The sequence below is a fragment of the Vigna umbellata genome, chromosome 11 (assembly GCF_029865625.1).
Source record: "Vigna umbellata cultivar VRB3 chromosome 11, Vumbellata_1.0, whole genome shotgun sequence".
NCBI classification, from domain to species: domain Eukaryota; kingdom Viridiplantae; phylum Streptophyta; class Magnoliopsida; order Fabales; family Fabaceae; genus Vigna; species Vigna umbellata.
In genome coordinates this window covers 27,852,921-27,974,816 of record NC_142175.1, presented here as the reverse complement: position 1 = coordinate 27,974,816, position 121,896 = coordinate 27,852,921, and the positions used below count along the sequence as shown (strand labels likewise).

Sequence of the window (121,896 nt, the reverse complement as noted above, 5' to 3'; positions counted from 1 at the left end):
CAATTCTTCACAGAGAAGACACGGAAGACCCACAACACAGAGGTCATCCTAAGGACGAACTGCTCTGATACCATTAATGTAACATCCCAAATTCTCACATTGGATAATTCATAATTTATATATTGTAACATTACATTTACGGTAACATCCCGTAATCTCACCCTTTAAAATTTCCTAGTTGATATAAGTCTATACATGTAAAAATGTTCTAATTATAGTTCTTCTACTTCTCCCTTCCTTGGCACTGAGTGAGGCAACATTCCTTCATCTGCTCCCGTATAACGAATTATACGATCATCGCACATACCCAAACACAAACAAGTAGGGTGAGCTAACATGCAACCAATCATTTATGAAACATGCATGCAAACCTCATATAATAATTATGTCATACATACTCATACCATCATACAACAATCACATCATACAAACACAAACAAGTAGGGTGAGCTAACATGCAACAAATCATTTATAAAACATATATAATTACCTTGATATAAACATCATATAATAATTATGTTCGACACTCTCATACCACAATTCCTATTAGACACTCGTCTCACAATACCCAATAGACACCACAATACCCAATAGACACTCATCCGGATGATACGTTGATGAGCGGTCACGGGAAGTTATGCACTTGTAATGACTTCTACTTCTTCTTTTTTTTTAATATACTTTCAAAATACTTCATACCATTTACAAGGTTAATCCCCTCACTATGTCCAAAACCGGCACATAGACCAGGACCTCCTGCTCCTCTCACCACATAATTCATCCCTCTCTACTTGAGACGAGATGATTATTAGAGTATCAGGATAACCTCCAACTACGGGACCCTCAACATCAACATATACACAAATACCATAACATTTATTTAATCTCTCCACAAGACTCATACCATACTAATATTCCTCAACTCACATTATACCCTTACAAAATCTCCCCATACTACCCATAACATGTTCAGATGCATAAATTCAAATGCAGTATAATAAAATGCAATTATCACAATTATAATTCATAATTCCATATCTACCACAAAAATGAATTCATCAGACATTTCCATTCCAACAAGATATATTGCACAATATTTTAATAGTACAAAATCTGTTCAATAAGATTTAAGTTAAAAACTTGTCGAGTAGACTTCCAGGAAAGAGAGGTGCGTCACAATGGACAACTTAAGTACCAAATCTTTCCTTAGCCAAAGTGTTCCTCAACTAGTTTTTAACAAATTTCTTATTTACAGATTCAAAACAACAGCATGTAATATTAACACCGAATTTCAATATAGATAAACATACAGTAAGCATTAACAGTATTCATACATAATTTCAAGATATGAATAGTAATAAAACAATACTAAGTCATAATATAAAAGCATAGAAATACTAAATCATAATATAAAAGCATAGAAAAGTTAGCTCCCCTACCTCTATTCCAGACGTCTCTTGCTCTGAATTTATTTCTCCGAAACCTTTCAGAACCTCTACTCTTCTTGCAACTAAAAATTTCTCTCTAACTTTCTCTCACTTGATTTCTCTTCTCTTGGTGCAGAATAATCTTCCCTCCCATGGTTATTTATAGTAAAAAAAATTTACTATTCATTAATATTTTAATATTATTTATTATTTTAATATTATTTAAAAATAATATTTCAATCATTTTCTCACCAAATCTGATCCTAATTTCTACCTACTACTTTCTTCCATGCTAAGAAATCCAAATGCTGAAAATTTATTTTTACTATTCACTTTTTACTATTTACTATTTACTTTTTTTACTATTTACTATTTACTTTTTACTATTCAAAAAAAATTTACTAAATAAGTTACCAAAAATTTGAACCTCTCCTTCTAAAATTACTATAATTTTATATCCAAAATTTACATTTTTCTATCCATTAAAATTATTATTACTAATAAAATACTAAAATTTACTACTATAAATATATATATATATATATATAGATTTTTTTTTTATGGGTCTTACAACAATGGTATCTATACCAGATGAATACAATTCTAAACTTTCTTGCTCAATATAAAGCATGTTGAACATTTTTTATGCTTAAAAAAATTTATATATATATATATATAACATTCACAGGACTCACATAAAAACACAGATTCACTGGTATAATAATAATAAGAACAAGGAAGTGTCAAAGAATCAAAATAATTATATATTGTTCAAACTTAAATAGACTAGAATAAAATATTGTCAACATAATGATCTGGAATAGGATGGTTGATCTTAACTTACATGTAAGAGTGGGATAAAAAATTTGCAATATACTTAGCATCACAGCAGAGAGAGAAGTTTTGTTTTCTAACACAAAGACACGTATCACCTTTCATGATTCAATGCAGAAGAACTTAGTCACTTGAATATATTAAATTAATCCAGTCCCGAGCAAAAACAATCGATAAATGTTGCAATTCTAGCAAATGCTGAGCTCTATTAGCTGAACTTAGTTCTTGTTTGTTGGATCCACTTTAGACTATTCATTATTATTATACAGCCTCAGGAACATGTTCATGTATGTTGGTACAACTAAAGTATTTTCAAACATCAAGATGTTTGCTGTATGGTTCAAAACTTCAACAGATTGAGTTGGCTCTCTGGTTTAGGCTAATATTACTATATTATCTTGTTTTCTGAACAACATTTTCATTTCATCAAACAATTGTTTGCCTGAAATAAGTGCAGCAGGAGTTTTATATTTATTTTATCAAGTATCATAATGATATGCAGAAAAAAAAGTAATAAAACATATAACATCATACACACATTAACAAAGAACGTGCCAACAGAATCAAAACACTGATATATATATATGTATGTATGTATGTGTGTGTGAGACAGCAAGGCAATTACAACAGAGAGGAAGGGATATGTTTCTGAGCTCTATTGACTGAAACGAAGGTTTTGTCTGATCAGATTTAGAAGATTCACTTATTTTATACAACTTCAGAAAACTTTTAGGAATACATTTATGTATGTTAGCATAATTAATAGTATTTTTAAATATTAAACTTCAACAGATTAGGTTCATACTATAATATGTTTTGTACATGTAACGATTTGTCTAAGGTGGAGTTTCTAAAGAAGAACCCCTCAGAATTTGGACTTTCCATCAGCATATGTAACAGTGGCAGAAGCTATAAACAAATAAAGTATCAATGAAAAGATAGTTTGTTCAATAATATTTCATACAGCTTTTCAAAATTCCTCCAGCAGTTCCATATGACACAAGCACATTTGGTAGTTAATTGATTTATGAACGATATTCTTCAACTCTAAAGTCCAGTGAAGATAAATCAGTTTCATATATTGGCACGATTAGAAGAACAAAAAATAAGCTCCTCAATGTCTTTAATTCACATTTGCAAAAGCCTTGATTGTTCTTAACTTTCAGAGAAAAGAAGGAAATAAAGAGAGAACTGAGTTACTGGTTGGAGAAAAGTGGATAAATCAATTGTATTTCTGCTGTTATGTAGATTATGTCAACATGAAAGAAGCCTCTATTACACCCACATCTTGATTGGCTTTACTTACATTTTTACATTTTGAACATGATTATTGAAAATCAATAGTTATAATTTTACGCAATTCTTCTTTTTTTCAATGTGTTTCTAAACAAATTATTAACCTTTCACTTCACCTCCACAACTCTTTATTAACTGAATAGCAGGCCTATTCTGATTAACACTTTACAATTATGGGAACTATTTTAACAAGTGATGGTACTAAAACAGGATTGCATTGTAATTAGTTTCGTGTGTTCGGTTCAGATAAATAAATACTGCAAGAGTTCTGCACACAGAATACCCCACAACTGAACATCAGTATGAAGTAAACTGTTGAAAGAACTGACTCTGACTGACAACACTTCCGTCTTATTCAACTATGACTTGTCATGCAAAAGCTTCAGTGGACAACAATTTGTCAGTGCAATAAACACCATTTTTCTGCAACTACATTGGTGCCATCTTCGACTTTGTTAATGAAATTCTTAAACTTCAGATTAAGTTTTTATGTAGCTTTACTATTGGAGTAATTGAAGAGGCAGTTTTTACTTAAACAATTGTATGGTCCACTTCAAGTTCTTGAGGATTATACCTTAGAGAAAAAAATGCTGAAGTTCTTAAGGATTTTATACCTTTGGAAATACTCCAAACGCTTAAGTTATGGATGACTAGAATCTGAAACAGGCAAAAGACGTGCCATGCTTATACATTTTACTTTACCCCTAGAAAGGATAAAAATCAATAAAGGACTACAAATAGCACATATTTCAGACAGTACATCCTGTTTCAATATGGGGGCACAACCAATATATATATATATATATATATGGAATAATGATACTTTTGACAACAATTTTTTGATAACATTTTAACACTATCTATCATGTTGGTATTTATGATTATTATTATTAATTATGGAGTAATTTTTGACCAATTACGTAATGACACGTAAATAATATTAAAATATTGTCAAAAAAATATTATAAAATTATTATTATTCATATATATGTGAGGCCTATCTACTTAATTGACAGTTACAATGTCTCAACTTCAATGGGTATATCATCCGGTGAAGATGGTTCACTGAGTTGAATGAGAGGTGTGTAATTATCAAAATTTGTGAACTTCAGATCAGCAACAGCAGTATTATAATCCAAGTCACCAGGCTTTGGCAGCCGCTGTACTAATCTATCCCGTATAGGGAGTTGAATGTTTGAAGTTGGCTTTAACACCTTTGTGTTGGGAAAATCTCACGATATACACACTCAAATATTTTTCTGAAATTGAGTCTTATTATTTATTATAATTGAAGAGTCTTAAATAGCCATAACACTTACAATATTACGAGGAATAAAAATAAAATATCAACTATCTTAAAAATAAAATCTGCTTCACGTTTCCTTATTTTATCTCTATCAAATCAAACTAAATATTATTATACCCAAAAACTAATAAAATAAGATCTAAACAAAATTATTAATAAAATCCTAAAATTTAAGTTTATCCCAACAAACTCCCCCATAAACTTAAATTCTTCCATCCTTCCTTCGATTTTCCATGTGCATCATCCTACTCCGGGTTTGCATCTTCTCTCCAAGATTTTCAGTTCCAATTCATACAACCGGTTCTTCTTTGCTTTTACCTGTGTTGTTACACGACCATGCTTATCCTTTAAATACATTACCTGATTTTTCATAAAAATTGAATTACCTTTTTCAATTATCTCACCCATGCTTAAAATATTGTTCTTCAACTCCGGAACGTAATAAACATCCCTAATCTCTCCAACTCGTCCATTAATCTGAATATGCCGAATTGTTCCACGCCCTTTCACGGCCACCTTGGAGTCATCTCCAAAAGACACAAATTTGGCCTCCACCTTAGTGAGTTCATAAAAAAAGTTCTCGTTCCCACACATATGATTGTTTGCTCCAGTATCTAGATACCATACCAAGTTGGTAGAAATCTCATCATCCTTCATCTCTTCTTCATCTTCTTCCCTATTTTTATCTAGTTCAATAACGCTAGATGCTTTCTCTTCCTTTTCAGGAGTCGTCTTCTTCAACTCCTCAAGCTCAACCCTCTGTTTATTCATAATTTCATTAGCTTCCTCTAGAAGTCTCCATATCCGCTGAATCTCTTCATCCTTTTGTTTGAGTTCTTTCTCCAGGTTTTCCTTCTCCACAATTGTTGCATCCTTTACTAAGATCACTTCATCCATTATTGGGATTGGGCTCTCCATTTCCATTGCATCCGAGCTCTTTGCCATCAACAGGATTCCACACTCTTCTTCAACATCTTCAATAACGAGATTCGTCTCCCCCTTTATCTCGGTCTTGCAATACTTTGCAATATGACCAAACTTGCCACAGTTGTAGCACTTTGTTGACCTACACTCGTTTGCATAGTGGTCGTACTTGCCACACTTAAAACACTCCACTCTTAACTGATCTCCTCGACCTTTTCCTTGTCCTCGGTCATGCCAATTCTACTGACCGGTTTGATCTTCATTATCATTAACTCGGCCACGTCCACTTCGTCCTCTGCCACCAGGACCTCGGCTCTGAGTAATCTGAGTTTTATTCGAGTCAAACTGTACCTGTAGTGCTTGGTCGTCGGGTTCAACTTGATCATCCCAACTCCTTCTCCTTTGTTCGTGGGCTTCTAATGACCCAGCAAGTTCATCCACTGTGAGAACCGACAAGTCCTTCGATTCTTCGATTGCGCGCACACGATACTTTCGAAATCTTTTGTAAGAGATCTCAAAATTTTTCCCACAACCCGGCTAGATGGCATTTGTTCTCCATTCCTACCGAGTTGGTTGGCCACCTTCTCCACCCGAGTTATGTACTCGGTTATATGCTCTTTGGGTTCCATCTTCAACTGTTCAAACTCTCCTCTGAGAGCTTGTATTCGGACTTGTCTAACGCGGTTGTCACCTTTATATGCAACCTCCAATATCTCCCAGGCTTCCTTTGCTGATTTGGCATTCGCTATCTTTTCAACCCGACTCATCTACTGCATTGTAGATGAAATATGATGCTGACCCATCTCTTGCACGAGTTTTCTTCAATGCTGTCATTTGTGTCACCGTCTGATGTTCGTCCGCATCAGGTTCAACGTACCCGTCTTCCACCATATCCCAAATGTCTTGGGATCTCAATAACGCCTTCATCTGTAGGCACCAATTATCATAATTGATTTTTCTCGTCAATTGTGGCACACTCATACCATTGACGACCTTTGCCATCTCTCAAAAAATGATACCACTGTTAGGAAAATCTCACAATACACACACTCAAATATTTTCATGAAGTTGAGTCTTATTACCTAGATAAACCGAAAATCATAACTACGTGTCCCTATTTTATCTCTATTAAATCAAACTAAATATTACTATATCCAAAAACTAATAAAATAAGATTTAAACAAAATTATTAATAAAACACTAAATTTAAGTTTATCCCAATACTTTTAACCACTCACACATCTACCAAAACGCACGAGTGTTATTAAAACAAAAATCACCATTCAAATTTAGTGCGGTTTCAACATGAAGATTAGCAGCATTTAAGTTTGGACTGTGAATCTCAGCTACATCAGGAAAATTGAAATAAAAAGTCACAAATAACTCAGTGGATGAATCATCATCATAGATTGGTGGAGCATCAAAATCTACATTGGTAGCTGGATCACTCCATTCAAAATCATCAAAGTTATGCACAAATGGATCAACACTATTTTCAGAAAAGGCATCACAAGCGATATAATATTCAGCTGAAACATGAATATCTTTGTTGGATTTTAAAGTACAAGAGAAGGAAAGAGAAACTAATATTTTTTATTGAGCATAAATAGTAAATATTTATATTACAAAATTAAAACATAATTTGTAACCAACTTTAAGAAATATCTGCTAAATAATTAACTAAATAATGCATAAAATTCTCCTAAAAAATATGATAGAAATACATTTTTATTTAATTGATTTTACTCTTTCGACCACGTACTTTTTGAGCGAAAAAATTCCAACAATCTTCAAAATTGCAATTAGGAACACGATCCACATAGAGATAGACAGCAGTATCTATAATAAAATCCTAAACTACTTAGAAAACAGTTTTCAATCAGAATTGCAACTAGTATAATGCAATGCTATGAATTCACATGATCATTTTGTGGGTTTTGTAATTCAGATTTGATAAAGGGAATTGAAGGCATTGTAAAGAAAACGAAAATGGGAAAAAAAAACAGTAAAGGATAATTAGCAATGAATAGAACAGTGCAGAAACAAATAAAGAAAGAAGCAATTGAGAAGAACAATTTACGTTGCACTGAATTCAGTTCTGGAAAAGCTTTACATCTTCAGAAATTTGGAAACTAACCCATGTGAAACTGGAAACATACGAGTTGTTTCTTAGTAAAGGACCGTCTGTGTTGTATATCTGAACTGTGACAGATCAAAGTCTTATATAGGCTGAAGTGAAAATCAGAACTAGAAAAGAATTGGAGAAAACTGGTTGCAACGGATAACAAATGTAAAATGATTACACTTGGTTCAACTTAACTACCCCTAACTAACCCTAGAAGTAATTCAATTAGCAGTTCACAATGTAAATTAACTCTTCAAGCTGCTTCAGCAGTTTTCCAGTAAGTCTTCAATTGGCAGCAACAACGGTATCCATTGCCTCATAATTCCCAACAACCCACACTTATTAACATTTTGAGTTCAAGTGATGCTACCTGCAGTGGTCTGTTGGATTGGAGCTGAATAAATGAGCTGGAAGAGTCAATTGAAATTCTGAACTGCTAATATCTAAAAAATGTCAACATCTGACGCATTAGACAAAGACAGGTTCATACTCTTCAACTTGGCTACCATATCATCCCCATTCTCACGAATCAGTTCAATAATTTGAGAATTTGAGAAACCTGTTGCGAAATAGCAAGAGGCGTACCCTAGTAAGGAGTACACGTACGCTTACAAAAATACACGCGAAAAATTGAGATTGAAGAGCGGGTGTCCATTATCAACGTTAAGAGCGAAAAGTTGAAGAACCAGCAAAAGGGTGATTGGAGAAACAGAGTTGAATACCCAAATGAGAAAAGAAAATAGTTTTCCAAGCGGGGAGGATAAAGAAGGGGTGTGGCTGAATTTGAAGGTAGGGTGTTGGAGAAGAGAGAAAAGTGAAAGGTGGAATTACAAGAGTGAGGATTGTTGCGGATTGTTACGTGTGTGCAGTGTCCTGGCAAGATTGTTGGTTGTGTTGGATTATAAACTTCACATTTGGTAGGCTGGAGGCATGATTGGTGATTTGGTGGTGGAACGGTGGTCAGGTACGAGGATTCCCAATCTCACGAAAGAAATGCACAGAAATATAAAAAAAATCTAAACTTTCCCAAATTCCCATGGTGTTTGGAGGTTAACAGTTCAAGGAAGGTTTCTTGCATACAATCCTAGGAGAAACACTCCCAGTTTTAAAAAGAAACTCTGGATATGCAAGAAGACAGCTTAGTGGAGCAGACTCTATTCATTGCATCCAAACACCATGGTCAAGAGTTTATATACATCCAGCTCCATTTGATGCGCACCCATTTGGAGCTGGCTGCGTGGTGTTCTTGTGGCCGTCCGCTTTGAATGATGATGCCCATGAGACTGAACTGATGGTTGCTGGTGCGTGATTGGAAGCGCTGTTGCCTTGCGTGCTTCAGCAGGTTTTTTTTTGGTAGAGGAGAGGAAAATGTTGAGAAAAATTACAGAACCAGTTTGAAAGTGAATCAATGAAAACATATTTTGTTCAATAATATTTCATACAGCTCTTTAAAATTCCTCCAGCAGTTCCATATGACACAAGCACATTTGTAGTTAATTGACTTCATAAATGATATTCTTCAACTCTAAAGTCCAGTGAAGATAAATCAGTTTCATATATTGGCACGATTAGAAGAACAAAAAATAAGCTCCTCAATGTTTTAATTCACATTTGCAAAAACCTTGATTCTTCTTAACTTTCAAAGAAAAGAAGGAAAGAAAGGGAGAATTGAAAGTTACTGGATGGAGAAAAGTGGATAAATCAATTGTATTTTTGCTGTTATTTAGATTATGTCAAAATGGAAGCTTTTAACACAAAGAAGACTCTATTACACCCATATCTTGATTTGTTTTACTTACATTTTTACATTTTGAACATGATTATTGAAAATCAATAGTTATAATTTTACGCAATTCTTTTTTTCAATGTGTTTCTAAACATATTATTAACCTTTCACTTCACCTCCACAACTCTTTATTAACTGAGTAGCAGGACTATTCTGATTAACACTTTACAATTATGGGAACTGTTTTAACAACTGATGGTACTAAAATAACGTTGCATTGGAATTAGTTTCGTGTGTTTGGTTCAGATAAATAAATACTGAAAGAGTTCTACACACAGAATACCCCACAACTGAACATCAGTCTGAAGTAAATTGTTGAAAGAACTGACTCTGACAGTCAACACTTCCGTCTTATTCAACTATGACTTGTCATGCAAAAGCTTCAGTGGACAGCAATTTGTCAGTGCAAATAAAAACCATTTTTCTTAACCACATTGGGACCATCTTCGACTAGTTTATGAAATTCTTTTAGTTTGTATGTAGCTTTACTATTGGAGTAATTGAAGTGACAGTTTTTACATAAACAATTATATGGTCCTCTTCAAGTTCTTGAGGATTACACCATTAGAGAAAAAACTGCTAAAGTTCTTAAGGATTATATATCATTTGAAATACTCCGACCACTTAGATACAGATTATTAGAATCTGAAACAGCAAAAGAAGTGCCATGCTTATACACTTTACTTTACTCCTTGAAAGGATAAAAATCAATCTATTTATGACAGAAAGGATTACAAATAGCACATATTTCAGACAGTATATCCTGTTTCAATATGGGGGCACAACCAGTATATATATGTGGGGCCCTATCTGCTTAATTGAGAGCTACAATGTCTCAACTTTCCTAACAGTTGAGACTTTTATGTGCTTGCACTGAAAAAGTTTCTACTTCATGCGAAACTAGAGGCAGTCAAACGACATGATGATATTCAGGTAAACAGATTAATCAAGTATTTGTTCAATAGTATTTCAAGTAAAACCTTTTACTAAATAAGCTTATAATATTTATTAAGAATTGATTCATGAACTTTTCTGTAAAATCATAATATTTATAAATGCCTATACAGTCATTTTGGCTGATAAAATGCAAAAACAAGAGGCTTGTGCTAGTTGCGAAGCTTTATGTACCAGGACCAATGAGTGATCTTCGTAATTTTCTTGAAAAGAATCTTTTCTACAAGAGAAAGGACCAACCAACTGTTCATACCAGGGGAGAAATCATTTAACAAATTATTTCATCAAGAAAAAAATTAGAGTGACTAAATTCACCTTTTGAAATTGAACAAATTAAATTCTTTTCCCCCCTGGTCTTTGCAAGAACTTCACAACCAATATATGAACAATTGAGATCAGATGGCTTGGATCTAAAACAGTAAAATCTGTTTACTATCCATTGCCCTTGACTATCTTGAACTTCTCTAGCACACATTTTCCTTCTTTGTACTTCTGTGTTTCCTCGTAAGCTTTAACATATTTCCAGCCAAGTTCCTCTCCACAATCAGAGCAATACACATCAGCCACTGTGTGAAGACCAGTGATAAGCTGTCTATCTTCTTTAGGACCCAAAACAATGTTCATTGCGTGAGAGAATAAAAATGCTCTACCATTTGTTGCCTGTTACAGATAACTCTTGAAAATCCTAGGTTATTCAAAGAACATAACAAAAACTCTCACCAGTTTGAAGGAAACTGAAAATGCTAAAAACTCAAGTGAATCGCTTCACTAGAGATAAGGCTAATTTCAGGCCGTGTTTGCAAGGTTTTTGACATGATTAATATGGGCATATGAATATTAATCTTTAGCAAACAACTAGGTTAGAAGTTTTTTTTTCTTAGAAGTTTTATTTTATGATTCTTTTAACATGTCAAGGGAATCGTCTGGTTAGTAATTACCAGTTTCAACTGCTGATTAGTTGAAATTTAGAACCAACAGATCCTATCATCCATTTCAATCTAGAAATCCAGCATAAAATTGGAGAAAATGCCAAAAATGCAACAGAAAGTTCACCTGGAAATCTTTGGAAACAATATCATCATGGAAAGCAACAAGGTTCTGGCACCTAAAGCAGCAGTATGCCCGTGATCCCATCAACTCCGCCATTGATGTATTTGCCTGGCACTGCCACTTTTGCTCCTACTCATAAATAAAAGTGCAAAGGGAAAGGTTGGTCAAAGACTCAATAATAGAAAAGTGACCAAACAATAGAAGCCTCAAGCCTATCTTACCAACGAGTGACAATGGCTATGATTTGTCAAATGGGTAACAAACAGTGTCTACAAGGCTGATTGAAGTGCAAGATACGTACCTAACCAAACTATGTGACGTCAATCACAATGCAACATTTTGAAGAAAAGAATATGTCTAAGAGGGTAATTGAGTGACGCAGATTATAAAAGACTTTGATAATTGAGAGTTTTGTTTAAATAAAAGGTGTTGATTGTGATGGCATAAGAAATGTACTAAAATGGTTCGGTAAGAAAGTGATACAATTCTTTAACAAATGTTATGTGTTACTTGAAAAGCTACGTTTTCCTTTAAGCATAAACACATGAGAGAAGAAACGCATACTTTGAAAATGCAACAAAATGTAAAACTAGAATCAATGCAAACAAAGATTCCTCTGAAAATGTCACCAATTGATCTAGGACTTGTGTATTCTATTAACGTGTTTGCATTCACCATCTTCTAAGTTGAAATAAAACTTACCTTTTCCCTTCTGTTTTTTGTAATGGTTTATGCATTGGGTATGCTTGAATATACATAGTGTTTTGATATATTTTTCTGGGACCGAAAGACTAATATGCTGACATGCGTTTCCCACTTTCAGACTCTGAAATAGCTCGCCTTCCTTTAGCCTAAACCGCGCGTGGAACGTACCTGATTGATTATTTTATCATCTGCTAGACTGTTGACCCAACAATAGCTTAAGCGCTGGTCCAATTGCGGTCCAATCTTTGACTTGAGTGGATGGACCGATCGGTTAATATTTCATACGACGTTTTTAGAAACAATCAAAGTTCTTATATTATTTTGTTCATAAATTTGACCTATAAAATTTAAAATTATATGAACTTATCACTATAAAAAAAATATAGAAACTTTGATCATATTTGATAAAAATATGTAAAGCCTAAATACTTTTTTTTCATTGTAAGGCAACTGCAGTGTTAGGAGTGGGTAGGTTGAGTTCTGATATCAAACCTCAACTAATGCCACATTCTTTATTCTAATTATATTTGTTTGGCTTAATTACCTACTTAGTCCCCATGTTATGAGGTAATTTTTTGTTTAGTACCCGGTTTTAAAAATGTAGGCATTTGGTACCTATGTTTTGAAATTTGTATCAATTCAATCCTATCCAGTTAACGACGTTATAATTGATGCGAGAAATTAAGGACGTTAATGAAGATGCATTCAAACATTTGATAGCTATTCCACCCAGGCTATCATTAACGTCCTTAATTTCTCGCATCAATTATAACGCCGTTAACTGGATAGGATTGAATTGATACAAATTTCAAAACATAGGTACCAAATGCATACATTTTTAAAACTGGATACTAAACAGAAAATTACCTTCTAACATGGGGACTAAGTAGGTAATTAAGCCTATTTGTTTTGGAGTTGTTTGTCATTTCTTGATATGTAAATTGAACCACTCAGCATTTAATATTGTTTCACGGGGCCAGATAACACAAAAAAAAAAGTATGCCCTTTTTTCAAAATGCAGACTTTAAATCATAGAAGAGTATGCTTTTATATGCCAAAATAAAAAAGCCTCCCACTTCCTAATTTCTTAACCAAATTTGCCTTGAAGACACATTGGCTTTCTTTCAAACCGAAAACAAAGTACTTTATGTGATTATATTTGTCTAATTGTATGCAAGAATCGTGGTATGCAAAGCTGAAATGGTGAAAAATATACTAAAATAGCAAAGTGTCTCCATGAGAATGTGTCTTCTAGAACTATAAAATTTCTTGAGACGCATCTCCTACATTATGCTAAAGAGAGATTGAGAAATATCTCCAAAACAAGGAAAAAGTAGGTTGAGGGTAAGGACACTCACTAAAAAGAGCCACATCCAATATACAAAGTACAGTTAAGATCACAACACACTTTACAGTGAAACAATTTCGACAAGGGTTAACAAGTGGTCAATCAACAAGCTCAAAATCACCGAACAGCCAGTTTCTTCTTGGCCATCCATCTCCTTCTGGTGGATTCTAATGCCTCCAACTTCATTTTGTTAAGTTCATCAATCCAATGCTGATAGTGAGTCTCAATTACAGCAAGTTCAAACTGTAGCTCAAGATCAATCTCCTCTACTGATGAAGACACATAAGAACAGCTACTTCTTGTGCTCCCAACATTAGTAGATGTTCCAAGAACTGACCCCGAGTTCGCTGGGTATTCATTTATAACAACTTCTTCCCCAGAAGAATAATTTTCTTGTTGCAATTTACAGTCCTCAAAATATTCATCCCCAAGATCAAGTTCAGAGATGGACCTACTACTTAAGCACTTAGAGCTTGCATCAACACTGGAATAATGACAATTGTCATCTTTCATAGAAGCATTCTCAACAACTACCTCAGAAGCTTCAGATCTTTGTGAATGATAATCACCCTCGAAAGTAGCCTTATCACCACTTTCTGTTAAGCTGTTCTCGGCTGCCACAAAATCTTCTTTGGGGGTTGTATCAATCCCAGAGTAGCCATCCTCCTCAATAGCCAAATCAGAGGGAAGACTTGGTAGGGCAGAAGCCCATGGCCATCCCATGAAGTTTTGGGCATCTATATTAGGATTTATTTCACCACATGCCCAACGATCATGCGAAGGATTCCACCAAGGGAGAAGTTTCATTATCAAATAATCAATAAGCTCAGCTATGAAAGGTACATCGTGATCTGCCAGCTCCAAATGTTCAACCATCTCTGTGGCCACAGAGACTGCGGTATCTGAATCAAGGTAAAACAGAAAATGTATGTTCCTCACTCGACCTGCTAGGAACACAACAAACACCTTTCAGCATCAACTTTCGAGCCTGTCGAAAACTAATTCAGATGTTCTCTACTCACCTGCTCCTCCTTGAAACAAAAGTAGCATAAGGTGAAGGCGAAGGAAAGAGAAAATACTCACCACATGTATCAGCAATACGCAAGGTCAATGATACCGAGTTATCATCATTTTTAGTCCCTTTCAACCTAAACTCATTGTTAATATTTGCCCTCTGAACCTCAAAAACAGGACAATATGGGCTTTCTTGGTTGCTTTCGGAACAGATACTCATAGAAAACTGTTTGTAGTCACCATCCAAGTCCATAGAATGAGAACTAGACTTGAATGAGTACGCTCTCAGAGTTCTTCTAGGTGGTTGTAAAGGATAAAGGACGGGATCCTTTGAATTCTCAACTTGTAGAAATGGATCTTTCAGAAGCTCCTCTGCTGACAATCTCTCAGATGCTGGAACCAAACATTTCTCAATAAACTCCCTAATTTGAGGATCACTCACCTTATTAAGGGAAGCAGGTTTGATGCCCTGCAATGACATGCATCACAATACAGCAAGTTAAATTGTTTGCGTTATAAGTTAAAGTGGTAAGAATATGCCAATAATTTATTTACTCACTGAGGTAACTTTCTTAAAGATTTGAGCTGGATTTTTGCATTCGGCATAGGGATACTCAAAAGTGACCATCTCCAATATGCACATCCCAAAAGAATAGATGTCAACCAGTTCTGTGTATGACTCTTCATATAGTTCTGGAGCCATAAACTCAGGAGTTCCTTTTGTAAAATAGAGAAACAACAAACACAAGCATAGCTCAGTGCCATTGGAACCAATATGATAAAAACATCACAATTCAGGAAGTAATATGTTACCAATAACACTTCGGGCGGTAGGTTGTTGCATGACAATTGCCAAACCAAGATCCCCTATCTTAACTTCACCCTGGTTTCCATTCACAAAGATGTTGTCACATTTCAAGTCTCTATGAATAATGGGTGGCTTGTGACTATGAAGATATAGTAAGCCATGAAGAATCTGCCTGGCCCAACCTTTTATAGCTTTCATTTCAACATATTTATGCTTCTTGCGATATCTGTCAGCCAAAGGTGTACAAAAATTTCATATGTGCATGTTACAACCAAATAATATAAAGGAAAGGGGACAAAAATCAGGAGAACCTACTGCCTTAAATTTCCAGATGTGAACAGTTCAGTAATCATGTTAACAGTTTTCTCCTTATCATCAATCCAAGAATCACAGAACTTAATGATATTGTCATGTTTCAAAGACTTCAAAAGATTAACTTCAGAATACAATTTCGCAAGATCATCTACTGAATGCAAGAGGCCATCAATCTTAACTTGATTCCAAGCAACTTCAATTCCATCAACTTCATCAAAGGCCCTATAACTGGAAAAGGGAAAGAGATTAAATAGCATGCTTTCACGAGTAAAAAGTGCCATAAAAATAAAAAATGTTATTGAATAATAAATTTCCTGGAGAAATAATTCATAGCAAGTAAAATTCTCAAATTAACCTAGAACACTAGAAAGAAAATACGAAATATTAGAGATAACAGAGAATTATATATAGAAAGAAAAATAGAAGAGAGAAGGATTAGGCATTAAATCTTACACAGTTTTGAAGGCACCCCTTCCCAAGACTTCAGTATACTGAGACAAAAACAAAAGAGAGAAAAAAAATCAAACTAATAGCAAATATAATGAACAAAGTGAATCGTAGAAATGAAGTAAACAAATCCCCTTGAACAATGTGGGTATATTGTATTAAGTGCCCCTAGCTGTGCTTCACAGAAAGCAATTTTTTTCATAAAGAGGATTATTTGTAGTATTGAATCTTAAGTATGAGATAGGTTTTACACTTCTGCATTACAAAGTAAAAGTGGAACTTAATTTGTGAAACTCTCTTTCACAGCTGATAAAGGTGATTCATTACAGATACATCATTAATAAATAAAATACCAGATACCAAACAGCCAATTTAAACCGTTTCTCTAATGATAACACACTTGCAAGCCTCACAAAAGTGTTCCTAATTCAAAAGGACGGAGATGAGGCTTTTTCCGCATGATACACCATCTCTACCATATAGTCATTTCTTCAACTTATATACCTTGCATTTCAAGTTTATCATCCAGGCAAACGAGAAAAACGAGGCTAATCAATTTCAAATCACTATTGCTTAAAAACAATCCCTCTGGCTCAACGACCATATTTTCACCACCAACACAAGTAATTCAAACTTACCCGCCAAAGCCATAAAAAACACACCACAACAGTTCACACGCAATTATTAAACTTTAGAAGAACCACCGAAGTTGACTAAAAATGAATCCAAAAAACATATAAATGAATAATTGGTGAAGGTGCTTGTGAGACTCGAGTCATAATACCCTTGTATACCGCCCGGTTGGATCTTTCTCCGCAAACTCGTCCTCAAAATCCTGAGGCTCCCTGGTCCCGAACGCATTGCACACGGGAGGCAGTGTCAAGACAGCACCAGAATTCATTCTAGTGGCTGAAACAATCAGAATTCAAGACAAATTGTTTCTTTTTTCTAATTATTAGTATATGTTTATCGGATGGGGCCTAGTTTGTGATTGGAATGGAGAAAGGTAGGAACGGAACGAAGGAGGAATCGAATGCCGACCGCAGCTGGAATCGGCATTCGATGACAATGGTTGGAGGCAATGAACCTAAATCCAAAACCCAACCTTCCATGTCATAACAAAAATTCATCCTCAAACCAAACCCACCACCTCCACCTTCCTCTCAAAGTCCATTCTTTCCAGCGACCCAGGTACCAAAACCTTCCAAAGGTTCAAAATTTACCAGATGGGTCTCCCATTATCCAATCTTCTGAGGAAAAATATCAAAAGGGGGGATTGAGGAAAGGTGGTTGGCGGGAAAGAGAGAGAAAATGAGAAAACTGTGGAGGCGAAAGAGAAGCGGGGAACAGACAGGTGGATGGTGAATCAGAGTGCTAATTTTGTTATCAAATTTGCGTTTGAAAAGTTGGAAAAAGGGAAAGTTGGGAACTAACTAACGGAAACAAATCGTACATCTTAGCTATGCTGAGGTGAGAATCAGATGACTTTTATCTTTAAGTTGATGGAAAGACAAAATATCACGGATGAATTCTTTTTATTGTTAGATTAAAATAAGACAAAAGGGTTTAAAAAAAGAAAAACATCCAACAAAATGAGAAACAAAATGAGAAGGTAAGACATAACTTATTTCCAGCCTATTACAAGTGTAACAGAAACATAATCGAAAAGAGTAACAGAAAAATATGTCACAGCATATCAGAATGCAACAGAGAGAATGTAATGTTTTACTGCAGAGATTTAAGCTTAAGAACAATTCTAGACTGTAAATTAGTTAGTAAAAATGCTGCAAGATTTCTTCATTAGTTTCTTCAGAATGGTGAATTCTGAAAAGGTGCTTTAAGATTTCCATGTTGCAGAGAAGCTATATATCCCTTAAGATCTTTCTCACAAGAACTCTCTCAGAATGTTGCTTTGAACCATTTCCTTTAGTTTAGACTGTAAGGAGTTGTTCACATTGGAAATTTCTAGTACAAAAATATGAATATATTGAGTAAGAGTCTTTTTTGAAAAAATTATTAAAATGATATCATTTTCTTTCTTTATGGAAATTGGATAAAATTTATAAAAAAAGTCTTAGTCATATGATGTGATGGAAACACTACTTTCAAATAAAATAAATTGGTGTTTTTATACTTCTTGTTGAGTATTTATTTTGTGTGTTAAAAATTATGTTTGCATAGATGATTTTATTTATTTTTATATAAGTAGTACTTTTATGTTTGATTTTTTTTTGTTTTTATAGAAAATACACTTACAATTTTGTATGGAATTTGTCAGGCCTCGTTAAACGCACTCAAAACCACTCCCGTCAGGCTCATTAAAATGCACCCAAAACCTCTCTGAACGGACGCCAGGTGTCAAGCAACGAGGATTCGAAAATCAGATAGTACAATGCAGGTGTCAACAGATGAGCGGACGTTTGTCTTAAGCAAAACTGACTTTTAGAGAAATCATGTCCCACTCTCTGCATGCATCTTCTCCTCCAAACTCTGATCTTTTCAAATTCTCCTCCTTCTCACTAGAAAACTCTCCCTTCTCTCTAAGAAATCTTACCCTTTCTTTTCTCCGATCACCATTCAGGCACCGTGAAAGCGTTTCCGGCGCCCTGAGTTTCATTCTGAACCGAACAGCTTCGACTTCTGAACTAGTAAGTTTCTCATCTTTAGCGGTCCGTTCTCTGTTACATGCAAACCAAGTATCGGTTGCATGTTGTTACCTTGTCTGAACCACTATTGGTTTTTGGCTGTTTGGTTAGTTTGAAGAGTTGTAGAACGTCAGGGTAGAAAGATCTGTAGTCAGACGAAGCGTATCTTGTCTATAGGACGATCGTTCACGCTCAGAGGTAAGGGAAGCTTATTTAATTTAATCTGTATGTTTATTGTGTTGAATGAACGATCGTTAATGGACTGAAATGAAAATAATGCATGATGGTTGATATGTTTGGATTGTATGAATGTTGATATGATTGTTTATGTGGAAAATGATTTATTAGTATGATATGAATTTTATAAAGTTATGAAATTATGTAATGAGAAATGACTTGAAGATAAATGAGTCTTGAATATGAAATTTCCTATGATAATATACGTTCGTCATTGAACGGTCCTTGACCGTTCGGTGTTTCTAGTTAACTTCTTTGAAATTGAATTCTTTCATTTGAGAAGAATTCTAGTTGAGGACGAGCGCCTTTTTGTAATAATGCTACGTTTGAGCGTTCGGTCAATCGTAGATGCAGCTGAGTGTTATGCGATGAACTGAAAATCTCGTAAACTTGTATTTGTATATTTAGTTATTTCCTAAACACTGTCTCCATCGTATCTTATTATATCATTATTAATGTTTCTAGTATAAGTTTAATTATTGATAGGCCTCACCCCAAGCTCTCGTAAAGAATGGCGCTCGGTATTATACCGAGCGTTTGTACTCGTTTCTAAGTGATCAACTTTGATAAAACATCGTTCGTCCAATTTCAGTAGAATCTCCTTTACCGTGCTCGGTCATTGACCGACACTTGGTCTCTATATATATATGAATTATTCTACATATGGTTCTTTAAAAGTCTTGGCACATCTACATTCATTGTCTCCGACCTAGAGTCCCCGTACCTGATGTATTCTTTGAGTGTTGGTTGGAGTTCACGAGAGTCAGTTCATTTAACTGATTGATGTTGTAAGTAACGTTCGTCATATATTGTATGATTGTACTCGATTTATTCTTAAATCCAAAAGTAACCCTTTCGGTCTTATTCTATTCTGGAACGGGAGATTTCTCGGTCTCGTTCCTAGTGTTCGTCCTCGTTTTGAGTAAGGACTGAACGTTCGGTTTTTGTTGTTAGTCGAATTAGTGTTAAAGATGAAATTTAAATGATGGATAATAAGATATGGAGAGTATATGAGATGGATAAACTGTTGTGGAATATGAACGAGCGTTCCGGAGAGGAACGACTCATGAGTGAATAATTGAAATTTGTAAAGTATGACTGTGGTAATGCTAAGTTGTCGATTCATCCTGATGTTCCGTGAGTACTCGTCCTCACGTAGAGGAGAGTAGGTCATGTGTGGAAACGGCAGGAGGTCCTAGTCCTTAGGGGTACTTCGGACAGATAGGACTAACCTCGGGTGGCAGCTGATGAGAGTATTCCAGTTACTACATCACCCGGGTGCACGAACGTCGTAGCTACACAGATTTCATACAGTCCGGACGGTCGGTCTAGTGATAGGCTTTGTATGATACGTACGTTGAAATTTATCTGGTGTTGGATTATTTGAAATGTATGTTTATGCATGAATTAAATTACATAAGCTTACCATGTGTTTTCCTTGTGTTGTCTCGTCTTGTACGTTCGTCTCGTTGTTGCAATGATCATCCGTGTGGATGTGAGCAGAAAGAGATGTGCTGCTGGAAGAGGCGCTGGAAGAAGAGAATTTGGTAGAGGTAGAAGTGAAGACCAAATAGTAGGACGTTCGGTTAGTACTTTTAGTTGTTTTATACGGTGGTCGTTCGATCACCTTTTTCTTTCGTTTTGTATGACCGTTCGATGTTGGTTTTGTAAACCGTTCGGTTAAATATTGCTTATTTTGTACAGTTTAGTTTGTGGCGCTAGGTAAGGTCGTTCGGCCGTAAGCATGCGTCGTTTTAGTGTAAGACTGAACTGATATATTATTAAATGTAATTAATTCTATTATATGGTTTATTACTGTATTTTTGGGATGTTACAGAATTGGTTTAATACCTATTTTGGTCCTTCGATTTGTAGGGTGTGTTCAAAGTTGTCCTCCCTTTTTTTAAAAGTTCACAACCGTCCTATATTTTGCAAAAACGGTTCATGTTAGTCCTTTTTGCTTACGGCGTTAAAAAAATTAACGACAGAGTTGTCTTCCTGACGAAACCTGTAATGAGCTGTACAATTTCTTATTACGTGGCATTGTGGCATTGTTTTTCATTTCTCATACTCTTCTGCAGCTTCCTCCTTCTCCTCCTCTGAAAACCTTTATCTAGTGGAAAAACTTTTTCTCTCCACTTCCTCAAACTCAACCATTTCTTCCTACCTCTGCGCCCTCACCCTCCACCTCACCTCGTTGGAACAAAACTGCCTTTTAAAAGGAAATTATTTACTTAATTTTCAAATTTAGTTAAGAGGTTGTGAAAGAAAAGAGACATAAACACAGGCAGAGCTGCAATTGCCAGAGTGGAAGCGGTCCTCCCCGACTTTCCCTTTTTGTTAATCTGATATAGTTTTAGTTCATCTCAATGGCACACGATTAAAGCGAGGTTGAGATTGAATTTAAATTTGAAAAAGGGAACTTGTGTCACTGTATATTTTCAGATCTTGTAATACTATATTTCCTCAAATCTTATGCCACTGTATATTTTCAGATCTTGTAATACTCTTCTCTTTCTCGTATATGCGTAAAGATTGTATTGATTGAAATTGTTTTGATGCCCTCACCAACATGATTGAGATTGTAATACTCTTCTCTTTACTGCGCCCTGGGTGCGATGAGAGTGAACGTGAGCGAGTGCGTGGTGATCGTGCGGAAGGGCAGGGAGATGGGACGCAGCGTAGTAGTGGAGAGAACCTCATATCTCAAAAATTCAACGTTGAACACAGAAAGGGGAAAAGGGGATTAGGGTTTGGGAAGCAGTGTGCGATTCAAGAAGATGAAGAAGTGTGATAAAGCTTTTGAGTGAAAAGGGGATTGCCATGTGCCAGTGTCTTATTGGCTGAGCTTGCCAACTAATTCGACAAGTCATTTAATTTTTGCCAGGAGAGCAACCTGCCGTTAGTTTTCTAACGCCGTAAGCAAAAAGGATCCACTTAAACTGTTTTTGCAAAATATAGGACGGTTGTGAACTTTTGAAAAAAAGGAGGAAACTTTGAACACATCCTACAAACCCAGGGACTAAAATAGGTATTAAACCTTACAGAATTTGTGTATGATTTCTAATTTTTATATTTTTATTATTTATTTTGATGGATAAGAAATTATCTTTAAAATTTTGATATAATATTATCTATTTTGGGCATGATTCTTTTAGGATATATGATGATATAAAATAAATAATTATTTTTTCAAATATATAAATACTCAATTTTATAATTTTTTGTAATTCCTATAGAAAAGCTGGTTTTTCACCCATTATTAGGTGATAACATAACATATTAATTGTTGCATTTTAAACTATTTCACTTAATGAAATAGTTGTTGCATTCATAAATTGGGAAATTTTGAAAAACTATCTATTATTTAATTTTTTATATTGTTGTAATTCATTAATTTTAGTTATTTTTGACATTTTAAATAAAATTTGATTTATCCAAATCTTTTGTTTTGTAATTTTAGAAAAGATTTGATAACCAATTAATAAAATATTTATACTGTTATCGCCAGTTGAGGTGTCGTGGTGTAGTTGGTTATCACGTCAGTCTAACACACTGAAGGTCTCCGGTTCGAGTCCGGGCGACGCCACTTTTGTTTTTTTTATTTTAGAATAATTTCTTTATAACATTTCCATTTTCACAATTCATTTATATGATTTCATTAAACTAATAAACAGGGAACAAGATCGGGGAGACAATAATTTAAAATTTAGAAAAATAGAATTTAAAATAAATAAACACAAAAACCTAAAAAGTTAATTATGTTCATAAAACAAAAAATAATAACTTTATTTTAGCATACTTATCAAAATAATTCGCCATTATATTCTGTATTTATATTCATTAGTAACTTTTTTAAAAATAAATAATAAATAGTTATACATTCACTTATATACGTTATGACATTATTTAGAGACACACATTAATGTTTTGAGAGATACAAATTAGTATCGAATAGTTTCACTGATTATGATTCATTGTAAGATAACTCGAAGGAATTTGCCTGATACAGTTACATAGCAAACGTGGTTTTGCTATATAAGAAATAAGAAATGAAAAGTAATTAAAAGGAACTATTTTTTTTATTCTTTTTAATATCCTTAGTATAGTTGGTATGTTTAACTAAAATAATATTATAATTAGTTTGATTATAATGGGACAGTTAGATATACATTAAAAATAGTAGTTTTGATGTAGACTCAAAACCGTCCCATATCTCATTGTTAATATTTTCATTTTATATAATTGATATTTAGTTATTTCTGTGATGTATTTCATGAAATGTATTATTTTAATAAATTGTATTTTAGCACTTTTCAGTTTATAAGGTTATATATATTTTTAATTATTTAGTTTTGATGTAAAATTAAAATTTATTTTTATTTAAAATTTTTATATATTTTAGTTTTTAAACTTAAAAAATAAATTAAAATAATTATTTCAATTTAATTATATTTAATTTTTTATCTATCAAACATATTTTTTAACTAATATTAAAATATAATATATTAAACGGGTATAAATAGTTTAAATATTAAAATAGAATGGGTTTGACACGTAAAAAATGTATTAAAATTTGAAATTTTAATTTTAATTTCAAATTAAAATCTAGTAATTAAAAACATATTTTAAAGGAATGAATTTGTTAAGTGTAATATATGAACTAATAATTATTTTTATGCTTTTTAAGAAAATCAGAAACTATTTTTCATTTATTTGTAATCGTCAAAATCAATTAATGTTATGGAAAGTTATTTAGAATAATGTGTACTTTAACTTCTGTGTTTGTACTTTAAAATAAGACTTTGGTTGCAAGAATAAAAGTAATTAATATGTTTTTGAACTGTACTTTACCATTTATTTTTAAAGTAATTATTGAATTTTAAAGGGAAGTGTCGATAAATGATCATTATTTTCAACCTAATGAATTTAAAAGAAAATAGTTACATAATATTTTCATTAATCAAATTTTACATGCACTGTTATTTAGAAAAAACTGAAATAAATACAAAATCATAATAAAATTCAGACTTCATCAGAAATAATGTTGGTTATTTCAACTTTGGCAAAAATAACTGTATCCAGCCTTGTAGAAAATCTGTGTAATCATAAACGACGTCGTTGCGCTGCCCTAAGAAATGTATAAAAGTTAGGTTTATTCTAAAGATATTTCTTCCCTACATTAATTACGACTCCTATTATTTACGAGTAAAAACCAATTTAAGCTTTCAATTTCAATTCCTCCACACACAGAAACACACGCCATCCATCGTCCTGATATTTTAATAAAAGAGAGAGAGGGAGAGAGACAAGGAGAAGGAGAAAGAGAGAGAAAGAGAAGAGGGTGTGTTTCTGGGTTTTGAAATTTTGAGGCCCCATCAATCAAAGCCCCATCAAATTGTCCAAGCATTTGAAAGGTGGAAACTTTTGCATCTGGGATCGTGTAATTGGGGTTTTGCGTCAAAAGGGTATCTATCAATCTATATTGGGTTTGATGGCAAATCTGTACGTGAAGGCGGTGCCACCGGCGGATCTGAACCGGAACACGGAGTGGTTTACGTACCCTGGCGTCTGGACCACCTACATCCTCATCCTTTTCTTTTCTTGGATCCTCGTTCTCTCCGTCTTCGGTTGCTCCCCTGGCATCGCATGGACCATCGTTAATCTCGCACATTTTGCTGTATCTTCCTTTTTCTACTTCTTTTAATCAATTAATTTAATTACTGCCTTTTGTTCTGAGAAAATAAAATTGATTTCTGGGTCTTTGATTTGTTACCTGATTTATCCCTGGTCTTGATGACCTTGCAGTTTAAGGCTTTTTAGGGTAAGCGCAATATGTGAAGCTGAATGCCATCTTACATGGATTTTAATTGTGATTGACCTGGATAGAATCGGGGTCTTAATTTATTGTTTCATTCGTCGTTATTAAGTATGTGATTATAATCCATTTGGCACAATACATGGTTTTAATATTCCGAAACATTGATTGTGAGAGATTGGGTGGGGAAGGGAATTACCTTTATCATGCACATGCAAATCAGAGGTACTTCTGTCATCTGGCAAGATCACAGACAATATGTGAGTTACCATGCATGTACAAATTCCTAGTTTATGTTACATCAGTTTTCTCTTGTCAAGGATGGCGGTGGCCCTAATTCCTAGTTTATGTTACCACCAATGCGTATGCTCTTGTTCTTATTGTCTCATGGCTTGGAAGTTAGTTACTCTGCAATATTCTTGTTCTTGTTCTCCCTTGGTAGGAAGTTAGTTATTGGGAATTTGAGTACTCAAAGAATGGTCTGTAGACACTATATAAGGTTATTAAAATTCTACGTGTTAACCAATATATAATCTTAGCAAAAAGTTTAGATTATCCCGATAATCATTTGGCATTGGTCATTGGTTTTTGAGCTTCTTACTACTCTACTTCATCTTTTTAACACAGTTTTTCTCACTATTCATTAGATATAGTTTATTGTAAAGCTCAAGAAAACAATTGGTTATTATTACACCATTGTCTTTTCATTCCTATCTCCATGGCCCCACCCCACCATGTTCTAAACTTTGATAGATGTATACACAGTCCCAGCTCTTCCTAAATCATTATTTGCCTCTCTCAGTTGAGAAATACATTTATGCAGCTATATAATTTGCTTAAAAATGCCCTAGGTTTCTGTGCTTCTCATAATCTCCGTCTGCTGATAAGCATGATGATGGTCTGGCTTTGCTCCAAATTACTGGCCATAAAAATTCGTTTGGCGTCTTACTTGTGAACAGTTGGCCTTCTTCATTCTGGATGATATTTGGAGATACATTTTTATTTTTTAGAAATTAGAATGGAAACTGTTTCTGAAATTGTTAAAAGAAGTTGAATGGGGTTCTGGGAAGTGGAAAAGCTGCAGAGCAGGGAATTCTTATTTTCTTTGCTTCCTCTTGACCTAGAACTACATGTGCTTCCTCTTAATTGATGTGAATCTTGTACTGGATGTGCTTTTATTTTACTGTATTTGCAAGTATCATCTTTCAATATTCATTTTTAGTTCTTGCTTATGCTCTGTTTGATTCTAAAAGTAAGCCATTTCAAGTTTCACGGTGTCTTTTAAGGTGTAGTCATTCTTATAAAGTATAATATTAGTTTATTTGATAGTGCTTTCTCATAGAACCTAATGCTTATCTTCATCAAATATTTTTCTTACTGATAGGTTTGGAATGAACGTTCTATCACGTTTGTTTTGTCCTTTTGTTTTTTGGAGTGGAAGTTATGTCTTCTAATCAAACACATTAAACATAATATTTGGAAAACTCATTTTTTATCATTTATTACTTCTTGAAGTAATGAGCAGGTCATTGTCTTCTCTACTTTCAATCAAAATTGATTGGTTGTATCAGTCTATATATTAATATTGTTTATAAATTATTGCTAAATTAATGTTAAAAATAATTTAATATCTCTAAATGGCTTAATTGATTATGTTGTGTCCATCAGGTAACATATCACTTTTTTCACTGGAAGAAAGGAACTCCATTTGCAGAGGACCAAGGCATCTACAATAGATTGACATGGTGGGAGCAGGTAGACAATGGAAAGCAGCTTACTCGTAACAGGAAGTTTCTAACAGTTGTTCCTTTGGTCCTGTAAGTTTTCTAATATGCAAGCCATAATTGGTATTTGCTTTCTGGTGATGTTATAGGATCTGTGAATGTGTTTGTGTGGTGCACTCATGGCTATGTAAATTTAAACAGTATTCCTTAAAATATTGTTTATACACTGATGTGAGCAAATGTATGTGTCATTCCTGTAATGTTATTCAAGCATTCACTTCTTGGTGTGCTAGAACTTGCAAATAAGTTTAATGCTTATGTAGAAACCATGAATAACAGTTTATCCAATTCATAGTTGCAAATAATATCAAATAGTGACACAATTGGCCATGCTATGCTACTAAAATTGAATAGCATCACTTTTTAAAGTATTCTCCGTGACAGTTGTGGTAGATGGCAAAATTGCAGAAAATCGTTGCTGGAATGTGTTATTGGACCTTGTAGCTTGAAAAAAAAAAAACTTTTTGAGACAGCATTGTTTAGGGCTGTATTGGGGACAATTATGGGTTTTGCCCATTTCTTTGAATCAGAACTGAAACACTACTTTGTCTGTCACATGCATGTTATGAAGTAGCACACCCACTGTTCTCCTTACCAACAAACTCCCACCACTATCCAACAACATTTCCAACATTTTCTGGTTAGCTGTGACAGCTGTTGGTCTTCCATAACCTCTGTAGTTTTGTGTCATCTCAGATCCCTACAGCCCTTTTCTGGCAAACCTGTCACTGGCTCTGGCAAACCATGACCTTCTGCCATAGTTCAGTTTTGTCTGTTTTTTAAATCTCTCTAAAGCAGGTTTATCGTCATGTCTTGTTATGTCTTCTAAGTCTTACCCATTATTCCTTTTTGTTCTAATTGGTTACAATGATAGCCATCACACTATCCTATTATAGCATGCTCAGGGTCAGCCACTCCACACTGTTTTTTGGGATTGGCCACTACAGTCCAATATATTAATTTTTTTTTTCAAAACATGTTTTCTTTGGTCGTAAGACTACTGATCAAATTAGACTGTCCCTTTTCACTCATTTTGTGTGTTGATTCTCTTCTGTGTACGAGAAGATGTCACTTAGCTGCAATGTAGCTTAATAAATTGAATGCCTCTGGAATTATGGTTGTTTGCTTAGAAGTTCATTATATTTGAAGGGTTATATCTGTATAATGAACGTTACATAACAATTGTTTTACAAGAAAAAGGAAAACAAGAATGTTTTTTGAGAAGAAAAGAAATATACATACATATATACATACATACATACATATATACATACATACATACATACATACATATATATATATATATATATATATATATATATATATATATATATATATATAAAAGTAATGTAAAATGACTACTCATGAAAGTTTCTGCATAGCTCCATATCTATCAAATGGCTTTATATGTCATTGGACTGTGTCTGAAATCAAGATTTATTTCAGGAAGGGTAAGAATTTTATCAGTGTATAAAATCAATTGGATAGCTAATACTAAATGTCGATTCAATAGATAGTTTTTTTATGCTCTCTGTGTGTGCCCCTACAAATTGCTATTATAGACATCCAAGAGCTTTATTGGAAGTGTAGGATATAAATATTGGGTCAAATATAATTTAAGAAGCCAAAGAGCCTTCTCGAATGAGTACTAATGTTTGCTAAAAGAATTATATGAAACAAATATAAGTTAGCATAAGATCTGGAGATTTGTATTCTTCATGGTGTTTGGGGCTTGGCTTGATCTATTATCTGCCTTGAATTTGGGGTGAAGCTATTTTTGTCTTTATAACTGAAATTTCCAGGGGCTTACATGGCTTAGTTTTTCCTGAGAATTCTTTTGATAGAACAAATATTGTTTGGTCTAAAAAACATTTTGACTCCTCTGAAACAAAGGATTCATTTATTGCTACTATATATTTAATGTAAAATCAATGAAATAAATTTTGACATGATTTCTTACATATATCGATTTATTTTATCACAGTATCAGTAATTGGTTTTCCACTCAATGTTAAAACTGTACACATTTCTCTCTAAAGGTGCCCCCTACTTTGAGAAACAAAATCTTAATGAAAAACAAAATTACTTAAGAGGATAAGAAATCCACCTTAACAAAGCGCTGAAGAGAAATAAAGTAAAGAAATTTGAATACTTCAAAACAACCTTCTCAAAGATTCAGTGTAGTAAGCACCAGGGAGAGTCCAAATAGATGGTCATGTAAATTGGCAGATTTTTATTTTTCCCGAAGATATTCTTGAAAATGAAAGCATTTTTGGATTACAAAAGCATTGCACATAGACTTACTTTTTAGTGCCGCCAAAATCGATGAAGTTTATCATGACTGAATACTGATCCTGTTCAAGTACCCATTTGGTTCAGTTTATTTTGGAGAAATCATTTGGGGGTGGTTAATATAAATATTTTCCTAGAACTTTTCATTCCCAAACATTCACTAAAATGGTACAGCAATCGTGTTTTTCAACACTGAGAATTTCAACAGCTGAAGTTAATGCTTGTGGATATGATTTTGGCTTCAGCAATAGGATTGCATGTCTGTAGCTTTGATGTGATTCGGATTCTTGCAGAAACTGTCCTGAGCATTGAGGAAAAATCTACTGCACAGGTGTAAAAGTCGCAGTGTTGCATGTTACTAAATGTTAGTTTTTATCAACAACATAAGCTTTGTACTGCAAATGTGAGGATGTTATAGAGGAGGAGCAGAAAATCATAAGATGGCACCTGTTGAAAATATGGTAGTATCTTATCTAAGGATGTTTGACCCTGAGAAAGAAAAAAACCAAGTGGGGGAAATAGTGCTAACATCTATTGAGGTTAATATGGTTGAGTATCACCTTAGGTTGATTTAAATGGACTTGCTGAGGTTTTAGTTCTTGACATAACACAATGGTTTTGTAGTATTCCATGGCTGACCCTACTTAGTGGGGAATTGTCTAATTTGTAAGGTTGTCTAATTTGAGAGGTTAGATAAAAGTAAACTCACAAACTAGTTGTAGTTCATATTCTTTTAAAGATTATTTAAAAACATGAATGAAAATAAAACCTGGCATAATTAAATAACATACGCATTATTAATATTCACATTTATGAATTTGAACAAAATAAAAGCTTTATTATCTTTTATACCTTTGAAGATGAAGATCAGTAATAGTTGATATTATGAAGTAAATTTCTATGACCTAGTTAGAATTTTAAAAGTGAATAGTTCTTTACTGTATTGTTTGTCATTGTCAGGTACTTGATAGCCTCCCACACAACCGACTATCAGAATCCAATGCTGTTCTTCAATACTGTTGCTGTGATTGTGCTGGTTGTTGCAAAGTTCCCCCACATGCACAAGGTGAGGATTTTTGGAATCAATGCTGATAAGTGAAATGTTGAAAACCTGGTCACCTGCTCAAGAGCCTCTTGTCCTTTTGTTCTGGAAAAAGGTCACACCTTTGTATAGAAGGCAGAAGTGGAAGGATACTCAAGTAATGTTTTGTTGCCAACTGCTTTTTAAGCTGCTTCTAAAGTATTATTAAACAAATAAATATGTTGAGTTATTTCTGTACAGTAGAGAAGTATATGTATCGAATTATAACGGTGCTTTTAAAATGTACCTTTCTTTTCTTGCCTTTTTCCTTTTATTCATGCCTCCGAACTGAGATATACAAGAATCATCCTTTGCATTGGTATCCAAGTTTATTGGTATAACCTTCTCTTTTCAAAATAAAGGTCTTTGTCATCATGAGCATAAGTGGAATACTTACCTTAGACGTCATCTGAAATTTGACAAGTCAAATGCTGAGTTTTGGCCACAAAAGGAAAGTAAAGACATTCTCGTATGAGAGAAAAGTTTAATGAATGATCTTGTGGAAATTTGAAAACCCATGTCACACTATGTTGAAAACTCAAAGCATGTTTTTGTTTTTACGCAAAAGCTGAATACTTTTATATGTTTGTGCTTTCTTACTCTAAATTCCCCTTTATAATAATTAATATTTTTATCATAGATTAACAAGTCAATTTGACTTCTGTTATGAAAAGTAATAATGTACAGATTGTTATAAAAACAAAAATAAAATATTGTTTTCTTATACAATTCTTATATTATATTCTCCTTTTCTTCCCTTCCTTTTTTCAATTTTACCTTATCATTTTTAAGAGAATTAAGAGGCTAAATTTTATGAGGAATAAAATAAATGTCTCACATAAGAAATGTATTTAATGTCTCAAATCATGTGTTTGTTAATGTCTATTAAGAATTTAATGTACATTTTACTTTTAAATTTGGTTTTTAAGGAATATAATGACAAGTTAATCTTTTGTTAATTAATTGGAACAACCTTTATTCTCTTATTAATGAGACTATGGCTACTAATTTATCTATACGTGATCCTCACTAACAAGACATTAACAAAATACAATAGTTTCCTTAAAGTCAGTTTTGTTTTATCACTATAAAGTAGATATTTAAGAAGTATTATTGCCATGTTTTAGTATTTTCTAAAACTGGAAAACATGTATTTTTTGTATTTAAATTTTTTACTCACATTTATAATTTTTTATGGATATAGAGAATATTTTCTAGTTTTGTACAATATTCCCTTTAAGCAAATATGTTTCTCTTGGTTTTGATTACTTTTTCACAAAATAGAAAACAACACAACATTAAATGATATATTTTTATGGATTTATAATACACATTAGTTCACCTTTTTTAGTCCTCTTATTCTTTCCAATGTAGTCTTAAATCCTTTAAAATTATAATAAAATTCAAAATTACCTTACGATTTTTAATTAATAAAATCTATCAGGTTCTTCACCATTGTTTTATTTTATAGTAAATTAATTTTTTAAAACTTTTTAGATTTTACAAGAATTAAATTTAATTTTATACCATTAATTTCATAACTTATCATTCCGATTCTCATATCATACTTTATGAATGTGGTGCCAATATTATCTCTAATCTAAATATTTGAATACTCTCCTTATTTTCTCATCAAAACATGTCTTTTATAATGGCAGCAGATAATCTCAACAAAGTATATAGTATTTTAGCAAAAATTGCCTTTGTGAGATTTTTGCTAAAATATAATAAACTTTATTCACATGTTTTTTTAACATGCTTTGGTACATTTTACAAACAAATTGCTGTGTTAATTATGTTACTATAATTAATAGTTGTTTTTCAATTTATATACTTTATAAAATATTTGAGTGAGAATTTACTAAAAAAATAAAAGTTACATATAATAATCTTAAATTCATAGTAAATTTTGGTAAGTATAAATTGAAATTTATTAATATTTAATTATTTCTTGTTACATCCTTTACTTACTTCAGCCGACAAATAAAATATCCTTTATTTACTTTCTACCGTTCTTTTGCATTCATTATTTTCTTACATTATTTGCATTTGTGTGTTGAAGGAAGTTTATTCCATTATTTCCTGAACATGTAAAGAAAATATACTTAAAAATTTAAATGCTTATATATCAACTTTATTAGAAGCTTCAATACTCTTTTTTGTTTAAATAACTTTAAGAGAAATGCACCATCTTTATAAATATTTTTAAATGATATTCAATTTTTATTTTCAAATATATACATATATATTTATATTTTTAAGAAAGCAGCAATTTATTTTATTTAATAAAAGTGGCACAAGCATCCATTCTTTATACGTATCAAATGTTATATGTTTAGAGAACTTTTTATTCCTTTATTTTTTATTTTATTTTTAATTTAAGATCAGTTTAATTTTATTAAACCTTATAACTTATTGATAAGAAACAGGAAAATATGTTATATATATATATATTTCTTTATCAGTATAAAAAGCCTTAAAAACATTAAAAAAATGAAAATAAACCAAGTTTTATAAACAATATATCTGATACATTTTTGAATCGAATATTTTGAAAGTTAAACATGGTCATTTCAGTCAACGAAAAATAGCATGCATGATTTAGATAAGGATAGTGTTTGTATAATTGAAAGGACATGAGAATAGAGGGAACCAGAGAAGGAGACTTTTACGTAGCTGAAACTGTTATTTTAATTGACGAATTTGAAGAGACGAACAGCGAAAAGAGAAGATTTTGAATTCGAAAGATGAATCTATGCCCTGAGAAGATCGAAAGGGAATAACAATAATTAAGAGATTGGAGTAAAGAAGAAAGGTATTGTGTCCCCGAATGGAGATGACTGAAAGTGAAAGAAAAAAAAAACAACAGAACAACATAAATGAACATTAGCTGTTGTTAATGAATAATAATGGTGGAGATGTGAAGGCAATGCATTGACCTAGCCAGTGGAAGAAACAGTTTCCACTTGCCCTAAGGGAATGTTTGAGGACCCCACAAAAATACCGAAGGAAGTTGTGCTTTTGAGAAAAAATTCTAAGTCATTGGAAATACTATAATTAACAGCAGGTGGATGGATGACATAGGGCACACTGATGAAGTTAAATAATGAATGCAAGTGGATGACAATTATATATAATATGTTATTAGGTTAGTAGTATATTTAGTTGGGGCAGGTAATCCAATTTTCAAGATTTGTCCAATTATATTATATGCTCATGCTAATATGCTAATAGTATTATTATTACATTGTTTTATTAATCCTAGCTTGCATTAAAAGTGGGTGTGACATTAATTCCTGAATCAGCTAAAACACTGAGATCATACAACACTCCCTTGTCCTTCCTTTTCTGATTTCTTTTACTATAATTCCTCCGAATAATTCCACCAAAGTGCTTTCATAGTTGGAAGAATCTCAGATGTGATAATGAAGACAACAAAGCTGACAACCCACTAATTTTTGCACACACAGAGATAGAAAGAGTAGCTGGAAAGACCACAAAGCAACTCAACCAAATTTATAATTATGGTTACACTTACAAACTTGGAACACCTAACTCTCTTTCTCTTTCCTTCATCACCCCAAAACTCCTTTCAACCAAACATTTCAAAAACCATACGTACAATGAACAACATCTGCTTCATTCCCACACAAGAATTCAATCAATACAGGAATTGCATGTTCATCTCTTCTTCTTCTTCTTCTATGTCTATATATATAATATGTAAATTAAAAGCAATAATCGAGATGAGAACTCTCACATAAACAAAGGAGGTGTGTAGTAATAATAATTAACCTTGTGTGTCCTATTGTTAGTTCTGAACAACTTCAGGCCAACGATATCCATATTGTGGAAAGAGAAGATCAAAATAAAGATATTATATAAATATAGTATGTTAATTATTAATGCATGTTCTCTTGATTTTTTGTTTCTTTTTCCTTTTTCCTCCCAATTTTTCTTTCTTACCATGTCCCTTCACCAATCATTCCAGTCCAATATCCAGTTGAGTTTCCTTGTTGATGCTGTTGCTGTTGTTCTTTACCGTGTTCCACTTCAGCTGATCCTGCAGCAGAAAGCTGCTTATTGACATCTCCAAAAGGGAACAAAACTCTGCCACCCCTCTCTTGGACCTGATGATCGTATGATCTATTTCCCATCCCATCAACTGAGGAAAAGCTGAGGCTTGGTTTGACTTCTTGCATGGGAAACCCTGATGGGTAAAGGGCATTGTTGTTTGCTGAGTTTGGCATCAAGGAAGAAGGAGCATAAGGGTTCAAACCCCTAGATGCCATGCTGGACCTTAGCAGCTCAAGAGCCGAAAGAGAGGTTGGAGCAGCAGAACAAGAAGGAGAGTTTTGGTGATGATGAGTGGTGCTGTCACTGTTTTGCATCTCGACATAAGGGGAGATGCCATGATGATGATGATACTTGTCCATGGCTGGGAAAGCCAGGTTGAGATCCTGGCCACCATGTAATATTTTAGGGTTTTGTGAAGAGAGAGCTGAGAGGTTTGGGGGATTTAGGTCAGGAATCTTTGATGATGACGATGAAGATGATGAAGCCGAGGCTCCTGCTCCTCCTGAAGTGACCTTCTTGTTCTTTCTTGAACCACCTCCAACCGGAACGTTTCTCAGAGACCCTCCTTCTGTCCAATACCTTCTACAAGTCTTACAGAAGTATCTTGGCTGTGTGAGGCTGTAGTTGTTGTAATAACAGAACTTTGTGTTAGTTGAATTGCACCTTGGACAATTCAGTTGCTCTTGTGGTCTTGCTTTCTTCTCTAAACCTGGCCTTGCACATGAATTTGGAGCCATCCCCTCCATGACTCTCACAACTCCAATAAACCCCAGAAGAGACAGAACGAACACCTACAGTTACAAGTGCTCATATGTGACAACAATCTACACTCCACAGCCACAAAAACTCAGCTTTACCCAACCAAATAAAACTACATGGTTCAGAGATTTGAAGTTTACACAGAAGAATTTTGAAGATATATAGTCAACAAGAAAATCAAAGACATAGTACTAAGATAAATACAAAGTTTTAGAAAATGTAAAGGAATCAATAATCAATACTTTTATAAATTTTTGTTTGGTTTAACAAATGATCGCACACGAGAGCAAAAAGGAAAAGGAAAGGAAAAGAAAAAGCAGTGCTTTTGTTTATGGGATTTGATGAAAAACTTGGTTTGGTAGAAAAAGATAGAAGGTGGAATGTGTAGCAAGAATCGTCTGGTATATATATATTTATATATATCTTGGTAGAAAATGAATTAAATGAAAGATAGAAACAAGTATGAAATCTAGTGGAAGTTGATATTTTGTGTCAGCTTTTGAAGAAGGCGAAACCCAGAATAAATAACTGAGTATTGTGGTTGAGAGAAAAGACATGGTAGAGCCATGAAATTGAAAGAAAAGCAAAGGGTGATTTGAGAGAGAGATAGAAAGAAATTCACCTTGTTTGTCTGGAACTGCTCCTTAGTGCAAGAAAGAATGTTTTGGTTGGTTTGTGGGGTGGCTTTATGCGTAGGCTTACTTTATGAATGCAACAAAGGAAAAGGAGAAAGCGAGAAGAGATAACACAAGTGTTTTCTTTCGTTTGACTACACTATCAATATCTCTCTTCACCAATCATCCATCTTTTAGCCTTTAAGGGACTCACTCTTTCTTTTTTTTTTATAATCTCTATAATCAACATATACACACTCTCTTTTCATTTCCTTTTAAATTTTATATTTCGTCACGTATATCATATTATTTATTATTATTATTTTATCTTCTCTTTCTTTTAAAGTTATTGACACCGTTTAATTATCTGACCATTTTTAGAAGGATAAAATGGTATTAAAAAAATTAACTTTTCTATTTAAAAGAAAGTGAAAGATAATGTCCTATAGATTTAAAAACAATTCTAGTATCAAAATGCGATTGTCCATTTTCAAATTACTTTATCTTTTACGAATTGTAATACAAAATTAATTTAACTTTGTGAAAGACACAGTTCTTGAAAAGACTATTTTATAATCTAAAAATGGTTTTAATATTTATCCATTCTTTTTTCTTTTTTTTTTTCAGAATAATGAGTATGTACTGTGGAGTGTTTCAACTTTTCAAAAAACATAGACTCTTATTGGCGGTTCAAATAGTCAAACTTACTTTTTCTGTAATCAAGTACTCTTTATTTTGGGCCAGAATCAAAGACTATATTCTTAATCTTAAGCATTATTTATTCAATTAACTTATCTCTTATCGGAAAAATATGTTCGATTTTATTTCCTTTATGCGTAATACAGGGTTCGGTTTGTTTGAATTCATAATGTTTTTTTTAAATTAATTCATAATGTTTCAATATGTTCAATAAACTTCCCTACATGCGTGTGTTTTCAACGGTTGCACCATATTGCTTTCAAAGTTATGAACACGTTCGATTCTTCAATTAAATGGTTATTTCAAAAGTAAAATTTGATCTGTGTGCTCATGCTATGAATTAATCGTAAACAAGGATTTTACCAACATGACAACTCAAAACCTGACTAAGCAGCTAACTAAAATGTGCTAAACCGTATGCTTTTGATATAACTAATTAATTCTCTTTATAGCTTAATGTTACATATAAATGTAAATCAATGTTTATTTTGTGTAAAAGCATGTTTAAGCATATATTATATTATTTCCTCTGACAAATACATCATATTTGAACATATATTATATTATTCATTACATTATTATTATATATTTAAAATAAGTATTATTTCAATAAAATATAAATACACATTATTCTATAAATATAATTAGTATTTTTCAAGAAACATTTATTTCATAATTTTTAATACTTACTATTCTTACTAATTTGAAGGTCGAAATTTTTTTTATAAATAAATTTTTTCTCTTTCAATAATAAGAGATATCATGAACGCTCAAATTATTGCTAAAATTTTACCACCTATCCACAAATTTGCATTTAAAATCTCATTAAGATAAAAACCAATCTAAACAAAATTTATCTGAATTATTGATTTTTGTCCATATTTTATTTTAGATGAATAAAAGAGAGTTATGTATTAACACAAGTTTGTTTGGAATAATATATTATTGTAATTTAAAGTTGGGGTCCGCTTGGACCATCGGTCTGTGCTAAACATGATTGTTTGTTTTCAACTTTTAATGACTCGCCCGGGTTTTCTTCTGCACTAACCACCTATTTTTTTTTATTTTTTTTTAATTGCTTCAATACCTTCTTGGAACATACTGAATACATGTGCTAATATAATTTTATCTATTACATATGTTTTCCAAATTTGATTTTACTATTTACATTTAAAAAGTTAAGCTCTGATTCTGTATATAAGTTCTAACACTAATATATACAAATTAATTTGTGCTGTCACACGTATATTCGACTTTGATTTGTATAATAAAAATAGAATTTCTAGTTATTTGAATTATGAAAACTCAAATCATAAGGGCTATATTTTCTAGAAATGGTAAAATAGATTTAAATTCTTAAGTCAATTCGGTCGTATTCAGGTTAAGTTTAAAAAAAATAAGTTTTTTAAAATATGGATAACTTATTTAACTTGAGGTTGATGAACTTTAATTGAGGGACTACTAATGTACCACAAACAATCTTTTATTATTTTTTTTATATTTTCTCATAAGTTTTATTATAATTATTTATTATTTGATACTTTTAAATATTATATTGTTAAATAATATTTAAATAGTTTTGACTTTAATTTATTGATAATTTGATATTTTAATTTTTAAGTATTAACCTTAAAATAATGTTTAGAAAATAAGTGAATATTTTAATTTCATTCTTATAAAATAATAAATCAAATCAATTTATTTTAATGGTATTAAAATAAATATATAAAATAAATTAGAAAACAAAATATTCTTAAATAAATGAACTCAACAATTCATAATAAATTAAATTGGATTACAAAATTTTTAACTAAAAAAAATGAATTGGGTTTAAGTTAACTCATTTACTTTAATATAATAAATCAATCTGTAAGTCGAAATAATTCCTTTACTTTTTATATTTTAGATATCTATTTTAATTAAAACTATATATACATATATATATATATATATATATATATATATATATATATATTAAGATTGAACATATTCAGTAAAAGTATTCTCTTTCAATCTTTCCACGTTATTAGGTATCTTTCTTTCATGTTTCTTGTTCCAACAACAAAAAAAATATACCTGTAAAAAATTCTTAAATGTTCAAATCAACATTTAGGCCGACTTTTTTTTTTTTCAAATCTCAATTAATGCTAAAAAGTGAGTAACAATTATTGTTAATGTGTTATTTATAGTGTTTACTTCATTGATATGGATCATCTAAATGGGTCACAACTTATGGACTCATTAACCCTAAAGTTTAATGACTAAATAATTTGTTAAGTGAGACTCACTTTTAGCTAAGTCATTCAAGTTTCTTGCTTTTGCCACAAAAAAAAGGAAAATACCTCCAAAAGACTCTAAGTCGACATTTCGTTAGAGATCTCTAGTCAAATCTCAATTAATGCAAAAAAGTGAATAATAACTATTGTTAATGTGCTATTTATAGTGTTTACTTCATTAACCATGGACCCATTTGAATGGATCACAACTTATAGGCCCATTAGCCCTAAAGCTCAATGACCAAATTACCTATTAAGTGAGACTCATTTTTGACTAAGTCATTCCACTATGCAGCCTCAAAAGACCATAGGAGATACCAACACACAATATCCATTTTGTGGTATCTGATCCCCGATATCAAATCTCAACTATTCTTAAGCTATATAACTTGATTGGTAAGACCTAACATGTCTATAATCATATACAATATATAAGTGTGTGTATATATATATATATATATATATATATATATATATATATATATAGATATGTATATATGTAGATATGTATATATGTAGATATGTATATATGTAGATATGTATATATGTACATATGTATATATCTACATATGTATATATGTACATACACATATATATGTACATACACATATATATGTACATACACATATATATGTACATACACATATATATGTATATATACATAATTAAAGAATTGTAAAAGTGTCACATAATACACTAGTACAAAAATCGCGTACAACGTTGAATATTTTGGGCTTTTAACAGCAAATTCGCGAACAACGTCGTACTATGAGACCTTAAATTGACGTCGAATTTAAAAGATTCGACGTTAAATTAACGTCGAATTTTGTCAATATACGACGTTAATGTCGAATTTTGTCATTATACAACGTTAATCATTTTTTTGTTTTTTTTAATTAATTGTGATCTTTTTTTACAACTCTACGATATCTGAAAAGCAGAAAAACAACAAATTTATAAAGCAAGAACTATGAATGTATAATGCAGTATCAACAACAAACAACAATAACCAACAACAAACAAGTTCAATCAAACAACAACAACAACAAACAAGTTCAATCAAATAACAACAAACAAGTTCAACAAAAAAAAACAACAAACAAGTTCAACAAATAAGTTCTTCAAAATGAAAACGAAAACTTGTTGGAAGTCTCACATCGACTAGAGATAAGGCCAATTCATAGTTTATAAGTGCGTGCAAACCTCACCCTACAAGCTGATTTTGTGGGGTTGAGTTAGGCCTAAGTCTACTACTAACATGATATCAGAGTCATGATTAAAGTCTATCCTAGCGAGTTAAACTTACATTTCAGTAAATATTTAATTAATTTGAATAAGTCGAACATTTAAATGATAATATAAAGTTACCGTATATATTTTTTTCATGTGTTATTAAATAATATTTTATTAGTGAATCTTCCATTGGATTGTGCAACTGATTGTTCACTGTCTTTGTCAATTGATTTTTCACATTTTTAACCATCTTAATGAGTGAATTAGAGATTTTAATTATGTTGATTGGACATAAGGTAAAGAAAAATACCAAATCCACCCCCACGAAAAAGGAATACAAAATTTGAATCTGGCCAACGCATTCAAAATTATTGGGGGTAACAATGACAAAATATAACAACTTATAATCTGAAAACCCTAATTGTAATTAACCACTAAGGGAAGGGCATTTGCTCACTTAATATATATGAATGAGTTATGGTAGATCAAGACATAATTTAATTTCGATGTGTTAATAATAAGTGACCAATTAATTATCACTACAAAGATTGTCATATATTAATAATTAAACGTTAAACTTTTCTTAATTTATAGTATATAAAAGACTACAAATTTTATCTTACTAATCGATTTTATAAAATTAAATAAACTTAAAATTAAATAATCATGCCAGTATTTAAAAAAATAAAACATACAGTTAATAATATTACGACAAACTTTTTGTGTCTACACCGAAAACATTTTTTCCATAGAAAATGATATTTTGACACAATAAATCCTTTTACATTCATACGATATTATTATTATTCTTTTACTTTTTTTCTTTTTTAACAAAATACAAGAGTTTATTCATTTATGATTATTTTATTTATATATTGTATATTAAATGAATGTAAAAGTATATTATCTATAATTATTCTGAAAGTTTATTATACACTACTTAAGTCAATTAATAATTTGAGAAGATAAAATAACATTGAGGAAAATAATTTGTTTTTTTTAAAGGTATTTGTTTGTTACTATGTTATCCATAATTCCAAAGAGAAGTTTGATTAAAAATAAAAAATTGGAATGATGCCTTGATCTTGAAAGGAGTGAAGGGTGTAAAGTTGTTACTAAAATAAGTTGGGAAGAAAAAAAAAGAAGTGATATGTTATTCTTTTGTCTTTTTGGTCAATAATACTAATAACTCTGTCTTAAACTCTGCTACAACATTGCTTTATGTGTTATCATTGTGTTCCTTTCTAATCCATGGAGATGACATTACTATAAAAAGGACAATCATAATACCAAAACATAAAGAGAAGAAATGATGGATCCTGTTTTTTATTTTTTTATTTAATTTCTTTTCAAAAAATAGTGACATAGCCGACAAAGAGGTGACAAAAGAGACTAAGGTGGGCCAAAATAATGCTAATGGATAGAAGAAAAATATTTTTTTAATTAACTAATTAAGTTAATAATTATGTTTAATGATTTTAACTACACTGTGTTGCAACTTTAAAATTCTATAGAAAAATATATATATTTCAAGTTTTAAAGTATAAGATTTAGGATTGTTGACCAACTATTCCATTTTGCTTGATAAATAATAGAATTTATAGGAGAAGACAAAAAAAGATTTCGATCTTTTCTTTTTGTCTCAAAAGAACCGTCGTTTAGAAATGTTTTTTTTGTAAGAAAAAAATACTATTGGCTCTCAAATATATAGTTATTTTATAATTATTATATTACTAAGAATAAATACGTGGAAATTAAAACCTTTTTCAATTACTATAATGTAAAAGATTTTTGTGTGTATATTTATGTAGGACCGAGAGAATAACATTCATGTTGTAATTTTCTTGTCTTATGAGCTCGCACTTTCTTGTTTCTAGCGCTTTAAGTTCAGAATGTGGGAGGATACTTACAAAAAACACTGCAACGCTCAAGCTAGGTGTGATTTTGCATGATAATAGTGATAACATTCAATGGAGAGTGAATACTCATAATAAGTTAAAAAGCTTCTTACCTTTACGACTTAGCCTTCTATTTATAAGTTATTTTATGGATCCTAACAAAATGAACTTACATTTAATTTTGGTCTGTTACTCATAAACAGTTTTAATCAGTTATCAATATCTTCAATCAATATATTTAATCAATATAATAATATCAATATTTTTAATCGTTGTGTTATTAATTTATGAACTACTTGTTTGTCCAAACTATTGGCCCTATAACAATAATTTAGTCGCTGACTCAATATTAACTTGATTAGCTGTTAACATAAAGACATTGACCGAACGGTTCTGGACGCTAACCATTCTATATGTGTCCTAGACCATACAAGATTTAATAACTTTGTTAAAATATAATTAAAGATATTTAACTTTTATAATAATCAATTTAAAAAAAAAAACAATAAGGTTCAACATAAGTAGTAGTTGGTTTGGTTCTTTAAGTATGTTTTTAAGAAGAGACACAATCCACTTTTGATAATATTTATTCCTTCGCGTAGTAAAAAAAGGACAAGAGAAAAAAAATAGGTGAAATATAAAATTGTGATTATATATGATAGAAAAGAAAAGATTGTAAATACAAGAAAAGTGAAATTCATTGGTTTTTTTTATTATATACTTTCATTTACCTATTAATTTATTTTATTTCCGTTAAATTAAACACTTTTATTTTATATTATTTCTCATTTGTTTTATTCACTTTATTTTTTTTCTTCTTACCAATGATAACTCATTTTTCATCTCTTCTGTTTTTATAAGTTTTAATTTATGAAGAGATGGCTTATCGAAGCACGTGTAAATTCTTTCAATTTTCTTTTATTTATTTATTTCTTTAGTATTTTTTAAAGCAGTGCATCAATGCACACCTTGCATCATAATGATAAGACATGGCCACTCCTGTTTAAATCATTCCTTCTATAAAGTAGTTTTTTCTTTTCTTTTCTTTCTAGTAATTAATTTTTTCAAATATTGAAATCTTTTTAAGAATAATATTTTTTAGTAATTTTTTTTCTGTTTATACATAATAAACTAAAATTAAATCCTAAATAAGTTAAAACATGCCGATTTAAGTATTTTTTAAGAGTTACTTATGCATAAATTAATTTTAGTCTAAGTTTAATTTTTCTTTTCTTTTCTTAATAATATTCAGGAAGAAGTTACACATAACTTACACAAATTTGAATAAATCACGTTGGTAACGATTGCATATTAAAACTTTGAGGCCTTAATCTAAAAAGGGTAAAAAAAAAAAACTGTTTGAGAAAGTATGAATTATTTTTATTCTTTATTTTGTGTTCTTGATCATCATAAATATACATTCCTTTGTGGATCCTGACATACATTCAGAAAATCCTAGAATTAAAGTATGATAAAACATATATAATGTAGAATAAATTGTAAATTGTTTAAATTCTTTTGTTAATTTAGTTAATTAATAATGTATTAACCTTTTCCCATGTCTTACTTTAGAAGGGTTCAATCCATTAGTTTTAATATAGTTAAAAGAAACCTGCAACAGAATAATATAATTTTGATAAAAGATTAATTTATGTTAAATGACACCTCAATTGACACAACAATCTTTTACTTTTTTTAAAGAAATATTTATATTATTTTTTTACCTTGTGTTTCATTTTTTTTTTATGATGTTTAATAAAACAATATTTTTTTCTAGCCTAGAAGCCCATCAACAAAACCTAGAAGGAAAAACATAATCAGCCCAAACCTCTTTGAAACCTCAAACCATCCATTTACATAAGGTTTTTCTTCCTGCACACTCACATTACTAATTGCACTCCATATCAACCCAAAAAGATTAAAATACCCTTCTTCACTGCAGAGAAAGTAAAAAAGAAAAAAAGAGAGAGAGAGAGAAAGGCTTTTCCAGGAAAAAAATACTAGTTCTGGAAAGTTTATCCGAAATGCATTTCATGACTTCCAAAAAAGCTTGTTCAGAAAATCATGTTCCGGAAAACATTTTCTGGAAATTCTGTTCCAGAAAACCTGTTTTGAAAATCACGATCTGAAAATTCCAGAAAACTTATTTCATAAGATTTCCAAAACATTTAATTCAGAAGTCCCTTTAACAAAGGATAAAATGGTTACTTTAAAAATTAGGGGAGTACAATTAAAAATTATGGGAGTGGAAGAAAATAAAACCCAAATATAGAAGAGATTCCAATTGTCTAATTCTGTGAGATGGAAGAACTTTGTTGCCGTGTCAAAGTTAATGTTTGAAATGTACTGTATGTGTACGTATTTGATTAAATTGACGAATTTAAATATGAAATCATAAATACATCTTAACTACAAAAAATATTTAATCATCACATTTTAATTTATAACAATCTTATATCCTTATTCTGAATTTCAAATTTGTAAAAAGAAGTTATAGAAAAATAGAGGTTGATATTATGATGAAGATCATGAAGTGCTAGAATTTAGAAAAGTAAAAACTTTTTATATCAAAAGTTTTTTTTTTGTAATTGATATAAAAAGAATTTAGTTCATTATTTTTATATGTATTTTTTTTCATAATATTTTTAGCGTTGGAATAAGATTTTCAACTACATAATATTCAACCGAATGTAGCAAAAGTCGATGTTTTTTTTTTCCAAAATTTGCGTTGATTGTGAGTGAAGTTAGGCATGGTTGCGCAGAAATTACCAAGGGCTTAGCTCATTTTAGGTAATTTGACTCGTTTGTTAACATAAAACAACATTGGCAAACCAAATCCATTCCATTGTCTATTACTAGATACAATTTCGACGAATTTTAGATTTCTGTCATAATGTTCTTCGTGGAAAAAGTTGAACATAAAATACAAATAAAACATCTATTTCTTAAACTTTTTGAAGACTTTGTTTTCTAAAATAAATTAAGACTTTTTTTTATCTTCTACGTCTTGTATGGATCATAAGTTTATTTTATCTTATTCTTCGAACTATAGTTAAATTTATTACACCAATAAAAAAAATAGTTGATTTGTACCAATAAAAAATAGTTGATTTAAGTAATATTAGATTTTTTATTTATAATAGCTAATTAAAATTATTACAGAAGACTGTTTTCAAGTATTGGGATTTCTTTCTAAAATAAACTATCATAACTAATTTAAAAAATGAAGATAAATTAAATAGACAAAAATATTTAGTAAAAAAAAAAGAGTGGCACTTTAAAATACTTGAATATATTTAAACAGATAAAAGAAGTTGGAGTCAGATTAAAAATAAAATTAATTTATAATATATAATTTTGTAAATTTGTTATAAAATTTAAAATTCACATACCAGATGAGATCATGTGATGTGATACAGTTTATTTTAACAGGGATTATTATTTAACTCAAACTATTGTTATAAATGATGTTTTTATAACTCTAACTATTGTTATAAACTACACAAATAATTAAATATTCCTTCATCTGTTACATTTAATGTGATGATAATGTTGTAAAGCCTATGAACGACCATCCTTCTATAAAATATCTAAGATGTCTTATCAACCATATACATAAGGAAGTGCCTTAGTATATATATGTTACTTATAACATAAATGCCCTTCAACGGCACAACATTTTCAGAACTGAACTTTTGTTAATTCAGACATTCTAGTATATATAGATAATGAGTTATTGCCATTCATTGTCTACAATTTAAAAAAGAGAGTATAATAATAGAAAAAAAAATGTTAAGTGCATGCATGTGACCTTGGTATCTAAGGAATAATCTTGATTACATGCATGCCAGATAAGTGGTCTTGCAAATTAGTTCCTCCAACTCGAACTGCATTATGTGAAGAAAACACACAAACATGCATATGTGGACCATTCAATATAATGGGATCAGATCTTTCGTAGAAGAAGGAAAGAGAGTAACGTGGTTTGAAGAACTTTTTTTATTTTTTATTTAAAACAAGACTTAATCCTTAAACAGTATCATCATGCATATCTTTCTACGTGCATGTATTTTCTTGTTTGGTTGCATATATAATAAAATTCTAGAGAGACTCATAATTCGTGTTCACAGTCCGAGAAGAGAGAAAACATAATTATGTTTTTTTTTTCATTTTCTATACAATAAAATGTTGATAATTTCGTATTGACTAGAGATAAGATCAATTTATAATATATAATGAGTACAAAATCTCACTTTACAAATCAAAAGAGAAGAAAAAAGTAATATATTTTGTTTATTTTTTTCTTTTTCAAAGGAATCACATATTTTTTTTCTTCTCATCTAGCATGAAACATGTGTATACATGTTATGCACATTATGCTTATTTAAATATTAATGAAATAATGAAGGTTTAGTTTATCTTTAATCTTTTTAATGATGGATTGCTAGAGTAGAGAAAGCTTAGTTTTTTCTCCCTAACTTTGTTAATTCCATTGAGATTCTATAGTTCTCTGTAGGGAAAGAATCAAGTTACTATTACTCCTAGCAATAATCACCCATTAAACAATTATATATATATATATATATATATATATATATATATATATATTACATTAAAAAAAACACTACCCTTTATAATGAAAAGTATAGCTCCTAATGGAAGCAACATACAAAGAACTATATTAGTATTCTTCATAATACAAATGGAGAATCTATCGAGAGAGAGATTGATATAAGATGAAGTTTCATATTTTATTCGTTTGACTATATATAACATCAATCTTATATTAAGCAACAAACCTCAGTCATCATTAAAATTAAGAAATAATAATAAAAAAAAAAGATTCCAACGTTTAATCTCATTCTACAAAATCTTATTTTGTCGTGGCCTGTCTCAGTCAGCCAAATTGCTTAACTTTTAATTAGAAAATAAGTTATTAGTAATGTCATTAAATATGCAAACATGCATGTACGAGTTTATGTGTGCATGCACCAGAAAATTTAAAATAACAGATTGTTGCTAGTATAGGAAGCAAAGAAGATATATATAAATAGCTTCTTACAAAATGAATCTTTTACATTTTGCTCTCAAAATAAATGTCACCATAATAGTGATAGTGGTGCAGGTTTAGATTTTTTAAGATAATACTAAAATGATGTTTTATTTTAAAAAATTAAATATATTTTAGTTTTTAAAATTTATTTTTGTATAAAACTTTGATATATTTTTATCTTTAAGTTTTAAAAATATATATAATATTTTTAATATAATTACATTAATTATGTTTTACATGTTAATCATACTAACATTTAAGTTATTTAACTTGTTTAATACGCTTTTTTTTATTAGTATTAAGAATATATTTAACAAATAAAAAATTTAATATTATTAAATTTTAAAAAAATATTCATTTATGTTTAAAATTTAAAAATAAAAATATATTAAAAAAGTTTAGTATTATTAAATTAAAAAAATCATACTCATTTATTTTTAAGAATAAAAATATATTAAAATTTAAAAAAAAAAAAACGAATTCAAATTTCAATTAACTTCAGCAAATAAAATCATATTGGATATTTGATTTAAATAACCAATTTTGAAGCTGTTATAGTCTTATGAAAGCACATTAATGAATGTATGTCAGAGCCAAAGTCGTGAGTTGAATTCAGAATGTGCAGCTTGCAGTCAATCTAATTAACTCCATTCTGAAACTTCTGAAAGAATCCCAGAAAGCCATGTGGAAGAAAATGAAAGGCAGAAGGAGAGGAAGTTCCATGGCGGGTACCCTAAAAGATTAGGGTATGCGTCCTAGATTTATGCCAATTGAAAAGTTGTGGTCGGCATTGAAATCACATGGCTTTTAAAACATCAACAAGGAAAAGTTTACTGCATGCACGTCAACATAGTTTGTCTTTTGGTAGATGCAAGAGTACTACGATAAAAGAGGAGTACAAAAAATTATTTTATTTTTTAGCTATTTTATATTATTCTCATAAATAAATTAAAATTATTATTTTATTCTATGTTTTATGATTAATTTTAAAATTTGATACATTATTACATAATATTATTATGTTAACATTAATTTTATTTGTATTATTTGTTGTAAATTTCATATTCGATAAAACTGATTTATAATATATATAATTGACACAATTTTCATTTTATAAATCCATTTTATCAAGATAAGTTTAATTTAAACTCATTTTTTAGTGATATGAATTAATATAAACGTACACATATTAAAATTAGTTTCTAATTTTTATTATAATATATGAAGTATTAATATGTATATATAGTAGATTTGTGATGAAACATTTAAAATATTTATTTATTTTTAATATGGTAAAAATATTAATAAAATAATAAAACTATTTTTTTTTTTCATTTTGATAAATAATACACACACACACACACACACACACACACACACACATATATATATATATATATATATATATATATATATATATATATATAAGTTTTAATACAAAGTGATAAAAAATAATAATAATAAAATTAGAAGACTTTACTTAATAGAAAATTTACAATAAATAAATTGTAAGTATAGAATTAATATTTTAAAATAGATAAGCAGATTATTTTTTTTAAGTTTCTATAATATTCCACGATGATTTATTTAAATATGGTAAAATTAAGTACAAATTAATTATTTTAAATTCAAACAGTTCTCTGAAACAAAATAGTAAAGAATCTGAACTTGTAATATTGGTATGCATATTCAGTACAGGTATATATACTCATGCATATTTTGTTAAAGATAATTTATTAATAAATCATATCATAAGAGTATAATTGAATACAAAATTAGTTCATTTATAATATTATATTATTTGTTTTAAATGATAAAATATACATATTTAATAAATTTAAGTATAATGATTTGTGTATACAATATATATTTACACTTTAAAATATTTAAGCATAATGAAACTTTATTTACTTTTTTACCCAAAACCATAAATATACGACCTGAGTACATGCATGATGATGAGATACAGAAATGTGTGAACATGCATAAAAAAGACGATCTCTTGTTGCTTTCTGAGTATTAAAAATACATTAATATTAGTGTATTAATTTTTTTAATGTATTTAAAATACTTAAATCAGTGTTTATTAAATATTTTAAAATACATTAAAATACTAAAAACACAACATCAACAACAACAAAATTCAAATTTTAAAAAAATACAGTAAGAACATAGATTAGTCAATGGCAATATGTTTGACTTAACACATTTATATGGATGCATACGGTCCCACTCTGAGAAATGGCTAAATGCCTAGGATTGGGCAAGGAATAACAAATATTGTTGCAGAAAATCACCAGTGCTATATTTAGTCAAAGATACCTACTTTTAAGTAACTTAAATATCATTTTCTTTTGTGAAAATCAAATTAGGAATGCACAAAATTCAAAGGCAAAGAATTAACTTGTGGTGCTGATTATTTCCTCTATACTTTACCTTTCCTAAAAAAAAATAGAATAGATTTTTATCATCAAGAAAGAATTGAAATATTTTAGATGCTCCAATTTATATATATATATATATATATATATATATATATATATATATATATATATATATATATATATATATTAGCAAAATGATGAAGAAGAAGTTTTGATGATGTCCAAATCAAGTCAAGAAGTATAAGTTTCAAGAAGATCATTTGAAGATTTGTATTATTATATAAAGCTTTTGTAATAATTGTAATTAAGTGGTTAGGACTTAGATTCTTAGTAGTTTTCGGTTCTATGTACTTTCATAGTTCAAATTTGATGTTTGGAGTCAAGAATGTACCGTATTAATCGATTAAGACCAGTAATAATCGATTAAATCGATAACAGCTGAAAAACTCTAGCTGGCTTCGTAATAATCGATTAAAACTTACTTTAATCAATTAGTTAATCGATTAAAATGTAAATTAATCAATTAAAGTTGACCGTTGAAGTTTATAGCCGTTAAAACTAGTCGTTGCACTCGTTTTAATCGATTAACAATGATATTAATCGATTAAAAGCGTTAAATGGCTGGAACGAAGAACGAAGAAGTATTTGCTTGAGTCTATAAATAGGCTCTCATTTTCCATCAACAGCAACTCTTCCCTTATACTCTAGATCTCTGAAATCATTGAGAATTGTGTGTACTCTTGCTCAGCTAAGGAAACTCTTGTCTGCGAAGCTGTTGAAGTGCTACTGCGGTGACAGAGGAATAACTAGTTCATCCTTGGTGCAACTAAGGAACTGTTTGGAAGAGGTTCATCCTTCGTGAAGTATTTGGAGGAAGTGATTCATCCTTTGTGAAGATTCAAAGGAGGTGCAGGTTCATCTCTTGTGGTATCAAGAGAGGTGGTTTCTAAACTTTTATAAATTGGTTCTTTGTGATTGTAATTTGTAATCGTTTTGTGATTAGTGAAGTGTTTATCTTGGTTTGAGATAAGTGACTGGATGTAGGATTAGTAAGATCCGAACCAGGATAAAATCATCTGTGCAAATTTCTCTCAACCTTACTCTTGTGATTCATTTATATTATATGCTTAGTAAGTAAAACTGAGAAGAAATTTAACAAGGCACACTTATTAAAACCAATTCACCCCCCTCTTGGTTTGTTATCCCACGCTAACCATTCTGCTGCAGCCGCTCTAACAATATTAGATTTAACTTAATTTAAATTTTTTTGGTTGAATTTTTTATATTATTTTTCTACTGTTTTTAATATATTAATGGACTGATATTTTAAATATAATAATACTTTGTTAATATATATCAATATCAATATATTTTTTTTATAATTCTGTAAATAATTTTTTCATGATCTTTCAACGTTGTTCGATATCCGTTCTCCAAACTTTTTGTTTGTCACCAAAAATGAAGTGTTTGTACAGTATAGTCCTACACTCAAATCAGCATGCACTTCATCAGAATTTTCTAGTCAAATCATAATTAATGTAAAAAATGAATATAAATTATCATTAATACTTTATTTATAGTGTTTTATCTCGTTAACCATGAATTCATTCAGATAGGTTATAGCTTATATGAGTTCGTTAGCCTATCAGCCCAGTGACCCAATATTAATGAGATCCAACTTTTGGTTAAGTTCATCCATGTTGTGTCCTTAAAAGACCATAAAAGACATTAACGTCTAATATCTAGATTGTTCAGTCTACAGAATCCGGTCTTCAAATACCGAAGTTATAAATCTTGTTTGGAAGAACTAATAAGTTTCTACTCATATAAAATAATAATAAAAGAAAAACTCTTATAACAACTCACACTTCAATATATGCTTTAACTCACTTCAATATGCTTTAATTTTAAGTCTTTCATGTTCATTATATAAACACGTTTCTACACAACTACTCTATTTAGATACATTAACATGCCTAACCATACAAACTAAACAAATTACAATACCTTTAGTAGAAATAGCGAACCTACCTAACCGGACACCAAAAACCACTTTGAGATCATCGTTAATATCTTCATAACCATGCTATGTTACTCAACGATATATGATATCATGCTTTAACTAATTATAGACATCTCATATAATTTTTCTTAGCACAAAAATAATTGTTTGGTTAGTAACAAATATTATTAATCCATTTAACTAGAAGATGTGATGTGCTGTTAGTGCAGTTTACCTCAAATCTTAAAAATATAAATTATAATGCATAAATATATATAAAAAAATCTTATAGACATGTTATAAAATTTATATGGATTTCATGTTTTTAAAAATAACTTTCCTTATATTTCCCTCAAAAGTATAGTTTGATAAAATATTTGTTAACGAAGTATATCATTGGAAAAGTAACGAAAAATATATTAAAAGAGATAAATCGATCATATAGGATGAAAGTTAATATTTTTCTATCACTTATTCAATTTATTCTCTAATCTTCATTAAGTTTTGGATTGAGATGTAACCATGATTTGATTAAGGAAAGTTTTGATGTATACTTTGAAAGTATTATTAGCTCTAAGATTTTAATATGAAGTTGTTTAATAGTGTTAATTTTTAATTTTCTTTTGAATACCTCCATTTTCCTTAATTTTCTATTTTATCATAGTTTATTTAATTGAAAGTCTCATATAGACGAAAAATAAGGTCAGTTTAGAGTATATATATATATATATATATATATAGAAATAATCTTTATTTTACAAGATGATTTTATAAAATTGAGTTAGATTTAAAGTCCACTTTTTAATATGGTATCACAACACTGAGTTAGAAATGAAAAAGTAAAGAGCCATATAAGGTTGAAAATTCATTAACTCATTGTCCTAAGGTTTTTGGTAAAGAGTGATGTTAATTTCTTATGTGGTTAGATTCAAATTTCAGTAGTACGAAAATGAGTACTTAGTGAATCCTCTCCTCGATCAACCTAACATTTATATCTTACCTTACAAATCAATTTTATAGGATAGAGTTAATATTCAAATTCACTTCTTTAAAATATTTTTTTCCTTTTATTCTTTATGAAAATGAAGTACTTAACACAATAATACAACAAACTAAATTATCATATATTGGTAATCTACATTCAAAGTTAAATTCCTAGAAAACAACTTCCAATCAATAACAAGAGTGTCATTTAAGTCAAGATATCTATTATAATAAACATATTGAAATAAATTTGAAGAAAATACTAAAACTTTAAACAAATGACAGCTTACATTCTTTTATGATCTCAAGTGAAAAATTTAATAGAGCAGATCTTCAACGATTGGACCACAAGAATTTGACTTGATAATTATGTACTTAGACACACTCCCTTACGCAAAAAATTTTCCTTATATAAATTAATTTTGACTGTATCAAATACCTAAATGTAAACGAAATAAATCTTATTTCACAAGTAAATTGAGATTATTTTAGTTTAAGTCAATTCCATCATCCACCTACTTCAAGCCCCAAATATTTAAATGAGTAAATCCAAACTTGGTGATCGCAATTTAAAAATTATATATCATGATCATGATGCCATAAGCATGTAAATTTTTGTCAAAACCGTAGAATAAAAATAGTGGAAAATTATACCTGGTCAAGGCGTATATATACCCCCATCGTATAGGCGAGAAAATAAAATGGTGAGTGATGTGATAATAAAAGAAAATAGAGATAGGAATCAGAATATACAAGAAATATTAAAATTGGCAAAGAATTTATGTTTTATACGATTATCATTTGCTTATATGTTAAATTTTAGTTTCTTTTGGCATATTAATTATGATATTTATTTTTTCAAATTGACTAATATTTTCAATTTTAATGATATTTTACATATCTTCATTTAACTTTAAGAACATAATATTATTTTTCTCTAAAGGTTATTAATTTTAATTATTTCATATATAAATACATATTATTTAAACCCTTTTTAAATAGATTAAAAGTTATATACACTAAAGAAAACAAAATCAATATGAATAGGTTCCAATAAGATTGATAGTTTCTAAGTGTAAAGACCAAATGCTAAAATTTGTAAAATTATATTGAAAAAATGGTAATAAGATTGATTTTAAAATGAAGAAATTAATATTTTTTTTATTTCTTTAGATGACCACAAGTAAATATTCATAGGAGTGTGCATTGACTAAATCATTTGTTAAATAATATGAAACTGTAGGATAGAGGACTGTGACACTTTAAGTCAAATCTTGAACTGTGTTATTAATTAAGTTCAAACCAGCCACCTATTTTGATTGTCAAACAGCACAATCACGTGCAAAAAGATTTGTCGCTCAAAGTCATACAAATCTTCTGAAATATTTTCTGATTTTTTCTTGATTTTAGATTAATATAATATTACACACCACTAAATAATAAAAATACAAACAAATACTCTTTAATAAAAAAATGCTAATACTACCAAATTATCAGAAATTAAACTCTTTACACTGTTTTATACTAAACAATGATAAAGTTTTAAAGTTTATATACTATTACTTTCTGTGTGCAAGTACGTTTACTAAGAAAGTTTATATATGTAGTTTATACACACAAAATAGAGAAAAAGAAGAAACCTATAACTTTTATGGGAATAAAGTATAATTAATAAAAGATATGTATAATTATAGTTTCTGAAATTGAACAACAGTTATAAGTAACTACTGATAATTTTAGAGAAAACTAATATAGTTTCATTGTTTAACAAAATAATTTCTTTTACTAGTGTGCAATTAACCAGAATTTTCTTTCCAGATATTAAAAAATCGGGTGCTCAATATTAGCAGTGAATAAGTTCAAATTATATATGAAAAAATATATAATTAATTCCAAGTTAAATAATTGAATAATTGATGTTTTATTCTGTTTATGTAACATAAACTTTTTCCTTTTTTAGAAATTACACCAATTAATGAACAATAGTATATCAGTGTGTACATATATAATTACAGATAGGAAAATAGGTGAGAAAAACGTTAAATTAAAAGTGTTAATGAAAAATCTTATCAAAATACTTAATTAGTTAATAGTGTATAAATTAGCAGTGTATTAGTGCATAAAAGTGGTTGAACAATGAAGAATTAAATGTGATTTACTTTTAAAGTATGTGACAGTGAAACTCTGGAAGTCATTCTATTTACTAATTACAGTAATGAAAGTATCCATTCATTAAATTGCAATGACATTATCGATTAAAACCAACCATGGAAATTCTCTACAATTATAGTGTTTCTCATTCCTAGTCAACTTGAACTTGATGATACGCAAATAACATTGATAAACATAGCTTAATTAATAAAATTATATATATATATATATATATATATATATATATATATATATATATATATATATATATATGATAAAAATTTAAACAATTATACATTCTCATGTATAATTTTAAAAAATTATAATTTACTCAAATATTCAAAAAGTTCATGTTTGACATTACTATCTCTTTTGATATTTATAACATATGGTTAAATATGTTTTTACTCCCTAAACTATTGGCCGTTTCTGATTTTTGTCCCTCTTTCAAAGTAAGGTACAATTTGGTCCTCATTCTTTTCGAAACGTTCGTTTTAGTCATCGGAATTTTGGTTTTAGTCCTCATTTAAAATGAGGACCAAATTTTTAAACAGTGTTTAGTTTTGGAGGACTAAAACGAACGTTTCGAAAAGAATGAGGACCAAATTGTACCTTACTTTGAAACAGGACGAAAACTAGAAACGGCCAATAGTTTAGGGACTAAAAACATATTTAACCCTATAATATATGAACACTTCAAAACACATATATAGGTTATCATCACATTATATTTATCTATTATTTTACTACACAAATTTATAGCTAAATATAAAATATAAATAATAATTTATTATTAAAAATAATATAATTAAAATTGCATAGTCAAGTTTTATACACATTACAAAAAAAATGTTATTACCTACAATTAAAATTCACATGTAAAGTCGAAAGCTCATATGTACGAATTACAAACATACAAAAATCTATAAATAAAATAATCGTAGGTAATGTTACATATGAATTTACTTGTAGGTAATTATATACGAATTTATCCATATGTAATACAATTTTTTTTCGTATGTAATTACATATAGATAAATCCGTAGTAATCAGCTAACAAAGTGACAAAAAAAGAGTTTGCTTGTGTTATTATAATTTATTGGCAGACTTGGACATATATATAAGAAAGGAACCATCACATATCCATTGAACATTTAAACCTCAAACAATCATTTGACATTTAATACAAATTATTATTTACATAAACATCATTGTCAATTATATAAAAGTACATTATAATTTGATAAGTTCTTAACATGCCTAATGCTAATAATCATGATTATAATTTTGTTCATCTGGTGGTTAATCTTCTGGTTGAACATTATTGTTTAGCTTATTTATTTGTTCATTATTTTGCGGTTGAAAAAATTGTTGTGTAGTTTCGACTGCCAAAGACAGAAAGTACTGCATTATGACATCATAAAGTTTTGAAATTGAGAATTTATTTGTCAAATATGTTCATCATGGCTTGCTATTTGCGTTTGAAGTTGAATAAAGTCCTCTACATTTGGTTGCTAACTAGAAGATGTTTGTGTCTATCGTATGTAATTGTCGACATAGTCATCTTGAGAATCGACATTTCCAATCCGATATACGTGTCTTTTGTACCTTCCAATCATAGCCTTTAACCAACATTTGTTCCTCCTCTACAGGCTTTAGGGAACAACATTCTAAGACACCAATAGATGTAGTCTTAGATATTGCTTGAGAAAATCTTGTTTGAAAATCTTCCTGTTAAATGTATAAATATTTGATTAAATACATATACCTAAGGTTTAAAACATAATACAAAATATAATAAAGAATGTGATAGTGTTGGTAGAAAGTAACATGTGTCTACCTAGACCTGTCATTAGGGGTGGGCAAAATGCAGTTCAGTGCACTGTACTATAAATAATTGCAGTTAACTATAAAATAGTTCAAGTGAACTGAACTGAACTAAAAAATAGTTCAAAGAAATTGAACTGAACTAGTTTTTAGTTCAGTTACACTAGTACAATTTAGTAAACTGGTACAGAAAACATCAACAGTAATAATACTAAACCCTGGCAACAACTAGACTAAAAACTAAATTGATTTTAAGGTACTGTGGGGATCGTGATTGCAAATGATGATTAATGTTCCTCTGAGGAGTCACTGCATTGAAGAATAAAAGAATAAGTCTGGATCTTAACGCCTATAAACATACGTTTTAATATTATTTTTCAATTGTTATATTCTTTGACCTGTTTTTTAATATTTTTTACATTTACCATAGATTACATAAAAATGGTAACGGTTGGTTAAAAAAATAATTTAAACGATAATATTAATTATATATTTCGTATTAATTTATTGTCTTTTAAAAACATACAAGAAATATAGGGTACAACAAATTATGAACTAAGTCAATTTTTAGTTTGTATAACTTTGTTAATGTGTAATTTATAGTCCGTATGAAAAACTTAATGAAAGTTATTTTAAGTTTTTAAAATCAATTCAGCCTCATATACCAGTGGTTTTAAGTTAAAATCCGTATGAACTAGTTTTTAGTTCAGTTACATTTAAAGAAAAATTTGTGCTTCCAGTTAACTGTACTGTATAATAATTTATTTAGTTTTTAGTTAAAACAAATTTAGTGTTTTTAAGTACAATATAGTATGGTTAACTATAGTTACAGTACAATTCATTGAATTATGCCCAGCCCTACCTGTCATCCATAAAATCTCTTATTGAGCGATAAATATGTATCTGTTGAAAATTTTCGTCAACATGCATTGAGCGACCAAACTCCTATAACTACAAACAAAATATGACTTGTTAACAAATATTGTAAAGTTTATAACTAGAAATTAAAAAACAATTACATGTCATACCAAACTAATTGTGTGGCCATGCACGTTAATAGATCCCCTAATGTGCAAACTGTCACTCTTTTCAAATGTTCGGTTCTTCTTGGTCGTATCACACTTTTGCTTATAAATTGACATGTTCCACTTCTCCAAAAGACCGTTTCAAACAATATCTTTCATCCAATCATGTTTTTTTTCTCTTCGAGCTTGTTTAAACATCTCTGACAGTCTAAGAGATGCCTTGGATTGAACCTTTTTTTTTCCTCATCATCAATCTTCTATGGAACTTTTCTCTGTTATTACAATTAATATATTAGCTTTATTGGAGAAATAGAAACATGGAAGAAAGAGTAAATATTTAGGAGAAAGGGGCCAACAAACAAGGAAGAGTCATAACCACTCTCCCTTCCTTAAAACATTCTTATTCCTCCTAAAGGCGTGGTCATTTAGTAAAAACCTTTCATAGGAGTCAAATCACAAATTTGTTCCCCATGATATAATTTAAAAGCCTTTATATATTCCATGCAATATGGACATGCCAGTTTACCATGAGTGCTCCAACCAGACAGAATACCATAAGCAGAAAAATCATTAATTGTGAACATTACATTAGTCCTCGTCATAAAGTTTTGTCTACTTAAAATATTGTATGTTAAGATACTAGTTCACATTTTTTTCAAGTTGTCTATCAAGGGCTATAGGTATACATCAATGTCAACCTTTGGATTGAATTGCCCCAGAATAAGGCATGTAAAAAACATATAAGGTTTAGACATGCAGATTTATAAAGGAAGATTGTATGAGGTCATAATTATTGACCAACATAACTATGGTATATTTGATGCCTGCACATAAGGGTTAAAACCATTAGAGTATTAAGCGAGTCAAACATTGGGTGACTCAATGGCAAAATCAAGATGTACTTTATCAAAGTGCTTCCACGCCTCTCCATTTGTCGACTTGTTATTGTAGTGCCATGTTTGTGCCACAATTTGTATTGAGACATACATTCTTTGTAATTTTGGAATTATTGGCAAATAGAACATGGATTTTACAGGAACTTGTTTTTTAGTACTTGCTCCTGTCTTGTAATGTTTATACCTTGGCTTTCGATTAAATTTTCATTCAACCAATGCGTCATCATTCTTACCATATTCATTATCATAGAAGAGCATGCAACCATCCACGCAACAATCAATCCTCTATAACTGTAATCTCAACATTGGCACTAACTTTTTTACATCGTAGTAGGTTTTGGGCAAATCTATTTCATAGGTGTTACACCCAAAAGCTCTTTTGTAATAAAATATATGCATTGGTTATAAATATTTTAATTAGACTTGCAAGCTAATAACCTGACACACATTGATAAGATGGAGTTTGATGCTCCTTCATACAATGATGTATTTGCCTCCAAAAAAGGTAAAAAAATCTTTGAGTTTCTTCATTCAGAGCCTCTTTCACGTTAGAAGAATTTGATGTTTGGCAAGGCTCTCTTTGCATAAGAGCATCATGCATCATGTCTTCCATCGACATAAATTGTTCATTTGGTTCACCTTTCGTTTACACACCCTTCCAAGTGACATCATTGTCTAAATCATCTTTTGTCATTGTTTTCCCATGATCCTTCCAAATGAAATAATTAGGCTTGAAACCGTATTGTAGAGGTGAGAACCTTCACAACATTTTCCTCTAGAATCTTTGTACAATCGCACTTTATACATGGACGTCAAAGTCCCCTTCATTGTGATAACAGTCATTCACAAGCTTTACTTATAAAGTCTTCAACTCCTAATATTACTTATAAAGATTGTTTCAAAACACATGTTCCTTTATTACACCTATCGTACATCCATAAAGGATTTGATGAAGCATGATTCATGTTCTGTACACATAACAATTAATGAAAAATTAGGCAATACTTAATACACAACTCTATATTAGGACACTTGCCGTAAGAAAAGCCTTCTGAAACAATAACCTAAAATAATTTAGGTCATCTTCTCAGTCTAACTCTATTATTCTACCATACCATCAACTCTATTATTACACCGTTACAATTTAACTATAATTGTATAAGCATAAATTCGCTTATATGTACCTGTAATTATTGAATTCAAACCTTACTACACGTTTCTCTTAATTGTAAAAAGAAGGTTGTTGTACATTAAATTTCAGCTACCAATTTTGAAAATTTATCACAAATATTTAATAATGTATAAATGTAAAAAATGTATTCAGTTCAACATAATTAATTATATAATTCATTGACTTGATAACAAATATTATAATATTCAATATAAGTTACTGATTTACACTAGGCCAAAAAAAAATCACAGTTTCATGTACTATTGTAACAATGAACTTGCTTGTAATTTTTCATGACTTTACAATGTGAGGATGAAAGAATTTAGTGATGGCTGTTTTAAGAAAAATAACTACTTTTTTTTTGTATGATTTGCTCGAAAAAATTAAAAGTAAACTAATTTAAATACGTGATATTGTGTAAAAAATTAACACTCATCAGAGCATTTTTATTGCTATCAATTTAATATACTAACTGTTAATATCTTGTATATTAAAACAGTTTAAGTGATTGTCACAGCATATTTAGTTTAATCCATACATAAATACACTAAAGCAGCAGTAAAAACGAAAACAAGAGTTTAATTTACAATTGATTTTAATTTTAAATTAAAATATTGATTTTTAACATATATGATAAAAACAAGAGTTTTTCATTTGTAAGCAGCTAAGTTTTTTTTTAATACAAAACTTAACTATTTTCAAGAAATGCTCCTTCATATAGATTTGCTTCAATAAACAAGACATAAATATTGTATCTTAAAATATAAGATACTCGCAACAATTAATATATCTTACTAAAGATACCCTTAATTATCTTAATCAATGAAGCATGGACTATGACTTAATTAACCCCTAGATTTCCTTAAAACTACATTCCCTTTTGAATGCATATATATCGAATGAACTTTACTGCTAGGTACAGTTTTTGTCGAGATTTTTTTGGAAAAGCATTGCAAGAACTATACATGTACCAAAAACATAAAGTGGAGGACAGAAGAAAAATGAAAAAAAATATATATGGTGATATTTATAGAGATTTTAGAGAGAATAAAAAGAGAATTGTTATATTGATGGATAGTTTAAGAACGAATATAAAAGGAACCCTTAAAACCAATACATGTGTTATCAGTGTTTCCAATTCAAAGTTCACATCAAGCATGCAAAGCATGCAAACCCACGTACCCACCTAAGGCATTATCTTATCCTACATTGCTAATTATTTGGCTGCTCATTTGGATATTTTAGTATCATGTCTTAGGGTTGTCCTAAGTAAATAAATAGTTTTTTAAATCGCACGTTACGTTTCGGTTTAAAAAAAATCAAAGCGTATCAAAACACGTTGGTAACTTCATAATTTTTGCAAAATTATATATCTCGGTTCAATTGGAACTGATACCTAAGGAGTATATTGTCTCGGTTTTCTGACCAACCAAGGCAAAACACACTGCTTTCACTCTAACAGTTTTTTCAAAATAGGCCTACTACCTCAGTTCTGTGCAGAACCGAAACAATATGCCCTGCCAAAAGTTGACAACCTCTGTATCTGAATGTTCCAAATCCATTTTGTCAACCTCTACTGTCTCGGTTCCATTTGAACCGATGTCATAGGGCGTTTATGCCTCGGTTTAACAGTGAAGCGATGCCTATAGTTAGAAATATTTTCAAATTTTGCCATTTATAATTTTATTTTGTATTTTTCTAAAAGGTTTACACATCGATTGTCTTTAGAACTGAGGCAGTAGAACCTTATTGTCTCGGTTTTCTACTTAACCGAGGCAATAACTTCTTCGATAACTAAAATTCAGAAACGTAAAACAGTAACGACTCTTCGAGGGAAGCATCAGTGATGATAAAGGAAGGTTTCATACCTTATTCAACCCTTTCATTCTCCCTTTCCACAACCCTCCCACTACCACTATCTTCAATTCGCCCCAGTCAAACTCAACCTCAAACTCATGTGCACATGCAAACGTTCTTCGACATGATGTCCGAGGAGCACAAATTCTCCAACGACAAGCGTTGCAAGGTGCAAGATTGACTCTCCAAAGCTTCTTTGGGAGCCTGCCTTGCTCGAGGGGGGCGACATCCGGCTCATGGTGGTTGGGCAGGATGACCTGAGGGTGTCGATGGAGGTCTAGAAGAGTGTTTTGGCCGAGAAGAGTCGATTCTTTGTGAAGAAGTTTTGCTGCGACGGTGCGATGTCTCACTCGGTAGAGATCAACGACTGTGACGACGTGGAAGTTGTGGTTTTGATGCACTATGAGGATCTCAAGGTCAAGTTGTGTTCCATGGACGATGGGGTCCCTAAAGTTTTGAGTTTGCTTTCATTTTGATGTTCATTATTTTGTACATTCTTTTTGTTCTTATTTCTTGACTGTAATTGGATTTATGTTCTTACGTTTACTTACGTTATTTTGTAGGTATCGACAATAATAATGTTTGATCTTTTGGTTGTTTCATGCCTAGAATATTTGGAATCTATTCCATGGAGTAAGGATGAATAGGAGGAAGTGATATCCCAGCTAGAACATTTGTAGATTCATGACTTTGTAGTTGAAGTTCTTCAAAGAGTATTATTGGATCCATCTACTACAGCTAGAACATCTTCTTGAACCTAATAAGTGGTGTTCTGCAAGCAAAAGATGACAAACATCGTAGGAAAATTAAAGTTATGTTATCCAAATTGTTTAAAGATACAAAAAATAAATAAAGTCTGACGAAAAAAATACCACATATTGCCTCGGTTCAAAGGAACCGAGGCAATAAACCTCGCAGGAAAAAATCAGCTTGTAAGGTGAGGTTTGCACCCACTTATATACTATGATGAATTGACCTTATCTCTAGTCGTTGTGAGACTTCCAATACACTTCATGACGTCGAAGTATATACATCTCGAGCGTGAGACTATACATTAATGGGTGGTTTGATAGCGGCCCGATAGCGGGTGAAACAATATGCCCAACAAGCAACAAATACCGCTAGGATAGATTCTAACATGGCTCTGGTACCATGTTAAAAAGTGGACTTTAGTCCTTACTCAACCCCCCAAAACAGACTTGTAAGGTGAGGTTTGCATCCACTTATATACTATGAATTGGCCTTATCTCTAATCAATGTGAGACTTCCAATAAGTGTATACTAATTAAAGAGATAGCATACCCTTCGAGTACTCACATTATCCTTTTGCTATATACTGGATTTTTTAGGGTCTTACAAAAAAATCAACAAAAACGTCATGAGAAGACAAATTTCACTAAAACATACCTCAATAGCAATTCCAATGTTCCTAATATGCACCTCAATCGATGTCTGTTAACAAAGGAACAACATCTTTCGAACCACACCACATACCGTTACATGCCAATGACAAGAAAGAAGAAAGTAGATATATTAAATTAAGGTCTTTTGGTTTTACAATTTTAGGGATTTATGAACCAACGATGAGAGGGTATTACTTACCAGATGAAAAAACTTTGTGATTGTGATCGACAATGCCAAGGCGAGAGAGTGACGCCAAGAGGGACTGACGGCGAGAAGGAGTGATGGCGAGAGGAAGTCACGGCGAGAAGACGACATGGAATGACGGTGGCAAGGACTGACGGGGATAACACGCTAGCGATGACAACAGACTACGGACAAAAGGAATTGAGGTTGCAAAAATTATAAAGATGAAGAACCACGGAGGGAGAAAACAAAATGATAAAAGTTTTCTTACTTTTATATTTTAATTACTTTTAATAATTAATTTTAAAAATTCATATATAATATCGGTAAGTAATGCTTTTTTATTACATACGAATTTTAAATATTTACATACAAAAAATATCCTTAAGGAATATTTTCGCCCAAATATACTAACATTACATACTATACTAAAATATCGATAGGTAAAATATGTGTATAAAATTATATGTAACTCACTTTTCAAGATTTGTATATAAAATTCATGTGTACTTATATTATGTTACTACGAATCAAAATTGATATGTAAATATCAATAAATATTTTTTTATTAACATCAACAATAAAAAAAATCAAATTTCTACAAGAACCATCTCAATAACATAATATGCATCTATAATATTTAATCACCAAACTAATCTATTAGATTTCCTCACACTAATATATATATATATATACACACACACACACACGCATAATATACAAAATAATTAACAGTAAAATACAAATTGAAATCAATACTTCTGAAATAAGATTAGTGATTGAAATAATTCAACTGAAATTGGAACGGTATTAATAAAATAATTTATAATTAAAATTATAATATCGTAATTTTTACAATACATAATACTAAATATTAAAATAAAAAATAATTTTATAAATTCTTAACATAAAACCTCAACTCAAAGATATTATAATAATGTTTTTAAAAATATTTTCTGATACTTAAATTTAAATTTCAACAAAATTCAACAGTAAAAACAAGTTTAGATTTGAAGAAAAAACAATATAATTTATGATGTATAAAAATAATATTACAAATAAAAACCTTCGAAGCATTTTCTTGGTAAAAAAACGTAATTTTTGCCTCTCAAATCATCTTCATTCAACAATTTAAATAAGGGATGAATAAAAGTAAAATATAACTGATGAGTCAGCAATTCCATTGAAAGGAGTATTGAAATTACCCAAATACTTAATTATATCTTTATTCAAAAAGATACAACCTTTTTTTTATGTTTTTTTCTTTCATTTTTTGCTAAAATTATATTATATTATTTATTTATATCTATCTGTAAAGGATATAATTTTCTGTTAAAATTTTTGGTACCATTCTTCTTTAAAAGCATTTAATTTATTAAATTAAAATAATTATATGACGTGGTAAAAGTACATAATTGCATAATTCTATCTATCAATAAGTCCACAATACCTTAACTAAAAATGAAGCATTTATTTTTCACTATTTCTATACAAATATATTTACTTTTGTAAAACTATATTATTGTAATAAAAATACAGACACAGTAAAAACACATATTTACACCAATATATTATTGAATAAATACATTTACAAATAATGATATATTTTTTTCGAACTTATTTTATCTTTTTATCATTGCCTTTCTATTAAAAATGATTATGGATAAACAAAACTAATATTATCTATTTTCTTAATTTCTTAAAACTATGTATGTACTTCCTGTGCTTTTAAATATTTATAGTAATTTTTAATCAGAATATATGCTACAGTATTTTTTAAACAATTAGTATGTTTGCTTCACCTAAAATTAACAAAAGATAAATTTAATCTAATAGAAACATTTTAGTACGTATATGATTTGCTTTTCATACAAGTAAAAAAGAAAAAAAACTATAATATTAATACATATGAATATTCCATTTATCTAAATTTTGATATGCATTCTCATTAAAATGTTTGTTTTTACATAATTTAACTGCTAAAATTGTAAATGTAAAATTCAATTAGATTCGTTCACCATATGTTTTCTTTCTTTCTTTTCATTAAAAAATACTTCATTTCTTTAGGTTGTTTCTCACTTGTTTAAGTTTCTCATTTCAATCCTTATTTCACTTACATTATTAGATATACCTTTCAATAGTCGGTGACTAAAAAATCAATCTTATTTTACAATAATACGTATTTTCTAAAAAATATATTAATAAAAATCCATTATTTAAAAATATTGGTATTTGATAATTTTTAGGTCATAAGATATTTATTCAGGATAAGGCACTTTATTAAAATAGTAATATTTTACATTTGTTTACAGATATTATTAATCTAAGCCCATAAAGATGGTCAAAAGTACAAGCACGTGTGGTTGAACATAATTAATCGGAGTTTTTATTCTACGTTGCTATGTTTCAAATTGTCCTTTTTATTTAATATCTTCGTTGCTATGTTTCAAAATTGATGAATTTTTTTCTGACAAGGAAGTGAGCTAATATTTGGCTTAATTTCAATCTGTCGTCTTCCAAATACTAAATATATATAATTTAGAATACCATGCATTTTCTTTTACTTAATTAATTTGCTTTCTTTGCACAGATTCGTGCTTTTCAAAACTCAACAACATGAAAAGAAAAACAACTCCACCACTTCTTCTGCATGCTTTGTTTTGACGTCTTACATGCATGATTTCTTTCAAACTGTCCTACATTATACGACTTCATTGTACAGTAAAATAAGGTAATTGAAACCCTAAAATATTACAAGGGATGCTTTTTGGTTACATTAGAAAAAAAAACAAAAAACAATATTTTTTTAATTTAATTCAGAATTGAATAATTATGGTTTCGATGCCAAGTTTGTTAGATGATATTGTTGGATAAATTATTATAGGATGTTTTTTTAACAATTTTTTTTACAAATGATGGGACAGTTTCAGATATTTTTTAAAATTAATTTAAACAGAACAATAAAATAGTAACGTGTGACTTATTGTCAAAAAATTATTATAAAAAATTGTCAATATATCATGGTCTATTATTATTCATTTGATGCATTATCCGTTTTAGAGTATTATTCGTTACTTTTTTATATTTAAGAGATATATCAAAATGAAAAAAGAAAGAAAAATTTTAAAACCTAAACTAAGTGAGACTATCAATGTAATAGAAAAATAAATTTTATTTTTAAGATTAAAAGAATTGATATAGAAAAATACATTTAAATGATTATTAATTTTGACTCTTAAATTACGTAAAAGTATTTAATATTTTGGAACAAACCTTGACATCAAAATCTAAAAATAACGAGAATTTATTTTAAAATTACTTTTTCATTTTCAATAGTGAGGTGTTAGAGGCAAATTTATGCATAATGGAATAACCAGAGGAGTTTCAAGCCATGGACAGCCCACTTTCCAAATTGCAAAAGCTATTCAAATTAGGTTAACTTTTAAATAGTTAATGATTGCATAATTAGTATTTAGACGTTTAATTAATGAGTGACCATTAAGAGATAGTGTGAGATGTTTGTGGTGTTTAGAAAGGACAAAAAAGAAAACGACAAAATGTTATTAGTCTTCTGATTGTTACTGCAGCCGGAGAGAGAGAGGGCGCCGCCGCCAGAGAGAGAGCGCGCAGCCTAATGATGCCGCCGGAGAGAGAAAGAAGGAATATGCTTAGCTTGTCTTAGTATTCTTGTATTTTTTTACTATTGGGTTAAAATAAAATAAATAAAAAAGGAGAGTTATGTGGAAAAATGTTTTTTATTATATTTATTTCCGTGTAGAAATTGGAATGAAAAATATTATCATAAATAGAACGATTTTTAGAAAAAAAAAGTTCTTTTCTTTATACTCTCATCGCATAAAACAAAAATAATAATCAAACAAATTTTACAACTTTTCAAAGAATCTTGATCGTAAATTGCCATTTTGAAAACAGTGGCACGCACAAAAGTAATTTTCTCAATATCTATCTATCGTTTTGGGTTGACTATTCTAGTCTTATTTTTTTCCCTGATCGATATCCTATGTTATTTAACCTAAAGAAAAATCACATTTTAAGTATTTTTATACTTGTCTAACTTTATATCATTTAATCATACCTCGACCTGCTTAGTTTATGTGTATTATTATTTGATTATAAATCTTCATTTTAATTTGAAAGAAACACAATAATAAAAATTGGACTTAAATCGGACGACCAAAACGAGAGAGAAGGCAAAGGTATTGAAATTATGAATTATTATATTTTTATATAATAAGAGTATTTTTTATTATAAATATATTTCATATTCACATATTTTATATTTAATAAAAAATACGTTTTTTTTAAATTTAACAGAGACCAAAATTACATATTTTAAAGTCTGGTTACAAATAATTAATATAAGAAAAAATATATTTTTTTACATAACTTGTTTTTCTGTTATTTTCTTAAAAAACAAAACTGAAAACAAAAATAAGAATCTCGATAACTAACTACCATTATGTTATTAACCACAGGAATATTAAGTAAATAAATCGAGACATGTAGGGAAAATGAATATATAATAGCAGCCACTGTTGGCTTTTCAATTTGTCATCATACACAGCATGATAATGACCGAAAAAACAATAAATAAAATTAAAAAAAATTGGTACGACTCCACTATTATATAAATTCAACAAGTGTTGGCATCTTAAGGTGCTCTGCTTCTGCACTTTCCACCTTCCCATAGAGTTACAAAGAGGACCTTTCGTTCTCTCTCTATCTCTCTCTCTCTCTCTGTTGCATAGTTCAAGTAAGAACCCTAATTTTACAGAGCCAAAAAATGGGAAGAGCTCCTTGTTGTTCTAAAGTAGGGTTGCACAAAGGTCCATGGACTCCTAAAGAAGATGCATTGCTTACAAAGTATATACAAGCTCATGGAGAAGGCCAATGGAAATCACTACCCAAAAAAGCTGGTAATTGAGAGTTTTGAATTGCTGATTAGCTTATTAATTTCTCAAGTTTAATCTTTTCTTTGATGGGGTGAATGAGTTATGGTTTATGAATACAGAAATAGTGTACAAATTGAATTTTTGTTAATTTTGATTCATTGGGTAAATACTGATCGATGACTGTGATTGAATATGCAGGGCTTCTTAGATGTGGGAAAAGTTGCAGATTGAGATGGATGAATTATCTGAGACCTGATATAAAGAGAGGAAACATAACCCCAGAAGAAGATGATCTTATAATCAGAATGCATTCACTTTTGGGGAACAGATGGTCCCTCATAGCAGGAAGATTACCAGGCAGAACCGACAATGAAATAAAGAACTATTGGAACACCCATCTCTGCAAAAAGCTGAAAAATCAAACAGGAGAAGATACTGAGACACCCAATTCCTTGGAGAGTCCTCAGCAAGAACCTGCAAGTGGCAGCAAAAAGAAGAAGAACGGTGGCAAAAAGAAGAACAAGCAGAAGAACAAAGGAGACAAAGATAATGCAGAGCCACCAAAGACACAAGTTTACCTACCAAAACCAATCAGAGCGAAGGCTTTGTATTTGCCAAGAACAGATAGTAATAACACATACACCTTTGATTCCAACTCGGCAAGTGCATCAACAAACCAAGAAAAGGAAGAAAGCCCCTTGACAAAAGAATCAAACTTGGCCAGTGAATTTAGAAATGTGGGAGAAAGTGATGATTTTGGCTTCTTCAGTGAGGACCATGACCTGGTCAATGCCTCTGATATGGAATGCCACTCTTATTTTCCTTCAGATCATGGCTCTCTGCAACAACTGTATGAAGAATATTACCACCTCCTGAACATGGATCATAGCCAATTCATCGAAATGAGTTCATTTGGGGAATCTCTATTGGTGTGAAACAGTGTCGACAAAGATCGATTCACTTGATAAAGAGTTACAATTTTACTGTTCATGTGAAAAAAACATTGTTGGTAAATAATTTGTAAGTAATTCTGTGACTGTGTTTACTGAGTCTTGAGAAACTTTGACTATGATGAATCTGCAACACTCGTCACAGTTAAACATTTTTAGAAAAAAGATATATATATTAGTTAAAGAATAATGCTGAGCATATTGATCAACCACTCACGTTACTTTATACTTTTATAATTTATATTGTCTATCGTATCTAATCTCATCTTGGTTTTTGCACAATTAAAAATTCAGTCACTTGTGTATGATGCACTCCATAAACAATTGCCATTCACTGACTAAAAAACCAGTCCTTTTTACTTTAAGTGATATAATATTTTTAATGGAAGTCGAAGAAATCATTATTTATAATAGCCTAAGATGCATAATAATAATAATAATATAAACTAGTATTTTGCGTGTTAATATTATGTATTTTTTTATCATGATTGATCTAAAATTATTCTATAATTAACAATAATAATCATAAATATTAATATAAATTAATCATATAATAACACATGATGTTAAAATATTATAAAAAAATATTGTCAAATATTTTCCTATAAATTCACAATGCTTATGCTAAAGTTTTAAAATAAAATTTACTTTGTGTCAAATTGTTAATAAATTATAACTGATGTGTGGTAATGCTTGCTCAGTATCATGATGAGTCCAGATATTTATTGGGTCTTTTTTTTTGTAATTATGGCAGATAAACAGTAAAAAAATCAGTAGAAAATTGAAATTGATAGTGAGTGTTTATTCAGAAGGAGAATGATCGTTGAGAAGAATACAGAGTGAAACTTTACCATGCATGTGAGGAGAGATTTCATCGTTTTAAACTTTCTAGGAAAATGAAAAAACTTTTATGAAAGATAAATGTTTGAAAGTTTGCTTCTCATGTGCTTACCTTTATTTTTTCTTCATGATTATACAGATCTTAACAGCAGTGATGGACGCATGGTCCTAAGTTTATGAAAAAAAAGGAAATTATATATTTGAAGTCACTGTTTTATAATAAATATGTGTAATTGAGAGTATGTAAATACATCATTTGATTTTTTTTTCTTATTAAGGTCTTAGATTCGTCATTGCCAAAGAGTATTTATTATTGATAATTTATAGTTTATTTTAAATTAGATTATGGTTTTAATAATCTTTGAATCTCTTTTATGTGATTTAGGTTTTATTTTAAATTAAATTATGATTTTAATCATTTTATTAATAATTTTTTTTAATTCAAATCTAAATAAATTTCAATCTAAAATTATGTTAAATTCTAAAACAATTTAAAATAAAAAAAAAACTTAATATAATTCAAATATAATCCAAAATCATCTCAAACTATAAATATAATAAAAAATAATTAAAAAAAAACAAATTTATGTAAATTGAGTTCAAATCGAATGAGTCATGCTTTTAATAAATTAGATTCAAAATTAACTCATATTAAAATTTTAAACTTTTTTTCACCCAACCTAATCCAAACTGGATCACATTAACTAACGAATTTCTGACATATTTTAATAGCATTTTGTAATTTTAGTCTAAGATACTATTAAACTTTAGAGTGAGTTTGGTTTCAAGTGTGAAAACTAAAATACCGTGATTGTGTATGTGAAAACGAAGATTCATTTGTAGATTTTTTTAAAATGTGCAAATTGAAATCGCAAAAGTTGAGAAACTAAAATAGCAAATTAGAAATTAAAGCGTGATAAAAAATTATAATTTAACTATTTTTTAAAGTTTAAATTTCTTATTTTTTTTTCAATGAATATTAATATCAGTCAATTAAAAATTTATTTTTGAGTCGACTTTGAAGATAGTTGGTTTGTTTTAGTGTAAAAGTCAAATAAATTGGTCGTGTGATAATCTGTCATTGGAACACATTATAGTGACATGATAAATGTTTCCAGAATTAATTATTCAATCAAAAAGGACATAGTCACATAGGTCATTTACAACATAATCGAGTAGGTATACGAATAGAACAACAAAAAATCAACTAGGTTAAGGGATGAAAAAAAATCACATTATACATATTTTGACAATTTGTGTCATATGGATTATTTAGATATATACATATCTAACATCAAAAAATTTAAATTAAGTATATTGAGATAAGTGTACACACATTATCATTTTATTATTAGTAATTATTGATGAAAAAAATATATTAAGATAAAAGATAAATATGAAATTTCGTGGAGTAAGTTGCAACCTAAAAGGAATCTTACCTACATCTTTGATTTAAAATAGCATCAACAATTATATTAACATCAAATTATGAATAGATACATAGATGCTGACAAAAGTTACATCTATATATTAAATCGTATATTTATATTTTAACTATATAAATGCCAAAACAGTTTAATTACAAGACCCTTTCAAATCAAAACAAAATCGTCTTTGAATTGATCGACCCTTTAATTTATATTAGTTGAGTTAATCTTCTTTTCCATTTTTTTGGCAGCATATGCTCAGTTATAATTATGATATATTTAAAGTTTATCTGAAATTTCAGTAGAGGAAGAGATAGATTAGTGGTTGCTTAAGAGATAATCAAATCACGACCGGCACTAATTGTTTTTAGTGTTCGTAATTACGATTATATTCCTTGAAAAGTTAAATTATGATATTTAATAAATATTCACTACTAAGATCCATCAGTGTTGAAATTAACGATATATGGTGCCACTGCATCATACTATAACATTCTTAAAAAAATGAACTATTTCCAAAACATTTGGTTCATTCAAACATTTATGTTGCCACTTAAGAATAAGTCAAAAGAAAATTTTCATTCAAACCAGCATGGCCTGCAAAATTGACTGAACGATAATTGACGTATAAGTAACATTTGAGAAAAAACAAATTGAAGTAATTCAAGCTTAAATATTTAGCTGACAGAAAAAAATTTGTTAACAAAAAAGAAAAGAAATTAAAAATAGTTACTTGTTTTAATGTTTTTGAAAATATACACTAAAAATGGTAAAACCATGAATTACAAGAAAAAAAATATGGTATACAATATGTTTTCGTTTAAAAGTGAAAAATCAAATTTATGATTTAAGATTTAGTGACAAAGTTGTCACAAGCTGTGTATCCTTGAGACTGAAACTGAAACTTCAATTATCATAATTTTTGGTTTGAGATTATTTGCCAGAAAAAAATATCTAATGTATTATTATTGTTGATATGGCCAATTCCAATGTCTTTAAATTTTTTATTTCTAATTTGTAACTAAATTAAAACTCTTTTTTAATTATTATCGAGAAATGTTTTCAATCTAATTAATAATTTTAAACTCATAATTATTTATTAAATTCAAATATAGTAGAAGATATACGTGTTATATATTTCAGTTAAATATGGCTTATTTGGCTTTCTTCTTGCATATTGAACTGCATGATATTACCGATTCAAGGAATCTTCACGCTGCTGCATGGGATTTACAAATAAATTATGTTATGTAGTAAGGATATTTATGTAATAACATAAATATCTTAGATATTTGTCAAAGCCACTAACCACATTTTTAGGTAAGGTGGTTATTCTTATTTTGCTTATAAGTACAATGACAGGACCAAAGTCCAGGGACGTTCTCTTTATGCTCTAGAGACCCTAAATATTATTTCAGAGTAATATCCAATTACTCTCTTGAGAGCTTCAGCTCCATAACTCACATCTGACTTAGCGTCGGAGTATCTTTGCAGGTACCTCCCCCTCCTTTGGCGAGTATGAAGAACAACAATGATTGGAGAAAAACACGCGTCCCAGACAACCAGCAAGCAACCCAGACAGTCAAGAGCAACAAAGACACACAGGAAAATGTACACCGAAACATTTTGGCGCCCACCGTGGGGCCGAGTGTCATCTCACAAAAACCGCAAGAGGAGCACTCGGCCTCGATGAATCACTTTTTCGGAAGGAGCTACTCCCTCAAATCACTGCATTGTCACCAAGAGTTTCCTCCGCGAGCCATTAACGCCACCGCGAACATCTCTGCGAAGTCGCGCCGGTGAACACCTTAATTCAGAGGTATCATCAAATCTGGGAATGTAAAAGATCTCTGTTGGGAGCGAAAAACACTGGTATCGTTTTGTCCCATCGAAGTGCAACGGTGAATCCATTTCCATGAAATCGTGAATGCACATCGAATCTCTCTTGCCGTTATGGTTGACGACATCGTTCCTTGCTTATCTACTCAATAACACTCTTCCATTTCTGGTATCGTCCTTACTGGATGAAAGATCTTCCATGAGTGCGTCCAATAAATGAAGAGCAATGCCACCGCACCACCACCAGCAGCCTCTCTGCACTCGCACGCGCAATCAAAACCAACCCTAATTCGCCAAAACGGGAACGATCCTTTACAGTTGGTGATGAGCCTGGTCCGCAAAGAAGACCACCACTACCGTCACTAACGTTCTGATCACTGGGTCGTGCTTCATCCACCAGACTTCAGTTCATGTCTCCTTAGAACTAAGGATACAGAGGCACACCAGAAATCCCTAAAAACAGATTCGAGAATGAGAACGAAAGAACCCCAAAATCCCCAACGAGAAAAACTCTGACCAGGATTGCACAATCCGCAAATCAAAAACCCTAAATCCCCAAATTGAACTCAGTTACAGCCACATCAGGGCCATCGCCATCAAAGTGCCACCGCAAAGGCAAAGCCGCCAGTTCATCCCAAGCCTGGGAACTCCATTGTCTTCGATCACCTTGGATCGCGACTTCCGTCGACAACAACAGCATCCGGATCAGCCGTTCCGCAGTATGGCTGATTCTAGGGTTTTTTGGGGCAGAAAGGATTCTAGGGAGACCCATTCTCCACGTCTTCCGCAACCCTCGCGTAACCCACGCGTCATTCAGTTTTGCCTCCACGTCATCCAACCCAATTTCTATTCCTCAAATACTCCAGCGTTCGTCCTCGACTTTCGGCTTCGAGGACGCTCGACAATCACTATGTACGAGCGTCCAAACAGTCGGCCTCACATCCCACTTGAACGCTCGAAAAATAACTGTGTACGAGCGTCTGTCGGTCGTTCGGCCTCGTAACGAGCGCTCTGACAATCGAGCGTCACGATCGTTCGACCCAACTGATGATCAGCCATCCTTGGACAAAGACGTTCGTCCTCAAACGTCCAACAATGACTGTGAACGAGCGTTCAAAAAACAGACCGTTCGTCCTCGCCTTCGGATTCGTATACGCTCGACAATCAATGTGGACGAGCGTTCAAGCTATCAGACGTTCGTCCTCGACTTGGATTCACACGCTCGACACTCAAGGTGGACGAGCGCTCAAACCGTAGACCGTTCGTCCTCAACCTTCGGATGCGAACGCTCGACAATCAATATGGACGAGCGTTCAAGATATCAGACGTTCGTCCTCGCCCGTGGATTCGACCGCTCGACACTTAAGGTGGACGAGCGTTCAACCAAAAGACCGTTCGTCCATGACCGATTGCCATATTGTCGACCACTCATGATAGACGGCCTCAATCGGCCTCAACGTTCGGCAACTCGCCCTTAACCGTTCGTCCATTCGGTCCTCAACGTTCGGCTATCCGTGGCCTGAACAATTCGGTCACCAGTCTCAATAACGTTCGTCCACTCGAATCTGCAAGCGTTCGCCCATTCGACTACAGTTGATGGTCGCTCTGATCCTCATTGACGTTCGGTCTTTAAGTTCCACACTTCGCTCGTCATTAACGTTCGGCCTCACGCCAATCAATGTGGACGAGCGTTCAAACAGTCGCCCGTTCAGCCTCGACCCTCGGATTCAAACGCTCGTCAATCCATTACAACGACCGCTCGTCAAACACATGTCAACAAGCGTTCAAACACTGCTCGACAACCCTTTGGTACGAGCGTCCAAGCTATCAGCCGTTCGGCCTCAAAGGTTTTCGCCCTTTCGGTTTCGAGGACGCTCGACATTCAACAGCTACATACACTCCTTGACGCCAATGACGTTCGTTCTATTGGCATCAACGTTCGGCCATTACATTTCTCGGACGTTCGTCACTTCGCTCATCCTCGACGTTCGGTCTCTACCGGAGGAAGCGTTCGCTCATTCGGACTCACTGGCGTTCGGTCAATGGATCTCTTTGACGTACGACCTCAAGCGTACAACATTCAGGCTAATGGACGTTCAGCCACCAGGTTTGCAACTTGACCAAATGGTCTCACCTGTATGCTTAATATTATTTCTTACAGTGCAGATAATCATATCTCGTACGTAAAAGCGGACACCTGAGCGCCGTTCGTCCTGAAGCGCCACAAGACCGCCTAGCGTACGCCAATGACGTTCGTCCTGGAACGTCCCTAACTCAGCCTCGCGTACGCAATAATGTTCGTCCTGGAACGTCCACAACTCAACATCGCGTACGCAATAACGTTCGTCCTGGAACGTCCCTAGCTCAGCCTCGCGTACGACATTAACGTTCGGCCATTACATTTCTCGGACGTTCGTCACTTCGCTCATCATCGACGTTCGGTCTCTACCGCAGGAAGCGTTCGGTCATTCGGACTCACCGGCGTTCGGTCAATGGATCTCTTTGACGTACGGCCTCAAGCATCCAGCATTCGGCCTAATGAACGTTCGGTCACCAGGTTTGCAACTTGACCAAACGGTCTCACCTATATGTTTAATATTATTTCTTACAGTGCAGATAAGCATATCTTGTACGTAAAAGCGGACATCTGAGCGACGTTCATCCTGAAGCACTCTTAAACCCGGTAGATGTTCGCCCAAGAACACCCGGTTGCATAAAGGGATACACTCCCGCTGGTAGATGTTCGCCCTAGAACACCCAGGTGCATCGAACAAAGGGACACACTCCCGCCGGTAGATGTTCGCCCAAGAACACCCGGTTGCATAAAGGGATACACTCCCGCTGGTAGATGTTCGCCCTAGAACACCCAGGTGCATCGAACAAAGGGACACACTCCCGCTGGTAGATGTTCGCCCTAGAACACCCAGGTGCATCGAACAAAGGGACACACTTCCGCTGGTAGATGTTCGCCCTAGAACACCCAGACCATCAAACCTAGGGGACCATCCCCATAGCCTAGCTTATGTTCACCCAAGAACATCGTTCGGCTTCAACGCTCGACATTCAATTGTCAACGAGCGTCCACTCAGTCAGTCATTCGGCCTCAACGCTCGACATTCAATTGTCAACGAGCGTCCACTCAGTCAGTCATTCGGCCTCAACGCTCGACATTCAATTGTCAACGAGCGTCCACTCAGTCAGTCATTCGACCTCAACGCTCGACATTCAATTGTCAACGAGCGTCCACTCAGTCAGTCATTCGGCCTCAACGCTCCACATTCAATTGTCAACGAGCGTCCACTCAGTCAGTCATTCGGCCTCAACGCTCGACATTCAATTGTCAACGAGCGTCCACTCAGTCAGTCATTCGGCCTCAACGCTCCACATTCAATTGTCAACGAGCGTCCACTCAGTCAGTCATTCGGCCTCAACGCTCGACATTCAATTGTCAACGAGCGTCCACTCAGTCAGTCATTCGGCCTCAACGCTCGACATTCAATTGTCAACGAGCGTCCACTCAGTCAGTCATTCGGCCTCAACGCTCCACATTCAATTGTCAACGAGCGTCCACTCAGTCAGTCATTCGGCCTCAACGCTCGACATTCAATTGTCAACGAGCGTCCACTCAGTCAGTCGTTCGGCCTCAACGCTCGACATTCAATTGTCAACGAGCGTCCACTCAGTCAGTCGTTCGGCTTCAACGCTCGACATTCAATTGTCAACGAGCGTCCACTCAGTCAGTCGTTCAGCTCCAACGCTCGACATTCAATTGTCAACGAGCGTCCACTCAGTCAGTGGTTCGGCCTCAACGCTCAACATTCAATTGTCAACGAGCGTCCTCATGATCGGCCTCGCATGCCACTCGGCCTCTACCGCTCGATCATACGTATCCTCACGTTCGGCCTCACTTGCTCCAGCTTTTTGCCGTTTGACTTTGCCTCCTTTTGGTCCATCAAATTCAACCACTCGGTCACATTCAATCCACACATGAGCAATAACCAGGAACACGCTCTCTAAATTACAGCAAAGACAGCCTCCCTCAAACTCATAAGTCCTATAGTTACCACGTCCATAAAACGGAACGGTTAACTCGGACTTGGGGGGCATGTTATGTAGTAAGGATATTTATGTAATAACATAAATATCTTAGATATTTGTCAAAGCCACTAACCACATTTTTAGGTAAGGTGGTTATTCTTATTTTGCTTATAAGTACAATGACAGGACCAAAGTCCAGGGACGTTCTCTTTATGCTCTAGAGACCCTAAATATTATTTCAGAGTAATATCCAATTACTCTCTTGAGAGCTTCAGCTCCATAACTCACATCTGACTTGAGCGTCGGAGTATCTTTGCAGGTACCTCCCCCTCCTTTGGCGAGTATGAAGAACAACAATGATTGGAGAAAAACACGCGTCCCAGACAACCAGCAAGCAACCCAGACAGTCAAGAGCAACAAAGACACACAGGAAAATGTACACCGAAACAAATTATGAAAACTTAAGAAAATTATTTTTAGAAAATAAAAGTAGAAAAAATCCGAAAAGGGTTAAAAGTTGCTACACTACAAAATTTTATGTTAAATATTAATTGATATAAATTAAGTATAATAATAAAAATGATAAAAGTATTTATGTTGATAAGACGAATGGTTAGCATTAACGTATATTTTAATATCTTTTATAAACAGGTTAAAAGCGAGTATTATATTTACGAATTTTAAAATATTTATAAATATTTCTTAAATAAATATCAACAGAAATCTTTTTTACTATAATCTGGCCCGATTAGTTATTATTTTTAAATAATAGTTTATAAATACTTATTATTATTATTATTAGCTTAATTATACTTTAACAACTTTGTTGCAAGAGAAATTAGATTAACTTAACCTAAACAAGAGGGGAAAATACACTTTTCTTTGACTTATATTTAGTAATCAAGTTCAGAATCGAAAGGTTAAATGAGTTTAGTTTTGAATATAGATTTCGGCCAAAGTGCAACCTCCTTTGTTGACTAGTTACTGAATAAATAATCATCAACACTAATATTTATATATATAAAAATAATATTGTTCTGCATATTTATAAAATAAATGTTGATTGGTAGGATCCATGAATATTACATAAACAAAGAGAGCGTATTAACAACTTTTTGCTACTTAGCATCTGGATTTGCCATATAAGACGTATCCAACACAATTTTTAATTCCTTCTCCCTACCCTCACTCTTTTTTATCCCAAACAAAAAAATTAAAAGAACAATTATGTTTGCAAAAGAATTTTTCTTTAAGACAAATGAGAAGACAAGTGTTACAAGACATGCTAATTCGAAAGGGAAAATTAAATTGTATTACTTGGAATGAGTAAAGATTTTTATGTTCTTAAAATTAGAATGAGTAAAATTGATTTCATAAGCTTAGATATATTTAGAATAATAAATTGTGAATTATATTTTAAGATATAATTCTTTGTCATGATAATTCAATCAATACTTCAATTTAGGTCAACCATATCAAATATGTATCCATTTTTTATATTTTAAGATAATTTATAATACTTAAAGTTTATGACTTAAAATGTATTAAATGTTGTTTCATGTTTGATATCCAAAAGTAATTTATAACTTTAGAATATTCAATTTATAATATTGTAATAAGATGATAATAATTTGTAACATTTTTTTAATAAAATCTAAAAAATATAAATTTTAATTTGAATATAAACAAGTGCAATTATATATTTATTCTATTTTAATAATTTGTATACATTTTTAAATATGTATCATCTCTATTTATTTTCATAATAAGCATATTATCATATCGGATATACTGGTATACATATTATTATATTTGTCATCATAGGATCACATTTTAATAATACCATCCTTAAAAACTAGAAGTTATAAATTTAATAAAAGTAGGATGAAAATTAATGATTCATTTCATTAATTTTTAAGTGCAAACATTAGTGTGTGTTTTAGTGGTGGGATTGCGATTCAATTGAGATAATCCAATTGACTATATTATTGATTCAATGGGATAAGTTTTGATTTAATGGGATAATTCATGTTTTGGATTATAACATGAATTTAGTGCTCCATACACTTTGTTACAAGTTGCGGCTCAAAATATCTGTTCAAAAATGAGTTAACTTTCCAAACTCAGACATTAAATCGAATCCAATCCACAAAACAAATAAAAAATAAAAGCATATATTTCTATTAATTATATATACATTATTCATTATAAAACAATATTATAATTAAGCAGTCGTTTAATTAATTTAATTGAGCTGGATTTGTCAACGCAACCTAATTCGTTTGATTAATAAATTGTATTTAGTTGAATTATATTATCTGTACATTCAATCAATCATATAACTCAACCATCCAAGTTGTTGAAACGAATTAAATATATATTAACATGTTAGTGTGAAATTTTATAAGAGATTTTAATCGATTAGGTATGGCAAACAAATCCAAATATTTTCCTTTTAATAAAAGAATCAACAACAATAAACATGTTTGTACACTTAACAGGCTACATCAAACTACCATACTAATCTTGACTACTGAATTATTATAATATATATTCATCATGCATGTACCTCTTTCTTAGTCGTGTTAAATGCCGTCATATGGTTTTATTTTTTATCTTAATACAATGAAAACAAAGAGTTTAATGTTAATTATTCTATATATTTGAATGTTGGTCCAACCGATACAAAAGTTTGAACTGGTTGAAAATCTTGTTCAATGTTGAAGCATGCAAAAGTAGGTAGGTTTTGTTTAATAATGGTGTTTACTAATTAAAAATGATCATTTATTGTGCCACATTCCAATAATATGGAACACTTACATCACTCACCAAGCTAAATTCTTGGCGTTTTGGTATAAGTTTTAGGGTAATATATACATATACTATTATGGACACATGGACAAAATTAAAATTATTAATTAGTGGTTGGTTTTACGTATTGGGTTTTAATAACACACATTTTCATCAAAGTAGCTTTGTACTTTTAATATTAGTCAAATTATAATTAGTATATTAGTCCACTACATAACTTTAGTTCCGTTTAAATTGATTTTCTTGTAACTACCGTCAAATTATACCTTTCTTTCTTTAATCTCTAGTTTTCAACTCTTGCTTCTCACGTTATTTATAGACATTTTAATTAATTGAGACGTTTTTAATTACAAAGTAAAATAATCGAATATTAAAACGTTAAACATTTTACCTTTTATGATCTAAATATACCAAAATATGTTATTTACACACACACACATATTATATATATATATAAATCTCATATTTGCATTATAATTGTTGAGAAATTTTACTAAATTTTATTCATAGAATTTATTAACAAATTTTATCACAAAATAAAAAATTTAATATTTTTCTTACAAATTTATTATCAATAAAAATATTAAGTGATAATAAAAGTTTTAAATTATTAGCATATTTTACTGATAGAAGTATTTGTAAATAGTAAAATTGTTAAATGATTAAACTATATATCTAGTAAGAAGTGGGCTTTAAGCCTAACTTAAATATTATAAATTGAGCTTCTGGTTTGATAGCAGCCCGATAACGTGTGGAACAAAATGTCACATAGATATCAGTGGAATAGGCTCTAACCTTGGCTCTGATACTATATTATAAAGTGGTTTTTAAACCTAACTTAATCTCACAAAACTGACTTGTAAGTTGAGATTTGCACTCACTTATATATTATAGATTAGCCCTATCTCTAGTCGATGTGGAACTTCCAACACTATCTAAATAATAAACTTTTGAAATCTTTTTAATTCACAAATTTTTATTTCTCAGTAAAATTTTGTGAATAAATACGTAATTTATTACAGTGTTATATGATAAATTATTGATCAGGTTCGATTATACCTATTTTTTAATAAATTAGAAAAATTTGTATATTTTATCTATTTTACTTGTTCACCTTTTATGTCACAAAGTAAGAATCATATCAGAAAAAAATTGCGGTTGGTGGAAAAACATTTTCTTGGAACCATTTATTCTGTGTTAAACAGGTACACAGAAAATAACAGCAGATTATTAAACTATATTTATACAGTGTTAAAGTGGAAACGTATACCACTTGCTAATTTTGAAAAGAGATCACGTCATCATGAATCAGTTTGAGGAAACACACTTGCTTAAAATTTAATAAACTTTTAGAATTATAATTGACATGTATTGTTATTATATATTTTTATATTATTAATTAGGCATATATTTCTTTTATATTACTATAAAAAGATAAGTTTTGCCTCAATTTCTTCTCTACTTTTAATTCCCACATTTATAATTGCTATTGGTATTTTTATTTTCCATAAAAAAATATATTTTATTTTCATTATATTTTTCCTCTTTTATTAATTGTTATAATTCCCGTTGTTTATTTTCCCAACATTTTCTCTACCGGAATAATTAGGGTTATTATAGTATTTAAAAGTTATAACCAGAAGTACACAATTAATTAAGATAGTAGTGAAAACTTACATATAAATAAATAAATAATGCTTGTACTTGGGTAAGCAATTTCACTAAGTACTTATTAAATATTGTTTATTATGCGCACGCATGTTGCATTACATTTTTATAGTTCAAGTTGAGAACCAAATTAAAGTATTTTTTACACGACTTGCTTTTATAAGTTATTATTTTTATCGAGCTTATTGAAATAATTTGAGAAAATCTTCAAAATATAATATAAACCCTTCCAAATACTAAAAAGAGTAATTAAACATAATAAAATAAATTTAAATAAATTACAAATAAATACGTACAACTTATTCATATATATATATATATATATATATATATATATATATATATATATATATATATAAATTATAAAATTAATTTTTAGTCGAAAATACATAACTTAGACTCAAAAGAGAAAGTAGTATATATTGTTTATGAGAAGTGTATGAAAGGGGAAAAAGGGTAGCATGTATTAATTTCTTTATATAATAGTTTATAATCCGAAAATATTGACTAAAGCAATGAAAGAAACAGGCGTACGTATGTTTTGAAATTTGTTTTTGACTTTGAATTGTAGAAACATGGTTGTCCTTTTGTTTCGAATTATAAAAAAGGATTAACTCGTTGAGACACTTGAAAGTTAAAATAAAAATTAGATATTTTTATGTCACTTTCATGGAACATATCAAGTTAGGGTTGAATAAAGAAAGGGAAAGAAGAGTTGTACACGTGAGCTTTGAAAGAGCCTATATTCATGACTGTAGTGAGAAAGATATATATAGTTCATGCACCAGTGAGCTTCTCGGAAGCTGTGAGAGAAGAACACCACTGTCCACTCATGTAGCATAAAGTTGATATCATCCACACTGATCGTAACTGAACATTGCTTTTGAAAACATGAATTTTCCAAGAAACTTTGAAATCCATTTTTTTTAACAATATAAAACAAACAGTGTCACGGATGAAAGCTATCTCCAGCATTTGCTGAGAAAACTTCAATGCATGAAATGTAAACGAAATGCTTTGTCATATATGTCTTTGTTCAGGGATGAAGTCGCCATGCAACGAAGAACTGATGGAAACAACAAAACCTAGATACAACGTAAGTGTTTTTATCAATGAAAAGTAGAGTTTCAAAGATAAAAGATTGTATTATCATTATTTGTGGTTGAAATCAAACTTTATAAATCTGATAGTTAGAGAGCGACATTTTATAACTCTTAGTCAAAGTTTTGTTGGTATGAAAAGGGTGAAGAGACTCAGTTTCTAAACTGTACTTTCTGTTGCGATTTTATATCTTACATTAGAAATTAATGTAGCGATCGCTGCTGCTGACAGTTTTAATTAAATTATTTAAAAACAAATCTTTAAAATATTATTCAAATAAAACATTTAATTTTTAACTATCATTCAATAAAATATTAACTAAAATAAAGTTATTCTTTCATAAAACAAATTTAAATAAGTTACATCAAAATATAAATTTTAAAAAATTATATTTTTATAAAATAACTTTGATTTATTGGATACAAATAAAGAAATAAAAATATATATCAATTTAAACAATTCTTTGATGGTTAATGTTTTTTTACTAATAATTTTACTTTTATCACTTAAATTTTATAAATTAATAAAATGAAATTGTCTAATAATTAGTTTTTACTCGTATTTCTAGTACAATAATAATAAATTTTTGAACATTTTTTCATCCAGAAAGAACTTCTCAATAAATTTTTGTTAATTTAAATAATTCATAATAATGTTAATTAAAAATGTGTGTGTATTTGTTTCGAACATAATTGATGATGATTAAGTTTCAAAAATTTAATTTTGAAAAATAATAATAATAATAATTTACTAAAACATATGTGTTTATTTGAAGTCTCACATCATTACAGGTAAGTCAATTTAAATCACATAATTAGGTGTAAATCTTAATTTACAAACATATTTTATAAAGTTGAGTTATGTTTAAAGTCTACTTCTTATATAAGTTATAGAGTATATCTTAGTAAAGTTTTATTTTTATTATTAATTATTGTCTAATCTTACATATATCTTGATATTAATTATAAATAAAATCAATTTAAAATATATAAAATAAGTATAAATCTTATTTTACAAGTTGATATAAACTATGATTATATTTCACACTAACGTAAAATATCGTTGGAAAGAACATAAAAGAATATTACATTTATTTTCAAGGTCAATTATTTTCCTTAACTTATGTAAACAATGCTCAATAAACTTCTTTAGCAAGCGCATATATAATTTAAAATTTTAACCCACTAACTAAATTTAACTTATAATTAAAGCCAATCAAATTTAACAAACAACTAAACTTTTACAAATTTATTTACTGTCTAAATTTATCATATAACTAAAACTTAAAGTATTCAGCTTAAAACACAAAATAGTAAAATTTATCGTGCTAACTTAACATACAATTTTTATAACAAATATTAAAATGATAAAATAGAATAGTAAATTGAAGGTGACTTTCATATGAAAATGATAAAGTAGTAATCATGGCAATGTAAGGATGAAAGACACACATCAAATGTTTATTGAAAATTTAAATATAAGTATAAGTTTTATATTGAATAAAAATAAAAAAAGTTAAATACTGTATAAAAAATAAGATTTATAAATATATAATATCTTAAAATTATTAAAAATTGTGAATCTTTTATATAAAATTAGAATAATGTCTCGTTAACTTTATATATCTCCACTGGATCTCATATTGAAAAGGAGGTGTTTGCATGTTTTTTTTTTTCTGGTATAACTTGGCGGCTGATACAAAAACCAGTGACTTCATTTGTCAGTGCTAGACACAATAGGAGAAGACGAAAATAGCCTAGCATAATAGGAGAAGATGTAAAATAGTAAAAAAAAAACGAAGGGTGTGTTCTTAATATCCTAAAATGAACCACATAATATATATTGATTTTACTAATAATTATCTCTTTTATATGTTAGTTTTACGATAATTGATGTAATATATATTATGTATATTATAAAAAAATTTATCTTCAAATTCTTTTAAATTTTCTCAAACGAATAAGGCCGTAATGATTTTAACTAATCATGCGTTACATGTTATATATTTCAACTGATAGATATATTTTCCAAAAACTGAATCAGTCAGTTTTACTAACGAATACACCTGGACGAACATGTAGGCCATTGCAACATATCTATAGTCAAACATCTTGAAGTGTAATATAAAATAGATATTTAAAAATATAAAATACTCAAATTATATAGATTAAATAGATATTTAAGTTTTATGTGAATTTCGAGGAAGTTCATCTTTGACTAGTTGTTAACCAAACTGAAATAAATTAAAATTTGAAAATATCGTATTGAAGTTGGAGTAAGTTAAACCTAATAACCTACTTTTTAATGAAAATGTATATATAATAATCTATATATTTCTTTTGTTCACCTTGGTTTTAAATTTTAGGATTTAAAATACACGTTATTCTATAATAACTTCCAAAAATATACGGCATCACTTTAACTTTTATAATTGTTCCAATTATGAAATAAAGTTCAAGTTTTTTACGTGTCTAAACTGCTAAAATGATATTTGCATTAATGTCAGTAGATAATCGATCGGTATATTATTAATGCAATTATGCATGTGTTTGAAAGTAACACTTTAAAACCTTGTTTACAGTGGTTATTACGAGTTTTTTTTAACTTTTTTTTTGGGTATTATCTCAAGCTAATCATACCTTAATAAAAAAAAAAAGAGAGAAAAGATGTTAAAAGATAGGGAAACAAATAGAAATAAGTGATATAAAGCTGAAATAAATTAAAAATAGAAAAGAGATTGATGCACCACCCCACCAAAAATATACCAAAAATATAGATGCACCAAGATAAAGTGTGTAATATGGTTTTAAGATGTGAGGCAACAATTTTTTTTTATTGTAGATGTTTATTTTTATGGATAAAGCGTGTACTGATGTTTTAAGATGTTTGATTATAAAATTATAACGATCTTACTTTTTTTTTTCACTTTTAAGTATTGAAGTGAGTGATGTATATATGAATAGTATTTTAGAAAGGAATTTTCTCTGTTCAACGTTCCAACCACGCCGTTAATTGTTAAGTATACAAGTTTGAATGATAGGGTATATGAGACAAAATAGGTTGGTGGTGGTAACCTCAATTGTATAATTAAAGGGGTTGTTTGTTGTTAATGACCGCAAACGTAATGTACTATAATTAAATGCATAATTATTAACCAACATAGTTAGGACAAACTAATTAATTGGACCGAAATTAAAAGAAAATAAAAGGTCATAGATGGACCCATATTAGTACTTAATCTTATCATGCACGAGGACAAATACTTTCATTTGCAAAAAATATTGCACAAATTGATGCATAATGCAACCAAATTTTATCATGCTGGAGTCACCTTGTTGCAAAAAAAAGACATTTTAGGTTGGTGGATAATGTATTTAAATTATTTGAATAAATAAAATAAAATTGTACTTTTTGTATTAATAAAAACATGTTGTGATGACTTTTACTACAAATGTTTTAAAAAGCTATAAGAGTGAGAAATCGTATGTTATATATTCGACAATCTAGTAAGCATTTATGTGATATGTTTGGCTGTTTAAATTATTTTTATTATTAAAAACGAAATAGAATTAAATTATCCTCCTTTGTTGATTTTGTAAACTATTTTTAGTCATTTATTGAAGACTAACTTAAAATAAATTGTGGATATATATATATATATATATATATATATATATATATATATATATATATATATATATATATATATATATATAAACTAGTTTTCATATAAGAAAAGCAAGTACTTACTTTCTATGAAATGTAAATTTAAATAAATTATTTTCCAAATTTATTGTTGCATGTAAGGGCCTGAAAAACATATGGCTATTGGACCCACTAAATTATTTTCCAAATTTAGTGGGTTGTAGGGTATTGTTGTGTGTTGGTTGTGTAGCTATTGAGGCCTTGTTACTGTTGTGAACTATACTGTGCTTATAACCACCAAGGTAAAGGGAGCTAGTTATAATTTTTAAATTTTTTTTGGTTGAATCTGTTTTATAAATATGTATGCATGTTAAATTCTGAAATGGTGTGGTGTTTAGACTGCATTCTTGACTTTAAGCATTTGGGCGTGATGAAATTGTGATGGATGGTGTGTGGATGAACTTAGTTAGTGTTAATTGAGTTTGTACGAAGTATTTATGGCTAAGAGTTCGGTTGTAGTAATATTTAGATAGACAGTTTAACCCTTAGGAAGTATTTTAGGTCATTGGGGGAGAAAGTGGGGTAAGGATTCTGAGCCTTAGAAGTCTAGAGTGTGTTAAGAGGGTCAATACAGTTTAATTAGGTCCAATGGGACTTGCTAGGGACATAAAATTGGTTTAGAACATGCTAAAAATGGTAGAACTGGATTTGAGTCCCTAAGTTGTGAAAGATCGGTGTTCTAGAGTAGAAATTGAGTCTTAATCATTTTAGAATTGGAGTGGGAATGTTTATAATAATGTAGATGGGTTTAAGTATGTATAAAACACGAATTAGGAGTGTTAGAAGTTTGAGAAAATAACTAGAAATGTTAAGGGCTGGTGCGAGTGTGTGATTCTGCAGAATTTGCGTTCTGCAGATGATGCAGAGTCGCTATGCGAGATGTCTCGCATAGCGAGACCCTGTAGAGGGTGCTCACTGTCTGAGTCATTCGTTGTGCGAGCTGGTGCGAATGACCAGAGGGTGTTGCTGTCTGTGGATTCGCATGGCGAATCCTATCGCTATGCGACTGATGGTGGTCTGGAACCACTGCCCATTTAATTTGAAAGGCGAGTGGGGCACATAGCGAGAGTTTTAAAGGGGTTGGTCTCTGTCTGGGCTCTCGCATAGTGACCTGGGTGCGCTATGCGAGAGACCCAAAGTCTGATACTTATTCAGACTTAACTCGCAAGGCGAGCTGGGTGGGTGCGCTATGTGAATAGTGCCAGTCTCGCCATGCGAGGGTGGTGCGATGTGCGACGAGTACTAGGTCTGGTTCTCTAATTACATCTTGTGTTGCGTTTGATTAGTGTGCTATTTGGTTGTTGGTGAAGCATTCCTTTGCATCTAATATTGTATTGTGATATTCAAACAAGTATGTGGATGATAATAAAAAGTGTATGGTTATAAAGTGGTGGAAAGATGATACAAGTTGTAAACCAAGTCCCATCTGTGTAGGATCTCTTGGTGAGATTCTTAGTGTTTAGAATGAGAGTAGGAGCTCAGTCTTGGGGGTCATCCTGAAACTCCAATGGCCTTTCTTCTCACGTAGAGAGGATTAAACCATGTGGTGAGGAGTAGCAGGAGGTCTTAGTCTTGGGGACTTCCAGTATGCTTCAAGGTCCGGAAAATGCTAACCTCGTGAGTGTGGTAGGGTGGGGGAACCCAAGTTTCATAAGCCACCACGAGTGCAAGACCCGCCATAGCTCGACTATCATTCTAAAGTCCGGACGAGTCAAGTCTAGTACTCAACATGTTAGGATGCGTGTTTATCTTGCTTGATTGAAGTTAACTTTTGCATGCACATATTGTCATATCGTATGCTTTTTATATAATTAGCTCACCCTTGCTTGTTTGTGTTCGCGTTATATTGGTGTGTTTCCTTTTGCGATGATCATCCACTTGGATGGGAGCAGATGTCGAGGAGGTGCTCCTGGAGCAATCATTGGAGGAAGATGATGTTGAATCCTAGTATCATTAGGATCTCCTTACTTTTACTTATGCATTTTGAAAAACTATAATATGTAGAATCCATGCTATGCGGGAAGACTTTAGTACTTCACGCCTTGACTTCTTAACACTTTAAGGACGACTGTAATCCTAATTACTCTTGATTGCTTTCCTATATTATGCATGATAACATATTTATTATATATGTTTTTTATATAATTGGGTGTCACATTGCTAACTCAAAATTATATTTAATTATTTAATCATTCATGAGAATAATCATAAAAAAGTCAAATGAAATTAATTAAACCATTTTTAATATAATTTTACGTATACATTTTTAATTTAAATAACACGCATTTTCAATCCCAGTTGGTATTAGCCATTATACTAATTACTGTAACCTTCTATTAGATTTTAATTATGTTTTTCAAAAGAAATATTTAGATAGAAAGTTTTTTCAAATACATCATGTGTATCTAAATTTAATTAAAAAGTTAAGATAGTGAAAAAAACTTTATATTATCACGATTCTCCATGCATATCAATTAATTTGAACGGTTGAAGGTCGGTTTACAACATTTGATTCTATATTAGTTATAATTACATTCAATATACAATATACAATATGTAAGCATTTTATATTGTTTAAGTACATATTGGTGCTGAATTATCCACATTGGCATTATACATTGATAAAAGCTTGTAACTAAATTGATTGTGACTGATAATCACTATAAAAAGTTTTTTATTGCTTTAATAATATGTTTTTCCTAATATAACATTTTATTCAAATTCAAAAATAGTCATAAACAAATATTATAACAAATAATTATAAACTTACTCTTTAGAATTATTGAACAATTTATTCCACCTGATATATTTCTTATGAAAAAAAAACTATAAATATATGTGTTTATATGCATCTAACTTCTAGATTTTCTTTTACTCATATATGTTGATATTACCAATTGTTCCGATAGATAATAGTTATTTATTGTTAAATGTTTGTACACATAAAAATAGTCATGAATATCACATAAAAGTAAGTTGTTAAAGCAATAATTCTACTTTGCTCCAAAAATTTATTATATTGTCTACTTTTACGAGTCACTCGTATGCATGACATAAGAGTGACACACTACAAAATAGTCACACTAAGTCAATATTAATCTATTACACTAAAATTAAATATTATAATTAATTAGTTATTTAAAATGGTTCAACTAAATTTGTATCAAATTAAAATATTTATGTTCATTATAACCCAATATCAGCTTTTGTTTTTACTCGTTTATTTTCTATACAAGCCCTATAAACACATGTCTCGTAGAAAAGATACTAGTTGAAGACTCATAATAAAAAAAGACGTGAATAAATGTTTTTAAAAACATACTTATGCCATTCTTGGACAACAAACCAAGCCAACAAATAAATAATGAATAGCGGTCCATTTTTAAGCCTAACTCAACCCTACAAAACTGGCTTGTAAGATGAGGTTTGCACCTCACTTATATATTATAAATTGGTCTTATCTCTAATCGATGTGGAACTTCCAACAATTTAGTGATTAAATTTTAATCTATATTAGATACTAAATAATTAATGTATAAAGTATTGAGAAATTTTAATAACTAAAAATATATAAAATATAATTAAATATTTTAATTAAAAGATAAATTTTTTTATTTATTACAATTTAAAAGATTTATTTTATATAGTTTTTTTAAATAAGATTTAGCGAATAATTATCCTCTTAGAAAATAATTATTAGATATTAACATATATTTTTTAATATTATTATATTGTTATAAATTAAAATATATTATGAGTATTACTAGACAATCATAAATAATAATAAAATATTATATTTTTCCTAGAGATATTAGGTTTATAAATATATAGAAAATAAAGTTTAAGATGAGAATTTTAATATAATTAGTAGCAAGTAGAGATATTAGGTTTATAATAATATTCATATGTTTGTATGTTAGTTGGTTAGTTTATTGTTCTATTATGGTTGCGATAATCTCCGTGATTATCCTATGTTATATGTAAACAAATTTATAGTACAAATGTTAAAGAAAATGCATAATATTAAAATAAACGGTCAATATATGAATAGATGTTTGAAATAGTATTATGTGTGTTTTTTTTTCTAATTTTTTTTGTAAAGCATTTTTTTCTTTGAAAATTTTAATAAAAAAGAAATAAAGTTTTGTTTTAAATTATATAATTTGTGTTTATAAGTTTTGAAAAACGAAAAATTGGGATCTTACAAAAAGTAGTTATTAAATAACTTTTTTTTTGTAATAATATATTTAGTTAGAGATCAATAGTATAGTGATTAAATAATTTATAATGTAGTTTATTTTTTAAAATTATATATTCTCTTATTTTTTTAATTTATGTAAATTATTGTGAATCCAAGTTCCAATCACGAGTATTTCAATTGGACACATGTGTCTGAAATTTTTTTATTCAAGAAATCCATACATCTATACTTCTTCACTTGTATATACTGTATTTGTTTGACTCATTCACTAATCATTAGATTATAATATTATTTATAGATTTTTTTAAGAAGATCACTAAAAATTACAATATTAATGAAATATGAATTTAACCTACTTAATATATTGTCATAATTTTTAGTTCAAAAGTTTTAAAACAATAAATTTATATATATATATATATATATATATATATATATATATATATATATATATATATATATATATATATATATAATTAATGGGAAAGTAGCTTTGAATCTAAACGGGTCTAAGTTCAGGTTTAGAATAAAATATTTAGAAGGTGTTTAATTAGTTGCATGAAATTCTAAGTTTGCATGCGACTTGGTTGGGTTTTGGAACATTTCAATGACTCACTGTGTCTGATAGCAACAGAACCCATACCAACTTTTGAATTGTTCTGTCGTGGTTTTATTAATGTTTATGTGCTGTAACAATCCAAATTTATTAGGGAAATAAATCAACTTTCGTCTCACAGATATATAAGATCAATTATTTCTATAAAATAAATGTACTAGTCGGTACCAAACATAATGCATTAAAAAATTATCAAAACTCTATATTATTACAACTTTATCAAATAAATAAACATATATAATAGAGATATAAATTATATACAAAAATATTATTGATGTAATAATTAAGATGTTGTATTCAGTCTCACGGTAATACTCGATTTTATATTAATTTAAGAACTTAGAGTAATAGTTTCAAAATATAATTAAACTTTTTAAAGTGTTATATATTTTATTAATTTTGATCTATGTAAATAAGATATTAAATAATTTATAAATTGTTGTAATTATTTTATAGCTATAAATTATTGATTCATTATTGGTTTTAAGCCAGTTGATAAATACTAGTTGTTAGTATTTTATTAATAAGATGAATTGAATTTTCAGTCTCTCCATCCTACTTTTCACATATCTTAAATTTACTTTATATGTCACAAATATTAATAAAGAATTTGAACTCATACTTTCTTCCTTCTTTCCCAATATCAGATTTATAACTCTCAAAAATATCCTTTTTATGTAAATTTACAGAAACAGGGAGAGACATGCATCCTTTATAACATATCTAGTAGTATTGTGGTGGCATATCATCTAATTGTTTTTTCAAAATTAGAGTGTCTAGTAACCACAAATATTTCTTCTTCCACTTTTTATCAATTAAAAAAATATTTTTAATTAGACATAATAAATTATTGTGTAAATACAATTAATTGATGTAAAATCGTGCACTTTATAAACTAGTTACTGATAGAATCAATTTAAATTAATGTTTCTATTTAGTAGTAATGGCTCCTAAGAACAACATTTAATGTTTTAGGGTTTTTAGTTTTAGGAATTTATGTTTCTACTAGAGATTATTAGGGTTTTTAACTAACCCATTTTTCTGTTTCACTAAAACCCTATATAAACAGGGATTCCAGCATATTAATGAGTAATGAAGAGAAAAACATTCATTTATCAGCATATTCATATATTATAGAATACAAGAAACGTTCTTTTACTTACCTTTGTTACAAGCCTTTTTTTTCTTTTTCTTTAATCTTCTCTTACGTCTCCGACCGACAATCATTGGTACGAGCTCCGCTGCCATCTCCGCTCGTGAGTCACCCTGGAGAGCTTTCACCCTTCCTTTTTCTCTCGCGTACATTCACTCTCGGACTCACCTACCATCTGACAGAAAAGGCTTATGAGAAAGTGATATTTCACACTTTTGGGCCAGAGAATATTGGGCCTCAACTTTTCTTTACGTTGGGCTTATTTTAATATGGTATCAGAGCACTGTTTCAAGGAGGTCAAAGAAACAGTGCCATAGATTTATATTTACATGCTCATAAGAGAAAATAAAATTAGGTGCCACATCTCTTCCAACAGCGTGTAGGTAGTAAAGCCCTTTATACACCTTAACACATCCAATTATCTTCAATGTAGAGTTGTCCTGGATCTGACACATCTTAGAGGAAAAAGTTAGTGTGCAGTCTATATCTCTAGTTAAACTTTGAATAGATATAAGGTTGAAACTAAATTCAGGTATGTATAAAACATTGGAAATTGTGAAATCCTTTGAAAATTGTATAGTTCCTGCATAGTGGGTTGTAATAGTGGAGTTATTAGGCAACTTAATAGATATGGGTTGATGCTATGCAAAAAGAAATTAAGGCGTTACAAGACAGTGGTACTTGGTTTTTGACTCAACTTCCTCTTGGAAAGAAATCCATTGGATGTAGGTGGGTCTACAAAATAAAACACAAAGTTGATGGCAGTGTAGAAAGGTATGAAGCTTGTCTTGTTGCCAAGGGCTATACCCAACAGGAGGGGATAAACTTTTTGGATACTTTCTCTCTGGTTGCTAAACTCACTTCGGTTAGACTATTACTTGCTCTTGCTGCCTCAAAGAACTGGTTTCTACATCAACTTGATGTAGATACTGCTTTCTTACATGGAGACCTAAATGAAGATGTCTACATGGATCCTTCCCCCGGTTTAAATACTAGCACACAGGGACAAGTCTGTAAGCTCACTAAATCTTTATATGGATTGAAACAGGCCAGCAGACAATGGTTTGACAAACTCTCCACTTTTCTCCTTTCTGCAAATTATATTCAATCCAAATCTTATCACTCCCTGTTTATAAAGAAAACCCCCTGATTTCACAGCTTTACTTGTGTATGTTGGTGATATTATTTTGATAGGAAATTCCATGAATGAAATCACTAACATAAAGGCTCTCTTACATCACCAATTTCAGATAAAAGACCTTAGGGAAGTCAAATATTTTCTAGGTTTTGAGGTTGCTAGATCTAAGAAAGGGATACATCTTTGTCAAAGAAAGTATGCCCTTGATATCCTTAAAGAAACAGGAATGCTTGGGAGCAAACCATGTGCTACACCTTTTCTTAGTAGAACCAATTCCTTATACAAAACAGAGAACTATATGGATGACCTCAGTGTTTATCGCAGACTAATAGGAAGGCTTTTCTATCTCACTAATACTAGACCTGATTTATGTTTCATTGTTAATCTTTTAAGACAATTTATACAGGAACCTACTAATTATCATTATCAAGCCTTACAACATATCCTTAGATATGTCAAGTCCAACCCTTCTGAAGGACTCTTCTTTGTTGTTGATTCTGATATACAGATCAAAGGGTTCATTGACTCGAATTGGGCTACTTGTCCTAACACGAGATCCACTACTGGTGGGTTATTGTGTTTTCCTAGGAACCTCTCTTGTTTCATGGAGGTCAAAGAAACAAAGCACTGTTTCAAAGTCTTCTACTGAAGAGTATCGTGCCCTAACGGCCACTGTCTGTGAAATGTAATGGCTTCACTATCTTCTTGAAGATCTCCAAATTCAACCCACTGCTACTGTCGTTCTCTATTGTGATAACAACTCTGCAAGGTACATTGCTCACAATCAAAGCTTTCATGAGCAGACTAAGCATATCGAGTTGGATTGTCACGTGGTACGTGAGAAAATTCAAGCTAAATTTCTACAACTTCTCCCCATTCGATCGGAGGAACAACTTGCCGATGTTTTCACCAAGTTTCCTCACTGCACTCGTTTCAAATCTATCATCCCCAAGCTTGGATTAGTGAATATTCATCATCCAGCTTGAAGGGAGGCTATTAATGTTTCTGTTTCGTAGTAATTGCTCCTAAGAGTAACATTTAATGTTTTAGGGTTTTTAGTTTTAGGAATTTATGTTTCTGTTAGAGATTATTAGGGTTTATAACTAACCCATTTTTCTGTTTCATTGAAACCCTATATAAACAGGGATTCCAACATATTAATGAGTAATGAAGAGAAAAACATTCATTCATCAATAGATTCATATATTACAGAATACAAGAAACGTTCTTTTACTTACCTCTATTGCAAACCTTTCTTTTCTTCTTCTTTAATCTTCTCTTAGGTCTCCGACCGGCAATCATTGGTACGAGGTCCGCTGCCATCTTCGCTCGTGAGTCACCCTAGAGAGCTTTGGCCCTTCCTTTTTCTCTCGCGTACATTCACTCTCAGACTCACCTACCATCTGACAGAAGAGGCTTCTGGGAAAGTGATATTTCACACTTTTGGGCCAAAGAATATTGGGCCTCAGCTTTTCTTTACGTTGGGCTTATTTTAATAAAGTTTTCACTTTTTTTAATCAATTTTTTAAAATTTCTATTAATTAGTTTATATTAAACCAACGTATAGTTCATGTAGGTGCAAGGGTGTATGCTATCTTTATGTTATAGTAGAAGAAAACAGTCCGAGGAATGTTCAAAACAGATGTTCCGTTTAATGACTAATGTTTAAATCAAAAATTTATACAATTTTTTTATAATTTTTGGACTCAACAAATATTAATTTTGTTTTTCTGTATTTTTATTTAAAATGCAAAAGCAGTGGTAGATCTAAATAAGATAACAACTACTTGATATTTTCAAGTTTTAAAAAACTTAGATTTTTGATAAATATTTTTAAATCTTTTGAATTATTTAGAAAGATCTTACAAGTATTCGTATTTGTATGGAGATATCAAGGGATGATCATACAAACATAAAAAGAATAAAGAAAATGCTCAAAAGTAATTTTAAGTATAGAAAAAGAAGGAGAGTTACTCCCTCCACCACCACACACGGCTCCTTGCACATTTACATTCTGTTTTTACCCTTTAATAATATTTAAACGGATGTGAATATGCCTTAAATTCTTAAACAAATATCGACATCCGTTAAAGAATAAATGGATGTTGATATTGTCCACGGACGTTGACATCCGTTTAAGAATCATGAGATGTCAACAAGCCACGGTAGTTGATCAAACCCTCATAGTATTTGTTGTCCAAACGAATAAGAGTGGAAGGTTCCAGAGAAACTGTGGTGCCTGTCATAGTGGGGTGGTGGACGACACTGGTTTTTCAACATTTCAGCATATAAAGGGTCGAGTGAGGGATTTTGTGCCACTGAAAGTGTATAAGCGATTCGAGAAGGCACCACAATTAGCCACACCGATTGAATGTGCTCCTGAAAGTGTGACCATTTTATCTACAGACAAACCCTTTTGTCCAAAGTTATTGATGAGTTGATCATCACTGAAACATGGTCCAGAAAAATTTCGTGGCACTTCGTCACCAATAGAGACACGCCCATCTCTACGTCTTGATGGAACATCATAGTTTATGCCACCAACTTTGGAAGCAGTGTCTCGGGCTGCAAAGGCCAAAATGTCAGTACATCAAAGTGAGATGCCTTCGATAAAGAATGAAGATTTGGTTCTTGGGGCAAGTTTTACTGGGAAAGTAAAATTTGTCCAGCCATTTGGTGCCTTTGTTGATTTTGGTGCTTTCACATAAGGCCTTGTTCATATTTCAATTTTGAGTGATAGTTATGTTAAATATAATGGGGAGGTGTAGGGTATTCTTGAAATAAAAATAATAATGAGAAGGTGAGGAAACACTTGGGGTGATGGAGGGAGCAAAACAACTCTCAAAAAATAAGTTATGATTATAAGATTTTGGTCTCGTATTATAAAAATGCCCATGTCAAAAATACTTGAGGTGTTGCTCCCTCCACCACCACCCCTTCTCCCTTCACCTCCCTAACTTTCTGCAAAAAAATTTTAATTACAAAAATAACCTTTTTTACACTTTTCACTCACCCCACCTCCCAACTCCCCTTCTCTCTTCCACCTCCCAACTCTCTTTCTCTCTTTTCAGATTTCCACCCTCCAACTCCACCAGATTTGATCTTTTCAACTCACAGTGAAAGTATGTATTAGGGTTCATAATTAAATAAAATACAACCAATAATATGAATATATATATATATATATATATATATATATATATATATATATATATATATATATATATATATATATATATATATATATACCTTTCCTATTAGATTGAAGACGTATTCGATGATGATAGATACCGAGAGCAAAACAAAGCAGATAGTGGCCACCGCCCAGGTAGGTGTTTCGTCTAAATTCCTTCCTCCACTTCCAGCCATTCTTTTCTAGTTCCTATTAATTCTTTCTTTCTTTCTTTTTCTCTTATTATTTGTTGTTATTCTTGTCCCTTAGATTATAGGTGTATAAATAGGTACCATTAATTCCCTTCAATCACTGAAATTCTCCATTAAAATCCATTTTAATGAAGAGTTGGGAGGTAGGGTTGAGTGAAAAGTGAAATTGGGTAGAGTTTGAGTTTAAAGTAAATAAATAGAGTTAAAAATAAAAAAATTACTTTTGTAATTAAATTTTTTTTGCAAAGAGTTGGGGAGGTGGAGGAAGAAAGGGTGGTGGAGGGAGCAACACCCAAATACCTGTTACTAGGCCCAAATTAAAAGAACTATTACGAGGCCCAAATTAAAAGGCTTGTTACTAGGTCCAAATTAAAAGAAGTGTAGTTGTTGTTGGATACTATGTGGCTTAAGAGACCCGTTGGAACCCTGATGATAAAAAGTGAGTTATTTTTGCATTTTAATTAATCAGAGTGAACAAAACCCTAGAACCCGTGAGCAATAAAGATTGGTAAGAGGAGTTAAGGCGCGAAAATAGCCGTTAGAGGACGCGAAGGAGGTAAGAGGAGTGCGGGTATTTAAGGATTGGGAGGTAGGAGGAGTGAAATCACACACAACATTCCTACTTGAGTGAAAAACAGAGTGAGGATTGAGGGAGAACACGAGACGCGACGGGAAAGGAGAAGAACGTTAGGAAGATAGATCAAGTAAGAAAGTAAGAATCGGCCAAGGTATGGAGAGCTAATCCTGTGCTTGATTGTTTATTGTTTGATATCTGAAAATGCTTGGTGACTTGAAATTTTATTGATGAACTGATTGATTCTGTTTTGTATATGGTCCTTGATGTTGCTATGTTTTGGGTTGCTGTCATATTAATGTAGTTGACTGTTTCTGAGGAAGAGATTGACGTCATATGAACTATCCTGTTATTGAGTTTGGGTGATAGTTGTTTTGGGTGGGACTAAGCTCTGTGATATTGTTTTGGTTTCTTTGTTATGAGTGCTGACTGTTGCACGCTGGCTGGTACATGATATATTACAGTGATTTATAATTGTTCCATGGTGCTGCCAATTTATTTTAAAGCTGAATCATGGTTCTTTTAGAGAAACACCTGACGCTGAAAATAAGTTTTGATGCAACATGGGTTTCGAAAAAAAATTGGGAGAAAATTTAAGCTTGTTAGTCAGGGAAGTTTCGTTTGATGTAGGTTGGTGCAGCCTTTGAGCATTTATATTATTTCTTGGGGGTGTTGTTATTGATTCATATTTTATTACTTTTTTTAGGTAGTGGTTTGCTGGATAATAATTCTATTGCTGTCCAAATATTTAGTTCTATTATTTTTATGTTCTTTTCTCTATGCGGTGCATAAAACAAGTGGTGCTTAATGGACATTACGGTGCAGCTGGCCCAAACTTTAATTCTAGAAACTTTTTGAAAAAGAAAACTAACGTTGGTTTCTTTTATACGAACTTAACTAATGTTATTTTTTTTTTATATTGGAACCAAATAGGGTGTACATTGAAGTGTGGTTATAAAAGGTGAACTGGAAACTAATGTTATAGTGTTCTTGTATTTTTTTTTTTCATTTTATTTTTTTTCTCTGCTGTCCAGTTTTTGTTTAGTGCCGTAGGTGCAGAGTTTTGAGAAAAATCTTTGCTGTTATTGCACCTAATTCCTTGCTGTTTGGTGCTGTTTTGGCTGCTGTTATTGCACTTAATTCCTTGCTGTTTGGTGCTGTTTTAGATGCTGTTATTGCACTTAAATCATTTGCTGTTTGCTTTCAAAAAGGCTTGCTGTTAGCTGTTATAAAATCTGTATAAAATACTTGCTGTTTGTATTAAAATTTCTGCACAAAACCTGGCTGTTTTGAAGGAAATTTATATATCAAAAAGATGCTGTTTTTATACTATTTTTTGTTATTTTATGTACTGTTTTCTGCTGTTTAAATTTGATTACTAAAACTTTATTGTATTGGATAGGATAAAATGAATTGAATGAATGTATGATTGATGGTGCTATGTGAAACTACCAAGGTTGGTAGGATTATTATTCTCTGCAGAGTACATTAAGGGTTGGTATTGTATTGCAGTTTATTGTCTTATGTGCTATAATGCAAAATTGATAGAATGAATACGTATCTTGATACAATCCTATCTGGGTTATTAACCTTGCTGTGCAATCTGTAATTGGCTTGGTGAAATATATATGTGATGAGACTGGGTTATGGCTGTTGCTATTTCAGTAATGATATGATTGCGTGTGTTCGTTAGGTTTTGAATTAGATTGCACATCCGTTGAGTTATTTAAATGCGCGCACACAGTAAGAGATTGATAATAGTAGTTTTAAGGTTATATATTTCCATGTAATAATCTGCATATTTTGTTTTTGAAAATTTGAGCTACTCATTTGGATACTCAAGCGCAGATTTCTAGAAAACCCTAGTTTAGTTTCTGACAATTCATTGTTTTTGCTTCATTTCAGATTTGGAATTAAACGAGCCTAGTATCATTATATGCGTGGGGGCTGTTTCTACTTCTTGACGCAACAGTTGAGTTTTCCGCCCCAAGTCCCACACCTCCTGGATCTTTATATGCGTGACTGCCTCTCCTATTATAAATATGCCCCATGCCCCCTGTTTTTGGAAGAATGAATTAGTCTGCTTTATTAAGATGTATTCTTGCAAATGTGGAGTTCCGTTTTGAAATTGAGAGTGTTTCTCTAAGGATTCTATACAAGAAACCTTCCTGTTTATTCCAAATTTTCATTGTGGAATTTGGCAAAGTTTAATATTCTTTACACTTCTTCCGTGAGATTGGGTATCCTCGTACATGACCACCTATGGAATCATCAAGCCCATCAAAGTACCCATCAAAGTACGCGTTTCGAAGAACGTAAGCACACACCAATTGCCCAGCGGTTTACCAAAACCTACAAGTCTTGAATTCAATTGCCCAGCAATACCAATACCAACAAAATATCATGGCAATTAGAAACATCCGCAATAATCTCAGGTTGGTCTCAATTCATCAATCTTGTAATTCTACTTTTCACATCTCGTTCTTCTCTGACACCCCAACTTCAAGTTCAGCTACTCTCCTTTCTCCTCCCCGCATCTCATTCGGGTGTTCAACTCTTTCCTTCCCCAATCACCCTTTTGCGGGTTCTTCAACTCCTTGTTCTAATGTTGATAATGGGCACTCACCCTTCAATCTCAATTTGCACTTTCATACTCGCGTGTATTTTTGTACTTTTTGTACTCGTACGTGTACTCCTTACTGGGGTAGGCCTCTTGCTACTTCAGAGCAGATTTCTCAAATCATTGCACTGATTCGTGAGGATGGGGATGATTTGGTAGCCAAGTTGAATAGTATGAACGTGTCTTTGTCTCATACGTCAGTTGTTGACATTTTTCAGATATTAGCCAGTGACAGAGTGTCAGCATTGCAGTTCTTTGATTGGCTTAAAGTTTCTGATCCTGATATTTGTTGTGATCCGGATATAGGTAGCTTGTTTGTTCTTAACTGTGGGTTGTTGTGGAATTTTGAGGCAATGGTTCCTGTTTTGCGTGGATTTAGCCTTAAAAGGGTGTTTTTGAGAATAAAGGCTTTTGGGTTTTTGCTGGATTTAGGTTTGGACAAGACTTCTAGAATAAAATGTGTGAAAAAGATTATGACCGTGTTCAATGAGGTTGGCGGGGTTTATCAAAGTTTTGGAGTTCAGTTGTTGATAGAAATGTTTGGTCTTTCAGGATCGTTTGAGACAGCTGAGTTTGTGATAAGAACAGCGGGGAGAAAGATTAAAAACTATCATGTGTTAATGAGGATAATGTGTAAGAGAGGTGATTGTAAAAGAGTAGGAGATTTGGTTAAGGAGATGGAGAGAAGTGATTGTGATATGAATGCAGGTACGTATAATTTGCTACTCAGTTGTCTATGCAAGAGTGGTAAAATTGATGAAGCTTGGCAAGTGCTTGAAGATATGGAGAAAAACTATGGTTTAACTAATGCGCATAGCTTTGGTATTCTTATTAACACATTTTGTAAGAGGCATCAGTTTGATTTAGTTATGAAGCTTCTTGATAAAATGACTCTTAAGGGTATTGAACCAAGTATTTTAACTCATGCTGCGATAATAAAGTCCTATTTTGAATCAGGAAAGTACGAGGAAGCACACGTGTATGTGATTGGTTCTGCCGATAAGCTTAGCTATTATAGCAATGCAAACTACAGCTTGCTAGCTACCCTTCATTTGAAGAATGGGAATGTTCTGCTTGCCAGTAAGGTTCTTTCTGAGATGATGGACAAGGGTCTTATACCTAATTTTTCAGCATACAAAAAAGTTAGGACGCATCTCGAGAAGAAAGCCGAAAAAGATTTGTCTATGGAATTATCAAGAAGATACTTGAGCTTGATTGAAAAATGAAAGATTTTGAATTTTACATGACCAGATGCTGTAATTCCAGCCATGTTTGCTTAATAGTTGCTCTACATACTGAGCGGTCCCCAGTTAATGACGTTTGCTTCTGCCATTTTGCTGGTTTCATCATTGATAAGTCTACATTCTGCCAGTTTGTTCTACATACTTGCTTAATATTGGTAATTATCCTTTACTGTTTTTTTTTTACCCATTTTCGTTTTCTTTACAATGCCTTCAATTCCCTATGTTAAATCTGAAATACAAAACCCAGAACAAGATCATGTGCATTCACAGCATTGCATTGTACTAGTTGCAATTTCTGATTGAAAACTATTTTTAAGTGGTCTAAAATGATCTTCATGTTCCAAGAATTCAGAAATAAGTACTTGGCAGTCAATGAAGGTTGAATGACCATTACTGTTTTGAGTTTCTCTAATTCAAGAAATTACCCATTTCATCTTCTTTTCTGTTTTACATACCCATTTTCTGCATTTGCATTTTAATTCTGTTTTCGAGTCAGAATTTAGTCTTCAATCTGTTTTTGTGATGCGTTTTGTTTTTCTACTTTCTGATTCAAGTTACATCTCAGAATTATCATTGTTCATCATGGTAGTTGAATTTTGTTCACCCATATTTCAGTTTTCATTCCAACTCTGCCATAGCATACCCAATATCATTCCCTGCATCAGTTGCATATAGCTTAACTAACTCAGTTAAGAAGTTTTGAGCAGGTCAATATGAAAAATTAGAGTTTGATCAGTGGTTGTGTAGGGCATCACAGTGAGCTGCTTGGTAAATAACTGATAGGGTGTATATCTTCTACTGTTATGGTAATTGTCATGTTCTAAGGCATCACAGTGAGCTGCTTGGTAAATAACTGATAGGGTGTATATCTTCTACTGTTATGGTAATTGTCATGTTCTAAGGTGTATGTGGACTAGTAGTGTATAACTGTTTAGCTAGACTATGGTATGTATGCTACTAGACTCTCTTGAATAAGAATCTAAATAAAATAATCTCACTTTCTAAGAGCAAAGTTACGGTAACGTGAACTTTGTGAGTCAAAGAAAAAGGCCTAATCATGAAACCTTAATTATTGTAACGAAAATGGATGAGGGTTGATGCTGAAACTTTTTAATTGTGTAATTGAAGCTTTGTTTTCTTTGAAGTGAACTATCAGAACATTATACAGTGTATGCTTACTGAGTTATGATGGTTATGATGCTGTTTTCTACTTATATAGAAAATGATGTGTTCGTATTCTAGAATGCAGTTTTATAGCATTGCTGATGTTGTTCTATTGCTGTTTGAGTAGATTATAAGTTTTGGAAACTCTGTTTAATGTTGTATAAGTATTATTGTGGCTTGATAGTCTAGAATGAAAATGTTGTGATGATGTCGGAATCAGTGGTGGCTTTGGGTGGACTAGTTTCTCGTTGGGTGATAGAGGATTATAGGGTAAAGGAATATCTGTGTAGGTAACTCAATTTTCAAGGACGAAAATTTTTGAAGTTGAAAAGAACGCAAGACACGTAAAATTAATACAACTTTATGCATAAGTTATTTGTTGGAATATATATTGTTAATAAAATGAGTTATATTTTTGTACAAGTGCCATGTGGTTTAATTAGTAGGTGTTGTTATGGTGCAAATAATGTGTGTTTGTTTAATAAGGTCTTACTTTTATATAGAGGCCACAAGGTAGTAATTAAATATCTATTAAATGTTAATAAAAATCAAAAGAAATGAATTGGTGTAGTGGTAGAATTGTGGTTGGTGGTGTGCTGTTTGGGGTGTCCCAAACTCGAAGCCAGGGGGAACCAAAAGTGTTGTGTTTTTATTTAGCTTTCTTTTACTTGAGCTTTATTTTGTTTGCCTGGGATGAGAAACTCAAAAGAGAAACCCTACAAGCGAGAGGTGGCAAGGAGCCCTAGTCTCATCACCAATTTAAAGAAACCTTCAATTCTTCTCTTCTCTTTTGTTTTTGTTTTTGCATCCTTGAAAACACAAACCCTAGGGCCAGGGAGGAGTAAGGGAGAGCATTCAATGATCGAGTAAAACGAAAGGGGGAGTGAATGTCGATTTTTGGTGGTGCGAGAGCTAGGGAGAGGGAATCCGAGGGCGAGAGTTAACCTTAGGGTTTTGAGAGGGTGTCATTCAAGGCAGAGAAGCCTATTAAGGACCGCGAGAGGAGAGGATAGGGTAGAAGTACCAAACAAACCCACCTTGAGAAAACAGAGAGTGAAAGGGAGTGTCGAAAGTCGAGAACGAGAAGTGTAGAATTAGGAAGAATTAAGGTACAAGGAGTTAACCTTGGATGTTTTGTTTTGCTTGTATGTATATGATACATTGCTTGATTCTGTCACGGACATGGTCAGAGATGATACTCTGTTTGGTTGTTGATATGATACTATTATAATGTGTTGGCTGTTTCTAATGAACGAGTTTCATTTGTTTGGTTGGGGGTGATAACATGCTTTATAGTACTTTCTGTGTAAATGTGCTAATTGGTTGTCAAAGAACATAGAATTAAGTGACTGTTTGGATGATATGTGGTGTAATGAACTTGCCGGTCTGTTTGAACACTTTAGAACTTAATTCATGGTCCAGTGAAAAGTGCTAAATTGTTTAAGCTATAAAAATGGATTATTTTGGGGGAATTATGGGTCATAACTCGGTACGTTAAGTCTGGTTGATATACTTCTGGAATGATAGTCGTGAAACTCTAACCTGTTCAGTAATTATGTAGTTGCAAACCCTGCCCTGCATCCCAATGAATGAAGCTGTTCACGCTGTGTATGTTCTGTCTTGTGATGGTTTTGTTATGCTGCTGACCCTTTGGTACCTGAATATGTTCCGTGGACTGGAGTTGTGTATGTGGTGCATATTGCCTGGTTTTAACAATGATTTTAGTGACTGTTTTAGTGTTGTGTTGCATATTAGAAGCTGTCAGGAATTGTTCTTCTTATATATGCTGAATATTCACGTGAGTGGTGGTGTTTAGGAATGATGCATAACTGTGGAGGCTGGTGTAATTGGATATGAGTCCTTAAGTTTAATAAGCACATGTATGCATATGAAACATGAATTGTGGTTGACTCGTTGGTGGCTGAACCTGAAACTACATGAGTTCGCTGTTTTAAGACTTTGGCAGAATATGATAAATGTTTGGATAGAATGTGCCCTGAGCTGGAACCTCCCTTACTGTCTTTTATTTATCTGCACGAATCCATTGTCTCTGCACTGCTTATACTGTTACACCTATTATATGGTTCGGTACTGCAATTAGATTGGTTAATTAAGGTCTAAGTCAGTCTGTGCAGTGGTTTAATTGTAGTGTTTGAGTATGATTTCTTTTTCTTAAAGCTGACGCATGGTAGTGTGTCTTGTGTAAACTTGTCATTTTAATTCACTACCCATGGGTCAGCCCCAACCCTATTTAAAGCTAAGCCCCATTTTAGTGACCCACTTAATGGGGGATTTTTCGAAAGCCCCCAACCCTAAAAGCCCTGAATGGAATGGGTTGAGACATCCTTAGGGTGGGTTTAGCCCCTTTCTCGATCAAAACACTTTTTCTTTCTAGGAATTGAAAGTTCTCATTGGAACTTCTCACCATAGTTCGACACACTAAGGTGTCGATCTTGTCACTGGGTGAAGTTGCTGCACATTGTTCCTCAAGTGAGTGTTCCTCTTCCTTGTCCTCCCTAAGTGGACTCTGTTTGTTGTCACTTTTCATTTTTTATTTTGTAATTGGTGCTCATACGACTGTTCCGGTGTTGCCATTATTGTATTTTTTTTCCATGTTATGCATTGTGTTGCCATTGCAGATCACTGTTTTGGCGTAACTTCTGTGTGTTTCTGGATGCAGGTGCTCAATATCAATTGGTTTCAGAAACAGCCCAACGGCAATGACGAGGTAAATCATCCGTTTCAGAACCTTCATTCTAGATTGCTAAAACATTGTTCGTGTTTTAAAATTGCGCTTTTGTTACTTTCCAAAATGGCACTCTTTTTTCTGTTGTGTGCGACTAATCTTATTCTTTATTTTGTTGTGTTCTATTAATCTAATATATTTGAAACCCTATTTCTGGTTAGAACAAAATCAGTTTTTAATTTGTTAATATTTTCTTATTGTTTCCGCTTCCGTGTTGGTTTCTCTTTCCACTATCTTGGAATTCGAGCCTCGAGTTATGCTTCGTTGCTCCTCTTCCTTTGTCATAGGTAGTGCTGTCAAAACGGGTCACCTGGTCTAATTCGGTTCATTCTCAATATCTTTCATGGTTGGTGGCAAATAATCATTCAAATTATCATCTATGTTTTCAGAATTCATTTTTGTTCTGTAATAAAATGGAACTTCCAAGACTGCCTTAAGACTCAATTACCTAGATAAAAGATACTGACAAAATATTACCAAAAGAATGTAGTAAATGTAATGAATGGGTATTTAAATACATCAGCTGGAAGGATAAAATACATATCAGCATTAATAGAACCGAGATAAATATTGAATTACTGCTATTAAGTATGAACCATAATGTTTGCAGTGAAACAAAAATACGCCTTTGGAGATTATAAGTCTAAAATTACAGTACAAATCATTATCCCATTGCATGCAAATTTCACAATAAAAACAAAAGTTCTTTTTTTTTTCCTGTTTAAATAGTTAACCTATTTCACCGAAAAAGACTGCCATACTTTCAAGAATGCAAAGTTTATTTAAAGTACAGAGAGAACCAATGACCAAAGGTCGAAATCCCCCTTCCAGCAACATACAGACATACTCAAAATATATTGGCTTTCATTAACTGTCCACTGCCGAAGGAGATACTTTTTTTTATTATGCAATATATTTATTTAAATAAAATCAAGTTAACATAGGACTACTTTTCAAAAAGTAAAATAAAATAAGATGGATGAGATGCCCGTTTCCTTAATGACCCTTTCACTGATATTGCATGCAAAGAAGTTCCAACTATTCCATCTGCAGACCAATTAAAACAAAATCAAAATTAAGACAATCCACAATATCTGTGTGCCATCGTGATCGTGGCCATGTTTGTGCAGAAGGGTCTTATAGTTTTATCAGTTTGGAAGAAGCGCCAGAGAAAAGAAAAGAAAAATCAAGAAAAAGTCAACAACTCAGATTTTATTCAACTAAAAACAAAAGAGTAAGCGAGAGTAAGTAGATTCGCTAGAGAAGTTTTCCAAATACAATATGAGGCAATTAACAACAACTAATCTAGGTTGGGGGTTGGCATCAACAATGAAGTGAGAGCACCTTTGCGAGCGCAGAGGAGATTTGCGGGAGCAACATGAGGTTTCTTTTTGGTATACAGTTAGTAAGTGAGGAGAGTATTTTTTAGGGTTTCATAAGATAATAAATTAATAAAATAAAATTAGGTGGGTTGGTGGGTCAACTTGGCTCACCACGGGTTTAATTTGGATGAGTGCACGTTTAAATGAGTCGGGTTGAAAATTGACTTGTATAAAAAAAATACATTTTTTTCAAACCTAACCTGGTTCGAACCTGTGATGGGCCGAATTGGTCCGTCAGTTGTAATCTATTTTGACAACTCTAGTCACATGTTTGTTTTGCTCCCCACCAAGTGAGGACAAAAGGGTACAAATTTATACTAGTTTTGAGCACCTTTTGGTTCTCTGCGAAGTGGGTTGTTTTCATTTTTTGTTTTTTTTTCTTTCTAATGTTTGGAGTTGAAAATGATCTTTTAATTGCAGGTGTATGGTTGTCAATTTTTAAGTTTGTTTTTTAAATTTGGTTTTGGAAGCGGATTTTTAAGGAGTGATTTGTTTTTTTGAGGATAATGTTGCCATTGAAAGTGTGGCTGATGAGGTTTCGACCTAGTTTTGTAGTTTTTTTGTAACCAGTGGATGTAACGCCTAGTGGCTCTTTGTACAATTGACTGGAAAATCATCTGGATTGATGCCATCGTGTTGTTTTTGTGATGATTTTTTTGTGTGATTGTCAAACTGAAATTCTTTGCAGCTCTTTCTTGCAGAGATGAGTGTAGTTTCGATTTTCAGTGTTATCATCAGGTGATTTGATTAAGCTAAATCAAATCTGTTGACGTCTGAGCATGTGATGTAGTGTCAAATGTTTCCAAAGTAGGTTCCTTTGTAGTTCTAATATTCAGTGTCAAATGGGAAAAAGGAATAAAAGATTAAATGGAATCTTGTTATCAATAGTTGGTTATGGGTTGTTTACACACTTGATCTGCAGACCCTCCAACTGCTTCTGAGACAAAGTTAAATTTTCTCAAGGAATATAAGCGACCAAATCTACAATATGGTGCTGTAAGAGCTCTTTTTTCAGCAACATTTAATGAGATACAAGAGATCATATCGCTATCGCCATATTCGCCCTTGGCTTTGTCACTGTATATGAGCAACTCTTGGAAGGGTATCCAAGTGATGAGGACCGAGATGCCATCTTCCAAGCATACGTTTAGGCACTGAAAGAAGATCCTGAACAATACAGGTTAAAATATTGAATAATTTGGACTTTTCCATTTCTGTGATTCCTATTCCAAACCATGAACTTTCTGATAAGGAATTGAGAACTAATAATGGCTATGAGCCACTGTAAACTGTTTCACTTAAACTCACCAAAGCCCTAATGCTGTGTGCTTTGGGGACATTTCAGTGCTTCCAAACATGATTTTGAAACCAAAATCATGTTCTTAGCAGTTGCTACAAATTATGGAACGTGATTTTGTGAATCATGTTTGGTGTGCTTACTCCAAGCATGACATTGGAGTTTTAGCACCTAAAATCATGTTTTAGGCTGTTGATACCCATACTATTGCTTAAATATTATTGAAGAGAGATTTAGTACAATCAAATGACTCTGCTTGAATAATAAATTATGATGTATTGTCTGTTTGCAATTTGACTGCAATTGGAAGGTATTAGACAAAATTATGCAACCAATGTTTTGTCCTTTCTCACAGTAAATTTTTGACTCTGACACTCTTATTTTTTTTTTGTATACATATTTGTTCTTTTATTACTTGTTTTATCTTGCATTCCTTTTAACAATAAAATAGTATGAAGTAATTAAAAAAGTGAAGATTAAAATAGTATACGATAAAAAGTTGGAATATTAGCTGAAGAATTGTGTACAAGTACCGTCACACTAATATGTATTTATCTGGGTTGGTTCTTGTTTTGGTTTGGCTAGAACTGAGTGTAGTGCTTTGATTGTAATGCTTAGTTGAGCAGGTGAAGTTTTTACTCGTAAGGTTTGGAAAGTCAAGAAAACTAGTCCTAATCGTAAGATTTCGTTGAGTATGTAGGATGATCTTGATTGTAAGGCTTTGTTGAGCAGGTAAAGTGACTCTGATAGTAAGGTTTCGGTAGAGCGGTTTCGGTGGAGCAGGCAGAGTGAACGGAATGTTACGGGAAAAACATATAGTATACACGGGATAACTGATACATGAAACTTTGATACTATAAATGATGAGTAGGGGAGACAGGCTTTTACTGCGATGGTGATGACTCGACCACCCTGTTGTGAGTATTAGTGTTTTTGGCAAAGTTGAGAATAGGTCACCGAGGAAATGGTATTAGGAGTGAGCTTGTTTTGGTGACTGTTTGTGTTGTATGAGTTATGTTTTATTATTGTTCGCATGTTCTTATATTTGTTAATGCAGTTAGTTCACCCATATAGTTTGTGTTATACAGGAGGTAAGTGATAACGTAGATATACAGATGTTGTATAGACCCTACAAAAGGAGGGGAAAGTTATGAGGGGATTTTTACTAATTTTGAATAAAAGTTTTAAGACATTGTATTGTTAACTTTAAATTTTGGGTTTGCTCTTTGATGACTATTTCTTAGTTTGAATTGCTAGAGAATTAATTTTACCTTGATTTCGGTTTAGTTTTTTAATTTCTGTACGATTTTGTGAAACCTGGAATCAGGGTGTTACAGCTTTAGGGTTGTTTACGACGTTGGCCTAATATAAATTAGATTGGTCAAAGAATGATTGTCTTGCAATGTTACAAATAAGTTTGGAGTTTTGGAATTAATGTATCATACGTTTTATTCAGCGAATACAACTTCTAACCAAATTTTCTTAATTTGTCTGATTTGAAAACTTTGAAGGGATTCTCTTATATCATGGAACAAATTTCCTAGATTTAAATGTAGTCTATATGATGTTAAATTCCTACTCACTTTCTTCTAGGTCCAGGGATCAATACATTCGATGAACAAAGATGTAGTGGAGGAAGCCACAAAGATAGTTTTTTTGCTCTGAGTAGGGAGTGCGGGTAATAATCATAGGTAGAGGAAGAAAAAGCCCAATAATGTTATCGTTGTTTTTAACAGTGGGCTCAGTCCATGTGACTTCTGTTCTTTTTAATTGCTGGGCTAGTGCGGTACTGGTCTTATTTTTGGGATTCTTCAACCACCTCTCTTTTTCCTTTCTTCACCCCTGTAATCCCGAACTTTTTCCTTGTCCTATTTTCTTTTTTCATCCTATTCCCATCTCTCCACGAAAGAAAAAAGTGTCTTGCATTAAATCATTGGACCTCCCAACGCCCAAAAAACAAAACCAAACCACCAACACTGGAAAGGAAGAATAAAAGTGTGCAGAGAATGAGACAACGGAAGAATAAGCTTGAAGAGAGAATCAAGAGAGAATGAGGTGGCGTGAGTGGATGAGGGTTTTGCATTTTATGGTTTTTTGAGTATAAGGATAAAATTTTGTGCAGGAAGAAGCAACCCTTACTTTTTTGTGTGTATGTGTGGGCCAATGCAGAAGCATTTTGGAGTGTTTAATGAAAATTCATACAATTCCTTAGTTTCCTAACGCATTTTTAGATCTAGAAAATATCTTCTAAAAAATCCAAACAAGAATGTAAAAGAAAAAATCTTAAATATAGAAAATATCTTCTAAAAAATCCAAACAAGAATGTAAAAAAAAAAATCTTAAATGAATTTATCGGAAGAGATTTTCAGATTCAAAAATATTTTTTGAAATACTTGTTTCAATTTTTTTAAATTGTTGCACAACACCTATTCCGATAGTATTTTTCTGGTTTATTCTTCTTTCTTGCAATTCAAGAGTTTTACTCCTCTTCTTCACCAATTTTGGATTTGATGAATGCACATACGTCGAACAAAAGCTGATAGTAGAAAAAATATACCTTTTGGAATTGGGATGCGTACATCCACTTTTAATGTCTTCTTCTTCACGTAGAATTGTGATATTGAAAACGTGTCACAACATACTTGCCTGTCTCAACCAGCATTGTATAAGGAGACATGGTGTAGGAAAAGCACGATGAAGGAGAGGTGCTGTGGAAATGGGTATTTCAAATTGGGGGGTGCAGGCAAAAATTGAGGTGCAAGAATTAGCAGTTAGCATTTTGTTAACAGGTATTACGACCAAGTTCTTAGAAAAATATTTAAGAGTTGCATCTTTATTTTCTTCTAGTATATAGAAAATGTAAAATTAAAAGTGAGTGACTTTCTTTTTTAACATAAAATGTAAACCTTTTCCATATTTTAAATCTGTATATTCATGTTAGAAGTCTGGTTGGTAATACATTTACTAGAATTACACCGTCTATTATTTAAAGCTATATTAGTTACATGTAAATATGCTTGAAATTATTTATTAGAATGTATTTTTAATAAACTAAAATAATTTTTTATTTTTTATATTTTTTCTAACATGATTTAAAAATAAAATAGTTTTTGTTTTAACTTAAAAACCCTACTTATTTATAAGATAAAGACATAAATAACATTTTCATTATTCAAAAATTTGCAAATTTTACTTATCATTTTCAATAATTTATTTATATTTTTTTTACCTTTTTGTTTTAGTTTCTATAAATTGGTATTGAAAAAGAAGTTCTTATTTTGATTGGAACAAAATTTATATTTCTGTTCTGATAATGTTGTTTGTTAACATCTTAAACCAACGTGTTAGCGTCTGAGTTAGATGACGAACAAATTTTTCCCTCAATTTTTCATCTTGTCTGAATTTTACAGTGAAACAGGAGAAACGCATGGTGTGCATCATAGTGATAAAGATGTTAGGTATACAGTTTAAAAGTTTGAAGCGCTGGGAAAAATTATCCGAAAGTGTTGGAAAGGAAAAATGGGGAGTGTGGCGTGGAAGCAGCTTCTTCTGAACGCTTTGGAATCAAACGCTCACCTCAAGCACTCTTCTTTCATGCAACTCGTATAGTATCAGAATCAACCACTTTGTTTTTTTATTTATTTTACATTTTTGTTATTCATCGTTTTTTTTTGGTTTGGGACAGGCAACCATAGGAACAAACGGAACACCTTCGAACCGCACTGTCGTTTTCAGGTTGTCCCTCTCTCTCTCTCTCTCGTTCACCTTGTTGGTTTTAATGGAAAATTCATGACATTGTATGATCTGCGTTTTCAGAGGATTCCAAGATAATACTGATAACATCCAAATTAACACTGATGCTCGCACTCGCAAGGTTTCTGTTTTTTTTTCCTCGAACAACTTCTCTAATTAATCTGATGCTCGTATTGTATTTAATTTATTAGCTTAGAAGAAATAAATAAATTGTTAATGGTTCAAGCAATTCCATTAAAACCAATTTAGAGGAGTAGAATTTAGACAAACACGTCGATTGTGGAAATCTATTTCATTGAATCTCTACCAAACATGCTACAGTCATTTTGTTGTATTTTTTTTTTTTGAAAAGCTACTCAATTAGAAGTTTCTGTTTTCTTATTTGTGGTGTAGATTGAAGAGCTCAAGCTTTGCTCCTCTGCTGAGGTACTTGTTTAGTAAAACAATCTGATGAGGGGTATAATAGATTTTGTGAATTGGGACTAATTTAGTTTTTTTTTTTAGATTTGTTGGTATTTCACGGATTCCTGGGAGCAATTTCGGATAAACGGGAATGTAGATATCATTGATGGTTCGAATGCCGAACCCCTAAAACTTCAGGTTTGATTAAAGATTTTCAGTTATGATTGAAATAGTCATTCGTTGGATCCATTGTGATTTGAACATTATGTATGTTGCGTGAGTTTTTATGTATAATTGTGATATGGAAACCAAAAGGTCCAGCTAAAGCGATTATGCTATTTTAACCATCGCTTCTTTCACCTATTGAGGGAAGTGCAATCAATACCCTTTGATAGAAGATGATGCATTATTCTTTACGCTAAAGGAGACAAGTATGTCAACTTGTTCTCTAAAAGCAATTTCAAACATAAGTTGAGCTAAAGATAACTGCATAACGGGAAGATTAAATTAAAATGGTAGTCTGGAATTGAATGTATAAACCTGCACCATGCAAAATGAAGAAATCTTTCTTCTCCCGTATCAAATCAGGGAAAGTAAAACAAAACCCTTACGTTTTGTGCTGTATGCTTGTCAGGTTTCTGTTTTGAACTTTTTAAAAACTGAAACTGAACTTCAATTTTACAATTTAATTTCACTTTCAAATTTTTGTAGTTTTCAATTTTCAAACTCCAATATTAAACTTTAAATTCATTTCAATAATCTTCCCCTCCTGTAATAAATTCATGATGCAGCAAAGAGAACATTCTTGGTTTGCCAGTTCATTGAGATCAAGGTCGCAATACCTGTGCCCCAACCCTGGACTTCCCTGTCTACATGAGCAAGCTCAGCCAGATATATCATTAGATCCTTCTACAGGTCCAATTGATGCTTTTTGCCTTCTGATCCTAGAGCCGCATCAGGTAATGATATCTCTCATACTCTAACATAAATATGTGTGTTTTGCATCTACACATTCACTTTGGTTTCAACCACGTACAGGTTGATTACTTGAATCTTAAGAGTAACCAGAGGCTAACATTCAAATCAAGTGTGAGTGCTGCAGCAGAGAAAAGCTGGACTGTGGAGAGGGTCAACCCATAATCTGTTTTCTGCCAGTGTCGTGTTCCTATTTCACTGCAGACAAGAAATTGAATGTTCCGAGGGTATATGAGAGAGAATTTGAGGGAATGTATTAGTCAGATATTCATTTTACAATGGCCACTGGTGTTGGTGCAGCCCTTTGAAGGTTGCGCTTGTTCAATAAGTTTAGTAAGATTGGGTGTGAATTAGCCTCGTGCATATAGCATCATATCAATGTAGACATCTCAATTGGAACTAGTATAGAGGTGGAACCTTGGAGAGAACAGGAGCCACTATTTATTACTTTGATTTCAAGTAATATTAATATCTCTTATTTCTATTTCAGAATTCAGATGGATTAGCAGATATAGATCCAACTATAGAGAATGAAATTTGCATTTATCTACTGCATGTCTGGTTCAATTTATTTTAAGGAAATAATCACTTATTTTTTGTTAACTTTCTAAGAGAACTTTTGAAAAATAAGCGATTATTTCTCTAAATTTAATCTCTACCAAACATGCTACAGTCATTTTGTTTTTTTTACATCCGTAGTTTTTTTCTTTTAAAAGACATGGAAATGCCACACTTTACAGCAACAAACATGGAGCTAAAGATCGCTTGGCAGGAAGATCTGAATCATCTGCTATTTTCTATTTGTTATGATCTGCTGGTAGTCTTAACACTTTGGCAAGTCTGGTGGAGGATGTGGTAAGGATTCCAGCTCTCCTTGCCCATTGTTAACTATAAATACCATTCCCAGTCCCCATGACTTGTGTATATCAATGTGGCAGTGCAAAAACCACACCCCTGCATTATAGTTTCATTTTACTTTGATCGTAAGAAATTGATAATTCAATAAACACTAAGAGAGAGAAATGAATAATCCTTGCTTTTTCAATGGAACAATAGAGAAAATAAATTCAGCGTTAGGGACTATACCTGGATTATCAGCAACAAAGCGAATTGCTGCCCATCCTCCTGTTGGAACTCCAATTGTGTTCATGTATGGAGGATCCACTAAATTGAATTGTGCAGTTATTGGGTTATAGTTACCCTTGCCATACCCTACCACATAAAAGCTGTGGCCATGGAAGTGCATTGGGTGGTTTTCAGTGTTGACTATCCCTGTGTCCTGCAAAATGAGTTGCACCCTGCTACCATATTTAAGGACCTTTATTCTAGTACCATTCAATGACTGTGTGTCATATGGAATGGTATTAGGGGCACCATTAACAAAGTCATAGAATTTTGGGGGTGTGTCTGGGAAATCTTCAGTGTATGTTCCTTTTATTTTCTTATAATATGCTTCCAAGATTGAAATGTTGGGATTAACGAAACTTATATTGTTCATTGAAGCTGCCAGCACCCCATTGTGCATGCCTTGGCAGTTTTGCTTTGGTGTCTTTGAGTGACACTTTTCAACATTCAAACCAATGGTAATGAATAGATGTTTATCGATTTCTTTGAAAACATTGACTTGATTTAGGCTCCTTAATCCGTCCATAACTGTCTTAACAGCCACTTCATCATCAAGTTTAGGCAATTTAGCAGTTAAAGATAGGCTATCAGACGGAGCTCCTATGTAATTGAAGCCTGCTATAGCTGAGACGTTTTGATATATGACAATCTTTCCAGACTCATAAGGTGCTACAGCCATGGAGTATTTTCCTACTGGTTGATTTGCAGAGACTAGGACACTCAATGTTTGACCTGGTCCAATCATCACTGAGTCTGTGGTGAATGGCTTGGTGTATTCAGCATCAGCTTCCACGATTGTTAAATTGTGATTGGCGATGGCGAAGAAATTCTCAGTGTTCAGACCTGCATTAATCAATCTTAACAAATAGGTCTTCCCCGGAATCACGTCAATTTGGTAGACATCTGAAATGAAGAGGAAAAAAACATACGTAAGAAAAGGGAATGCAGAAAAAACAAATTACAATAGTATTAATATGTGATAGACTGGTTTAGTGGACATCGTCATGATGTCAACGAGCGTTAGTGGCATGATCCACCACTTGGATTTTTCTTTTTTCTATCAGCTTAGTCTAATTGAAACATCTTATAAAAATAATGATTCAACCAATAGACATGCAAGAAAGTCCAACAAATGAGAATCGCCATTATCACAATTACATTGTTAGTTATGTTTTATTATCTCAAATACCATTAGAGGAGCAGTTGTAGTTGGGTCCTGGATGACCGTTAATGGTATACGCATCTGCTTTCGGAGGAGGTCCTCCACTTGCTAGAGTGGCCTTCTCAATTTGTTGGAGATCCTGCAGCCAATATTCCCCTGCTATGATTCATATCCAACCCACAAACAATGGCATTATATGGAGAACATACAACTACATAATACTCTGAATTCAAAACCAATGGGAGATACCAACTTACCTAGTATAATTATGTGCTCTTCATTGGGAAACTTAAACGGGTAAGGTACCCCAGCCTTTGGATAAACAATCATGGCACCATGAACTGTTCCTCTTAACCAAGAAACATGAGCATGCCAGAAGAAGGTGCCCTTCTGCTGCACCACTGAAAAATTATAAGTGAAGCTCTGGCCTGATTGAATTGGACATTGTGTAATCAAGGATGGCCCATCATACCAGCATGATAGCCTTTGCCGAACACCATGCCTAATTTTTAACATTCAAGTGTCAGCTGTATGATATCGTTACTTGAGTGAACTATTTCCTTTACAAGGTTGTTATTGGGATTACCAGTGAATTGTAACATTGAAAGGTGTCTTGTTGGTCACTTTAACTATGATTCTATCATCCTCTTGAGCGTAAATAACAGGTCCTGGAAACATACCATTAATTGTGACAATGTCTTTGGAGTTGCAAAGTTTGGTATCTCTTTTGGTTTGAACCTGTGCAGTAACCATTTAGAGCTTAACAAAATAGAGAAAAGGCATGGGAGAGCACAGCATTCCACTGGAAAGTGAAATGCGGTGCCATAATGTGCACTTAAAAGTAAATTATACCTTGAAATCATAGAACCTGGTTGATTCTCCCATAGTACTTCCATGTGCTATATGCTTCGCATTGTAGATAGAAGATAGCAGACACAACCACCGCATAAACAAGGTGATTAAGTTGGACATTTGAGGGTAGGGAGTAGAAGTGGGAGCCTGAGGTAGAATAGAAGGGAGGCCCTTTTAAAGGAGTAAGACAATGAGACTCTCCTTCGACGATTTTATTTTATTGGAGAAAAGGCTCAAAAAGGCTATGCAGGTTCTATTCTATTTGTCAGCTTTCATGATTCCACTAGCGTGAGTTGGTGATAATAAGGTGTTGGGAAGTGATTATTCAACATGACCACAGTGGTAGGGAAGGCTTCAACATTCCCTTTTATCCCAGTTCTCTGTTTTTATCCATTTTCTTTTTTACTGTTAAACATTTTCTGTTACAAATCATACCATTGACTAAGAATAGAGGGCACACCATGCCCCTAAACATGCTCCATATTAAACCCCACCACAATCAGTCACCTTCATTTCCATTCTACTAATCTTCCACAAATCTGAATGCTTTATTACTTTTTATAATAGAGTAACATGTTCTAATCAAGTTGCTTCGTACTGTTGAAAACCATACATATGGTAGAAACTAAACTATTAAGCATTCAGTTATCTGAAGTAATTCAATAAGAAGTCATCAACAACAACTAATCATATTCCATCATTTGGGATATTATATATGAATTAATTGATTTTATTTAACAGGGTCTTAAACCATTTTTTTTCCAATAAAACCTTGTTACTCTCAGGCTGCTAGCGGTTTTCTTTTCACATGCCTGATAAGATCAACTTTTTTGAATTTGAGTGTGTTTTGATAAATGCTGCAAAATTGATTTTTGTTAAATTTGATTGTGAATGTTTAAGTTTAGATGTTTTTATTATGAAAACCAAGTTAATAATAAATTCAATGACGTAGAATTAAATAAATGAAAATTTACTTGAATCACATTAACTGTTATTTTACAGTGTTGTGAAGAATCTAAAGTCAAACTAACAAATTTCTGGGTGTTGTAAGTTGATTACTAGTCTATATAGTCCCAAAGCACCCAGATTTTGAAGAGTTGAAAAAAATAAAGCACTCTGAAAAGACAAAGATTTGGACAACTCAAACCATTCATTTTCACTTTGTATTTGGTGAAAAGGTGGTTTACTTTGTTTTGCTTTTATTAGACATCTTCCTCTTCTCAATGATAAGCAAAGTTGATGCACGCCTTCACATCCCTAGACCACCATTATTGGAGTAAATCATATCACGACCTTCGTTACTATTTACAAATATCAGTTTTTAACTAAAGCATTTCAAACATCTTTCTGGTTTATTTGCTTTAACAGGGTACGCTTCTGATAGTCATCATACCTAAAATACATCTTCTTTGCATGGTATCTTTTCCAAACAACACAAAAGGTTTCAATGCTAGTTCTTGAATAGCTAATTGATTATATTATACACTCTTCATGAAACTCACTACACATTCTGATAATTGAACTACGTAGTGATCATATCAAATGTACTTAACTGGTAATTAATGGCCTCAATAATTGGCAAGTAAACTAATTTTTGAACCTTTCAATTAAACCACTTCGTATATTCTTTATTATATGAACTTCTCTTTCATCATACTTCTGCTCATTTTTAGGTGACTTCATTTGTTGTATCAGTGTTTCTTTTTCTGTAGCTTCTTTTTTCATCAGTACAGTGAAGAATGTAGTGTACGTCTGGAACTTTCCACTGTTAGCATACCTAGAAAATCACCCTTGAGGACTATAATGACCACTCGGGTGGCAAATATTGCCATTTTTGAGTGGAAGAGACATTTGAAGGACAAAATTTTACGCTAAGTAGCGATGCCAAGATGCAGAAATTATATCATTGTGTCTCTTCTCATGCATGCCATTATACACATTCTAACTTCTGAAACACGCTTTGCACCAGCGTCTGTTCTTGTCAGTCCCCACATTTCCTCTCACAAACAATTACTTGCATAATAATTCATATAATAAAGTATATAATTTAGAAGAATAGATCAGTTCTCCACAATGGTAGGAATTTAAGAATGAATTAAAAGTTCTGTATTGAATAAATAAAAAGTTTATACCATATAAGAAAATAGATTCATAAACACACTATTTTAAGATTTATATTTGAAGGTAAAATGTACTATATACGAGTATATGAGCCGCTCATAATTCATTATGTAGAATCTCCCACAAGATTTTACTTTGATATTATAGAGTACAGTTTTTGTATCGGTTTTCTCTTTGTATTGCCAGTATGTTGTACCTTTTGATTCTAATATATTTAAAAAAGATTAATATATTTTAAAATATTAAAAAAAGTATTAATATATTTCAAAGACACACCCAAAAATATAAAAACAACTAATAGAGAATCCAAATTCTTGATATTTGATTAGAAATTAGTTATTTCATAAGGTAAATATGATAAAAAAAATTTATAAAAAAGGTGAGCTTTACAACTTTTTTTGCTTAATATTTACTACATATACAAAAACACTGATTTTATACTTTTTATAATCAATTATAGATGTATAAGATCAATGGTGTTTCCTTTTTAGGTCATACAATTATTAAATAATAGAAAACATAATTTTCACTAACAATTTTTATTTCTCGTATATGCTTTTTGTATTCTAATGTATATGCTTTTTCTATTCTGATTTATATCATTACATCTTTATATAATACATGTTCATTATAAACTAATGGAAATGATGTAAAAAGAGTATTATGTGGCTGAGGCAAAATTTTCAATAACTTTGCTGAATATACACGCTGGTCAAACTTTGTGTATTCCTCCTTGATCATGATTCTTCACAATGATACCATGCGCTTGAACTGAGATCTTATGCAATGTTTCTTTTCTTTAGTTTATGAAGTTACATCTAGGTATATGTGTAGGCATGCATATAGTAAGTCACGAAAATGTTCATTTTTGGAGCATAGGAAGAAAAGAGACAGAAAAATGAATAATATAATATTTATTGGATGAACTTAGTGAAAAGTAAACAGTAGCAAAGAGGATTTTAATGATAGGAAAATGAACTATACATATCTTCACTGGAAAATAAAATTTTTCCATTGATGGATGTTAGGACCAACAAATTTGTTGATTCTTAGTATTAATCACAAATTCAGAGATATACCATTTTTCTTTCAATAGATTGATTATAGATATTAATAAAGTCTAACAACTAATCTCTCCTTTTTTATCAAGAACTTTTTGAGTCATTAAAATTATTTTAACAGAGTGATTATTTATTGGTATTTTTTTTTAAGTATATAATGAATTGTTTGGACAAGAAAATTAAAATTTAGAATTTTTAAAAATATATTTTAAATAATTAAAATAATAAAATTTTAAATACATTAAGAAAAAGAAAAGAAAATAGCAATTTCATAACTAGTCCTTCTCTCTTTATATACATTACACACATATTAAAAAATTGTTAAATATTATTTAAATATTTGAATTTCACTAATACTTTTGTAAATTTTAATTTTAAAATGAAATTTCATTTAATCTAAGTTTAATTACATTATTCAAATAAAGAAAAATTAAAATGTAAAATATTTTAATCATTAAAATGAAATCTATTGATTTTTCCATCTACCTTAATCTGCAAATAGTTTATAAAATAAAATTTATATTTTATAATAGACTTAACAAATAAAAAGCTTCATTAAAATAAACTAATTTATAATTATGATATACGTTAGAGAAATAAACTTTAAATTCAACTCAATTTTAAAGAAAGAATTTATAAAAAAACATTTACACTCATTTCCAATGTGAAAATATTTCCTATTATAACATTAAGATTTAGAAATATATTTTAACCATCAATCCTAAAAAGAGTTTATAGAATAAGATTTACACATGTCAAGATATTTTCTATTATAACATTAAGATTTAGATATATTCCATTTTAACCAACAAAGACACGATATTTTTTTTTAATTAAACTAAAACTACAATACTCGTGCAATTGTAAGATCTAATATTAGGTTTTATTGTTTTTTCACTAATTCTTAGTACACATTTATAATCACATACCTATCATCTAAATTGACATATTATTATTATCTTGTTAATTGTACATGAAACTCTTTGCGCAACCAATAAAATAGAAATTGATAATATTTGACTGGGAATCGAATATCTCTAGGTTGAGTCAAAATGGATACTTGAATATCAATAAGAAATAAATAAGAATTGCATAACGGATGTGTAAAATATGGTAGATGCACAATTTTTCTACACATAATATTATAATTAAAAAGTAGCTTGCGTAGTTGAAATTAATTTTTGAATTCATAATTAGAAAAAGGTTATTTAATTATTTGACAAAAATAATTTTTCTATCTCTAAAGAAAAATGAGAGAATGAAAGATAAGGAAAGATATATGACCAAAGGAGTGTAAAAAAAATTATGGTGTCAGTGTACCATTGTCTTTAAAAATTGTGTCACTTTCTCTCAATATAATGAAGTTAGTTTAATATGTATCAATTCTTTAAAATTTATCTAAGGTCTTTAAAAGTAAGAGTCAAAAAGACTCATGTAGCTAAAACTTTGTTTTACTATTTAACTCATTCTCATCTTTTTTTTTTCTCAGTTTAAATAATATTTAAATATAAAAATCTTAATATGACTTTCTTGTCCTTTAAGTTGTAAAGCGAAAATATCACTTTTTTTGTGCTAAGTTCCAAAATTATGATTGTATTTTTTTATTCTAAATTTATGACCATTTTTTAAGATGTGCTATGTTGTTTTTTTATTGTGTTTTCCAATAATTATGTGAGTAAACTTTGACTATAAGATGTTGATAGTAAAGGATAAAATTGTAGGATAACTATGAGTATTTTTTATTTGTACCTCCTATCAGATATATATGATTGAACATTCTATCAAAAATACATTTGATAAGATACCGTATTGTATTCATTTGAGCTAGTTATCAAGGCAACTTTTGATACCACTAAAGAATATTTCAAAGGAGTTCATTAAAGAAATTCAATAACAATGAAACCTGGCTCAATTCTACATAAGAGACTTTGCACCGCCCTTAACCAAAAACATTAAAGTAATGAGTTCATGGATTTTTCTTTCTTGTAAGGTGTTCAACTTTCTTATTTTTACTTAGTGTAGAATTTAGATCCATACTTAAATTTCTAATAGAACGGGTCATACCCAAGATAAATGTTATTCCTAGCATGGCTTTCCAGACAAAGTTGCTCATGTGGCTAAATCTGATAATTCAGAATCTAGAATTTTTGATGAAGAGTACCAAGAGTTTTTGATGTACAAGTCTGAAAAATCTTCTAATCTTGGCCAATCCTCCTCAATGTCAAATGTGTCAATTGCCTACATCTCTCAATATGTGGAAGGTCATAGTCCGTGGATTCTTGACTCAGGTGCCTCAGATGATATCTTTGGTAACATCCCTTCATTTTCTTCCATGTCCTCTCCGGAAACTCCTCATTTCATTACTGTTGCCAATGGATCCAAAGTTGCATCTCAAGGGATTGGCAAAGTTTCCCTATCTCTTTCACTAAAATTGAATTCTGTTTTGTATATTCCTCACTGTCTTTACAATTTAATCTTTGAGTCAATTGACTCGTTCCTTGAATTGTTTTGTAACCTTTTCTGCTAATTCCTTTGTTATACAGGAACATGGTATGGGTTGTCTAATTGGAGAAGGACACGAGTCACAAGGACTTTATTTCTTAACTCCTCATGTTCCTGTTTTGCAACTTCATCCCCAAAACTTTTGCATGATCGGTTGGGCCACCCAAGCTTATCCAAGTTGAAGATGATGGTTCCAAGTCTCAAACACATTCAAGTCTTAGATTGTGAGTCTTGCCAGTTAGGAAAACATGTTAGATCTTCCTATCCTAAAAAGTCTGAGACGCGATGTAATTTTGCCTTTTCAACTATTCACTATGATGTAACCTTCATTGATGAATTTTCTCGATGTACTTGGGTTTATTTAATGAAAGAGAGATTTGAACTTTTGGCAATATTTGTGTCTTTTTAATGAAATTAAGAACCAATTTGGGAAGACAAATAAA

The 121,896-nt window shown here is 31.3% G+C and overlaps 8 protein-coding genes, 1 non-coding gene and 2 pseudogenes across 23 annotated transcripts; 6 read left to right on the top strand and 5 right to left on the bottom strand.

Moving 5' to 3' along the window:
- Positions 1–4,573: 4,573 nt before the first annotated feature.
- Positions 4,574–6,789, bottom strand: LOC148191410 (uncharacterized; annotated as a pseudogene).
- Positions 6,790–10,460: 3,671 nt separating this feature from the next.
- LOC124841749 (protein yippee-like At4g27745) lies at positions 10,461–12,050 on the bottom strand. Of its 2 annotated transcripts, none has more exons than XR_015783015.1 (3): positions 11,706–11,908; positions 10,968–11,312; positions 10,461–10,872 (listed from the first exon to the last, which is right to left on the bottom strand). XR_015783015.1 is itself a non-coding variant. In XM_047318077.2 (3 exons), the coding sequence occupies exons 2-3, from the start codon at positions 11,796–11,798 to the stop codon at positions 11,085–11,087; spliced, it is 321 nt and encodes a 106-aa protein (XP_047174033.1). In that variant the 5' UTR covers positions 11,799–11,831; positions 11,924–12,050; the 3' UTR covers positions 10,466–11,084. The 2 variants fall into 2 exon arrangements, 1 of the variants encoding a protein (XP_047174033.1); XM_047318077.2 differs by adding an exon at positions 11,924–12,050 and having other exon boundaries at positions 10,466–11,312; positions 11,706–11,831.
- A 1,543-nt stretch (positions 12,051–13,593) lies between these two features.
- LOC124841748 (putative serine/threonine-protein kinase WNK10) lies at positions 13,594–17,825 on the bottom strand. 3 transcript variants are annotated; one of them, XM_088102036.1, is made up of 8 exons: positions 17,313–17,825; positions 17,124–17,244; positions 16,346–16,383; positions 15,893–16,120; positions 15,583–15,803; positions 15,329–15,486; positions 14,839–15,238; positions 13,594–14,699 (listed from the first exon to the last, which is right to left on the bottom strand). In XM_088102036.1, the coding sequence occupies exons 1-8, from the start codon at positions 17,396–17,398 to the stop codon at positions 13,873–13,875; spliced, it is 2,079 nt and encodes a 692-aa protein (XP_087958162.1). In that variant the 5' UTR covers positions 17,399–17,825; the 3' UTR covers positions 13,594–13,872. The 3 variants fall into 3 exon arrangements, with proteins under 3 accessions (XP_087958162.1, XP_047174030.1, XP_047174029.1); XM_047318074.2 differs by having other exon boundaries at positions 17,124–17,823; XM_047318073.2 differs by having other exon boundaries at positions 13,594–14,702; positions 17,124–17,821.
- Positions 17,826–22,736: 4,911 nt separating this feature from the next.
- TRNAV-AAC (transfer RNA valine (anticodon AAC)) lies at positions 22,737–22,810 on the top strand. Its single transcript has one exon. It is a non-coding gene; the product is annotated as a tRNA-Val (tRNA).
- Positions 22,811–24,455: 1,645 nt separating this feature from the next.
- Positions 24,456–30,518, top strand: LOC124841746 (uncharacterized). Its single transcript, XM_088101937.1, has 3 exons — positions 24,456–24,901; positions 26,708–26,856; positions 30,076–30,518. The coding sequence occupies exons 1-3, from the start codon at positions 24,716–24,718 to the stop codon at positions 30,212–30,214; spliced, it is 474 nt and encodes a 157-aa protein (XP_087958063.1). The 5' UTR covers positions 24,456–24,715; the 3' UTR covers positions 30,215–30,518.
- Positions 30,519–33,667: 3,149 nt separating this feature from the next.
- On the bottom strand, positions 33,668–35,806 carry LOC124841752 (dof zinc finger protein DOF2.5-like). The gene is made up of 2 exons (XM_047318081.2): positions 35,655–35,806; positions 33,668–35,064 (listed from the first exon to the last, which is right to left on the bottom strand). Exon 2 carries the CDS (start codon positions 35,017–35,019, stop codon positions 34,159–34,161), a length of 861 nt encoding a protein of 286 aa, XP_047174037.1. The 5' UTR covers positions 35,020–35,064; positions 35,655–35,806; the 3' UTR covers positions 33,668–34,158.
- A 25,285-nt stretch (positions 35,807–61,091) lies between these two features.
- On the top strand, positions 61,092–61,955 carry LOC148191409 (BTB/POZ domain-containing protein At5g60050 pseudogene; annotated as a pseudogene).
- A 5,403-nt stretch (positions 61,956–67,358) lies between these two features.
- Positions 67,359–68,781, top strand: LOC124846216 (uncharacterized). Its single transcript, XM_047323433.2, has 2 exons — positions 67,359–67,626; positions 67,801–68,781. Exons 1-2 carry the CDS (start codon positions 67,494–67,496, stop codon positions 68,535–68,537), a joined length of 870 nt encoding a protein of 289 aa, XP_047179389.1. The 5' UTR covers positions 67,359–67,493; the 3' UTR covers positions 68,538–68,781.
- Positions 68,782–96,914: 28,133 nt separating this feature from the next.
- On the top strand, positions 96,915–109,309 carry LOC124832171 (uncharacterized). 12 transcript variants are annotated; one of them, XM_088102070.1, is made up of 5 exons: positions 96,915–97,201; positions 98,953–101,066; positions 104,756–104,803; positions 105,109–107,383; positions 109,094–109,309. In XM_088102070.1, exon 2 carries the CDS (start codon positions 99,451–99,453, stop codon positions 100,891–100,893), a length of 1,443 nt encoding a protein of 480 aa, XP_087958196.1. In that variant the 5' UTR covers positions 96,915–97,201; positions 98,953–99,450; the 3' UTR covers positions 100,894–101,066; positions 104,756–104,803; positions 105,109–107,383; positions 109,094–109,309. The 12 variants fall into 12 exon arrangements, with proteins under 12 accessions (XP_087958196.1, XP_087958200.1, XP_087958199.1 ...); XM_088102074.1 differs by lacking the exon at positions 109,094–109,309 and having other exon boundaries at positions 106,905–107,010; positions 107,126–108,736; XM_088102073.1 differs by lacking the exon at positions 109,094–109,309 and having other exon boundaries at positions 106,892–107,010; positions 107,126–108,736.
- Positions 109,310–110,150: 841 nt separating this feature from the next.
- Positions 110,151–113,126, top strand: LOC124832173 (Pyridoxamine 5'-phosphate oxidase family protein). Its single transcript, XM_047306308.2, has 8 exons — positions 110,151–110,289; positions 110,911–111,103; positions 111,186–111,235; positions 111,317–111,374; positions 111,647–111,679; positions 111,758–111,853; positions 112,447–112,614; positions 112,694–113,126. The coding sequence occupies exons 2-8, from the start codon at positions 111,020–111,022 to the stop codon at positions 112,793–112,795; spliced, it is 591 nt and encodes a 196-aa protein (XP_047162264.1). The 5' UTR covers positions 110,151–110,289; positions 110,911–111,019; the 3' UTR covers positions 112,796–113,126.
- Positions 113,127–113,260: 134 nt separating this feature from the next.
- LAC6 (laccase 6) lies at positions 113,261–116,273 on the bottom strand. Its single transcript, XM_047306306.2, has 6 exons — positions 115,770–116,273; positions 115,504–115,655; positions 115,175–115,419; positions 114,945–115,073; positions 113,717–114,658; positions 113,261–113,584 (listed from the first exon to the last, which is right to left on the bottom strand). Exons 1-6 carry the CDS (start codon positions 115,887–115,889, stop codon positions 113,454–113,456), a joined length of 1,719 nt encoding a protein of 572 aa, XP_047162262.2. The 5' UTR covers positions 115,890–116,273; the 3' UTR covers positions 113,261–113,453.
- Between the last annotated feature and the right edge of the window lie 5,623 nt (positions 116,274–121,896).

Coding starts and splice junctions, on each gene's coding strand:
- LOC124832171 (XM_088102077.1), top strand. CDS start 99,451: ATGGCAATTAGAAACATCCGCAATAATCTCAGGTTGGTCTCAATTCAT.
- LOC124846216 (XM_047323433.2), top strand. CDS start 67,494: ATGGGAAGAGCTCCTTGTTGTTCTAAAGTAGGGTTGCACAAAGGTCCA. Junction 67,627..67,800: donor ATCACTACCCAAAAAAGCTG/GTAATTGAGAGT, acceptor TTGAATATGCAG/GGCTTCTTAGATGTGGGAAA.
- LAC6 (XM_047306306.2), bottom strand. CDS start 115,889: ATGTCCAACTTAATCACCTTGTTTATGCGGTGGTTGTGTCTGCTATCT. Junction 115,074..115,174: donor AGAGCACATAATTATACTAG/GTAAGTTGGTAT, acceptor GAATCATAGCAG/GGGAATATTGGCTGCAGGAT. Junction 114,659..114,944: donor CTACAACTGCTCCTCTAATG/GTATTTGAGATA, acceptor TCTTCATTTCAG/ATGTCTACCAAATTGACGTG.
- LOC124841748 (XM_088102036.1), bottom strand. CDS start 17,398: ATGCCGATTCCAGCTGCGGTCGGCATTCGATTCCTCCTTCGTTCCGTT. Junction 17,245..17,312: donor AATCACAAACTAGGCCCCAT/CCGATAAACATA, acceptor TGTTTCAGCCAC/TAGAATGAATTCTGGTGCTG. Junction 15,239..15,328: donor TCTTTAAGAAAGTTACCTCA/GTGAGTAAATAA, acceptor ATGTCATTGCAG/GGCATCAAACCTGCTTCCCT.
- LOC124841746 (XM_088101937.1), top strand. CDS start 24,716: ATGGCAAATCTGTACGTGAAGGCGGTGCCACCGGCGGATCTGAACCGG. Junction 24,902..26,707: donor TTAATCTCGCACATTTTGCT/GTATCTTCCTTT, acceptor TGTGTCCATCAG/GTAACATATCACTTTTTTCA. Junction 26,857..30,075: donor ACAGTTGTTCCTTTGGTCCT/GTAAGTTTTCTA, acceptor TGTCATTGTCAG/GTACTTGATAGCCTCCCACA.
- LOC124841752 (XM_047318081.2), bottom strand. CDS start 35,019: ATGGAGGGGATGGCTCCAAATTCATGTGCAAGGCCAGGTTTAGAGAAG.
- LOC124841749 (XM_047318077.2), bottom strand. CDS start 11,798: ATGGCGGAGTTGATGGGATCACGGGCATACTGCTGCTTTAGGTGCCAG. Junction 11,313..11,705: donor TTGTTTCCAAAGATTTCCAG/GTGAACTTTCTG, acceptor TATCTGTAACAG/GCAACAAATGGTAGAGCATT.
- LOC124832173 (XM_047306308.2), top strand. CDS start 111,020: ATGGGGAGTGTGGCGTGGAAGCAGCTTCTTCTGAACGCTTTGGAATCA. Junction 111,236..111,316: donor AACCGCACTGTCGTTTTCAG/GTTGTCCCTCTC, acceptor CTGCGTTTTCAG/AGGATTCCAAGATAATACTG. Junction 111,375..111,646: donor CTGATGCTCGCACTCGCAAG/GTTTCTGTTTTT, acceptor TTTGTGGTGTAG/ATTGAAGAGCTCAAGCTTTG.